Source organism: Silurus aristotelis (genome assembly GCF_946808225.1).
Source record: "Silurus aristotelis genome assembly, chromosome: 9".
NCBI lineage: Eukaryota > Metazoa > Chordata > Actinopteri > Siluriformes > Siluridae > Silurus > Silurus aristotelis.
In genome coordinates, this window is record NC_139582.1 from 20,938,333 (window position 1) to 21,047,517 (window position 109,185).

The following is a 109,185-nucleotide window of genomic DNA, read 5'->3' on the forward strand; positions in this document are numbered from 1 at the left end:
GTAAAAACTACTACTGAAAAAGTAGTCACTTATCTGGGTGACACTGAATGCCCATTCATTACAGTTCCATCATTGCTGAAGTGTAGTGTTCAGGTGCTTAAATGCAAACACCAACCTGTCGTCCTGAGCCAATGTAGTGTTAATGTTAATAAAACTATTTAAAGCTAAAACAGAAAAAGCTATTTAAGCATTACACTGCACTCACTTCCATAAAAAATGAAAAACAATCTATTAAAAAAGAAACAAAAGTATTTATTTCCCTTTGAACACCTCCAAACCGAATGCCATATCTTGCACCTCAAAGTTCCCAAGTCTCATAGGTGACATTTGGCGCCACCCAATGTTGAGAATGAGGTTGTGATTCTCTCGTGGTTTCTTCTTAATGAAATCTCAGGAAATTTTTATTTGCTACTGTTGCCACTGGTTTGCTTATTAGGGATAAACTTATAGGCACTAAAATTATATTTACTAAAAGTATACATTTAACTTGCATTACCTATTTATCTTTGTAAAGCTGTTTTGGGACAATTGTTAAAAGAGCTATAGAAATAAAACTGGATAGATTTGAATTAATTATTAAAAAATAATAATAATAATAAAAACACGTAAACACACACACGCACGCGCTCACACACACACACACACACACACACGCACACACGCAGGCACGCGATCGTTTACACGTTCAAGCGTTTCGGTGTGTGTGTGTGTGTGTGTGCTGTAGCCCAGATCTCAATGTGAATAAAAAGTGTACACGTACTGTACCTAGTCCTAATCCCAGTCCCTCTACTCTGTACACATGGGAGATCATTTCACTGCGGGGATTTAAAGCGTGGATGCGGCTGCAGCATCATGTGAGTTTTCTGCGCTTGTTGGTCAGAGATTTGGCCATAATGCTGTACTGCGGTGTTGGAAAAAGCGCCTGTACAGGAGTAGAAAGTGGCAGTAAATGTTGATCTGTCATGCTAGTGCTGGAAAAGAAAATCCGCAGTGTGCCCTCAAATTCTACAGAGGTGTGTGTGTGTGTGTGTGTGTGTCGTAATTAGTACATGATGGAGGTATTATAATAGTCAAGCCTGAACCTTGCGGAGAAGCAATTAGTCAGTGAGCGAAGAAAGGAGGGGGGAATGCCGCAGAGAGAGAAAGAGGGAGAGAGAGATAAATAGATAGAGAGAGAGAGAGAGAGAGAGAGAGAGAGAGAGAGAGAGAGGCGGGGTGGGCTTCTAGCTTCTGGCATTGGTGATGCGGGAGAATTTTTCTATAATGCTTTCTTTTCCATTTTAAACTGCATAGCTCAAAATAGATTGATGGTTTATAGACCTTTATAACTCACAGACGAATGGGAATAGGAAGGTAATGGGAAGTGGTCCAGCCGGATGTTGGGGATGATGCGCATCCCCTGACAGGATGCATTCCTATGTTGTTACATTGTAACTACGCTGATCTTGGAGCAACGTTTTCTTCAGGAACCCAAACTATTAGCAGTTCTTCTGAAACAGTGGGAAATCCATTTGCGTGTGAGCCGCTGCTGCTGTGTGCATACTGTAACTCGTGCTGGTCCCTCAGGTGAAGATGAGACGGAGATATATCTGTGGCTACACGACCTGAACGAAAAGGGTTGGCGCTTCACTGTTGTCGCAGGACATGGAATTCAACGCTGGACCCAGGTCTGCCAGGTATCAACTTCTCCTGCTTGCACTGTGTTCATTAGTGTGTAGTAATTATATTAAATGATGCACCATGGACCAGAGTTCAGGTATGGCTGTGTGCGCATCTCTGCATCAGGATGTCGCGTCCTGTAGGAGGCGCTGTCATAAGACCCACACTAAAATAGGCTTCACACTAGAGCCTGCACACCCGTGGGTCCCAACGCAAATGATTGATGGGTGTAGAGATTTGATGGGTGAATGCGAGTAAAATACTCGTGTGTGTGGGTTGCAGGAGAATACAATCATTCGTGTGACTCCCGCAAAATAGTCTTAAAATATAACAAAAAGAATAGATTGCTAAAAACAAATAAACTGTTAGGTATCTACTCCACATAAGCAACAATGGCAACTTAAATAAAAGAAAACGTTTTGCAGGCACAAGGTCGTAAGTGATCACGCGCGTAGTTCATGTGCGGTAGACTATTCGAGCACGCCGAGGCACAATGTGGACATAATGAAGCGCAAGACAGAGGAGAAACACTGAATGCTACAGCAATTACCTTCGTTATTAAAGAAAGGAACACTTTCTTACAAGATATCGTTTCAGTTGATGTTCTATGTTCTAAAAAGTTCCTTGTTCATGTCCATGTTCATCATTTACTCACGTGAGTGATCTTCAGTACCACTCACATTACATCACTTTATTACCATAAACTGTTTACATGCTGTTTTTGCACATCTTTTCTGCTATTGCTCTCAACATTTTGTTTACATTTTTGTTACTGTTCACTTCATGTCTCTTACACACTACAGTGTGTAATATACAACAGGTTTACAGGCGGAGCTATTTTGTGTTTTGTGTATTTGTCTTACACTGTCTTGTATTGCCTTGCACTGTCTTGTGTTGTCTTTGCACTGTTTGCACCAGGTTGCACACGATGCATTTTTATGTGGCGAGGACACTTACTAGTCCTTAGCCCTGTGTTTTCTGTTTCTCTGATTGTTGTTGTATGTAGCATCAGGGTTCTGGAGGAACGTTGTTTCATTTCACTGTGTACTGCGTCAGCTATATATGGTTAAAATGACAATAAAAGCTTCTTGACTTGACTTGATTTGACTTGACTTGACTTGACAAAGTCGAACTAAAAAAAAAACCAGAACATGTTTGTTAATTTTCCGTTTTTTTTCATTCATATTTAAAAGGAAAGCAAGTGAAACAGCAACAACAAAAAAACAAAGTAGCGTCTTTATACCTCAAAGAACGGTACAGGCAAAACCAATCACTCTAATGATTTATGATAGATTTAAGAAACCTCAAATTATGCATAAAACCAAGCCAACTCTGACTGGCATTACTGAAAATTCTGTTTTCAGTACTAGAAGTGTCTTCTTCTTCTTCTTTCTGCTTCTCCTATTAGGGGTTGCCACAGCGGATCATCCGTTTCTAATCCCCCTTGTCCTCTAAATCGGCCTCTTTTTCTGTTTTTTCTTTTATTTAAACCTAAGGTATTTTTCATGACTCAAAAGGACTGATATTATCTGCTGAGCAATGATAATTTCATCAAAGAGGGAAGCACATGAGGCGATGCTTCACTCGGTCAGGTCTCGGCTCAGCAGACATTATATAGCATATGGCATAGCTGCCAGATTTGTGTGATCGCATTTTCCTTTTTCAGCAGTTTCCTTGGATAATTTTTTTCTTTGCTTTTTAAAGGCCAGTCATTTGCCCCTTATGAAACACAACGGCATCGCTTTCACAAGCACTGGAAACACCATCTAACAAAGATGTTTATGAAATGGAAGCTACTCACTGCATTAGTTAAGAGTTCACTGGATTGTTGGCAGCTAAAATATTAATCACTGCATAATTACATCCAATCATAGGTATATGCTTATTTAAATCCAAACAGTGAGACACAACTCTCCTAAGATCTTACCACCAAATCTCAGTGGGCTTATGTTCTGGACTTTCTCAGGTTGTGTGGCTGCAAGACAAGCTCAAATTGCAATTTGGTCCTTGTTGTATATAATCTGTTTGAAAGAACACAATTTGCTTTCCAAGCTGCCATAATGATAAGTCATAAAGCCCTTTTAGGATTGGTCCTGCCTATTCTCTCGGTTTTTAAATAAAATGTATGACCTGCCTAACTATATATATATATATATACTGTAATATATATATATATATATATATATATATATATATATATACTCTATAGTTATACATAATACTTTAATATACTTTTTTATTTATTTAGTTTAGGTTTTCTTTTAATATTCTATTTCTATTTTCATATATAGATGTTGGACAGTCATAAAAAAATTAATCTCTGTTTGTTTAGTGCTATGACTTTGTTCTGAGTGTAAATGCTTCCACATATGCATAGGGCAGTGCAATCATTAGACCGCCCTAAAGCCACATACAGTTGTGAAAATGAAAGTACACCCTCTTTGAATTCCTTGGTTTTATTCGGAGGTCGACCAATTCATTGTTTTTGCTGATTAATTGGCACTGATAGTTGGAACTGTCAGCTATCAGCAAAAGTCCATACCAATAGTTTTTCCAGCTTACAATCTGCTATCATTGGGAGACCGGCCTCTAGAGGTGAATCACTGATGCCACGTGCTGTTTGTTTTTTAATTAAGATATTCATATTTATTGCTTTTTGCACATTTTCATGATTCAGTAATGTTTCTTTTTAGTTTTTAATTTTTGAATCCATGATCAGTTGACCTCTAGTTTAAAGATGAGAGATAATAAAAATCATCTGGTCCACATCGGATCTTAGATTTAGGAAAATACAACTTCAAATTAACAACACAACATATTACACCATATTAGTTATTTTTTAAAAGTAAGTCAAAATGCAGAAACCATGTGTGAACTACAGCTTGTGATGCAATAGCTTGGAGAACCACCTTTAGCAGGTGTTAGAGTAATCGTGTTCTGTATGACTTTATTACTCTTATAGTGAAGTTCATTGAGTTTATTGAGGTTTGCAGGAATTTGTTTATGTACAGATTTCTTAAAGTCCTGCCACACTGTTTCAGTAAGGTTAAGTTCGGGTTAAGGTCTGGACTTTGAAGTGGGCCATTGCAACACCTTGATTATGTTATTTTTCTGCGTTCTGTTGTAGAATTGTCCTGTTGCATTACTCAGTTTTGGCAAAGTTTCAGCTGTTGGACAGCTGGCCAGAGGTGGCAAAAGTACACACATCCTTTACTTAAGTAGAAGTACAGATACTCATGTTTTAAAATACTCGGGTAAAAGTTGAAGTACTGATTATAGCTTTTTACTTAAGTGAAAGTAAAGAAGTCTTGGCTCTGACATGTACTTAAGTAAAAAGTAGTTATTACTTCTACCTGTTTTAGCTGTTAACTGGACCTCACATCATATTAATATTAGACAGACAGACAGACAGACAGACAGACAGACAGACAGACAGACAGACAGACAGACAGACAGACAGACAGATAGATAGATAGATAGATAGATAGATAGATAGATAGATAGATAGATAGATAGAACATTGTCATTGCATAGTGCAGGTACACAGCAACGAAATGCAGTTTGGCATCTACCAGAAGTGCAAAAAGTAGCAATCGTGCAAATAGTGCTGATAAATATGTATCATATGTACAGCATGTGATATGTATGTAAGCATATGTACAGTGATTACATATAAAGGCTATAACAGTGCAGAGACGTGTGGACATCATTAAGAGCTTTTGCTATGTTTCCACACGGACAGTTAATGAGGTGATACCGGATATATATATATATATATATATATATAATCATAGACATTTTACAGATTTGAACGATGTTTTGTTTTTATCTGTACGATCAATAACGAAAGTCATTTAAGTTTGTGTCGCCATTATGAGGGAAAAACCCACAAAACGCCACCTAGAGGGTAAATTGTGTAAAACATGGCGAATTTTGTGTTTACTGATTAAAATTATTTTTCAGTGGAATTTATTTATTTATTTTATATCTAAGTAAAGAAAGGACGTCGTGAATAAGTGTATGTTTTGCTGGAGGTTTTAATTTTGCCTCTTTTATATTTAGTTATTTATTTATGTATGTATATTTTTTTAATAAAAATGGTAAAAACAAAAATGCTAAATTGAAAATAATCGGTTGTTCGGCTGAAATCGGCGCGCAGTGAAAATAAAAAATTATATTTCACCAAATCAATGGATTCAAACTAAAGTAACGAGCCGGTTTTGAAAATGTAAGAAGTAAAAAGTACAGATATTTGTGTAAAAATGTAATGAGTAAAAGTAAAAAGTTGTCGGAAAAATAAATAGTGGAGTAAAGTACTCATACCAGAAAATTCTACTTAAGTACAGTAACGAAGTATTTGTACTCCGTTACTTCCCACCTGTGCAGCTGGCCTCATATTTGTTTCATACTTTGATAGACAGAGAAGCTCATAGCCAAATCAATGACTGCAAGTTGCCCAGGTTCTCTGGCTGCAAGTCCAAATTATTACCACTTCCCCTCAAACACTGTGTTCGATAGTTGGTATTAGGATCTGGAACAAACTTGTAACAAATTCACTCCATGTTGGCTTATCACCATGAGTTAAGATAACAGGAGTATTTTAAATACTTTTCTGCCAGTTTATTTTATTATCAATTAATAAATCTTGCTTTGGGTCATATATTATTGTACAATGAAATTCAGATGTAAATGGTTGCACCCCAGGGATCAGAGCCTCAATAATTTTTACCCACTTAGCAACACTTCTACACACATCCCCTTTTATTGCCTCTCGCCAGTACATGTTAGCATTTGATTCCGTTTCTACTATTTTCCTTTTGATTCACTTGACACTTTTATTAAATCAATCATGACGGCACCAACGAAGGTTTTCCTATCACATCACACATCTCTTTTAAATAAGTTCATATAGGTTTGCTCTTGATATTAAATCAGATAATGTTGCTCTTTTTCCTTTATTATATGCCCTTTTCACTTTACTTCTGTGCCTTGCATGCTTTTGTTCTTTCCATTTGTTCTTCCACTCTCCCTGTTCCTTATGTTTACTACTGAACCTTTGGTAAAACATATGGAAAAGGGTCTTCTTTCTTAGGCATCTGAACATTGAAAGTACCGAATGCTATTTCTTTATCGTTTGAATTGCTTTTTTTTATCTTTAACTTTTCATGTTTCCATTTTCCCTCACAACACCACATCAAATCTTCCTTCTTCTTGACATTCTGTGCTCATGTCTTTTATCCCCATTTCTTTGTGAGTTTGCTGAAAGTATGCCTAGACATCAATTTCTACTGTGAGGTTACCATGGTTATTTTTGGCATCTGTTTATAAACTGTTTATAAAATGTGTGTTTGCACTACAACCTACAACCATTACCATTTTGTAATGTATTACATGCACTGTGCATGTAATACATTAAAACAATGGATCAACTATTTTGATTTAAAATCTGATTGAGTTTTTCTTTTGCATACTCAGCACAGATGCTCTCAGTTTCACATTTGTTTTCTTCTCTACACTCGTCATGAAGTGACCTGCCAAATTTAGCCCTTTTCCCAATTTACTTCTTTGACATGGTAAACAGGATTTATGCCTACCAGTTCATACCTCTGCCAATACGCTTTCTTAGCACAACACAATGGTATCCATAGGATTTAGTATGCTTGTCTGCTTTATTTTTTTTCTGAAATTCTTCAAGGCCACCTTAATAGTAAAAACAGATATTTTGCATTCTTTTTGGTGACCAAAATACTTTCCTATGGTGTAATTTTTGGAAAAGATTTAAGTGTTTTCGAAACTATGGGCAAACCCCCCAGCAAACTATAAGCTAGTTACTACGAACCGGTACCAAAAAGTTTTAAGACTAATGGTGCTAACTGGTGCTATTCTGACCACGTGCTTTACCACATCTGCAAATTCATCATGGACCGTAGGTTAGAAGAAAGAGCATAAAACTGGGCAAATCTGCCACAGAGCTGTTTGACATGACATACGTTTGCGATACGGGCGATACTGCAATGAGACTTTTGAGGTGTTTTAAGTGCCCTGTTTGCTTCAAGAGGAGAACAGCAGTGGAAGATGTTGGGAGGTCAGGAGCATCTTCAAGAGCTCAACAAACGAAAATGTCTAAACAATTTGGCAACTTGTGCATGATGACCGTCCGAGAACGATCCACATGATCTTACTTCCGCACACACCCTTCTCACCAGATTTGGCTCCTGCGGACTTTGCCCTCTTCCCAAAGATGAAGATCCAGCTCAAAGGTTGCAGTTTTGACACCACTGTGGAAATCCAGAAGGTTCTTGACATGCTTTAAAAAGGAGATGTCCAGGACATATTTCAGAAGTGGGAGTAATGCTGGGAGCATTTCTTTTTTGAAAACAGAGCTAGTCTTATAACCTTATATAAGCAACATCTGCGTAATTTTTGTTGTAGCAATATCTTTAGTGAAAAATCTCTTAAATGTTCAAGGTTTGTCTGATGAACTCAACTTTAACATACTCCTACCACATACTACACTGCACAAACTACCAACTCTCTTTGGAGTCTATAGTAGATAATAGATCACACAAATAATAGATTTTTTTTCTCGAAATATATATTCTTATGATCAATGCCGAGATAGGAAAGAGAATACTGCAAAGTTGCACCATGACAGATTATACATAATATAAGGCAAAACTCCTGAAACTCTCTTTACGTGTACAAAAAACCCCCTAAAAATTGCTTTAATTTAAAATAGCACACAAACAGATTGATTGAAAATACTGACCTATGCAAATTGAGAATACAGATTTAGGCATATTGTTCATCCATTTGTGAGGTGCTTAATGAAGTTCTACTTTATTATAGCTCCTGTGCTGAACAATGCAGCATTTCAGATGCAGTTTTGCTTACTAATTCAGAACTCACACATGTAGTACAGTGCAGGCTTGCAGTCTTAACAGAACTGCAGCATAAGCACATATGGTAATGCGCATGCGCATTTATTGTATTGCCATCCACCTCTTTGAGCATCTGCTGTTTTTTCTGCCCTCAGAAAGCTCAGAAAGACAGTCTCTCTGCCATTTTCTGGACATGAAGGACTGTTTCTTACATGCAGTAATATTTGTGTTTTGTTTGTCCCTCTATGTATATCTCATCTCTCGCTCTCACTCTCTCTCTCTGTTTTTCTCCCCCTTCAATTCTGTGTGTTTGTGTGTGTGTGTGTTTGTTTGTATATAATTCAATTAGACACCACAGAATGCGTTCCCGTAGCTCGGACAGATCCAACACTGTGAAGCGTGCATCAGTTGCAAGAGACAGCATAATTGAGGACATCCTTGTTCCAACCAAAAGCACGGTGAGACCTATGAAAACATTTCCTGCTACTTTTATTCTCTTTAGTTTGTTGCCCAACCCTGAGAGTCCACATTGAATAGTTAAAATATAATGTGTGCATCTTGACTATAAAATGTTCATTTTGTATGCTTTTTGTCATGATTTACATTTAAGCAAGTTTATTTACTTAATTTGTATTGCACTTTTCACAATTGATTTTGTCTCAAGGCAGCTTTACAGAGATAAAGAGTTTATAAACTTGTATAAACTACTGACAAAAGGCTTAACTACTGACAAAATACTGGCTTTATATGGCTATAATCATGCCCTTGGAAGACATTTTCACTTTTTAATGTTTAAGCCTATACACAAACGCCTGGCCAAAAGCCCACTAAAACATACCCCCCTGCCAACTGAAAGAAGAAATTGGCCAGAGTCAACTTTGCCCCCTGTTTTGTGACCACCTCAAAGTTTAAAATCTGATGTGCCAGATATAACAGAGTAATCTGCGAGTTAGTATTTCTCATGCAATAGAGCCATTGGCGCAGGAAGTAGTCTAAATAGAGAGTAAAGGGCTGTCCCAGCTGATAGTCTTGGAAGGTGAGGACCCATAATCCGAATTCCAGGCACTCCTTTTTATAGTGTTGTACAGTCTGGATTGCATTGAGAGCTTATAGCTGAGGGCACTCCTCCCCCTTCACCAACCAGGGACAACACATTCCCCAGCTCCCAGTTCTGAGGCATTCATCTGTAAAACAAAAAGGAGATAGAAGGCAGGTAAATGTTCAGTGGTTCTCCACAGATTGCAGCTTTTACATGTAGCTTTACTCCACTACGTTTCTACTGCATTGAGCATCTGAACCACCACCTATACATTCCTCACGGTACATTGGTCCTGGAAATGGCTGGGCTTCCCGAAGTGCCAGCAGGCCAACCCATGCTTCTCTCCAACACATTATGATATCAGAATTACCTACCTGTGGGGACAAAAACAGACAGATGTGTCCATAAGGAGGTAGAGGGAGAGATGTGTAAGTGTGGGGCACCGGCCTTGGGGGATCCTCATTTCTGAGAAATGTGTATGTGGGAGAGCAGGGTAAGGAAGAGGCAGAATGAGAGGGAGAGAGAGAACATGAGAAAAGTTGCCTGTTCCTGGGTACACCGCCAAATGGTCTTCAGACAGCTGGACTGCCTAATCCAACAATGAAAGATGCTGGCACTGGACCCACTTTACCATGCTTATTAGGAGTCAGGTGAAATACTGCTCCAGAGTCAACAGGTTGATTTTTATTTTTTTTTTGGTGTCACCCTCCTTCTCCAGCAGCCACTACCATCCAGCTGCATGAACGCAAATGGCCAGCTAACCTCATGGAGTGTTAGGAAGTGGAAGCGCTGTCTGTGCTGCTCAGGGGTACTGCTGACCCGCTGGATAATTGACCATTTCAGGGGTAATACTGTAGGCAGGTGCCCCAGGAGCTGCTGGGCTTTACCAGGGAGAAGTGGCAGCAAGTGGAGTGCCTGTTCTGATGCTGGTCGGCCTTGCATGGTGGCCACTTGCTCATACAACTCAAGGAAAGCCCAGGCATCATCTTAGAGCCCCATTTTGTTGAGCAGGATGTAGGTGGCAGCTGTTGTGGCTGCAGTTGGAGCACTCTGTTTCTTGAGCATACTACAAAATGCCTTCTAGTCCTCCCCTTTGAAGCATTGCCTGAAGGTGTTGATACTGCTCTGTGTGCACTTGGAGAAGGGCTTGGTGTTGTGTCTGCTGGAGCTCTGCAAGGGCTTTAACCAGCTCACTTAGTGGTGAAGACTCCATGGTGGCATAAATGAACAACTCTTCCTTATTTCTCAGGTTTTGCACCAGTGTGGAGAGCTCACTGGCTTGGGTGGAGGGAAGAGGTTATGAATTCTCCAAAAACAAACTGGCTTTATTCAGACAAAATCATGCTTGTATGAATCATTTTCAATTTTTAAGTGTTTAAGACTTTACACACTTACACAGTTAGTATAAATTACATTTAAATCTTAAAGCATATAAATAATGCAATAGAACTGTTTAATAACAGCACAGAAATGTATGATGTAGCAGTTGTACAAATTTGGTTCTGAGGTGGAAATGAAGCAAAAATAATGGCAAATAATGAGCCTGCTAAATGTAAACTGAGGTGGTTAGTATCTTAAAATAATGAAATGCTTCCCATTAAATGCATTTGTAGGACTTAGCCTTAAATTTGTAGACCCTATAATTACTTTATAATCACTATAACCTCCTTATACTGTAGTTCAGTGGGTCAGGGATTAAAAAAAACCATTAAACCAAAACTCTGATGGGGGCCACAGTACAACACCACTTCAGCGATGAGCCACCAAAGGTAATTTTAGGTTTCTTTATAAAAAAATAAAAAAATCAAATTTTTTATACAACTATGGCCATAGCTGAAACACATTACCATTATTTTACTGCCCAGTGTGTAAGTCGGTGCTTTTTACAAGATCTCTCACTGTACATATCTTTATGTGTGTGTGTGTGTGTGTGTGTGTGTGTGTGTGTGTGTGTGTGTGTGTGTGTGACATATTTCCAGCACCTCTCAGTCACTCGGGAACAGAACGAACATTTCAGGCATTATAGCTGGACTCCAGACACAGTAAACCATGCACAGAACACCCTGTCCAGTCCCATCCACTCAGGGTAAGTGAAACAGTATCATTATAAAGTATTCTCATTGTGATTGTATAAGTCTAAAGTATTTAGTTTATTATGAAAAATATATATAATAAAATATATAATAATAATTAAGTTGCCTTAAGGTGCCTCCCAATTCTTTTGCTTATTGCTGAAACACACCTCTCAATACTGACAATGCATCACAGCAAAAACCAAGCCAAGAGGTCAGAGGAACTGCATGCACAGCTTAAAGGCAAGATTGTCATAAGGCACAAATCTGGAGCAGACTATAAAAAAATTGCTTTTGCTCCGGAGATTCCCAAGAGCACAATGGCCTACATAATTCTCAAATCGTTTGGCACAACCAGGACTATTCCAAGAGCTGGTCACCTGGCCAAACTGAGCAATCAGGGGAGAAGGCCTTAGTAAGAGAACCCGAATGTCACCTTATCTGAGATCTGGAGATCCTGTTTGGAGATCGGACAAAGTTTCAAAAGGACAATCATCACTGCAGCCTTCCACTGATCTGGGCTTTATGGCAAGGTAACTACTGTAGATGGAAGCCTGCTTGGAGTTTGCCAATAACCACCTGAAGCACACTTAGACAGTAAGAAACGAGAAACTCTGGTCTGATGAATACTCAGTTATATCTAAATGATATGTATGGAGGAAATCATTCACTGCTCATCACCTGTACAATACTTTCCCAACAGTGGAGCATGATGGTGGCCACATCATGCTGTGAGGGTGTTTTTCGGCAGCATAGACTGAGCAACTGGTCAGGGTTCAGAAATATCCTCAATAAAAACCTGTTTCACAGTGCCCACAACCTCAGACTGGGCCAAAAGTTCACTTTCCTGCAGGAAAACTCTGTGAACGTTATAGAGTAGCCCAGTCAGAGCCCTGACTTGAACCCTAGTAAACATTTCTGGAAATAGCTGCAAGTAGCTGTTCCCCAACAATCCCCATTCAACCCGACCAATCTTGAGATTTGCAATGAAGAATGGCAGAAAATCTCCCAAGCAAAATGAATGACGGGTAAAATCTGATAGAAACTCCAATATAAAATTATACTTGGCACTGCTCCTTGAGCAAAGCACACTAGTAAAAATTGCATGACATTAAGAGAATAAACTATTGGGAATAAATAAATAAAAATAAAATAAAAATAAATAAATATATGTGCGTGTGTGTCAGTGTATATATATATATATATATATATATATATATATATATATATATATATATATATATATATATATATATATATATATTTAATAATAATCTTTAATAATTTAACAATAAAAAAAAAAAAAAAAAAAAAAAAATATATATATATATATATATATATATATATATATATATATATATATATATATATATATATATATATCTTCAGCATTTTTCTACCAATATAATTCGTGTCCCTTCTCTGCACATGTCCAAACCATCTCAATCTCGCCTCCCTCACCTTGTCACCAAAACATCCTACATGTGCTGTCCCTCTAATAAACTCATTTCTAATCTTGTCCATCCTCGTCACTCCCAACGAAAACCTTAACATCTTCAGCTCTGCTACCTCCAGCTCCATCTTCTGTCTTTTACTCAATGCCACTGTCTCTAATCCATACAACATCGCAGGTCTCACCACAGTCCTATAAACTTTCCCTTTCATTCTTGCAGATACCCTACTATCACAAATCACTCCTGTCACTCTTCTCCACCCACTCCACCCTGCCTGCACTCTTTTCTTTACCTCTCTAACACACTCTCCATTACTTTGCACTGTTGACCCCAGGTACCTGAACTCCTCCACCTTCTCCACCTCTTCTCCCTGCAACCGCATCACTCCACTGCCCTCCCTCTCATTCACACACATGTACTCTGTCTTACTCCTACTGACTTTCATTCCCCTTCTCTCAAGCGCATATCTCCACCTCTCCAGGCTCTTCTCAACCTGCTCTCTACTCTCACCACAAATCACAATATCATTTGCAAACATCATAGTCCAGGGAGACTCCTGTCTGCCCTCGTCCGTCAACCTGTCCATCACCACTGCAAACAGGAAAGGGCTCAGGGCCGATCCTTGATGCAGTCCAACCTTCACCCTGAACCAGTCTGTCGTACCTACTGCACACTTCACTGCCGTCACACTGTCCTCATACATGTCCTGCACCACCCTCACATACTTCTCTGACACACCTGACTTCCTCATACAATACCACAACTCCTCTCTCGGCACCCTGTCGTACGCTTTCTCTAAATCCACAAATACACAATGCAGCTCCTTCTGTCCTTCTCTATACTTCTCCATCAACATCCTCAAAGCAAATAAGGCATCTGTGGTGCTCTTCCTCGGCATGAAACCATACTGTTGCTCACAGATGGTCACCTCTTCTCTTAGCCTGGCTTCCACTACTCTTTCCCATAACTTCATGGTGTGACTGATCAGCTTAATTCCCCTGTAGTTACTGCAGGTCTGCACATCTCCCTTATGTTTAAAGATCGGTACCAGCACACTCCTTCTCCATTCCTCAGGCATCCTCTCCCCTTCCAGAATCCTGTTAAACAATCTGGTTAAAAACTCCACTGCCATCTCTCCTAAACATCTCCACGCTTCTACTGGTATGTCATCTGGTCCAACCGACTTTCCATTCTTCATCCTCTTAATCGCTGCTCTCACTTCCTCCTTACTAATCCTATCTACATCCTGCTTCACCAACATCCTCCAACCTTCTCTCTCTCTGATTTTCCTTATTCATCAGCTGCTCAAAATACTCCCTCCATCTTCTCAACACACTCTCCTCATTAGTCAACACATTTCCCTCTCCATCCTTTATTGCTCTAACTTGCAGTACATCCTTCCCAGCTCGGTCCCTCTGCCTGGCCAATCGGTACAAATCCTTTTCTCCTTCCTTAGTGTCCAACCTCTTATACAGCTCCTCATATGCCTTTTCCTTGGCTTTCGCCACATCTCTTTTTACCTGCTGCCGCATCTCCTTGTACTCCTGCCTACTTTTCTCATCACTCTGTTGATCCCACTTCTGTTTTGCCAACCTCTTTCCCCTAATGCTCTCCTGCACTTCCTCATTCCACCACCACGTCTCCTTGTCTTGCTTTCTATTTCCAGATGTCACACCAAGTACTTTTCTAGCTGCCTCCCTCATCGCTCCTGCAGTAGTTGCCCAATCATCCTGCACCTCTTCACCACCACCAAGCCCCTGTCTGACCTCTTCCCTGAACCTCACACTACACTCTTCCTCCTTCAGTTTCCACCATCTTATTCTTCTTTCAATCCTTACTTTCCTCCTCTTCTTCTTCGCCTCCAAAACCATCCTACAGACCACCATCCGATGCTGTCTAGCTACACTGTCCCCCGCCAACACCTTACAGTCTCCAATCTCCTTCAGGTTGCATCTCCTACACAGAACATAATCCACCTGTGTGCACCTTCCTCCACTCTTATACGTCACCCTATGATCCTCCTTCTTCTTAAAATACGTGTTCACCACTGCCATTTCCATCCTTTTAGCAAAATCTACCACCATCTGCCCTTCCACATTCCTCTCCTTGAAACCATACCTACCCATCACCTCCTCATCACCTCTGTTCCCTTCACCTACATGCCCATTAAAGTCTGCCCCAATCACCAATCGTTCTTTCCTAGGTACACCATCTACCACTTCATCTAATTCACTCCAGAATCTTTCCTTCTCCTCCATCTCACAGCCAACTTGTGGAGCATAGGCACTGATGACATTTATCATCATCCCTTCAACCTCCACCTTCACGATCATCACCCTATCAGAAACTCTCTTCACCTCCACTACACTCTTACTGTACTCTTCCTTCAGAATCACCCCTACACCATTTCTCTTTCCATCCACACCATGATAAAACAGTTTAAACCCACCTCCAATGTTCCTGGCCTTACTCCCTTTCCACTTGGTCTCCTGAACACACAGCATATCTACCTTTCTCCTCTCCATCATATCAGCTACCTCTCTCCCTTTACCCGTCATAGTACCAACATTTAAAGTACCAACCCGAACCTCTACTCTCCTACACTGCTCCTTTTCCCGCCGTCTCTGTAGACGTCTTCCTCCTCTCCTTCTCCTCCTTCGGCCAACAGTAGCCCAATTTCCACCGGTACCCTGTCGGCTAACGATACCTGTGGCGGTCGTTGTTAACCCGGGCCTCGACCGATCCGGTATGAAATTCTCATTTGTGATCCGCATATTTGATTTGGCACATGTTTTACGCTGGATGCCCTTCCTAACGCAACCCTCCCCATTTACCTGGGCTTGGGACCGGCACTAAGAGTACACTGGCTTGTGCCCCCCTAATGGCTGGGCTATATATATATATATATATATATATATATATATATATATATATATATATATATATATTTTTTTTTTTTTTATTGTTAAATTATTAAAGATTATTATTAAATATATATGCATAGAGGAACCAGACTCACAAGGTAACCCAGCCTCTTCTCGGTGACACCAACTGTTGAACACCTCACAATGACGGAACTATAATTCTTTTCCACTGGACAGAAAAAGAAAAAAAAAAGAAAAAAAGCTCTTACACAGAGATGTGTTTGGGGTCATTGTCCTGTTGGAAAACAAGTGATGGCCCTTTCAGTGCAAACCAGATGGGATGACATGTCACTGCAAAATGCTTTGGTAGCCATGCTGGTTAAGTGTGCCCTTAATTTTTAAGTCACCAACAGTGCCACCAGCAAAGCACCTTAACAACATTTCCTCGTCCATGCTTCACAGTGGCAACCACACATTCAAAAATCATCCATTCACCTTTTAACAAAGGCATGAGAGTCAGAACCAAAATGTTTTAATTTGGACTCATCAGACCATAAATATAAGTAGAACCTACATAAAAACCTAAAATCTTAAAGAACTTATGCTTGCCTGGAAACCTAAGATGATCTGTTACATCTGGTGCTCTGGCTCCCAGTATACATCTAACCTGTGCTGCTGGTGCCTCGAAGGGCCTAGCTAATTTCATGTGCCTTAGAATAGAGTTCTATAACCAGAGCTCTTTCAGGTTTCTCAGTCCATGTTTCCCTGAAGAGAGCAAACCTGTTAGACATGCTAAGCAAATAGTGCTCCCATGGGAGAGCCTAAGTGTTAGCTTTGGTAATGCGAGTATGCCATGAGTCATTACCCACTCTGAATGGTGGGATTCCTAACTCTGCCTAATAAATCTTTACTGCTCTCACTAACCCTCTTTAGAATCTGGACATGCTCCTCTAATACTAGGATCTTCTCTGTCAGAGAGCAAACTACCTTACCTTTCTCACTAACAGAACTATTACTAGCAACAAAGAAAGATAGACTAAACATTCCATACTCCACACACTGAAAAAGCTGGATGTTTGTAATATAGATATTAGGTTTGTTTAGCTTGTTTGTTCACAGTTCTACCAGGAATGGTCTTTACTTTCTGTTTTTAAACAGGAAAAAAAAGTGGTCTTCCAAAAGTGAAATGTTAAAATGCTGGCAAAAAAAAAGCAAACGATTTGTCACATCCAATGGCTAACATCAAACAGCTATTGGCCAATGGCTTACATCAATACTTTGGTAAAATAAATTACAAATCAGATGCATAACAAAACTGAAGAAACTGTTGAAGAAAACTATATCTGTTGATTGTGTTGTTTCAGTTGATTGTGCACAAGCGTGTAATCAGAAATTAGGTGAAAGTGAATTCAATACCGATTGTTGAGAAGTGGCCTTGGTGGCCATATTTGAGACCATAATGCGTTCTGGAAGTCTTGACCTGATATCACCAAACGTTCTTTGTTTGCATTTGTACCTTTTTTTCCCAGCCATATTTGCTTTTTTTTTTTTTTTTTTTTTTTTTTTTTTAGTTTCTTATGTAAAAATTTTCCTCAATTTATTTATTTGTTTGTTTCTTTTTTTTTCTTTCTTGCTTGCTTTCCATCTTTCATTTTTTTTCTTTATTTATTCTTTTTTATTTTTATCATTAGTTAACACACACAGCAGTGTTATACTCTCTCTCTCTCTCTCTCTCTCTCTCTCTCTCTCTCTCTCTCTCTCTCTCTCTCTCTCTCTCTCTCTCTCTCTCTTCTCTCTCTCTTTCTCTCCTTACTCACCTTGCTTGACAGGTTCCTGGTGAGCTTTATGGTGGATGCCAGAGGTGGATCTATGAGAGGAAGTCGTCATAATGGCATGCGCATTATCATCCCACCCAGGAGGTGTCCAGCACCAACACGAGTCACATGCCGTTTGTCAAAGCGCCAATGCCTGCCATATCCATCCCCCATGTTGGAGGGTGAGGGGCTTGTTAGCAGGCTAGTAGAAGTGGGACCAGTTGGAGCCCATTTTTTGGGGTAAGACTGACCCTAAAAATCTTGATTCAAATAAGGTATTATAAAGGCCAATGGTCTTGTTTAGCTATATTATAAAATCAAATCTCTAAAATAATGCTTTCCTAGTCATTTTCATTTATTAGGTTTCCTTAACACTCCAAATTTATAATTATTTCTAAAACAGAACACAACATTTTGGTTAAAGTTTATCAACTTGTTAATAGCCTTCTCAACTTTCCATGGTTCCATGGTTTCCAGCATATAGATTTGCTGAAACAGACAACTGTGTCATCAGCATAATAGTGGAAGTTACTACATTTAAGAACCATTTTTACTTAGAGCATTTATAATAGAACAGTTTAACATAGCCTTGTGGAACAGTTCCAGAAATGCAAGGAGCTACATCCATGAACAGAGGCTAATAGCAGGCCATTTTTTACTTTTTTATTCAATGCTGCTTCTGTTATACAATGAGGTACAAAGCCAAAATGAGAAATTTGTTAAATGTTATTTCTGTACAGGTGAGCATACTGTATTTGTTTGAAAAATCCTTTTCTAGGCTTTTTATTGATAAAAGGAAAGCTTAATTTTAGCCTATAGTACAGATGACAAAACTGATAAAAAAATGATTGACATTGTTTAAACAAAATAAGTATTATATTGCAGTACAAAACTAACAATTATGTTTATAAATATATATATTTTTAATGGTTTTCAGGTCAGTCATTGTGGAGATCCCACATTTTGGCTCAATGCGTGAAAAGGAACGTGAGTTAATTGTACTACGCAGTGATAATGGTGAAACATGGAAAGAGCATCACTATGACTGCCGTCCAGAAGATATCTTTGCTCTGCTGAATGGCATGGATGAAGGTAAATTAAATTAAGAAGAATTGTGAAAATTGATATTACATAACGCTTGACCTTGCTATGTGTTTTGTACAAAGTGTATGACAGTAGCAGTCTCCAGTGCTACAGTCATGCTAATGTATATATATATATTTAATAATGGTACATGTACTCGTCCCAAAATTTTACAGTACAGGGCTTTCGGTGCAATAATTATGCAATCCTTTTTACGTGCGGAACACAGTTAAAATCCGAGATCCATCAGGAACATATTAAGTGGTGGACCGCAAGTTTGTTTAGTCTCCGCCTCGCACTTTGTGTACTTTTATTATTATTATTATTCATTTAAAGACATACAAAATAATCTCAGGGGTATAAAAAATAAACTAGAGTTAAGCAGTGCAGTGTCACTGTGGCTACTTACTCAATTCCAGAAATAAGTTTTTATTTGTGCATGCATGAAAAAGCTAAAGACTCCATAGCGCTAGCTTTAGCCGCTAACCAGAAAGTGGCTAGCAATTAATGCTAGCGGTATGGATTATTTAGTGTTTTATGCTCAGCTTCAAGAATTGCTCTTAAAAGAAGAAAATATCGAGTGGAGCGGACGAATAAATGATGGAATAAATGAATGGAAGGAATAAAGACATTTGTTAACTTATGCTAAAAAAAATTTCATCTAATCAATATGATAGAAAGTTAATAAATAAATAAATTATTTAATTAAATTTGTATTTTTGTAAAATATTATAAAATATATTAATTTAACGAAGAAGGCATTTTATTAAAAATTGTTTTATAAATGTAAACTTTTCAAATGTTGATCAAAAATATTAATAATAACAATAAACTGCATTAATAAAAAAATGACAACATATTATATGTCTTGCATTTCTTTCCCCTAACCGTACCGAAATTGAACCGAACCTGAAATGTTATAAATTAGTGTGGTGTACTTAAGATTGTAGGAGTTACATTGGTCTTCTTCTATTTTAAAACCAACGGGTAATAGGTGCAGGGAGAGGTTAAACACATGGTATTATCAGTGGCATGTCATGCATTTGTTACCTGGGCCTTCAGTGGGGACTTACCCGACTTTATCCACCTCTTAATACCACCACTATCATGTCGCAATTATAGAAACCATCTATACTATACAAAAAGCAATATAACAACACGTGGTATTACAGAGAGAGAGGCATTTTGCATATGGAGGGTGAATACCATTTTACTAAAGAAAGCGCCAAACCCCAAATGTGCACCTACATCTTCTGGAGCAGTTCAAAACCAATATCTTTACATTTTTGTCATGTTACTTTGTCTAATAACATGACAAAAATGTAAATAAAATACAACCTGCTCACAGAGATGCATACTCATAATTTGTGCTGCTCCTAAGAGGCTGTAAGCCAGTGGTACCACTCGTATTCACTAGTCTGGAAGTGGTAAACAAACCCCAACAAACCCTTTTCCAGGCTGAGACAAGCACACGATGTCTAGCTTTTCTGGAAAAAACTAAATCCGAGAAAGGAAGACAAAGAGACATGGTGGTGGAAGTGCAGGAAAGCATAAAGAGAAAGACGTTGGCAAAACAGGATTGGTAATAGCAGAGAGATCAGAAAAGTAGGCAGGAGTTCAAGAACATGCCACCGCAGGTGAAGAGGGATGTAGCAAGAGCCAAAAAAAAGGCATATGAGGAGCTGTATGAGAAGTTGGACACTAAGGAAAGTGTAAAAAGATATGTACCGAGTGGCCAGACAGAGGAATCGAGCTGGGAAGGATGTGCCGATAGTAAGTTCAATAAAGTATGACGATGGAAATGTGTTGACAAGTGAGGAGAGTGTGTTGAGAAGGTGAAGAGAGTTTTTTGAGAAGCTGATGAATGAAGAAAATGAGAGAGAGAAGAATGGATGATGTGGAGATGCTAAAGCAGGAAGTGCACATGATTAGTATAGGGGAAGTGAGAGCAGCTATTAAGAGGAAGAAGAGTGGAAATGTCCAGATTTTGTTTTACCAAAATTTTGGAAGGTGAGAGGATTCTTGATGAATAGACAACCGATTTTTAAAGATCATTCACACCATAAAGTTATGGGATGGAGTAGTGGAAGACAGGCTAAGAGAAGAGGTAACCATTTGTGAGTAACAGTATTGTTTCATGCTAAGAAAGAGCACTACAGATGCAATATTTGCTTGGAGAATGCTGATAAAGTATAGAGAATATTAGAAGGAGTTGCACTGTGTGTTTGTGGATCTAGAGAAAGCATTTGACAGGGTGCCCGGAAAGGAGATGTGGTATTGTATGAGAAAGTCAAGTATGACAGAAGTATGTAAAGGTGGTGCAGGACATGTATGAGGACAGTGTGACAGCAATGAAATGTGCAGTAGGAATGATAGACTGGTTAAAGGTGGAGGTGGGATTGAATCGAAGATCTAAGCCCTTTCCTGTTTGCAGTGGTGATGGACAGGTTGACGGACAAGATCAGACAAAAGTCTCCATGGACTATGATGTTCGTGGAGGATATTGTGATTAGTGGTGAAAGTAGGGAGCAGGTTGATACAAGCCTGGTGAGATGGAGCTACATGCTGGAGAGAAGGGGGAATAAAACTAAACAAACAATGAATGTATGAGAGGTAAGGGAGTGAAGGTGTCGAAGATGGAGGAGTTAAAATATATCAGTAGAAGAATGCTGATGATGCAGGAGTGAAAGGGAAAGGCAGGAGTAAAAGAGAAAGACAAAGGAGGAGGTTTATAGATGTGGTGAGGGAATACATGCAGGTGGATGAGTTGAAAGAGGCAGATGCAGAAGACAGAGTAATATGGAGACAGATGTTCACTGTAGGTACCCCTATCAGGAGCAGTCAAAAGAAGAATATAAAAGGTTTAAATTTGTTGTTAATTTTTATTAATGTTTGTCATTTTCCAGAGCTGGATAGCCCTGCTGAGCTGGAAAAGAAGAATATTTGCCGCATTATTACTAAGGACTTCCCACAATACTTTGCAGTTGTGTCTCGAATTAAACAAGAGAGAGAATACATTGGTCCTGAAGGTGGAGTGTTAATCAGTGAATCTGTTCCAATGGTGAGGGCAGCCTTTCCTCCTGGGGCACTCACCAAGAAGATACGTGTCGGCTTACAGGTACAAATTCTACATTGTGCATATGCATACACTTTGTTGTTTGAGATTTTTAATGAATTCTTGATAATCATGGACTCAAAAAAAGTCACAGAAATGTGCACAAAGTTTAAATTCATGTATTAAGTTGATGTGTTCACTTTCATTCCTAATTATTGCTTTAGACAGGGGCAAAAGGTAAAGGATAAAGCTGGAGGTTACATAAAATTATTTTTGTTCTTCAGATGGAGATCATATTATGAAACATACTTTATTATAATGTTTACCCAGTATGAGTGTGAATCAATAGACAATAATTGCAAAATAATAAATATTGGTAGTAAAATGTACAGTACAAATCAACACAGTCCAAAGAACAAGCAAATACACACACACACACACACACACACACACACACACACACACACACACACACACACACACACACACACACACACCCCACTTTTATCCTCTCCTTTGCTCACTACAACAGAGAACACTTATTGTGTTTTACTGTTTTACCCCCCAACCCCCGCCCAACCATCTCTAGGTTACGTATGCAATCCTGGTTCCTAAGGGAATGAGATGCTGCGTCGACAACGCTTTGGGAATGCTTCTGCGTTTTCACGTTCTGAATCTTGTGTAATCTGTCCAACGAAAAGACGTGACGTCATTGGCGGAGTGACGTCACAACCAAAAAGCTTTAAAAGCACATGCCATGGAGACGGCGCTAGCTTAGAAAGTGAAGGAAGCGCTGCAGGCATGCAGGGAGTGTGGCCTTGAGAAATTTTTTTTCCAATTTTGTGATTATAAGTTATGGGGAGAACTCGATTTGGTGTTAGGGTCTCTATCACTGATTAACCATCTATACTTTGCACCAGCCCACTGTAATATTATTGGCTAAAACCAGCACTGGTCCCACAGTCATTGTAGAAGCCCAGTATTCTTGCTGCTTAGAATCAATGGGTTGGTCCAGTTCTGTGTGGACTTTTGAAGCTTAGCTTACAAAATTTATACTACTGACTGCAGTGCCATTTACAGCACTAGAAGGTGGTCCTTAGAACCATGTGGTGGGTGAGACTCACAGTAAACACAAAAAAGTGTGACATTGGGAGGGTGGAAATACTGCCCACCACGAGTCAGGCAGTGGGGGCATCTGGCAGCATGTGCATGACAGAGTGCCAGTTTGCAAATAAAGAGCAAAGCATGAGGAAGCAAGCAGTAAGGATAACACACCTTGCGTGATTTAACTAATAAATGTTCTCTGCTGCAGTGAGTGAGGGAGAAGATTAAAAGGAAGAGAGAAGAGAGCTGAGAGAGAAAGAGAATGTGTTTGAATGTGTTACTTAAATACTCATAAAAACATGATACAGGTTTGTGTGGTCATGTGTCATGATATTGCTTGTGGGTATCACTGTGATAGCTGTGCTACTATGACAGTACTGACATAAAGAGAAACTGTGACAAGAAAATTAACTGTACTGTTCTGAAATATTTATTTTGTTAACAAATTTTCAAATAGCATTAATATCTTATTTGACTAAACATAGCATAATGTTTAAAGGAAATCTTATCTTTATTTCGTACAGATTTAAATGTTAAACCATGTCATAATATCTGTAAACATTGTTGCACCGAATAAAACACACAAATCGATATTTAAATTTGATATGGTTAACAATTATTAATCGTTCTTTTTTTTTTTTTTTACAGGCTCAGCCAGTGGCAGAGGAAATTGTGCATAGTGTGATAGATAACCAAGCCTCATTCAGTCCCATTGTAATCGTAGAACCCAGGAGGAGGAAGTTTCATAAGCCTATTACCATAACAATTCCTGTCCCACCCAGAGCTAGGGAGGTTACAGCTAAAAGACGCAAAGGAGATCCTGTTCCCTGCTTGAGACTGCTCTGCAGCATTACAGGTACCTAGATGAAAGACACAGTTGATATAGAGTGCCAAATAAACAATATATTTTAATTACTTTTTTTTTATTATTTAGAATTTATTCTTAATGTGGCATTAAAGAAATAGGCTTGACTATTAACTGACAGTGTTTGAGATTATTCTGAGATTACAAATACCATTGCATTTCATAAGCATTCAAACAAGAAATTTTTTCCCCTACATTATGCAGTGTTATAGTCAAGAACTGAAATGGACATAATTTTGATGTCTTTAATCTGTCAGGACTGGAGATTTAACCAAGAAACAAGAAATAAAAAAGGAAAAAAGTTCAAAAAGTCTTTTTGGCAGAAAACCCAAGCTACAGAAAAGTCCTAAAGAATAGAAAAAACAAAAACTTGCATGGGTAAAAGGCCAACAGTTTGAAGAGACACAAGAGTGAAAAAAAGGAGAGCATACAGTGACTGGCTATAAACTCAAAGCAAGGAACTGAGGCCAGAGGGTACCTTAAATATACTGGGGTAAATGAAAACTAGTGTAGATGATTGGTAATTATTGAGGGACAAGATAACACACAGCCATCATCTGGTGGGGAAATGAAAGAAAGACAAGTACAGAAAAAGAAAGACAGATAGACTTGTCTCCAGGTTATGTATGTAACCATGGTTTGCTTTGGGAATGAGGCGTTGCATTAACAACGCTTTGGGAACGCTTTCACGTCCTTTCACGGCTTTCATGTCTATGCTCTGAATCACATGTGCAGTCCAATAGAAAGCGCGGCATTACCGGCGGGGTGACACCACCACCAGGAAGCTACAAAAAGCACATGGAGTGAAACCGGCGCTAGCTTCTGAAAAATAAAGGAAGCGCTTCAGGGATGCAGACAGTGTCGCATGGAGACGCAGCATCTGGTTCCTTCTGAAAACCATAGCTACATACGTAACCTGGAGAGGTTCCCCTTCAGGAACTCGAGCTGAGTCATTGCCAGACTGACCAGGAACTCAGGAACCTAGCATGTGGCCCTGAAACAGGAAACCGGGATCTCTCTAAACATGTAAGGCAAGCAGGGCTCGCTGCGTGACCTCGATCGTATGGAGTGGATTGCTCCTCTGAGAGTACCCTAGGGCCCTGAGCCACCACTGGGCCTCATGTGCAGAAGGCCAAGTGGAAGCGCAATGGATGGTGCCGACATCAGACCCAGCAGTTGAAACTGCTTCATTGGGCTTCCCTCACTTTCTTGATGGCTGCGAGGATGAATTTGAATCCCATAGTACGCCCAAATAGGTGGTTCCCTGTGATGGAGAAGGCTCACTCTTCTTGGTGTTCAGCATCAACCCCAGCTCCTTCATGTTGGCAAGAATGACATCTTGATGCCAGACCACCAGTTGCTCTGATTGAGCCAATATAACGTCAATATAAATTAGAATGCGGATGCCCTGCCAGGTTGCTATATAGTCTCTAAGAGAATCAGTCTCTCGAGACTGACCTCTGATGTGCTGGAGCCGGAGCTTAAACCCTGGTGCAGCTCTAGGGGCCTCCTGAGCAGCCCCACAAGAACTAGACACAAGAGCGGCCATGGACTGGCCAATGGCCCTAGCGGTCTCTTTAGTTGCCCTGAGAGCTAAGTCTGTCTGGAGCCCTTGGATCTGATCAACCATAAGTTCAGCCTGATAGGCCTGCAGCACAGATGGTGTGTGCAGACAGCCTGTGGCTTGACCTGCTAAAGCATTTGCCTCCATTGCTATGCTGATGATACACAGCTGTATATTTCAGCAAAGCCAGATGAGAGAGATCAGCTTAAAAATGTTGATGAGTGTATAAAGGACATTAGACAGTGGATAGGCAGAGGATGCTTCCTCCCTGCTTTACTCGGATAAGACGGAAATACTTTTACTAGGACCACATGCAGCTAGAAGTAAACTTTCCAATTACGTAGCATCTCTGGATGGTGTTTCTGTCTCATTGTGTACAGCAGTCAAAAACCTTGGTGTGATTATTAACTGTTTCTTTCCTTTAAGGCCCATATAAATAATATTACCAGGATCGCCTTCTTTCACCAGCCTACACCAGCCTACACTGGCTCCCAATTAAATCTCGCATTGATTATAAAATACTACTACTGATGTATAAAGCGCCACAGTATGTGAGCGAACATCTGTACCAATATGATCCTCCATGCCCACTAAGATGAAAAGATGCAGGCTATTTGTTGGTCCCTCAAATAATGAAGACTACAGTAGGGGGCAGATCTTTCTCTTATAAAGCCCCACAGTTTTGGGACAGCCTTCCAATCAGTGTTCGGGACTCAGACACAGTCTCAGTGTTCAAGTCAAGGCTGAAAACATTTATTTAGTCAAGTATTTTATTAGTAGATTTTTCTTAGGTAAAGGAGCAGATCTGGAGGGATCATAGAGTGTTTGGTAAACTGAAATATTTGTATGCTGTCGTCCCCTCACTCTCACACGTTCACTCAGGTTTTTGACAGTGGTGTGATGGGTCGTCTCTTATCCCAGAGATCCCTTATGTCTGTGTTACCTTGTAGTTCTCCCTTTTAGTTATGCTGCCATAACAAGCTTGCTGGAGTTTCAACTACACTGTGTCCTTAACTATCATACAACAATAAGGACATATAAAAATCCATATCCTTCTCTTCCTGTCACTCTCTCTCTCTCTCTCTCTCTCTCTCTCTCTCTCTCTCTCTCTCTCTCGTTCGAGTTAAACATTAAACAAAGCACGGGTGAGCGTCTGCTGATTGGCCAGCCAATCTATCTCAAGCATGGCTACGGCATGGGTTACTACCTCTAATAGCTTCTCGAAAGGACTGGCTGACGAGTTGTCTCTGTGGACTCACAGAGCTCCATTTCCCCCCTCCTCAGAGGAGAGAGGTGTAGCTGAGTGCAAAAGAAAGAAACCGCCGAAAGTGTTGCGACAAAATGCTGGACCAATTAGCAAGCTCCAGGTCCTCGAACGCAGCTTTGCCTCAGTGCATCAACATGTGAGCGCAATCTGTGCAGTCGCTTCTCTCGGGAACCAACCCAGCATGCTCTGCTCCGGGACAAGTGACACGGAATTGTGCGTACCAGGGAGGAATGCATGAACAAAAAGAATGCTTTGTTTCTTAATCACTTCATTCATCATTTTTTTTGGTATTTACCATAAGGATTGTAAATCAACACATACACAGAGCACTTCCTAAACAAACAGTAGCAATCGCTGGTTTTACTCCATGTGCCTTTTTTAGCTTCCTTGTCATGACATCACCCTGCCGGTGATGCCGCACTTTCCATTGGACTGATTGCACACGTGATTCAGAGTGTGGACAACACGGAAGCTTTCCCAAAGTGTTGTTGACGCAGCTCGAGTTCCTGAAGGGGAACCTGTCAAAATCGACACAATCTATTATATGCCTGAGTACTGTATTGTTCCCCACCATGATAAATTGTAAAATTTCAAATAATTCTAAAATATGTTTTGGATATTCTGGCTTATTTGTGTAAAAAAAAAAATAACAAGGCTTTCTATGTGAGAATTTGTGCTTTATATATTTTTTATGTATGCATTTGGTTCTAAAACATAATTTGTGTGCACATGTAGGTGGCACTTCTCCAGCTCAGTGGGAGGATATCACTGGCTCTACTCCACTCTCCTTTGTCACTGACTGCGTCTCATTCACCACAAATGTTTCAGCCAGGTAATACACCGATAAACTTAATTTACAATATTATTGGTGCTCCTTGAAAAAGGAAATTTTAAAAAGTATTTTTTTTTCAAATTTTTTGTCTAATTTTATTGGAGACTCTAAAGTTTTGTATAAATTTGTATATTTACACAAAAATTTTATCTGGAATAATTCCAGATTCAGACAACTACGCAGGAATTTTGCCCATGCGCTAAAATCTGTCTATGTAAGACATTGTGTCTTTTAATAATTTATTGTCCTTTTTCAAATACACATTTAAAAATTGTAAAGGTGTCGGTATGGCAACAGCATTAATACACCAAAACACTACATGCCTTTAAAGCCCCAAGGTCTTTCTGTTAAGAAATATACTTTTATATGTTCCATAACCTTGGGACTGCCAGTTTTTTGTAGTTCTACCATCTGCTGTAGCCTTCACTATTTGAGGTACAAACTTTGAGGTACAAACCTTTTGCACTTTGTGATTGAATAGGCTATCAGTGGACTGAGTAGTGGATACTGTGACGTAAGACCAGTGTGTTAAAAGCCAATACTTTTATTTCATAATCAATGTAAAAAACTTTGGGAGCCAATGAAGTATGAATAAGATTCCAGTAAGGACTCTCATGCGTCATTTTGGAACAACTGAAACCATCATTAACCTGGAGCAATTATGATCCTTTTGGAACATTCAGACAAAGGCATTACAACAATCCAACCTACAGGTAACAAAAACATGAACTAGTCTGTTTGTAGCTGCATTGAAATTAATTAGTATATTTTAGCATTATTTCTGCACAAAAAATGCAATATTAGTTATTTTTATCTACATGAGGTTCAAATGAAAGAGTGAGGTCCATAAAAACACCAAGGTCTGTTATAGCAGCACTTGATTAAACAGAAAGGCCACCCATAAAACTATTAGACATCTTGCTAATTGTTGCCTTTAAATCCTACATCCCCTCTTTTGATCAGCGCAAGAAAATTGAAAATTAAGGCAACAACCCACAAGATGTCTAGTAATAATAATAATAATAATAATAATAATAATAATAATAATAATAATAATAATAATAATAATAATAATTAAAAAAAAAATAATAAAAAATTATAATAATAATAATTGTTTTGTAGGGGTATCTAAGTTTGCAATTGTTCTAGGTTTTACCTACAAGTGGAAAAGAAAGGCAGGTGACAGAGCAAAAATAGTGACAGCAATTACTGACAGAAGAAAGGAAGAACCCAGATTTAAAAACAAATTATACTCAATACTGTTCAACATATGATTAGTTTACATGGTTGGTTTGTTGTATGTTAATCTTGTTTCGGGGTTTTGCTCCTCAAGAGGACAGCTGTGTGTTTTCCATGATAGTTGGAACCCAGGCACCTTTTAATTTAAATTGAAGTAGCGTGTTTGCAGATCAGCTTCTGGTACCCTGTGTAGAGCTTCATTTAATGAGGCAGGAACTATTCCATTACTATTCACAAGTAATGAGAGCCACAAAAACAAACAAACCAAATTTTTTTTTAAATGCTTATGTTCCAACAAGTTACTTACTCGCTGACAAGTAAGTGAGAGATAAGTGAGTGCTAGCTGCTAACTGCTAATCCTTCTGGCCACTGCTATTAGCATTAACCCAAATGTAAACACTTTAACAGTTTTACAGTTAATGTAAACCAGAGGTGAAAATAAACAAATTACATTTACATGCGTTACTGTATTTAAGTAATTTTTGGTGTACTTTTTAAAGTAGTTTTTGAATTCTGTAACATAAATTTTCTTTACTTTATTATAATATTTTCCTATAAGTATAGTACTCTATTATATTTGAAATCACATCTGTAACTGAATTAAAAAAAAATGAAAAAAAGAAGAAGAAATTCTTGCCCCAGAAACTATTGTGCTACAATCACAAGAAAAATAGAGATAAGTCAGATAGCAGTGGTGCAGACCCAGCTAAAAGCGAAACCCCAATTACTTTCTGCTGAAATTAAACTCAAAGGAAATTAAGTGAACCCTTGCATAAATTGAAATTCAGCTTCAAATGAACAAAAGGCAGTAGAATTATTTTGCAGTGTAAGCTGTGTTTGTCCAGAGACCAAAACAACTCCAAATCAAACCATCAGCATGTAAAGTTCAGTTTTGCATTAACCTTGCATTAGGCTTGCATTAACCCAAAAGAGAATGCGCCAATGATATTGCTAATGTTGGTTCATACCAGCAACCGGCTTTTAAATATTTATAAATTATGCACTAATAATAACACTAATAATTTCCCATTAAAATATGCACCTGCTTGAATAAAAATATGAGATATGGATCCATATAGGCACATCAGGGTATTACTATGTGATGAATTTATTTGCCAAAAGCATGGTGGTTGCAGATCGAAAAATAATTTTGAAATTCTTGTCAGAATTTCTTGACCTGTGTCCAAAAATCTTTAAAATATATTGCACAAAACTGAAAGATGAATTCAATGTGACCAGAATCACCCACAAAATCATGCATTCTCTGCATATTAAAGATTTTATGCCTATTTTTTCCCTTTTTTCACCACTTATCTCCAAGTTTATTTTAGGAACTCGAGTCACTGGTGGGGTGAAGTCATAACCAGTTAACTATAAAAAAGCCCATGCAGTGGAGACTATGCTAGCTTCTGCTTGTTCAGGAATCTGTGTGTGTGTGTGTGTGTGTGTGTGTGTGTGTGTGTGTGTGTGTGTGTGTGTGTCTGTGTCTGTGTCTGTGTCAATAGAAAGTGGTAAAATAAAAAAAAGATATAAAATAAAAAAAAGATTAAGAAATATATATATAAAAAAGAAAGTAATCATGGGTACCAGCTGTGTGTTTCTCCTTGCCCCCGCTTTATTAAATGGGGGAAATAAACAGAGCTTGTGTGTAGCTAGCCTGGGAGCGGAGCATGCTCAGTCAGTTCTCAAGGTAGCTGACTGCTCTCATTGTGGCTGCATGTCCATGTGGGCCCTGTGCTCCTGCATAGTGCTTTTCTATATGGGCTCTCTCACTCCTCACGGTTCTGGCCATGGGATTGCAGATGGATCTGGCAGAGGGCTTGGAGACAGGCTTGTCCCTTTCTTTGGCTTCACCAACCAGATCCAGCACCTTCTCCCAGGGTTTAGAAGCATACCATTCAGCAGTTTCTTCCCCCTGTGGAGGGAACAACCAGTGAACCTGCTGACACTACCTTTCAGCCAGTCACAAAGTTATCCTCCTGGATGCCCAGTTATACCAACTGAACGTGAATACGGTCGTCAACAGGTTTCAAAAGACAAAAAAAGCAGTCAGCTGCATTTAAACGCTACCTCCCTTGCTGTTCCCATGAGGCTGATCAGTGGGTGCAGCCCCAGCCCAGCACAAGCAGGCGCTGTAAACCCCAAAACCTGGTCAACACTCTAGGCTGAAGTCCAAGGAGCTGACGTATTTAAGAACCTGACATGACAGGGGCTTACACAAAGGCACCGCTCCGGGCGCTCTAGGTCAGTCTTGGTTCCCTTAAGAGACTATCTGGCAGCCTGGTAATGCCAGGTGTTTCTGTGGGTCCTGCGCACTGTAGTGAGGGACTACTCGATTCAGTTTTGTTCACACCGGTTCAATGAGATGTGTCCCTGTGGCTCTGGTCATGGAACAAGAAGTACACACTCTCTTAAGGAAGGAGGCCATTAAGGTGGTATCTCTGCTAGACAGAGAGTCCGGGTTCTACAGCCGGTACTTCATAGTTCTCAAAAAGGATGGGGGTTGCATCACATTCTGGACCTGCGTCAGCTGGTTCAAGATGCTCACCCTCAAGCAGGTCGTGTCTTAAATCAGATCCGAGGACTGGTTTGTCACGATAGATCTCAAGGACACTTACTTCCACATATGCATCCTTCCTTCACGGAGGTTCCTGAGGTTTGCTTTTTGGGGCCAAAGCTTACCAATATCGGGTCCTTCCATTCTTCCTTTCACCTTCACAAAGTGTATGAATGCGACTCTGTCCCTGCTGAAACTTAAGGGCATACGCATTCTGAACTATATCGACAATGCCCGAGGTCCCCTTGAAGTTTCTTAAAGTCAAGACTGTATTTCTTCTGGCTATTTCCTCCCTAAAGAAAGTCAGGGACCATCAGACCCTTTTCATGGCCCTATCTCACCTAGAGTTTACCCCAGGCATAGCCAGTGCCTTTCTCTAACCCAAACCAGGGTGTGTCCCTAAGGTGCCATTGGTGACCCCTGACCCATCATGCTGCATGCATTCTATTCTCCTCCCTTTCAGGCCCCTGACCAGGAAAACCTTTACCGGCTATGTCCAGTGCTATCTCATCCTCTTATGATTCCTCTGGTCTCCCTGCACCTTTAGGGGTCAGAGGTGACCTCTAAAGCCTGGTCCTCTGGAGCATTTCTCCAAGACATTTGCACCCTGCTGACCTTTGTCAGGTTCTATAGCCTTGACCGCAGGGTCACTCCTGGCTCTGCCGTCCTTCGGCCTAGCTGTGCCCATCCACACTAGGCTGGCCAGTCTGGCGGTATTGTATTCTCGTTCGCAAAGCGTTGTTGATGCAGCTCGAGTTCCTGAAAAGGAATGTCTCTAGGCTTCCTGGTTGTGGAGAACGACTAGGACACTTAGGGAACACTGAAAAAAACACTTTCGTTGGACAGATAGCACATGTTTGGACATGTAGAAGTGTTCCCAAAGCATTGCATGCAGCGTCTCGTTCCCTCAGAGAACCAGGATAACTTAACTCTTAAATTCTGTAAAGCTGCTTTAAGACAATGTCGAAAAGCACTATAAAAATAAACTTGACTTGACTTGACATAAGTAACCTAGTAATGTTCTGTGTCTACATTTCCAAATGTTGTAGTTAGAGTTTTATGTAAATCAGAGGGTGGACATAAGCATCATCATTGGTCCACTAGTTCTAGATTAACAGCTGCTTTTTTAACTTGTACAGGTATAAAGATGACTAACCAGCATCAGCTCGTAAATGTTGCACATATATTGTTAGTGTTTGGCAGATGCTGTGAATATACATATACCATGTTATGAAATTAAAATAAAAAAATACACTTAAGCCAAAATCCACCAAACTGGCTTAATTCACAAAACAGACATATCATGTCCAATATTATTGTGTTTATTGTATATTATTACATTCCATAAACTATTATTGTGCAGCATTTGCTATCCTTATGTTCTGACTGTACATTTACCTTAACTGCATTTGGCAGATGGCTATATTTTTAAGTAAAATAAATTGTACTCTTAGAATAAATATATATCTTGTATCTCACCTCTAGATCTTGTGGACCAATGATTATGCTTAAGCCCGACCCTTGATTTACATATAACTTTAACTGCTAAATTTTTAAGCATAAGCACAGAACTACTGCAAAAATTTTTGGAGAAATCAAGATTTTGTTTGTGATCTTAATAATTGTGATTTTATTTTTTTCAGATTTGTGTCTTTATAGTTTTTATTAATGCTTATTATTTGTCAATCTGCAAATGCATGAATTTTTTTTTCTATTTCACTTAAATTTGTACATTACATTTGTAAAGACATTACCCCAATGGTACATTAACACCTCTTTGGCACAATTTTCTGAACAGTGGATAACACCTTTGGTACAAAACATTGAAAATTCAATATTTTACATGGATTTCCTGGCTTTCTATTTTTAATACATTATTAGATAAACACAAACATACCAAAAAATACACAAGGAGAATAGTATGATCATGATCAAGATATGTTATCAAAAGCTGCCCTAAGATCAAACATTACAAGCAAATAGACACAAATCCATATAAAGGCCAGTAGAAGATAAATTACCACCTTAACCAGCACTGTCTTTATGCTATGATGAGGCCTAAATCCTGACCATACAGTTCATTACCTCTGTAAATGTGAACCTTAGTACTGTGCTGCAACATTTTCTTTTGGGCAATAGCACGTTACTGTAACGTAAGTGTAGGTGTAAGTGTAGCCTACAGCCTAACCTGTTTACAGCAGGGACGCATTGTAGGATTGGTGGATGACTGATTACCACTGTAAACACGAAGAAGATGCACTGTGGGCGTGTTCCCGTTTATTAAAGTCTGTGTGGCGAGTCAAGGCGAAAGCAAGAAGAGTTTCTTAAAGTGGAAATATGCTCATTATTTCACTTTAGTTGAGCATAAAAACAAAAACTTTTTAGTCAAATGTAAGCTGTGTCTTTCTGGTTCGAAGGTCGTATCTACTGCGATAGTAGCAACTCCAGTCTGTCGAAGCACCTCCAGAAACTCCATGCCTCGACGAAGCTAGAAGCTAACCTGTTGTTATGTTGTACATTGTTGATGTGAAAGGAACATTTGTAAGGGCACAACACAACAGCTTTTATGATGCAGAAGCCACTTTAGTTTTTGATTCTGAATATATTATTCAGCTTGTTTTTCATCCTTGTGATATATTCATTTTGTGCAGGTCTGACTTAAATAAAATAGTGTTTAAAATTACTTTGTGTTTAAGTCAGTTTTGTGTTTGTATAGACCATAACGCATAAAAGGGCATTCATGGGTACAAAAAAGTCACTAAAAGGTTACTTTTAACAGTAACGCATTACTTTTTGGTGTAAGTAATCAACAAAGTAATTGAGTTTTTGAATGAAGTAACTAGTAACTGTAACTAGTTACTATTTCTTAGTAACTAGCACAACACTGGCCATTGATTAGACAAAAAGAAAGAAGGAAAAACAGTTAACACTTTATTTGAGGGTAACTACATTGTGCCTTAATAAATACATTTTCTTTGTTTTGCATTGCTTATTGTTGGTGGTTGATTTATTTCTAATGTGTAATTTTAGTTTTTAATGTAATAATAAAGAATTATTCATGGGCATCATAATTTTTTCTTTATTGATTTTGTCATGTGATTGTGTGGGAACATTTTGCACATCTTCATTTGAATACATTGTCTATATTTTGTCTTAAATAATTTCATTGTGTTACAATTTTTAAGTTCTCCATTTGTTTGTGTATTTAATTCCTGGTGTTAAGTTTTAAGGTTCATTTTGTTTGGTTCAACTTTACACTTTCTGTGTTTTCCATTATATTATTTCCAGGTTTAGACCCAGTACTCATTTTCATGCTTTTAAATATTGATAATCATAGTTTGTTTCTGCCAGCCTGTTTTTCCACTCTCACCGTGACCATGATAATTTTTGAATTAACCACAATATAGTACATGATACATTTATGCCTAAAAGCCCTGCTTCTCAACATGCGTTACAGAAGACTTCACCTCCAATGCAGCGGCTTGGTGTATAAAGTACAAGACATATCTGCAGAATGCTGGCTGATTTTTTTTCTGTCTCTCATGTTGTTTATACTTGATCGTTTTTGTTGGGAGGATTCCCTGCCAAAAGGTTTATTTATGCAACACACCCTATAATTTTATTTATGCTATCCTTACAAGCAAAGCTTGAGAATGGTCTGAGAGCTGTCATATCGCGAGGATTAGAGAACACAGTGGAGTTTTCAGTTCTCTTGAAAACAAATGTACTCAGTCCCTTTCGGGATTGTGGAAGGTGGGCTGTCAAGCAACCTGATCGTCGCCCTGCCCGGCTGTCTTGTGTCTGCCTCCAGGCTTAAGAGAAGGTGTTGCTCATTCAGTAGGCTTCACAGAAGGCGTTGCTTCATCTCTGAGCATTGCAGAGGGGATCAGTTCATCACCCTTCTCCGCTGAGGCTTATTCTGTCTGGCTGTCCAGTGCCCTTCTTCCAGATTTACAAAGAGGTTTGCAGTGTGAACAGTTCCTGCTTCTGTGTTTCATGTTTGTTTCCGTTATGTGATTGCATTAGCAAATATTTTGTTTATATTATGTGTGGGTTATTTTAATTCATTATTTCCATCCACTGATTTACCATCTCGTTGTGTCATGTTTGGTCCCACTGGTTTTTTCTTTTTTTTTTCTTTTCATTTTAGCTCTTGATTAATTTGTGCATCTTAGCCATGTTGTTTCATTGTGTCAGTACATTGGCTGATCTTATGTTTAGACTACTTAAGTTCTAAGCCTTCTTTTCTAGTTTTTGTAGATTATTCCAGCTTGTTTCTGCCTGACTTTGTTATGCGCCCCACTATGGATTGTGTCTAGGAATATACCTGTTTTGGAACTACCCCAATAAAGAACACACAGAGTTTACATACATGTGTTCTGCTTCTCACCATGCCTTACAAGTAAACTATATTTTGGGGGGTTTTTTACCTTCTGCAATCCACCTCTAAACCTTTGTTTGTTTGTTTTTACTAACAGCACCTTCAGTAACTACTTATTTAGTTGATATGATTTGAGGCTCCTAAATAAGAACAATTATAAAGGTATATACAGTGCTTAATATCAGTTTTCTAAATGCAAATCTGGTTACTACTTGATGAAAAAACAAATACATGGCCTACTTAAATAAGTAACACTTAGTGAATGTGTCAAAGCTGCTGTACGTCGATGTGTAGTTAATAAAAAAGAAAAAAACATTTTGGCCAAATCTTACCACATTATTTCATGTTTTGTTTAAGAATGTATACTGCCAAATGTAGGTACCATTCAAATAAAGTGTTACTAAAGTTTGCCATCTGCTATTGAAACTTCTTTATTAATTGTAAATTGAGCAGGTCAGAATGTTTGAAAAAAATGGGCCTCCATATAAAGAAAAGTCGAGATTACTGATGCTAAAAGAAAGATGCTTGATTACTGATGTTTGGGAACATTGGTCCAGGGGGTATTCATTGATAGCATTATCAACACTTTTTTTTTTTTGCTCAGAAGAAGGAATGCAAGGTTGTCTCTAGAGAGACTTTGTTATTGATGGATCTTTACTTGTGGTGGTGCCAAAAAAACCTCTACATTTTCCCTATATTAGTGAGCAAATTTTTTAACATATAAATGTTTGCAGTTTTTTTTCTGAAGTGCACAAATGTGGGCGATGTGAGTACAGTATGTTTTCTGTGTCAAAGTTTGTGCTAAATCCTTATTTGCATTTTAACAAAATCTGCAACTGCAGCACCAATTTAAAATGAACATTTATGTGATTTAGCAGATTTTTTTTCTATTTGATCTAGATTGACTTATCAAAGTATGTTAAATTCTCTATAAAAAAAAATGCATTCCACAGTTTCTTTGTCCTTATTGGGCATTGGGGTGCTCATGAGTTAACCTGGCTTGGTCCTTAATCCTTTTCAGTAAGAATTACAGGTTTGAAATTTTCTAAACATCCTATAATTTTAACTTTTTCTTCTTTTCTTTCTTTTCTTTATATATTTTTTTGTTTTTACCAATTTCCCCCTCCCTCCTATTTTTCTTTGCAGATTCTGGATTGTAGACTGTCAGCAAGTGAGTGAGACAGTTGCACTGGCAACCCCGGTTTACAAAGAATTGATTTGTGTGCCATACCTTGCCAAATTTGTGGTGTTTGCGAAGCCCATTGACAAAGCAGAGGCACAACTGCGTTGCTTCTGTATTACTGACGATAAGGTGGACAAAACACTCGAGCAGCAGGAAAACTTTGAAGAAGTGGCTAGAAGCAAAGATATTGAGGTGTGGACCATAATGCATACTTTCAAGTTGTACACAGGCTATGGAAAAAATTATACATTTAAACGTCTCTTTATATATAGATATATACATGCTTACCAAGAAACATTTGTCACCACTTCACATACAGCATATTTAGCAAATTACATTGCATGTAATGTAAAATTTTTTTAAAACAAAATATTCCAAACTTTGATTACAAAAGTGGTTCTGTTACACTGGCTTCAGGTTTCAGAAGGAAAACCCATCTATGTGCATTGCTATGGCAATCTGTCTCCTGTCAGCAAGACCAGCCAGCAGCTTGTTTTTACCTTCTATGCCTTCAAAGAGAACCGTCTACCTTTTAGTGTTAAGGTGTGTATTTGTGTATAATGTATATAATAACATTCCCTTTCAGGAACTCGAGCTGCGTTAGACAGGCTCTGAATAATATGTCTAATCAGTCAAAAAAAGGCATACCAAGCTGACCTGCTGGGGGAGCTGCATCTGGGAGACCCCTTGGATGGAGATACCCTACATATGGCGGATCTGGCCCTATGGGGCGCAAAAGAGACCGTTAAGGCCATTGGCTAGTCTATGGCCACCTTAATAGCTACTGAGAGACATCTGTGGCTTACCCTGTCTGAAATACCTTACAGGGACAAGGTCGTGCTGCTGGACACCCCACTCTCTTTTTCGGGTCTGTTTGGCGAAGCCGTTGATTCAGTAGTCAACAGGTTCCAGACATCCAAGAGACAATCGGTTCCAGCGGTATCTCCCACACCGCTCTCATGGGGCTGCTTGGCGGGCGCAGCCCCAACCCCAGCCCAGCACTTCATAGTGATGCGCTCTCCCCCTGTGCGGTATCCCGTGTGGCACCCTGACTCAAAGCCCCGTGAGGTGACAGGTCTGAGGACAGAAAGGCCCTGACTCGACCTGTGGTGGGATGACTGGAGGGGGTGTAGCACTGCTTCTCTTTGTACCCATTTTCCTCTGACCCCTTCAGGGACCTGGATAGTTAACCCTGCCATGAAATGTTTCAGGGCACGGCCAGCTCCAGCTTCCTTCCTCCTTGAGTTTCGCCCAGCATCGTTGCTGACCAGAAGGTCTTGTCTCTAGAGCCACGTCAGCGCACTGCCCCGGCTCTTAACACACCGGAGGTCAGTCTCGAAAGACTTAAACCCTTAAGGAAGCACCTAGCAACCTAGATGGCTAGGCCAGAAATGTCCCAGACATTCAGTTTGGGTCTCGCCCGCCCTGGTTTAACGGGCTCTCTCCCACTCTGGTGAGGGAGCAGGCTCTGGTCTTGGAACATGAGTATAGTATACACTCTCCTGAGGAAGGAGGCCATCAAGGTGGTCCCTCTGTCAGACAGAGCGTCCGGGTTCTACAGCCGGTACTTCATAGTTCCCAAAAAGGATGGTGTGTTGCATTCTATCCTAGATCTATGTCAGCTCTTTGATGAGGCTCCAGTTCAAAATTCTGACCCTCAAGCAGGTTGTGTCTCAGATTAGATCCGAGAACTGGTTTGTCACGGTAGATCTCAAGGATGTGTACTTCCATGTACCCATCCTACCTTCTCACAGGTAATTCCTGAGGTTCGTTTTTGGGGTCAAAGCGTACCAATATCGGGTCATTCCGCTTGGCTTTGCTTTGTCACCCCGCACCTTCACGAAGTGTGTTGATGAGGTTCTAGAGTCCATTCTTCAATCTAGAGCGCCCTCCCTGAGAAGGTTGTATGCTGTGAGATGGCACCTGTTCACTGTGTGGTGCTCTCTGTACCGATTAGATTCAGTCCATTGCCCAGTTGGTTCAGTGCTGGAGTTTCTGCAGAAGCAGTTTGCAAAAGGGTTGGCTCTGTCCACCGTAAAAGTCTAAGCGTTTGCCATTTCGGTGTATCACACACCTGTGTCCGGGCATTCACTGGGCAGAGACCCACTCCTGATGCGTTTTCTTCACGGCACCCGGCTGAGGCATCTGCTGCGTCCAAGAGTGCCTAGGTGGGACTTGGCCATAGTTTTGGAGGCTCTGTCTGAGCCATCCTTCGAGCCTTTGGCCGAGATTTCATGGAGGCATTTGTCCGTTATCTGCTCTCTGAGGAGAGTAGGTGATTTATAGGCCCTTTCTGTGGCCCCCTCTTTCCTGGAGTTCACTCCAGGCATGTCCAGTGCCATCTTGCACTATAGAGTGGGTTATGTCCCCCAAGGATGCTCTCGGTCATCGCACGACCTGTCAGGCTCCAGGCATTCAATCCTCCTCCATTCCAGACTCCAGACCAGGAGAGATTGAACCAGCTGTGCCCTTTCTGAGCACTGAACTGCTATGTCCTCTGGACAAGTCCCTGGAGGAAGTCGGAACAATTGTTCATCTGCTATGGCCCTCCAAGGAGAGGCCTTTCTGCTCATAAGCAGGCATTTAGCAAATGGATTATTGATGCTATAGCATCCTCTTACAGGTCCTCTGGTCTTCCTGACCCGGAGTGTGGCAGCCTCCAAGGCTTGGTCCTCTGGAGTGTCCCTCCAAGACCTCTGCGACGCTGCGGGCTGGTCCACCCTGCTCTCCTTTGCCAGGTTTTACAACCTTGACCACTGTGCCACTCCTGGCACCTCTGTCCTTCAACCTAGCTGTGCTAGGTTCATACTAGTCAGGGACTGGTCGGTGTGGTGGTATTGGATTCTCGTTCCCAAAGCGTTCCGACGCAGCTCGAGTTCCTGAAAGGGAACGTCTCTTGGTTATGTATTTAACCCTAGTTCCCTGAGGGAATGAGATGCTGTGTCTCTATGCCACACCTCTGGCTTCCATTTAACGCTTTCTTCTCAGTTACAGAAGCTGAAGCCGGCTTCTCTCCATGTGCGTTTTGTACTTCCTGGTCGTGACGTCACCCTGCCGGTGACAGCCTGCCTTCAATTTTGACTGATTAGAGTAATTATTTAGAGCATGGACAAAGCAATCTCGTTCCCTCAGGGAACTAGGGTTACATATGTAACCTAGAGACGTTGTGACGTCGGATTCTGACTAATGTTTGCAAAAGGAATAGAATTTATTTGTATACTATTATGTCTACAGGTTATTTTGAACTGATGTTATGATAGTATTATCTGCAACTGCATCATCACCAAGTCTGTACTCTTTGTACACTTATGGTCACTGTTTTTGTATCTTTGTATACTTCCTGGTGTTTGCTTAGGTGTGGGACATGGATCAGGAGCCATATGGAAGACTCTCATTTATGAAGGAGCTGAAGACTACTAAAAGCCTTCCACAGAGTGTTATCTGCAACCTTAAATTCATACTGCCAGCACACAAGAAGGTGCAATATAATACACCCAAGGAGATATAATTTGCATGCTAACATCAAGCTGTTGATAAGATCACTTCCTGTTATTATGAGCCTTCCCAAGTTAATATTTTTGTTCATGCAGCTAAATATTTTTTAATATAAAAATGTTTTATAATGTAAAGAATGATTTAATAAACAATTTAAGTAATTGAACTGCCAGAATATTTCATAAATCAGTATATTGGCTTATATAAATATGCAAACATAATATTTTAACAGCTGACCAATTATTTATACAGTGAAGAATATTTTGTATTTTATTATTTCCAGAGAGGGGAAGAAAAGAAGTAAAAATACTTTGTTACTGTACTTAAGTAGATTTTTCTGGTATCACTACTTTACTTCACTATTTATTTTTTAAATAACTTTTTACTTTCTCACTTATTAAATTTTTTACACAAATATCTGTACTTTTTACTTCTTAGATTTTCAAACCAGGCTCGTTACATGATCAATATTTTTTCTTCTCATTGTGAACTGTTCAGCCCATCAACCTATTTCTTGTCATTGTGTGGCTTTTTCAATTTACCACTAGTGTATAATTTCCTGGGTATCACACACCACAGATGTAGGCTAGTCTGTGAAGCTAACAACAAGCATGGCAGAAGGCAACAAGAAGTATGGCTTACGTGGATGAGAGAGAGGAAGTCAGCAATGTAAACATAACTGAGAACAGAAACATTCCTGATCACCTGATCATCACCATCTTTGCAATTATATTTACATTTATGGCATTTAGCAGACGCCCTTGTCCAAGGCGACATATAAAAGTACTTTGAGTCTCTATAAATGAATAAATATACACTGGTATGATAGATTACAAACTTAAGATAAATCAGCCTACAACTCTGTTGTTTGAACATCTAGGGGAAGTTTATTCATAACATAACACCTCGATGCCAGAACAGAGCAGAGCCTTGAGGTATACTTGTCTCTTACCCTGAGAGAAGGTGGGTCCAATCAAGCAGTGCTGGAGGATTTTTTTTTAAGTTACATATGTAACCCTGGTTCCCTGAGGGAATAAGACGCTGCATCAACAATGCTTTTCGGGACTTTCCATGTTGTCCACGCCCTGAATCACGTGTGCAATCTGTCCAATGAAAAGACGTGAAGTCACAGACGGGGTGAAGTCTTGACCAGAAAGCTATAAAACTTGCATGTGGTGGAGCCGACACTAGCTTCTGAAAAGGGAAGGAAGTGCCACAGGGATGCTGGGAGTGTGGCTTGGAGGCACAGACATTCAATACATTGGAAAAGAGAGTCCAATCACACCAAACTGACCAGTCCCTGCCTAGTGTGGATGGCCACAGCTAAACTGCAAGACAGAGGAGCCAGGAGTGGCTTTAAGGTCACGGTTATAAAACCTGATTAAGGTCAGTGAGGTGGACCAGCCCGCAGCGTTGCAAATGTCTTGGAGTGGGACTCCGGAGGACCAGGCCGTAGAGGCAGCCACAATTTTGGTACAGTGAGCCTTGACAACGAAAGGAGCAGGGAGACCAGAGGACTCAAAGGAGGATAAAATGGCATCTACTATCCACCTGCTGATGGTCTGCTTGTTGGCAGGGAGCCCTTTCATATAGGGACTGTAGCAGACAAACAGCTGTCCACAGGACAGAACTGTGGAGGAAGTCGGAACTTCCTCCACAGTTCTGTCCTGTGGACGTATGTGTCCAGGGCTCGCAGCGGACACAGTTGGTTCAATCATGTGCAATCTGTCTAATGAAGAGGCGTGAAGTCAACGGCGGGGTGAAGTCATGACCAGAAAGCTATAAAACTTGCATGTGGTGGAGCTGACACTAGCTTCTGAAAAGGGAAGGAAGTGCCACAGGGATGCTGGGAGTGTGGCTTGGAGGCACAGATGTTCAACACTTTGGAAAAGAAAGTCCAATCTCACCAAACTGACCAGTCCCTGCCTAGTGTGGATGGCCTCAGCTAGACTGCAAGACAGAGGAGCCAGGAGTGGCTTTAAGGTCACGGTTATAAAACCTGATTAAGGTCAGTAAGGTGGACCAGCGCGCAGCATTGCAAATGTCTTGGAGTGGGACTCCGGAGGACCAGGCCGTAGAGGCAGCCACACTCTGGGTAGAGTGAGCCTTAACACCGAAAGGAGCAGGGAGACCAGAGGACTCAAAGGAGAATAAAATGGCATCCACTATCCACCTGATGACGGTCTGCTTGTTGGCAGGTGTAGCAGACAAACAGTATGTGTCCAGTTTTCGCAGCGGACACAGTTGGTTCAGCTTCTCCTGGTCAGGGGCCTGGAAAGGAGGAGGATAGAATGCCTGCAGCACAACAGGTAGTAGACAAACCGAGGGCACCTTAGGTACATATCCCAGTCTGGGGTAAAGAAAGGCACTGGCCATGCCTGGGGTGAACTCCAGGAGGGACGGGGCCATGGAGAGAGCCTGTAGGTCCCCGACACTATTCAAGGAGGAGATAGCCTAAAGAAAGGGAGTCTTGGCTGACAGAAACCTAAGTGCGACCTCGGCAAATGGCTCGATAGGGGGGCTTAGACAAAGCCTCCAGCACAACTGGCAAGTCCCACACAGGCACTCTGGGTTGTTTCCCTGTCCTCGGCCTCCAGACGCCATGCAAAAACCGTGTCACTTAATGGTGCTTACTCAGCCACTGCTCAGCAAGCAGAGCACAAGAAGCCACGATAGCAAACACATAACCTTTCAGGGTAGTAGGAGATAACCCTGAGGCAAACTGCTCCTGCAGGAACTCCAGCACTGAACCAACCGGGCAATTAACAGAAGAGCCATAAAGGTTCCTCTAAAAGTATAATGGCGTCCAGCTTAAGAGGGGCTGGGTGAGTAAGGGAAAACCAGAGGGGACTATGCAATGTCTCTTGAGTTGCAAACAGATCAACTTGTGCTCTGTAAAACTTCCCCCATATTTGCTACACCACTTTAGAGTGAAGCCTCCATTGCCTGGGCCTCTGCCCTTACCTCGCGAGGGTTTTCGTTTTTTGATTTATGTACCCCGGGATGTAAGCTCCCCTCAAGGAGAGCAGCCTTTTCTGGGTCCACAGAAGGATCTGCTGTGCCAGCCTGTATAGGGTGCGAGATCGCAGACCCCTCTGTTGGTTGATATAGGAGACCAATGATGTATTTGTCCATACGGACCAGCACATGGCGGTTCCTCAGGTCAGGGAAAGTGGTTAAGAGCCAGAAGCACGGCCAGCAAGTCTCATGGCCACTCCCCACCCCGTGAGGAAGCATTACATGATGCGTTACATGATGACATGGAGCTCTCAGCACAGGGCCTTAAGACAGGAATGCAGGTTCTCTCCACACATCTAAGGCTCGAAGGGTGTTTCATGTGCAGGAGGCCAAGTGGAATCACATTGGATGTTGCTGCTATCAACCCCAGCAGTCTCTGGAACTGCTTCACAGTAAGTGACTGGCCTTGTCCCACCTCTTTTGATGCTTTGCCCCAAAAAGCAAACCTCAGGAACTTCCTGTGAGGTGGGAGAATGGATATGTGGAAGTAAGCATCCCTTAGATCTAACGTGACAAAATAGTCCTCGGACCTGATTTGAGACATGCCCTGCTTGAAGGTAAGCATCCTGAACCTGAGCCTCATTAGCAAACAGTTCATGGAGCGCAGATATAGAATATTATGCAACCCCTCATCCTTCTTGGGAACCATAAAGTACCGGCTGTAAAACCCAGACTCTCTGTCTAAAGGAGGGACCACTTCGATTGCCTCCTTCCTTAAGAGAGTAAGTACCTCTTGTTCCAAGACCAGACCCTGCTGGGGTCCCACAAGAGTTGGACACACCCCGTTGAACTGAATCAACTAGCCATTTTCTACAGTGCAAAGGACCCACTGAGACACGTATGGAAGGCATTTCCAGGCTGCCAGGTAGTCTTTTAAGGGAACCAGTCTCTCGAGCAATGCCCTGCAGCCATCGGGGCTTCCTAACAGGCAGTGGGCCTCCCCAGCTGCTATGGGACCAAAGGTGGAGGGATGCACCCGCTTGAGGTTGCTGTGCCCTAATCACACGTCATGGCAGCGTTAACAGACTGAGCTCCTGATGACGCTGAGGAGGGACAGGCACCATATAGTGAGGTGTACGCCACCCCTCCCTCCAGCTAAGACCCCCCCAACTGTCAGGGTGTTTGAGCGTCGCCCGAAAAGCCAGGGGAGTCTCTGGGCTTTACGGTGCTGACGCCGAGCAGCCCCCTGGGAGCGACAAGCAGGTAGCACTGGAATGCCACCGACTGCTTTTAAGCTTTCTGAAACTTGTCGACGACCGCACCCACAACGTCGCTGAACAAGAAGGGACCCTGTCTGGAATGTCAGACATGGTAAGCCACAAGATGTCTTTCTGTGGTTACTAAGGCTGACATCGACCAACCTACGGCCTTAGCCATTTCCTTGGTGGCCCTCAGAGCTAGGTTGTCCTAAGAGCAGCTATGTTGCTGCACAACATAGCTCCTGAATATAGTCAGCCCCAGAGCTTACACCCTCATCCAACTCCTGCAGCAGGTCTGGTAAGCCTGCAACACAGCCTTTGTGTGGAGGCAACCAGCGACCTGACCCACTGCTGCTTAAGCCTTGCCAAAAAAGGCTGAAGTCGATCTCAAGGGCTTGGTGGGCAGAACCGGGGCTTTGACCAACGATGCTGAACCCGGGCAGAGATAGCCAGCTAGCATCTCTTCAACCAAGTGCATCACCCCATAAACGCTCTTTAAACCCCACTACTTTAACGTTGAGAGAGATATTAAGAGTGGTGAAGAGGTGGGCCGAGTATGGGCTGTTCCAGGATCTGGACACCTCAGTTTGCAGATCAGGAAAAAAGGGCATACCCTGGTGTGGAGGTAGAGCGGAAGGGTGCAGAAAGCATTAATCCAGCCTACTAGGTGTGTGCAGCTTCTGCTTCTCATCTGGCTAAGCCAAATCTTGGAAGCATGGACACAGGACGAGTGACCACCTCCAGAAGCTCCTCATACAGCACTAGCTGGGAGGAGTCAGTGAGCTCGCTAGTCTCCATGCCCTCCCCCTCCTCAGAGGAAGCGAGGTGGAGCACAGCCCTGCCTTTACTGCGGAAGAAACCGTCAAACGGCATGCTTCCAAACCCAAAGAGAGAGAGCGCTGGATCTGGCAGGTGAGGAGGAAGAAAGGGACAAGCCCGTCTCCAAGCCTATGCCAGATTCTCCTGTGAGCCCCACGACATCTGACAATGCTTTGCCTCAGCAACAGCGGGGCCAGAGCCATGAGGGAGATCACCCTCCTAAAAGAGCGCTCACCCTCCCTCAAGAGCCGACTGAGCATGCCCCTCTCCTAAACAAGCTACACACAAGCAGTGTGTATCTTTAAGAGCAGACAAAATATTATTTATATAAACTAATACACAAATGTAATCTAATCTAACACACAAACACATAAGAATTTTTTTCAGCTTCAGTGACAGAAGTCCGAAGTTTCCGTATTTTGATCTTTTGTACTTACTGTAGATAGTATTGACTTTGTGTGGGGATTTCTGTTGTTGCATTATCCTGGCGAAAGAGTTCCCCATCAATGTTAATTCATCAATGGGCTGTTGAGCATTTGTTGAGTTGGAGTCTTCTCTTGGCTACAAGTGAATCTACTTGTGGTGCTGAGGGGCACCACAAGAACCTCTGCAGTTGTTGTTTGATGGCACAGACTCACAGTTTCCTATGTGTTAGTGCCAGGGGTGGGAAGTAACGAAAGTACAAATACTTTGTTACTGTTGAATAGATTTTTTTTAGTATTAGTACTTTACTTCACTATTTATTTTTTGGACAACTTTTTACTTTTACTGATTAAATCTTTTTACACAAATATTTGTACTTTCTACTTCTTACATTTTCAAACCAGTTTTATTACTTTAGTTGTAATTTATTTGGTCAAATGTCACTATTTTATTTTCTCATTGCACGCCGTTTTCAGCCCATCAATCTATTTTCTGTTTTTGCGCGTTTTTTCAAACTACCACTAGTATATCATTTCCTGGCTATCACGCACCACATATGTAGGCTAGCTTACGAAGCTAACAACAAGCACGGCAGATGGCAACAAGTAGAATGGCTAACGTGGATGAGACAGCGATGTAAACATGACTGAGAACAAAGACATTCGTGATCACATGATCATCATCATCTTTTCTCTGCTTGTGTTCTATATGGTGGATGTTCAGCCGGGATACATTCATTAGGTAACAAAATTTGAAATTCGTTTTTGTATTAATATATTAATATGATGTGAGGTCCAGTTACCAGCGTTACACTTAAACAGGTAGTAGTAATGGCTACTTGTTACTTAAGTAACATACTTCTTTACTTTTACTTGAGTGCAAAATTGAAGTCAGTACTTACATTTTTACCTATATCTTTTAAAATATGAGTATCTGTACTTTTACTTGAGTGAAGGATGTGTGTACTTTCTAACAAATGTATAATATGGCACATAAGTCATCATAAGTTCTGGAATATCCAGGTGTTTTTTAAACAGATAATATCCCTAAAAATCTACTATTGGTTAAACCCTAGGATTCACATGTTAAGAAAGTATTTGTTGTTTAGACAGGGAAAAAAACCCAAATGAGATGAAAAGGGTGAAAGATGAGTCAATTTAAAGAATAAGATTTATTTGAATCTATACACAATCAAAAATAGCCAAAACAATTATGAATGTTTTGAAAAGAGAAAAAAATATACACTTTTTTGTACACTTTAATCTGTACATTGAACAAGCTGGCCAAGGCACACAACACCAGCTAATGACAGAAACATTGTAAAAGATGTAAAGTAAAAACCTGAAACATTTCCTCCACAAGACTTCAAGAGCAAAAATCTACTTCCATGCTTCACTAAAAATGTCGCTCTTTCGTTGCTGAGGATGTTGCTTAGTTACTCTAGTATTTATTCCTAGTTATTTTTTACAACAGTATTAAACTAAAAAAAAATAAAATAATAATAATTATTTATGTTATCCTCTGTAAGAGTGAAGTGACACATTATGTAGATCTAGCAGCACTTTCTCTCTTTGCCGCTTGACATACCACCAACTTAATTTTATAACATTTATAATCTATTATTATTTATAATAAGTTTTGAGTGGTCTGTTTTAAACAGTGTGAGAGATTTTTTCTCAAACTTTTTTAAGTGGAGGTACATTATATAGAGTATAGAAGAACATTGACCCTAACCATTCAGTCCTCAGATCAAGCTCTGTGGGTTAGATGGTGATCCAATCATAGTTGATAACGTCACTAGGATACGTATGTAACCCTACTTTCCTAAGAGAATGAGAGCTGCATCGAAAGCACTTTGTGAATGCCTCGCGTTGTTCATGCTCTGAATCACGTGTAAAATCTGGCCAATAGGCAGTTGTGATGTCATTGGCGGGCGACGTCAAGCAAATCAGGAAGCTACAAAATTGGAGCACAATGGGAGCGACATCAGCTTCTGAAAAAGTAGAAGTTAAGCGCTGCAAGGGATGCAGGGAGTATGGCTGGTTGACGCAGCTCTCATTCCCTCAGGGAACTAGGGTTACATACGTAACCTAATTACGTTCCCTTTCAGGAAATTGAGCTGCAACGAAAATGCTTTGGGAACGAGTGTACAATCACGCCATACTGTCCAGTCCATGCCTAGTGTCTAGTCTGAGCACAACCTGCATGCAGGACATGTTGAGGTCATAGAAACCTGACAAAGGTCAGTGGGGTGGACCAGCCTGCAGCGTTACAAATATCCTGGAGCGACACTGAAGACTCATAACAGAAACAAATGGCATTCACAATCCATCTACTGAGCATCTGCTTATTAGCTGTAAAATCTTTTCTTTGAGGGCCATAGCAGACGAACAGCTGCTCCGACGTCCTCCATGGACTCCTCCTGTGGAGGTATGTGTCCAGTGCTCGCACTGTCGACACAGTCAATTTTGCTTTTCCTGGTTGGGGGCTAGAAAAGGAGGGGGGCAGAATGCCTGCAAAACGACAGGTTGTGAGGGAGCCGCAGGCACCTTAGGCACATACCGCAGTTTGGGGTAAAGTATAGCACTGGCCATGCCAGGGGCAAATTTCAGAAGAGACTGGGCCACAGAAAGAGCCTGTATGTCCCCGACCCTCTTAAGGGAGGAGATTGCCAGGTAACTCGGGGGCCGCGTAGGAATCATGTCATGAGGGGGTGCTTCCCCAGCGACTGCCCTGCTGGCGGGGTACAATAAACCATTGCAATAAGCTGCTCCTAATGAGAGGAGTTTACCCTGGGACCATAGGAGGATCTGCTATGCCAGCCTGTACAGGGGTCAAGACCGGAGATGCCCCTGGTGGTTGATGTATGAGGACCAGCATGTGCTAACCTTTTAGGTCTCGGTGGAAGTGTTCCAGTGCCAAGAACACGGCCATAATCTCCAGGCAGTTTATTTGCCATGAAAGATGTGACTTGTCCCACTCATGACCGCTCCCCACCATGTGAAAGCAAACCTAAGGAACCTTTCTGAGAAGAAAGGATGGCTATGTGGAAATAGGCGTTATTTAGATCTATCCTGACAAACCAGTCCTTGGACTTGATATGAGACACGATCTCCTTGAGAGTAAGTATCTTGAACCTGAGCCTCTTGGGTGAGCGGTTTAAAGAGTGCAGATCTCGATGGTCCCTTTTCTTAAGAGGATGTGCACCAGAACCTGCTTGTGTCCCACCACAGTAGGACCCTCGCTCCCATCGTGCTCCCATTTTGTAGCTTCCGGTTTGCGCGATGTAGCAAAAAACTTATTTTTGTGGCTACATGTTTTGCCATTATTAAAAATTCTAATGCATTGAATGTATTTTGTTGCCACCTACAAGAGATTCTTATTCTAATTAACTGACACATCCTCCTCTGCCAGTTAATTGAGGCTGATGTATATAACTGCATCCAAAATAATTAATTTCATTTATTCATAGTGTATTTTATAGTTTAGTTTATTGTTTCATTAACAACCAACCATTTAGATGAGATTTATGAGTTCTAATGTCTAAGTCAAAGTTGCTAGTTGGAAGCAATACAGAGAGAAACTTGATTTCATGTTGAGCATGTAAAGATTTCCAGGCAGTTTTGAGAAATATGCATATGGTGAGTTTAACCCTTTAATATGTTCTGTCAGCTTTACACCCTGTAGCAATAGAAATCACAAATTTTAACCTTACCTACAAAAAAAACAAACAAAAAAAAAAAACCAGACAGTTTTGTAAATCATTCAGGGTGTCATCAGTGTGCAGGCTTTTATTCCAATCATTGGATTGGACACCCCTGGTGCATATAGTCAATCAGCTTTATTGAAGATAAAACAATGCACATTACCTCAATTAGTCAACTGACATTTTTTTTAGTAAATTTAACAATTGTATAAAAAATTTTATTAACCAATGGTTTTAGAAATGTTACTTAGTAGTAAGAGAAAATTATGAGAAAGAAATATATGTGGGTTCAGGCGAGAAGCAACATTGCAACAAGGCCTGGACTTGATCATTCAAATGCATTTATGATCAAATGTAATTTATTTGCACAAAGTATGTAAATGTAATATTAAAGGTGGTGACATTTTTATTTGTTGTATGTACCAAGGAAACTTTTTAGAATGTAGCATAGCAGTGTTTTTTGCAGTTAGCATTGAAATATATGCATTAGGTAATAATCGATATTTGTTTTAAATTAATTAATATTTAAGAATATAAATGAAATACATTTTGATAATTTATTAAGCAAAATAAGCTTTTTATACAATTTTAAGACAAAACCCTGACCAAAACAATCTTTTGGCACTCATTACAGATTACCCCATTTTAAGATAAAACTTTATAGGATCTCTTAAGTCATTCTTGAGGTGTCTGCCAGGATGGATATGGATATCTCAGCATCATGACTGAAGTATGAATTATACTTTAATTTACTTGTTTAACATGAAATCAGGATTATCTTTGTATCGATTACCTTAAAGGTAAATAATTAAGAAATAATTTTTTTTTAATTATGAATTTAAGTTTCAGAGCATTTTAGAGTAAATAGCAAACAAACAAACAAACAAAAAAACCTTTAGATAATTTAGACCCTAGTCTGAATATCACCTGAGTCAAATTTATACACTGTCACAGTGGTGGTACTAAATGCTTTAAATGGCAGCTTTGTATGAATCATGCAAAAGTAATCTAAAATAAAAATGACATGTAACATTTACTTTACAAGCAGTGCACTTAATTTTGTGGGTACTAAAATATTTAAAGCAAAACTCAAAATGAGCAGAATAGTATGGCTAATGTTAAAGAGCCTAAAGTCTTCTTACAGAATTGATTGGAACACTTGTAGAACATTAATTAATAACTTAATATCAATGTAAGCATTGGCTATCCTTCTAGTTGAATTGATGCAAACAATGTGTAGATCAAGCTTGAACTGTTTATGATATATAACAACAAAACTAAAATGTTTATTTGCATTAAACACATGCTTTTAATTGTAAATTGTATTTTATTATAATGATCATTTTCAAAAAGAAGGAGTAGGTAAATTGTTTCAAAAGGCAGAATTGTACATACACATTTCTAGAACATGGTATTGTGTTACTGCATTGAGTGATCGATACAGAAAATCATTGTTTCTTCTAATCTTGTAGCAGTTGCAGTTCTTTCTTTGTGCTTTTTTTGTTAAATCCTCTCTTCTCTTGCCTTTGAATATATTCTTTCCCCTGTTGTTTATTTTTTCACTATTCTACTATTATCACTCTGATTTAATGCTTCCCTTTTTTTCTGTGCATCATGGGAAAATAGAAGATGGTGACGGAACCTGATAATGTGGTAAATATGAACTTTCCTTGAGCACCTTTTTTGCCTTGCTTTTCTGTGGTCATTTGCTGGTAGTTTTCTTTGGAACTTTTTTACTTGTCACTTGTTTTTATAGATCATAGACATGCCATCAACACTAATTCCATAAATAAGTGATTTTAATCAATTATTATGCTTGAACGTAATATGTTAGTATTTAATGTACAGTGAGGAAAATAAGTATTTGAACACCCTGCTATTTTGCAAGTTCTCCCACTTAGAAATCATGGAGGGTCTGAAATTGTCATCGTCGGTGCATGTCCACTGTGAGAGACAAAATCTAAAAAAAAAATCCAGAAATCACAATGTATTATTTTTTAACTATTTATTTGTATGATACAGCTGCAAATAAGTATTTGAACACCTGAGAAAGTCAATGTTAATATTTGGTACAGTAGCCTTTGTTTGCAATTACAGAGGTCAAACGTTTCCTGTAGTTTTTCACCTGGTTTGCACACACTGCAGGAGGGATTTTGGCCCACTCCTCCACACAGATCTTCTCTAGATCAGTCAGGTTTCTGGCCTGTCGCTGAGAAACACAGAGTTTGAGCTCCCTCCAAAGATTCTCTATTGGGTATAGGTCTGGAGACTGGCTAGGTCACGCCAGAATCTTGATATGCTTTTTACAGAGCCACTCCTTGGTTATCCTGGCTGTGTGCTTCGGGTCATTGTCATGTTGGAAGACCCAGCCTCGACCCATCTTCAATGCTCTAACTGATGGAAGGTTGTTCCCCAAAATTTCGCAATACATGGCCCCGGTCATCCTCTCCTTAATACAGTGCAGTCGCCCTGTCCCATGTGCAGAAAAACAACCCCAAAGCATGATGCTACCACCCCCATGCTTCACAGTAGGAATGGTGTTCTTGGGATGGTACTCATCATTCTTCTTCCTCCAAACACGTTTAGTGGAATTATGACTCAAAAGTTCTATTTTGGTCTCATCTGACCACATGACTTTCTCCCATGACTCCTCTGGATCATCCAAATGGTCATTGGCAAACTTAAGACGTGCCTGGACATGTGCTGGTTTAAGCAGGGGAACCTTCCGTGCCATGCATGATTTCAAACCATGACGTCTTAGTGTATTACCAACAGTAACCTTGGAAACGGTGGTCCCAGCTCTTTTCAGGTCATTGACCAGCTCCTTCTGTGTAGTTCTGGGCTGATTTTTCACCTTCCTTAGGATCATTGAGACCCCACGAGGTGAGATCTTGCATGGTGCCCCAGTCCGAGGGAGATTGACAGTCATGTTTAACTTCTTCCATTTTCTAATGATTGCTCCAACAGTGGACCTTTTTTCACCAAGCTGCTTGGCAATTTCCCCGTAGCCCTTTCCAGCCTTGTGGAGGTGTAAAATTTTGTCTCTAGTGTCTTTGGACAGCTCTTTGGTCTTGGTCATGTTAGTAGTTGGATTCTTACTGATTGTATGTCATGGACAGGTGTCTTTATGCAGATAACGAGCTCAAACAGGTGCATCTAATTTAGGATAATAAATGTAGTTTAGGTGGACATTTTAAAGGCAGACTAACAGGTCTTTGAGGGTCAGAATTCTAGCTGTTAGACAGGTGTTCAAATACTTATTTGCAGCTGTATCATACAAATAAATAGTTTAAAAATCATATATTGTGATTTCTGGATTTTTTTTTTAGATTATGTCTCTCACAGTAGACATGCACCTACGATGACAATTTCAGACCCCTCCATGATTTCTAAGTGGGAGAACTTGCAAAATAGCAGGGTGTTCAAATACTTATTTTCCTCACTGTATGTTACATTTGTAAAGTTGATTAGTTATTTTCAGAGTTTTGTTTATTTACTTATTTATTTTTTATTTATTCCTTTTGGTCCAATCAGTTTTATTTGTTTAAGTCAATTTTATATATATATATACTGTATATATAACATGCATATTAGTAGATAATTAGAAATATTAGGGTAAAAATCATTAAAGTTTCATTAACTTTCATTATAATTATATATTTTTTTGCATTCTTTTTACAGAATGACAGAGAACGTCATATCACTGCTTCATTAGCATTACGACAGCGTTTCAGCTGTTTATCTGATCCCACATCCAGTGAGTCTAAATTTTCTGTGGATAACTTTGAAAGATGATGTCTTTGCTATTTTGCCATTTAGTTAAAAATGATTTGATGACATGTAATATATATTTAGTTAAATAGTTTCAGTATACACTTACTAAGCAGTTTATTAGGAACACTATTCGTATTCTTCAGGGCTTCACTTTGCTTTCAGAACAGCCTTAATAATTATTGGGAGGGATTCCAAAATATGCTAAAAATATTCTGTAGAGAGCTAGTCTTTGTTGACAGGATTCTTCAGGTTTACTTTAATTTGTAAGCCCCCTGTGAATCTATGACATCCAAAGGTTATACATTTGGATTCACATCTGGTGACTGAGAAGGCAGTTAGGAAAGTATAGCTCATTGCCATGTTTATACAACCAGAATGAGAAAATATTTCCTTTAAGATATGGTGTATTATCTGCTGGAAGTAGACATCTTCTTCTTCTTTCGGCTGCTCCCATTAGGGGTCGCCACAGCGGATCATCCGTCTCCATGCTGGAAGTAGACATACAATTATTATTATTATTATTTTTTAGATGCATAAATAAGTTGTGTCCATTGTATTAACAGGCCTAGTTAAATATTCCCTATACCATTATATATCAGACCAGGATACATAGGTTTCAGTTATTCCTATAAAGTGTTGGCAGTTCTGTGACCACTGCAACAAATTTCTGTTTGGAGTTCCCTTTTAGGAACTCAAACTATGCTTTTGTTCACGCTCCGAATCAACTGTAAAATCTGGCCAACAGGCAGTCGTGATGTCATTGGCGGGCGATGTCACACAAACCAGGAAGCTACAAAATAGAAGCGATTGTGGGGCTCGCAGCCCGACCTAGCAAAAGGCATGGAGAAGGATGAGTCCTCTTCAGCCTCTCCTGCTGGGCCGAGCTTCCATTCCCCGGGAAAACACTTGCTTTGGGGGTCCTTTCTTCTGGCGCGTGTGACGTAAAGCTCTGGACCTCTTACTCCGTGGAGGGAAAGTTTTGGGATGCTAGCGTGCCCACAGACCTCTCACAGCCTGTGCTGTTCAAGGAGCTCCTGGAGGTAGTGACGCGGGCCATCGCTAAGCTAGAGAAAGATTGGCCCGATGAGAAGGGGGAAGCAACACGTTCCCAACAAAATGGATGAAGGTTTACGTGTCCGCTATCGCGGCTTATTGTACCCCGCCAGTGTGGCAGTCGCCAGGGAAGCACCCCCTCGTGACAGGAGTCCTACACAGCACCCGGAGGCTGAGGCCCGGGACACAACCCAGAGTGCCTGTGTGGGACTTGGCCCTGGTGCTGGCGGCTCTATCTGAGCCCCCCTTTGAGCCCTTAGCCGAGTTGGCCCTTAGGTATTTGTCGGTTAAGACCACTTTTCTACTAGCAGTCTCCTCCCTTAAAAGGGTCGGTGACCAACAGGCTCTTTTTGTGGCCCCGTCTCTCCTAAAGTTTGCCCCTGGCATGGCCAGTGCTATTCTTTACCCCAAAACAGGGTATGTGCCTAAGGTCGTTTTGCAGGCATTCTGCCCTCCTCCTTACCTAGCTCCTAAACAGGAAAAGCAATATTGCCTGTGTCCAATGTGAGCACTGGACACATACCTCCACAGGATGAGTCCGTGGAGGAAGTCGGAGCAGCTGTTCCTCTGCTATGGCCCTCACAGGAAAGGTTTCCCAGCTAATAAGCAGACGCACAGTAGATGGATTGTGAATGCCTGTGTTATGAGTCCTTTGGTCTTTCCACTCCTTTCGGAGTTAAGGCTCATTCCACCTGGGGTATGGCGGCCTCTACGGCTGGAGTGTCGCTCCAAGACATTTGTAATGCTGCGGGCAGGTCCACCTCGCTGACCTTTGTCAGGTTTTATGACCTCAACATCAGAGCCACAAGTAACTCACTAGGTTATGTATGTAACCCTATTTCCCTGAGGGAACGAGAGCTGCGTCAATGGGCCATACTCCCTGCATCCCTACAGCGCTTACCTTTTGCTTTTTCAGAAGCTGATGTTGCTCCCATCGTGCTCCCATTTTGTAGCTTCCTGGTTTGTGCGACGTCGCCCGCCAATGACATTACGACTGCCTACTGGCCAGATTTTGCTATTGTAGCCCATTAGCCAAGATTAGATATCTTTTGCACTGTAGGATGCTTTTCAGCTTACCACAATTACAAAGCGTGATTATCTGAGTTTCTGTAGCCTTTCTGTCAGCTTACAACAGTCTGGCCATTCTCCATTGTTTTCTCAAGACATTTCTATCTTCATATCTGCTGCTCACTAGATACACATCATTTTTAGTAAACTGTAGATACTGCTGCTTGTCAAATTCTTAGATAAAAAGTGGTTTAATAAAGTTGGTGTGCATAAATTAAGAGGTGTTCATGTGTTCCTAATAAGGTGTAAAGTGAGTTATACAACAAAATATTTAGGTTTCTTTACATATGTTGTCATTTGGTTATGTTGGTTTGGATGAGTTTTTATTATTCCATATCATCTATTTTCTGTTCAAAGATTTATGTCTTGAATGTTTCTTAAGACAGCATTCTAATTTATTTTTGCATATCATTTTGAATATTTTTTATGTTTAAATGAATGGCGACATGCTTTTTCAAGCCAATCCAAAATTAAGAACATATGCAATCTTCAAATAACCTGTCTATAGAAATATTTACAGAACAAATTTTCACTGTTTGTTTTTAGTTGTTGCACCATTCTATGTCTAAAAAACTGTCTACAGAACTGCCATCACTGTTTGCATTTTTGGGTGTTGCCCCATTCTGTGTACTGTACATATATTTTTTTCCATTCTGATGTTTGATGTTATTGCAAGATCTTTTTGTGTTGCAGTGTGGATTGGATAATTGTATGAATGAGAAGATATATATGTGTTCCTATTTAGTAAATATATATTTTTCAGTCACTGGATCAAAAATTACATTATATTACATTTGTTACATTACCTTAACTGCATGCTTCAATTGTCCTGTCTTTAAAATATTTTGCTTCATTTGTGTTCATTCACTTTTTTTTGTTAAATTATTTGTTTATAATAAAAATTTATGTTTTGTCACATTCATCTACAAACAAATCACAATACTTCCATTATCAATAATGAAATTAACAGTACTGACATGATAACTAAACTTTTTTAAATTCTCTGTCTTCTTTGTTTTGTTTTCTGTTTTTATTTTAACTTTATTAATATACTCATGATAGAAAAGAACAAAAGAGGAAACACTGCTGTGAAAACCACATCACAGACTTTTGGCTACGCCTACAAACCTGCTTTATTAAAACACCAGTACCAGGGTTGGGTAACCAGTCCAGCTACTAGTAGTGCCAATGGCCAAGTGAAGTCAGGATTTGCCTCTCTCTCTAGCTCATCCTCCAACACTCCATCTGCCTCACCACTGAGATCTATGTTGTCAGAAAACTCTCAATCTCCCATCAGATCAGTCATTACAGGCTCGTTTACCCCTTCTGTCAATGCTGTCAGTGAAGTTGCATTACCACTACAATCCTACAAAGTTGTTTCCCCACAAAAGACAGTGGAGCAACCGACCGAGTTCCCAGTTCAGGCACCTCTGACCTTTTTGTCATCTTCAGTGAAAAATGTCCCAGAATCTCTCACTGTAAAATCCACACCATCCCTTTCAGGCAGAACAACTTCCCTTTCAGTTGGGGGCTCAATACAGGAGAAATCCTCCACTACACTGACTCCACCCGCCTCACCTAAGTCTTCTCTTTACATTCATACCTCAAATGTTTCCAATAAATCTGTTAATACTTCAAATGCTTCAGTGACTGCTTCCCCCAGTAAAACATTCCCAGGGCACACCACAATTAAAAATGTAACTGATACATCCAGCTCTCAAACCTCTCCAACTAAATATCACTCCCCCACAACCATTTTTGTCCTGTCTGGCAGCCTTCAAGAGAGGATACAGGCTACAACAATTGCTGCCACAACCAGTGTCAATGCTGCTTTTGATGAAGTAGAGAGGACACTAACTTCCTGCTCGGCAGACCATGAAAAACTCAAGGCTGTCTCGTCCTTTTCACCCTCCACATATCAGTCTAGCCGATCTTCGGGTTCCATGTATGACTCTCTTAGATTTCCCCCCAAATCCACAACTTCTGTCAACTATACTACAGTGGCAATGCCTGTTTATTCATCAAGAAATGTTATGCCAGAACAGCAATTTAAAAAGCTTCCTGACATATCCAAATCAACAGCAGCCTTCTTGTCCCCCAAAAAAGTTATGGACTCAAAGTTTAATGCCCAAACACAGTCTGCCTCTGCCAGAATTCTCTCTTCTGATAAAACTCTGTCAAACAGACAGGAGATACTGAAGGATGTGCATGAAATGAAGGAAGATTTAATTCGAATCTCTGCAATTTTGCAAAATGATCCATGTTCGATTTCCAAAGGTTTCCAGTCTAACTCACATAAGAAACATGTGATAGAAAATGAGGAACCATACAAGATTATGGAAAAGGTCAAACAAGACTTAGTTAAGGTTAGTAAGATACTAACCAATGACTTTCTGAAGGAGGGTAAAAAATACAAAAAATGTAGCAAGACTGAAGATTTTGAGGATGACATTGATAACCAACATAATGGATGGAGGTGTCCCCCTCGATATGAGACAGTTGCACCTCAGGTCAAAAACAAAGTTATGACTGACAGAGACTTTAACTTGGCAAAAGTGGTTGACTATTTAACCAATGACACAGGAACATATCCTTTATCCAAAACTGTTACTACAACACAGAGAAATGAAGAGACCAGGAGAGAGAAGAAGGAAAAAGTTAAACGTGTCTTAAAACCTGCTATGGCAGTTCAAGAACGCAAGCTCAAAATGTCCCCACTGACAATGTGCTCTTCAACATCAGAGAAAGAGCTATCTAAGTTAGCAGATTCATTGTTTACTACAGAAGTCATTCAAGACTCAAATGATGCCTGTGATAAAAAAAAAAGTCCCATATCAGACAGTGGATTTGAAACACGGAGTGAGAAAACACCCTCAGCCCTACAGAGTTCTGACAGCTTTGGCCCCACAGCTCCATTTCAGGAAATCTCACCTGTTATTGCTGAAACCTTTACTGAAACTGTACATGTCATACGGAGTTACAAACCACGAGAGACCACCAATGAGCCTGTAGTGGATGAGGTTAAAATAGCAAATTTTCCACCCAAATGCACTAACACAGGCTTCAGATTACCTAGTGGCTCCAAAAAAGATAAAGTAAAAATCTTTCAAACCAGATCCAGTCCTGAGGAACACATAATTTGTAATGCCATGCGACTTAAAGAGGAAACTCACATAAAAACCACCACCCGAATGTTGTATAAACCGGCAAGTAAGGAGACAACCTCAGAGAGGTTTGAAGAGACCATTACGAAATCCTATCAGTCTAGCCGAGATCCATCTAAAGGCCTATTTGAACATCACAGCAGCAATGAAAGATGGAAAGAAACACATAAACCTCTGAGCAAAGACTCGATGCCCAAAGTGGAACACATTATTAAGGTTCGCATTGAAAAAGGAAATACAACTGAACCTAGAGAGGTCATCATAATGGAAACCAAAAACCACCCTGAAAAAGAAATTTACATTTATCAAAGTAGCAACAGCAAAAACGAGTTTCAAAACAGAGAGGAAGTGGAGAAAGTGGTCAACCCTTTTTTACAGGAGGATGATGTCACCACCACTGTCCAATTAATCACAAAAGACTTCTACAAGACTCTAAAATTACAAAGACCACACTCAATGGAGTACCATGAAGAAGATTCATCAGTTATGAGAAAAGAGTCAAATAAAATTACAGATAAAAAGCGATTCTCTGAGAAATTTGATTCTCCTTATTCTGATTTAGATGAACCTTTGACTGAAAGATCTCATTATTATGACATTAAAACCCATGGTGACTCAGTGAGATATGTCATGCTTAACCCAGATAAATCAGATAGTGCCCTAGAAGACAATAAAACCTGTGATAATATATCACTACTTAAGTATGCCTCAGCTGACGACAGGCAGATAAGTACAGAGAAATATAGATTTGAGGACAAAATAGATAAAACTGTCAAGGAAGCTGAGGAAAAGCTTACGGAAGTCTCATTATTTTTCCGGGATAAATCTGAGAAACTAAAGGATGAGCTTCAGATCCCTGAGAAGACAATTAATAGGCTAAATATTAGAGAATCTCAGTCTATGCCCAGTTCTCCCTGCAGCAGCCCAGAGAAAACAGTATTAAAGAATGGTGGTGGAGAACATTGGAGCAGAGAGAGGCTTAGAGACAAATATGGTCCTTATGATAGGAAGTGTACCAGCCTTCCAAGTAGCCCAGAGGAGTGTGTTTTACTTCAGTACAGTGATGACAACAGAAAACAAGAGAACTACTCCTTAGCAAGTATTACAAGTAAATCCTCTAAATGTTTCCAGCCATCAACATCTAAGGTCAGCTCAGTTCGAATGAAATTTGAAGCTGAGGCGAAAAAGCAAGACAAAGTGCCTAAATGTGGTCAAACATCTAGTGTAGTAGTCAACAAGCTGCAGGAAACTAAATTACCCATCTGCCAGGTGTTTGATGGAGGAAATTTTCAAAATCCAAAATGTTCAAAGGAAATTCTTGAAAGTGAAGGGCAAAGATCTAATGTTCAAAAGGGTCACTCATTTAAGGTGTGTGACAACACCACATCCAATCACCAAAAAATATTATACAGTGAAGATAAGGTTGAGAAAACTTGGGAAAGTCATGGCAATGGACATGATTTATCCCAGATATCAAATATAGTTGAAACAAACAATTTGGCTGACAGTGAAGGAAGAGATAAGTTAACCAAAGAACAATCAACCAAAAAGATCATATATACAGAGCTCCAGATTCAGGAAGGCCCTTTGAGTACTGAAAAATATAGTGGTTCTCTAAATAGAAAATCAGAATTACATACTCCTATTAGGATTTCATCTAGTTTTGTAGACCATAATACAAGTACATTAAAGCTAGATTTATCTGTTAAACCTGATGGCACAGAGTCACAAATATCACCATCAGCTAGAAGCAAGTATTGTAGTAATGATGCAAAAAATTCATTTAGTGAATTGTCACTTGGAAGAATTAACTTAGTTTGCAATGGTGTTGGCAGTAAACAAACTGGAAATACAGAGAGAATTACTTCAAGTGTGACAGCAGAAATTAAACCTTTACCAGTATATGTCAGCATTCCAGTGGGCAAGCAGTATGAGAAAGAGACAGCCAATGAACAACCTAGCACATGCAAAAACGTTGTTAGCCATTCAAGCAAAACAATGCATGAGGCAAGTCAAGTCTTTTATACGGTCAGACAGCAACCTTTAGCCCAGGGGAGCACAAAGGATGACACACTAGAGCACATCATCTTTATTGACAGTTCTGGAAAAAATCCAGAGGCTAACTTTGGCTTAAAGTCCAACTCTGCAATTGATTCTGTGGCAGAGGTGCCTTGCCAAATTAAAGAGGATAAAGAGGACCAACCTGTGACTTTCACTTTCAGGGAAGTATCAGCAGAGAAAGCCAAAGCTACTACCCCATCAGAATTCTCCAAAGGAAACTATGAGTCACCTGGAAAAAGAGCTAAAGGCAAACAGTTAGTGCACTTTGAGTTTCCACCACTTCCACCCCAAGACGCACAACAATCTGAGCAGATGGAATTTAAAAAGGGCTCACCACCTTCTAAACCAGACACAGAGATGATAGAGGTGAATCTTCAAGAGGAGCATGACAGGCATCTATTTTCAGAGCCTGTAATTCAAATCCATCCACCATCTCCTCTTCCACCTGGGGCAGACAACACTGATTCTAGTGATGATGAATCTGTCATTGATCCTATTCCTCTCAAGAAGAGCAGCTTAAAAATGCATCCGAATAATAAAAAGATTGTCAAGCTTAGTGACCCAGAGAAAGATGATTGCCCTCACAAAGAGTCACAAAGTATAAATATTAAGGGAGATGATGAGGATGAGCAAAATGCAAATGACCATTCAGTTTCTGACTGCTCTATAGCAACAACAGCTGAGTTTTCCCATGACACTGATGCCACAGAGATAGACTCTCTGGATGGATATGACCTGCAGGATGAGGATGATGGGTTGGTTGATACATTAAGCCTTTTAAATGAGGTAAAGGCACTCAATCACTCTCCCACTAACCAAAACAAAACAGAGGGTAGAAAAGAGAGTACCCCAAATGAGGAAAGTGAAAAGACAACACCTAAAATACATTTTTGCAAAGAATCTGAAAATGTTAAAGATCCAGACAAGATCTATTCTTTGGAGGGAAGACACCCCGATAGACAAGAGTTTGCAGATAGCTATTTCAGCTACAAACTTGAGGAAGAACTGCCTTCTACATTTAAAACTGTTGCCACAAAAGGCTTGGACTTTGATCCATGGTCAAACAAAGGAGGAGAAGAAGAGGTGTTTGAGTTTAAAAGCAAAGAAGAAGATCCAAAACCTTTTGGTTTAGTGGTGGAGGACAAATCCCAAGCTACTACACCAGACACAACTCCAGCTCGAACACCAACCGATGACAGCACCCCAACTAGTGAACCTAACCCCTTTCCCTTCCATGAGGGCAAGATGTTTGAGATGACCCGAAGTGGTGCTATTGACATGAGCAAGCGGGACTTTGTTGAAGAGAGGCTCCAATTTTTTCAGATTGGTGAGCATACTGAAAATAGGAAGTCATGGGACAAGGGAATAGTGGGAAAGTCTAGGGGAAGATCTGTAGTGGGGAGGATAGATGCTACCACAAACATTACACCATCCAGAAACCATTTTAGTCAGAGCAACAGTGCCTGCCAGGATGCATCATCATGCACTGATATTGTAGATGAAACCACCTCTTGCACTATTACCACCTCCAAGGTCAATTCTAAATTTCACATCCCAATAAAGATGGGAATTGCAGCATCCATAAGCATTAAGAAAGATTCTGCTGAATGGACTAATTTTAGACGAGATTCCACAGCAAGTCAAGTGCTGGTGAATGATGATCTGGAGACCCACGTAGACTACAGTCAGTTTGGTAGCACATGCTCTGATTCTCCATCTGACAGGAACGATTCAGAGAACTCCAATAACAACAATAACTTAGAAGCTTCCAGTGTCCAGGCCAATTACAACCATGGTGGTAGCATAGTGTTTAATCTCCAGCCATCCCCAGAACCCATCCTGCAACAAGCCAATAAGATAGAAGCTCATTTCTGTACGACATCCTTGGAGTTAGTAGAGGACAAATCCAATATTGGGACTCTTCACTTTAAAAAAGATTTACAGCTAAAATGTCAGCCTAAGTCTAGGCTTCCTGTTAAGACTGCAGGATTTATTTTTCAAAAACCTAATTCAGTGAAACAAAGCTCACAGCATGTTGTTAAACCTGAGACCAGAAAAATTGATGATGTTAGTATGGAGCCCAAATCTAGAATTCCTGTCAAACGTATCAAAAGTAATGTTGCAGTCAGCTCTGTTGTAGGGCATAATTTACTAAGGCAGGAAAGGAAGTTTAAAAGGAAAACGAGAAAAGTAGTTTCATACCAGGTGCCAAAGAGAGATGGGTCATCAGCGACTAAAAACATTTGTACAGATGAGGCAGACAAAATCAAGCTAAGTGGGCAATCCATTAAGTTCTTACAGAGCTTTAGTATGGAAACAGCAAATGTGATGGACCATCTTTCAGACAAGGAGAAACAGACGCAGGCAGAGCAGTCGGAGGAGGACAACAACACATCACGATGTACCTCCATATCGGACCACTCCCAGTCCCAGCCCTCCCTCTCTGATGGGTCCTTCCAGGGGGTCACACCCATAAGGTCAAAGGTCACAAGGTCTTCGGGCAGTGAGAGGAGATCTAGAAGGACAGGAGGAGGGAAGGAGGGCAATAGGGGCACTGGGGTTTGCGGGTTGCCCCCCATCGCGGAGATCAAGCCTAGTTTGTAAAACTTTATTAAAAACTTTACTTGAACTTTAGTTGCATGACCCATTGTGATTGATCAAATTGCCTGCGTGAATAGTAGCTACCATTCTTTTCATTTTCTTATTCCTGTAATGTTTGCGTGTACTGTACTTGACAGATGTCTCTTTTTCAAAATTAACATTGGTATAGCATGTTTAAATGGGGGGGTCCACTTGGCAGCCTGTCTGTACAAAGATTTCTATGAGAAATTAGAGTATTTTAGTAGAATGCTAGATCTTCTGCATGCTTACTTTCTCATATCGAGTCACCATCTTAATGTGTGAAAGATTACATACCTGTGTTTCAGCTTATATTATGCATATATAGTCAAACATTCTTAACAATATATATATATATATATATATATATATATATATATATATATATATATATATATATATATATATATATATACACACACACAGAAGTAGCCTGGCATATTTAGACAGATGGGTTAGCTATATTTTGTGTGTTTTTTTTGTTGGGCAACCCCCAGTGGGTTTACTTTTTGAGCCTCAATATGATGTTCCTGCACCACCTACACTAATTTGAAATAGATTTCTCAACATACTTTACAACATTACAACATCTAACATGTGATTGTCCTAATATATACACCAGAAACTTGCACCCCTTTTCTGACAGCAATAAAGCACAAAATGTTTCTTTTTGTAATTATGCACAATATATTTTAGTGGTTGGTGCTTACAAGACCACAGAAGCTTTAAAAATATAATGATTAAATGTTTCCTAATTTTCTTATGTACTGCATAATGTACTCAATGCTGGCTAACCTGTTGCAGGAACAGCAATAACCTTAATTATATGCAAACATAAGAAATACTATGTTGACAAATAAATCTAGTTCTATAGCTTGAATTCTATTTTAATGTATCTCAGAATTACGCATTTGGCCACAAAAGGCTGCCACTAAATGTATTTCTATAGGTTTCAATTATTTAGCTAATCAGTTCTGAATAATTCTTGATTTTATGAGCAAATTTATGTTTCTCTTTCCTAGGTCCACAAAGCCCATGTGAGAGAACAGACCTTCGAATGGCTATTGTGGCTGATCATCTGGGACTTAGCTGGACTGGTGAGGCTTAATGGAATGTTTATCTTTACCATGTATTTTGCATAAATTTCTGAATACATGTAACTTTGCAGCTATTTTTAGAAATGTGTAAGCAATGATAGTGATCTAAAATTTAACAGTATGTTCTTATGCTTTTGTTGTGTATGTCTCGTAGGTGTTGCTGAATTCAATGACCAGATAGACATTGAATTACAATGGACAGAGCTATATAAACAGGATAGAGGGCATGTCCATTTTTTCCCCAAGTCTGTAATGTATTTATAATTTACAGGGGATTAGAACATTTAGATTCTAAAAGTTTTGAAAATTACGTGGTATAACTGAAACCAGCACACATTCTACATAGAAATGCATCTGATGAGAAATTGAAGAGGGCTATTTTCTTTGCAGATTTATGCATCAGGAAATTTCTTAATGAAAAAGAAAAAAAAATGTAAGGGCGCTCTATACAATCCCAATTCCAAAAATGTTGGGACACTGAGTATAATGTAGCAAAAACACAATTAAATAGTTTGCAAAATTCACAAACCCATATTTTATTCATAATAGAACATAGAATCATATTAAATGTTTAAACTTAAAATAATTGTAGGGAAAATCTAAAGTAATATTGTATTTCATGGCTGCAACACATCTCAAAAAGGTTGGGACGTGGCAACAAATGTCTGGCTAAACTAAGTGTCTTTATAATTAAACAGTTGCAGAAACATTGCAACTAATTAGGTTAATTGACAACAGGCCAGTAAGATGATTCAGTATAAATAGTGTATCTTAGAGAGGCAGAGTCAAAAATATTGCATTTTTACATGATTAAGTAATGGAAATCACTGCATAGGCTTATTAACATCTGCAGAAATTATTGTCTGCAAACACAGTTTGCCATGTCACCTACAAATGCAGGTTAAATCTCTGTCATGCAAAGAAGAAGGCAAAAGTAAACATAATCCAGAAACAACCATATCCTCTCTAGACCAAAGCTTATTTAAAATGTGCTGAGGCAAGTTGGAAAACTGTTCTGTTCTATCTTTTTGGAAACCATAGACACCACATTCAATGGATTAAAGAGGAGAGGGACCATCTGGCTTGTTATCAGTGCTCAGTTAAAAAAAAAAGCCACATCTCTGATCTGGTATATTTTTGCCTGTGGAATGAGCAGCTTGCATATTTAAATAGGCTCCATCAATAGTAAATGGTATTTACAGGTTTTAAAGAAAAAAAACGTCCTTTACAGAAGGAGCCCTGCATATTTAAGCAGGACAATGCCAACTGCATACTGCATCCATTACAATAGCATAGTAGAAGAGACTCAGTGCTAAACTGGCCTGCCTGCAGTGTAGACCTTTTACCATTTGAAAACTCTTGGTGCATCAACGAAAAATACAACAAAGGGCACCCAGAAATGTTGAGCATCTTTGTGTTGACAACATTCCTTTGCCAAATCTTCAGCAACTGCGCTCCTCAGTTCCCAGATGTATACGGACAGAAAATGTAATGTTAGACAGTGGTAAACATGGTCCTGTCCCAAATTTTTTTTTGACCTGTTGCAGCCATCAAATGCAACAATACAATTTTTCCTTAAAATGTTATAAATTCTCAGTCTAAACATGTGATGTTTTTGTTTGTTTTATTGTGAATAGAATATGGATTTATGAGATCTGCAAATCATTGCATTATGTTTTTATTGAAATTTTACACAGTGTCCACTCTTTTGTGGAATTGGGGTTGTACATCTCCTAAATTTGTTTGATTAGGAAGACGTATTTTGCAACTTTGGTGTGGTATGTATTAATATGATTTGTTCTGATCTGATCTGATATAGAGCTTGCACGAGAAATGAACTTCTCAGTGGATGAGATCAATCACATTCGCACAGAGAACCCAAACTCCCTCACTGCCCAGAGTTTCATGCTAATGAAGAAATGGGTGAGCAGGGATGGAAAAAATGCAACCAGTAAGTCTTTCTTTATTCTTCTCTGTTTTAGGAATACACTTTTTCCACCCAAATCTTTAGCAAGTGGTTGTGTTTCCCATACTACAGTGTCAGTCAAAAGTTTTTTTTCATTCTTATTATCTTAAATATTGTACATTTACTACTAAAGACATCCAAACTATGAAAGAACATGCATGAAAAGAAGATATGTATTAAATAACACAGAATATGCTGATATATTTTCAGTTCTTTATAGTAGCGATTTTTTTGCCTTAATGACAGCTTGACACACTCTAGGCATTATCACAGTCAGCCTCAAGAGGCAGTACTCTGGAATGGTTTTCCAATAATCTTTTCAACAATCTTGTTTTCAGAGGTGTTGTGTGACTATTTGGTGCTTTTTCTTTCTTTAACTCATCTCAAAACCATCTCAGGAGGATTTAGATTGGGTGATTGAAGAGGTCAGGTCATCTGATGCAACTCTAATACTCATTTAACTCTTACTTAACTTAGAGGTGTGTTTGAGTTCAGTGTCTTGTTGGGAAACAAATGATGGCCCCGCTAAGTGCAAACCAGACAGGATGTTGCTTCAAAATGTTGTAGACATACTGTCAAGTGTGCCCTCAGTTTTAACTGAATTACCATCTAAATTGTAACTTATCCTAGTTCTTGGTTATTAAAGTTTGCCAAGCTGTAATCAAAGCTAAGTGTAGCTACTTTGGACAGTCTAAAATATAAAACAAATACTGGGTTGTTGAACACTTTTTTGTTTACTACATACTGTAATTCTATACATGTTCTTCATAGGTTTTAGGCAAATGCTGCCAATGTAATCTGCATTAAATATGTGCAGTACATCAGAATATTTGTGTGCATTTTTCCCCAGCGGATGCTCTGACTACAGTGTTGACCAAAGTGAACCGGATGGATATTGTGACTCTTCTGGAAGGGCCCATATTTGACTATGGTAACATTTCAGGCACCAGAAGTTTTGCAGATGATAGCGCTGTGGAGAAAGCAGATGGTAAAGTTTAGATTCCACCCCACACCATTCTTCCATTCTTCATTTATAATTTAATTTTATTTATATATATATATATATATATATATATATATATATATATATATATATATATATATATATATATATATATATAAAATCTATTTTTAGGGGTGAAACGGTGCAGAAATTTTTTGGTACAGGGCCCTCGGTTCAGTACACATGAAATCCTTTTTTACAAGCGGAACATACTTAAAACATGAGTTCCCTCAGGAACGTATTAAGTGGTGGACTGCAAGTTTGTTTAGTCTCTGCCTCGCACTTTGAGTGCATTTTATTATTATTCTTGAACTTGACAATATACACCACAATGCGCACACACACACACACACACACACACACACACACACACACACACACACATATCTGTATTCCCAAATGGGGTCTAACAAATGAAAACGATTTAATACAGATTTAATACTTTCATGTATTTAATTTTATTTAATCAGTTTTATTTATGCCAATTTAATTGATTACTTAATTTAATCAATATAATAAGTGTATTGCATTAATTTTATTAAATTTCTTTATAAAGTATTATATTAATCAAAATATTAAAATAATAACCAAGCACGTATTTTATTTAAAATTTTAAAATCACATGTGGATGATCACAAATGTTAATAATAATAAACTTCGTTAATAAAAAACTATATGTTTTGCATTTCCTCCCCCTAACCATACTGTAATTGAACTTAACCGTTACCAAGGTACGTACCGAACTAAACCCATATATATATATATATATATATATATATATATATATATATATATATATATATATATATATATATATATATATATACACACACACATAGTACCAGCCAAAGTTTTGGAAACACCTTCTTATTCAATGTTTTTTCTTTTTTATTGTTTTCAACTTTGTTTATCATTTTTAATTATGTTGAAACAAATTTGGAATTATATAGTTAGCAATGTGTCTGTTTAATACCCTGAATATATTTTTTAGAATTAAAATATTCAAAGTGTCCTATAATGACAGCTTTTTGAAACTCTCTCAGCCAGCCTCCTGAAGTAGTCTCCCAAAATGCTTTTGCAACAATCTTTTTAGAGTTCCCAGAGGTATTGAGTATTGCGTATTTGTTTGTTGCATCTAAATTGGATTCAATTCAGGTGATTGCGGAGGTCAAGTAATCTGATACAGCACAGCATATTTTCTTTTTATAAAATCGAACAACTTCTCAGTTGTTAAAAAAATTGTTTACTACATAATTTCATTCATCACATAGTTTGGATTTCTTCACTACTTATGTACAGTGTTGAAAGTAATAAAAATAAAAATAAACCACACTGAAGGAGAAGGTACTGGTACTATTTAATTCAGATTTGATTGGTACTGATGTATGTATGTGTGTATATATATATATATATATATATATATATATATATATATATATATATATATATATATATATATATATATATATATATATATATATATATATATATATATATATATATATATATATATATATATATATATATATATATATATATATATATATATATATATATAATGCTTCCCACAAAGCTCATAGTATTATATAGGAGATAATATAATGATTTCTTCTTTTAAACATCAGCTTCAGAGCGTGTAACTCCTGTAAAAAAAGAAAAAAAGGGGAATTATTTTGTGTTCAAGAAACTTTTATGGAAATATTCTCAGAAACAATATTTTTTTAATTATAAAATTAGTTTTTATAATGTTACACCCATCCCACTGCCACTTTATTTATGGGTATGGATCTAAATTTACATATGATGGTCTGGAGGATGAGACATTTTTTGCATGATGCTTCCATTTGGTCAATGCACATCATTTGCTGTGTGGTGCTATTCTTGTGAATATTGTATATATGACTTTTAAAAGGAGACACTGTACTGGCAATAAAATACTGTTACATATTCATATGTGGAATAAAAGAGATACAGTAAACGTGTAGTTGTTTTTAAATGTGTAGTGTTTTTGTGGATACAAGCAACAAGTTTTTATACAGGTTTCTGTAGCATAGATTTCTACATTCCTAATTCCTGTAGCTATGTTTGGTTATTTTAGTATTGCCATTGTGGATCTACGGCAGCACATTGCATTCACAAAGAGAAAAGAAATCACAGAAAGGATCTTAATAGCTTAATATCTCATAATAATAACTTACTATCTCATAATTATGAGATCCTGATATCAAAATTATGACTTACTAACCCATAATTATGAATTAGTATCTCATAATTATGACTTAATATCTCATAATTATGAGATCCTGATACTGCATTCTTTGCTCGGAAGCACCTCATTGCGCAACAATGATGTACCAGCTATCATATGGTTTAGCTTGATGACTGTATATTAGTTTAATTAGCTACTGGACATTTCCTCGCTGACCTGCCCCTCCTGCTAATTAATTTAGTTACGGTAAGTCTTGCTTCAGTTAATAGATACGGGGCATTAACTATTATTATTATTATTATATTTTGACATAATTATGAGATAGTAAGTCATAATAATGAGATCAGGATCTCATAATTATGAGATATTAAGTCATAATTATGAGTTAGTAAGTCATAATTATGAGATCAGGATCTCATAATTATCAGAATCAGAAATAGCTTTATTACCAAGTATGCTTACACACACAAGGAATTTGACTTGGCATCAGAAGCTTCCAGTGCAGAAGAAGTACAGACATAGTGTAACAGAATAGTAAACCAGACAGTTAAATAATGCAATATATACAGAGTAAAAAAGTTGTTAAACAAATGTACAGATGTTCATAAGATATTAAGTCATAATTAGTAAGTAAGCCATAATGAAATCCTTTCTGTGATTTTTTTTTTTTTCTCTTTGTGAATGCAATGCGCTTCCGAATAGAACCCAGCATGTCATGAGTCAAAAAATATTTGTTATCTGGCTTTTAAAAAGTATGAAAAGCAAATCTCTTTACCTGTGCTGAAATTCCATCTAAAAAATATTGCATTCCATGCACTGAACACCCCATTTTGCCTCTCTTTAAATCATCCATTCATCCTGATTCCAGTTGAAAAGCGTTGCGAGTATGTAGAACCTTTTTTTTTAGATTTAAGCATTGGAGCCTCAAACACATGCCTAAATCTATTCAATGCAAATAAACACAAAATTGACAGTTGCAATTGACAGTATCTATGTCTTACAATAACTTGATGTTTTAATGATTGATGTTTTAATGGCATACTAGTCCTTTGTATGCCCTGATTCTATAGTATTATGTAAATAGGCTACTAGCCTAGTTTTAATTCTAATCAGACCAGCTGACTTTACACTACAGTAGTAGTAGTAGAGACCATAGCTCAGCGGCTACTTGTAATGTAACATGTCTGGTTTGCAATACTTACTATCTATAAGTATTACCTCCCTGTGCACAACTTGGAGTGGAAATGTTAGTAGTAAACAATATTTAAACAAAAGCCTTAACCTGTGCATGGAAAATTAAAAGGGTTTTCTGTACACTTTATTATAGGACCACTTTTGCTTCCCATATTTTTCTTATGTACAAAGTGATATGTGGAACTGAATCAGGCATTTAAATCTATTTTTCAAAACATGCACCTGTATAGCTACACCTTGTTTCCTTATAATTATATATTGATCTTTACTTCTCATGCAATTTTTTTTTTTTGGATCACATGTAGTATCAGAATTGTGCTTTAAATACATTTACATTTAAGTTGTGCTTTAATATATTTAGCCCACTTATTTATTTTGTAGATCATCCCCAAACTGAATTAATCAGTTCAGTTTCAGTGAATATCATATTATTTTCAATTTTATGAAACTTTTTACAGAGTGAAGCTAATGCTATTATTAAATAAAGTGTCTCTTTTTAAACTTTTCCATAAATCTTCTTGACTTTTTAAACAGAAATTACCTCTTGTTCTCTCTCAGTCTTTTTACTATCATTAACTTTGTTTTGTTTGTTTTTTTTAATCAATGGTTTTATTTATTCACAAATCACAACAAAAATAACTATTTCTAAAGATTTTGTTATCTAATATTTAGTTTCCTTATTTATGAAAGATTTTCTTTGAAATCTCTGATCACTCTCAACACTTCTACTGGTTGCCAAGGTATCACAACAGAATGCAATGCATATTCTAGGATTATCTGCAGCTGTACTTTAAGGCAAAGTACTTTCAGATGTGTTAGAAATCACTGTTACAATGAACCCTCTTGGTGTATTTTTCTCTTGTTTGCTGTCTCTCCTCTTTTTCTGTTTTGCATTATTCTGCTGATTTATGTATGAGGCTGGGCAAATGGTGGCATTTTGTCCAGCAAAAGTAGGGGCTTGTTGTTGAGAGTTGTGGGGTCCAGGCATCCCTTCAAGCAATCAGAATCTTTCGCTGGCGCCCTTTGTGGACTCTGGGGCGGATTCGGAATTCAAGGTTCAGGACCTTGCCCGCCAGCTAGGGCTGGAAACTAAGCCTCTACTGAAACCCTCTATTTACATTTGTCCTGGATGCCCTGCCACCGGGTGTCTAAGCTGTCCTGGAACCTGCCTTAGATTCTCTTGCTGTGTGCGCGATTCGCCTCTTTGATTGCTTGGGAAAGGTTGCCCCTTTGCTGTTCTTAAGGCCTTTTCCCCTGCTTTGAAGGCAGAGTGTCTAGCATTTAGTAGTGCACTTACCTTTGCGATCCATGGCTTCTGGTTGGAGCATGTGGTGATGGTATTAGAGATGGTCACATCATCAATGCACTTGCTGATGTAGTTGGTCACTGACGATGTTGGCCCAGTATGTTTGTGAAACAACAACATTCATCATGTTTTCCCCTCTGGTTGCAAAGTCCACATTCAGATTACATTTAGGGAGCACAGATTTGAATGATTGAAATCTCCGGCGACAATAAACAGTCCATCAGTGTGTGTTCTGCATTTCGCTAATAGTTCTGTAGAGTACACAAAGTCCCTCCTTAGCATTAGCGCTAGGTGGAATGTACACTCCTACCACAATAAAAGTGGTGAATTCCCAGGGTAAATAAAATATAAACTCCACCAACAGTGAGCAATAAATTGAAACAAGTTCTTACACTATTCCGTGTTGATGTAAACACACAGTCCATTGCCACTAGTCTTACCAAACAGAGAGCACTTGTGTCCAAAGTGTCAATATTTTGTGTGAGCACCATTTGTTATCTAGCACCATTGTTATCCTCCCGGGCATAGAATTCACTAGAGGTGCACAGGCTGTTGCTGGGATCCTCTTCCACTCCTCCATAATGACATTATTGAGCTGCTGCATGTTAGACTCATGGTGCTTTTCCACCTTCTGCTGGATGATGCCCCACAGGTGCTTAATAGGATTCAGGTTTGAAGACATACTAGGCCACTCCACCATCTTCACCCTTAGCTTCCTCAGCAAGACAGTTGTCATCCTGGCGTTGTGTTTGTGGTTGTTATTATGTTGGAAAACTGCCGTTCTGCCCAGTTTTTTAAAGGAAGAGCATTAGGTTCTGCTTTAGAATATCACAGTAATTGTTGAAATCTATGTTTCCCTCAATGAACCTCAGTTCCCCAGTACCAGCAGCACTCATGCAGCCCCAGACTATGATGCTACCTTCACCATGCTTGACAGAAATTCATGCTCTTGGACAGGTTGTCTTCAGTAAACTGTTTGTGTGCTTTCTTGTAAGCCAGCTTCAGAAGCGGCTTCCTTCTGGGATGATGCAATGCATCTGTTTTTTGAAGCCAGCTTCTGCACCTGACGCACAGCACAAGGACTCAACTTCTTTGATCGACCCTTGTGAGGCCTGCTCCAAGTGGAACCAATCTTAAACAAAACCTCTGTATGACCCTGGCCACTGTACTGTAACTCAGGGTGTTATCGATATTTTTATATCCTAGGCCATCAATTCTAATTCTCAAATCCTCAGACTTCTTTACTATGACGTGCCATCTTGAACATCCAGTGGTCAGTATAGGAGAATTGTACTAAAAGCACCAAATTTTAACTGCTCTAATAGAAGATAAACATATTTTTATGGTCCTGTCAAGCAGACAAAAATATCACAACAGTGAATAGGATATGTGGCTTTGCATGGTTACATTACATACAGCCAGAGGTTACACACTTTCTTTACTTAAGTAGAAGTACAGCTCCTCATGTTTTAAAATACTCTGGTAAAAGTTGAAGCACTGATTATACTTTTTTTTACTCAAGTGAAAGTAAAGAAGTTTTGGCTCAGACATGTACTTAAGTAAAAAGTAGTTATTACTGCTACATGTTTTAGCTGTTAACTGGACCTCACATCATAGATAGATAGATAGATAGATAGATAGATAGATAGATAGATAGATAGATAGATAGATAGATAGATAGATAGATAGATAGATAGATAGATAGATAGATAGATAGATGGATAGATGGATGGATGGATGTGATAGCCTAGTGAGTTAATGTTAGGGTCCCTACGAGGATGAGTTTGAGAGTTTGATTCCTGGTCAAGCTGGTTGCTGTGTTGGTAAATAAAACTTCTGGACCTTGTCCACTCTGAGAACATTTCAATTCTGTCCTTTCTGTGTTGGATTAATTTCTTGATTTCCTGGTCTTTAATAAAAGATAACCCCACCAAAAAAAAAAAAAAATGCACTTCTGTGGTAGCTCAGTGGGTTAAGGCTTGTGCCTGAACATGGTCCTTAATATAGTCCATGCTGGTGATAAGGTTTCAAAGCCAGTCCTACATGCCTTCTTTCTTACTGCGCTGGCATGAAACAAAGTAAGAACCCTCCAAAAAGCACACATGCTTTTCAGCAGTGGTCGCTCAGTGGTTTAAGGCTTGTGCCTCATATAAACATGCATCCCAGTCTGATCTCTTCCATGGTTCATCGGATTAAGGCTGGTGCCTCCCTGATGGTAAGGATCAGAGTTTGAATCCTGCTAGTTGCGATGTCGGTTATGCTCCTGCTTCCTAAATCTTTCTTTAGCGCGTGTTGATGGTTTAAAGGTAGATAGACCTGCTCTAAACAAACTTCCTGGCCTGTCTTCTCTGATGGTCCAGTGGGTTAAATCAGGTGTCGTGCTTTTGGTGGGGTTCAGGGTTCGAATCCTGCTTTCTGCCTGCCGTTCACGATCAGGATTCACTTCCTACATTTTTCTTTAGCGATATATTTTTGTTTTTAATGGGTTGAAAAGAAAGATAGACCTGCTCTAAACAAGCGTCCTAGCCTGTCCTCACCAATTATTCAATGGGTTAACGTTGGAGTCTTGCTGGTGGTGGGGATCTTGGTTCGAATCCTGCTATTTACAATGTGGGTTCAACTTGTGCTACTTACATCTGTATTTGCTTTCTTTAGCATTAAATTCTTGTGTTGATGGCTTGAAAAGAAAAATAGACCTGCTCTAATCAAGCTTCCTATCCTGTTTTTTCCTGATGGCTTAGTGGGTTAAGGCTGGTACTTTGCTAGTGTTGGTGGTCAGGGTTCAAACCTGCCTTTTTGTCTGCTAGTCATGAGGTAGGTTAAATTCCTGATTCCTTCATATTCTTGTTTTGATGGGTTAAAAAGAAAGACCTGCTCTAAACAAGCTTCCCAGCTTGTCCTTCCTGATGTTTCAGTGGGTTAATGATGGTGCCTCGCTAATGGCGTGAATTAGGATTCAAATCCTGCATTGTCCCTGCTAGTCATGATAGGGGTTTGCTTCCTAAGTCTGTCTTTAGCATTATATTCTTTTGTTGATGGTTTAAAGGTAGATAGACCTGCTCTAATAATTGGCATAGCCTGTCCTTCCTGATGGTTCAGTGGGTTAAGACTGGTATTTTGCTGTTGGTGGGGTTCAGAGTTCGAATCCTGCTTTCTGTGTTTTTTTCTGATCTGAATTTCTTGCTTTGAAGCATAAAACGAAGGATAAACCCCCCCCAAAAAAGAAGGTGCTTTGTGGGGCTTGATGGCTTTGTGGTAAAAGCCTTGCCTCTGAGCTCAGAGGTTGCTGGTTCAAATCTGTCTTGTCCCCCCACTGGGTAACTTGTGTAGAAATTAGTGTGTGGTGAGCAATGGAGTGGGTGACTGTGAGAAAAAAAGGCTGTGAAGACCTGCTGGGTTACAGCCTCAGAAAAAAGTGAGGGTGATAGTTTTGCATTTAGGGGAGGTGAGACCAGGAAGAAAAATTTATATTTGCCTGGAGCCTAAGTTGATACTTTTTTTGGACATTTTTGCTTCATAATCCCCTGTTTTCAGCTTCTCAGATACCAGGGGGGCAGATGCGTGGATATTGCCCCCCTTTAAACAATTTAGATGCCTGGATATTGCCCCGCTGGTACATGATACGCCCTCTGAAACCGTCCACATCCAACCTTCCATCCTACCATTTCTGACACCTTCCTCTGGTCAACAGAACCTTCCACATTCTTAATTTTGAGCCCTGGCCGGGGTTTGAAACAGCAACCTCTCAACCCAGAGGCAAAGCTCTTCCAATTGAGCCACAGGATCTCCTGCAAGAACCTGATTTTTAGGACCTTTTTTGAATCTTTTATAAAACTTTTTAAACAATTTAAAGGATAGCTAAGGGATAGGACTTGAACCGGGTGAGTCAGATAGCAGAGGCCGCATTACTAACCACTACGCTACCAGAGGGGTGGCAAACAAGGCTTTGCTTATTGGACTCTTGGTTTTTCTATAGTTAAGAGACCACTGTTTTCTCTTAGATCATGATGGTAGAGGGTCAGAACTTCTCCTTCCTGTTCATTCTCTCAGTTACTCGAAGTCTATGAGAAGTGACTCAAGAACCACATCTCCAACACCTGCACCACTGATATACCATGATTTACCAGCAACCAATTTTAATGACCTTTTATTGTTCTGTTTTTAAAAACTTCTTATAATGTTCAATATGAAACTAGAGGTAAGAATCGAACCAGGAAAGTCTTTCATCATAGATCGCTAATGGCATTACTTTCAAAACTCAAAACTTTGTTAGACATGTAAATAAGCAGGAAAGACAGAGACAGAGACAAAGAGACACAGACACAGCTTTAGAAAGAGTGAGAAACAAATAGAGAGACAGCAAGAGAGAGACATATACAGTGAGACAGAGACATTTACTAAAAGAGACACAGAGACAAATATATGGAGAAAATAGAGAGACAAAGATAGCGAGATATAGCCACTTCCTGTTGGAAGCGTTTATTCAGAGCGACTCTTAATGATCTCATTTACTAAATGAGCAGTAGTGAGTTAAGTGCTTGCTTAGGTGCCCAAAACTGGCAGCTTGGAGGTGTTAAACATGTATCATATTTACAGCATGTGATATGTATGTAAGCATATGTACAGTGAGCAAATATAAAGGCTATATCAGTGCAGAGATGTGTGGACATCATTTAGAGCCTTTGCTCTGTTTCCACACGGACAGTTAATGAGGTGATACCGGAGAAACTGCACCTCTTCAAGTCAAGTCAGGAAGCTCATATATAGAAAATTATAGACATTTTACAGATTTGAATGATGTATTGTTTTTATCTGTACGATCAATAAAGACAGTAATTTAAGTTTGTGTCACCATTATGAGGGAAAACGCCACCCAGAGGGTTAATTGTGTAAAACATGGCGGATTTGGTGTTTCATTTGAGACTTGGCGCAGAAATAAAACAAAAGTTTACTGATTTAAAAATATTTTTATCTGGAGTTTATTTATTTATTTTATATCTAAGAAAGGACGTCGTGGATAAACGTATTTTTTGCCGAAGGTTTTAATTGCTCCTCTTTTATTTATGTATTTATTTATGTATTTACATTTTCTATAAAAATGGTGAAACCGAAATGCGCGCTGAATTGATAGCGCGTTAATAAAATTTAGTGCCGTTTACAATAATTTTAATTTTGAAATTAAATATACATATATACAGTGAGGAAAATAAGTATTTGAACACCCTGCTATTTTGCAATTTCTCCCACTTAGAAATCATGGAGGGGTCTGAAATTGTCATCGTAGGTGCGTGTCCACTGTGAGAGACATAATCAAACAAAACAAAAAAAAATCCAGAAATCACAATGTATGATTTTTTAACTATTTATTTGTATGATACAGCTGCAAATAAGTATTTGAACACCTGTCTATCAGCTAGAATTCTGACCCTCAAAGACCTGTTAGTCTGCCTTTAAAATGTCCTCCACTACATTTATTATCCCAAATTAGATGCACCTGTTTGAGGTCGTTAGCTGCATAAAGACACCTGTCTGCCCCATACAATCAGTAAGAATCCAACTACTAACATGACCAAGACCAAAGAGCTGTCCAAAGACACTAGAGACAAAATTGTACACCTCCACAAGGCTGGAAAGGGCTACGGGGAATTTGCCAAGCAGCTTGGTGAAAAAAGGTCCACTGTTGGAGCAATCATTAGAAAATGGAAGAAGCTAAACATGACTATCAATCTCCCTCGGATTGGGGCTCCATGCAAGATCTCACCTCATGGGGTCTTAATGATCCTAAGGAAGGTGAGAAATCAGCCCAGAACTACACAGGAGGAGCTGGTCAATGACCTGAAAAGAGCTGAGACCACCGTTTCCAAGGTTACTGTTGGTAATACACTAAGACGTCAAGGTTTGAAATCATGCATGGCACGGAAGGTTCCCCTGCTTAAACCAGCACATGTCCAGGCAAGTATTAAGTTTGCCAATGACCATTTGGATGATCCAGAGGAGTCATGGGAGAAAGTCATGTGGTCAGATGAGACCAAAATAGATCTTTTGGGTCATAATTCCACTAAACGTGTTTGGAGGAGGAAGAATGATGAGTACCATCCCAAAAACACCATCCCTACTGTAATGCATGGGGGTGGTAGCATCATGCTTTGGGGGTGTTTTTCTGCACATGGGACAGGGCGACTGCACTACTGTATTAAGGAGAGGATGACCGGGGCCATGTATTGCGAGATTTTGGGGAACAACCTCCTTCCCTCAGTTAAAGCATTGAATATGGGTCGAGGCTGGGTCTTCCAACATGACAATGACCCGAAGCACACAGCCAGGATAACCAAGGAGTGGCTCTGTAAGAAGCATATCAAGGTTCTGGCGTGGCCTAGCCAGTTTTCAGACCTAAAGCCAATAGAGAATCTTTGGAGGGAGCTCAAACTCCGTGTTTCTCAGGGACAGGCCAGAAACCTGACTGATCTAGAGAAGATCTGTGTGGAGGAGTGGGCCAAAATCCCTCCTGCAGTGGTGCAAACCTGGTGAAAATCCACAGGAAACGTTTGACCTCTGTAATTGCAAACAAAGGCTACTGTACCAAATATTAACATTGACTTTCTCAGGTGTTCAAATACTTATTTGCAGCTGTATCATACAAATAAATAGTTAAAAAATCATACATTGTGATTCCTGGATTTTTTTTTAGATTATGTCTCTCACAGTGGACATGCACCTACGATGACAATTTCAGACCCCTCCATGATTTCCAAGTGGGAGAACTTGCAAAATAGCAGGGTGTTCAAATACTTATTTTCCTCACTATATATATATATATATATATATATATATATATATATATATATATATATATATATATATATATATATATATATATATATATATATATATTAATACAAAACGAATTAAAAATGTTGTTACCTAATGAATGTATCCAGGCTGAAGATCCACATATAGAAGACAAGCAGAGAAAAGATGATGATGATCAGGAATGTTTCTGTTCTCAGTGATGTTACATCACTGACTCCCTCTGTCTCATCCACATTAACCCCAAACTTCTTACTGCCTTCTGCCCGCTGATTCTTAGCTTCGTAAACTAGTCTACATCTGTGGTGAGTGAGAGTCAGGACTTTATACACCAGCGGATTGAAAAAGACATGCAATGACAGGAAATCGGTTGTTCGGCTGAAATCGGCGCACAGTGAAAATGAAAAAAAAATATTTCACCAAATCAATGGATTAAAACTAAAGTAACGAGCCGTTTTTGAAAATGTAAGAAGTAAAAAGTACAGATATTTGTGTAAAAATGTAATGAGTAAAAATACAAAAGTTGTCTGAAAAATAAATAGTGGAGTAAAGTACTGATACCAAAAAAATCTACTTATGTACAGTAACGAATTATTTGTACTCCGTTACTTCCCACCTCTGCATACAGCTGTTGTTTCTTAGGGTGTACTCACTTTAGTTGCCAGCTATTTTGACAATAATGGCTGCATGTTGAGTTATTTTTAGAGGACAGTTAATCTTTATTACTATCCCAGCTCTATATTGACTACTCTAAAATATATCCGAGTGTAATTTTGTATAGTATTGTCCCTTAAGATTATATACTAAAATGGTTGCTAAAATGTGAGTCAATTTTGTGAAATACTGTATGTGTCCTCTTTCATTTTTATTTAAAAAATAATAATTCTGGCTCCACCAAAAACTTTACCTACTCTGCCACAAGGATGTGTAAACACTCAGTATGAGTGCAACTGAACATGTACTCAACACTTACTCTGGACTAGGACCACCCTGTATGAAAAAAAAAAGTTTTATCTAATTGTTTTTGCTGACTAAAAATGATCTGCCACATCTGTGCTCATGCATGTGATGTGCTTGTTGATACAACTTTTTTAGCCCAATATTAATAATTACAGAATTCCAAAAGTTATAATTGTACCACTAATATATAAACATTATAGTGACTAATGTTTGTAGACATCTAATCATAAAACCTTAAACACCGTTGGAATGAATTGAAATGCTGACTGCAATCCTGGCCTCCTCACCCTAAATCAGTACTAGCATTTGCTAGCTCCCTTGTACTAAATGAGCACAATTATCAAGAAACACACACCAGAATATAGTAGAACACCTTCCCAGAAGAATGGATGTTAATAAGGTTAAGGTCAGAGCTCTATAAGCCACTCAAGTTCTTTTACTCCAACCAATGCAAATCATATCTTTATGGAGCTTGCTTTGTGCACAGGAGCACTGTCATGCATGAACAGGTTTAAGAAAAAAAATATTACAATCTATTTTATACAAAATTTAATTCTGTACAATTGTGTGCCTCAAACTTTGTCAGGTGTCCCAAAACGTTTGTCTGTGTAGGCTATATATAGAGTGTGTGTTTATGTGTATATATATATATATATATATATATATATATATATATATATATATATATATATATATATATATATATATATATTTATTATTTTATTTTTTTTCACATCACATTCAAATCACATTTAATTTTATATTTCAACGTTTTTTTATATATATATATATATATATATATATATATATATATATATATATATATATATATATATATATATATATATATATAAAACGTTCAAATATAAAATTAAATGTGAAGTTTTTATGAGCCATATTCTCTATTTATTTATTAGTTAGATTACTTGTTTTATTTGACATATTTACCCCAAAATGGCTTCTGATTATTAAACATTTTTAGCAGGGATGTAAACACTTTAAATCTGTTGCATGAAAGTATGCATTTTAAAGAATTATATGTAGTTCACTTTGGGCCCATGTAAATTATTTAACTATGTGATGTAAGACAACAGAAACCAAGTAGGTGGCATTGTGGTTTTTTCATTAAAAAATAGAGGATCTTGGAACATTTTCTGACTGGTGTCCTCACCGAATCTTTATATTCAGAAATCATATATGATTAGGTAAATAATGTGATCACAGGGCAATGCAATGCCCTGAAATTTAATTCTAAGTAAACACACATGACATCATGTGAATACTGTGATCACAGGTAAAATTACATCTTATAAATGAAACCAGTGAGAACATATATTCTGCACTGGCCTACGAAGAAATATGTGTCTCTTTTGCCATGCATTTTTGCCATCCATCACTTCTCACAAACCATTCATCAAAGTAATCAGGACAAAAATAGAATACAACCTAAAAAATACAAAATTCAGGAAGCTGTGCTTTCATTGTTTTCATAATCTCAATCATTATCAACATGTTCTGAAAATGGCCTTACACTCTAAGAATATGTTGAAGGCCATTATTTTTCTCTTTTTTGGACAGAGGTCATGAGGAAGTTTTCTTCTGTAGTAAAAGAAGAAGAGATAAAGGAAGAGAAAGTGAAGGAACCAACATTCTTCAGTGGAGAGTGTGATGATAGGGTGAAGGTTTAAAGGGACATTGTAAGAGATGCAGAGTTAGAAGTGTTATCCCTCTCTACAGGCTTGCTTGCTGAGAACTCCAACATCAATGCTGATCCAGCCAATGCAGGGCGGGGCCTGGACCAGCAAGAAAACTGGTATAAAAACAGCAAAAAGTCATTCATGACATTAAATATAAGTAAAACATCAAGACTGAGCAGTTATATAGAGAAACAGTGATCACATAAAAATTAAAAACTACATTTGATAAGATCTTTAATCATTAATTTGGGATCTTAGACTTATATACAAATATACATATTTGTTATATATCTCATAAAATTATTCAATTAAATTTTTTTTATGTAAAGTAGTTTATTTTTGCCGCATATTTTTTAGTCAGAAGAACTCCAACAACTCTAAAAAATCATCACCCAGGCGGAATTCTGAGCAGAATGGCAAACATTTTAATGCCCCATGCCAGAACGCAGCAACATGGGAATCTTTCAATGAGGTCGAAAGAGAGGCATTAGTAGAGAAGGAGACCCTTGAACACAAAGTAAGTGTAAGTCTGTTACTTAATTTTTATGGGTTTATAAATGCATATCCAAGCTTGTTATGACATGGGTGTAGAGTACAGGGTATTAATGCAACAATTTTGTACATGTGTGGGTTATGATGCTTGCTCCAGGGCCAAAATGGGGAAATTCGGCAGTGTGAAGCTTGAACACCAACCTGTGCATGTGTACATATTTTACAGTTGTGTTTTTTTTTTTTGTGTGTGTATGAGAATTTGGACACTAAGGAAGGAGAAGGGGATTTGTACCGATTGGCTGGTACATGGGGTCCACAGTACAAAGTAATGGAGAGTGTGTTAGAGCAGTGAAGAAAAGAGTGCAGGCAGGGCAGAGTGGGTGGAGAAGAGTGGCAGAAGTGATTTTTGATAGAAAGGTTTTTGCAAGAGTAGGAGGGAAATTTTATAGGACTGTCATGAGACCTGCTATGTTGTATTGTAATGGTAATAATTATTATTTCTTTGAGCAATATCAACTTTGAATTTGTAGTAAAGTTTAAAGTGTCTTCTTTTCAAATATATTTAAACTGTGTATGTCGCCTACTTTATTTAGAAACTGTTCACATTAAAATCTAGGTAGGGAATTTTCAGCTGTGAGTCCCAAAAGCGGTGACAAAGGCTAACAGGTTAAGAAAAACAAAGCTTTGTTTTTAATGTTTTGATAGATCATGCCTGGCCTGGCTTAGTACTACCAAGCTCACTGCACATTTTTCATCCTCTCAATATTAAGATGGAAAAAAAAATATTCCCTGGTTTTAAATAATCCGAAAACAACTACCCCATTAGTGAAACATTAACTACATTCTACATTACTGCACTCCATCCTCTGTAGACTGAACAAAAACAAAAAAGTTTTGTTTACTAGGCGATAATTAAATAATCATGCCAATATAATCTGCAGCATGTTTCCAAACAACCTTGCATATTTACTGGTTATTTCCCAAGTGTTAATTTCTCAAATAATTATTTTTTAAATAGTCTTTTGTGTGTGTGTGTGTGTGTGTGTGTGTGTGTGTGTGTGTGTGTGTGTGTGTGTGTGTGTGTGTGTGTGTTTATCAGGAAGAAGTGCCTAAGATGAAAAGGAAAGAGAAATGGAGTCCAGATATATAGTCCAGATATAGGTGATGTTTGAGCTGTTCTGTATTTAAATAAATATTTTAATAAATGTGTTTGTGTGGTGCATTTAGCATGCTACAGTAAATAGCCCTGTTTCTATTATACATTTTTTATCTTGATACCACTTGACTTAACTTTCTTGCAATATGTTTTGGGGGTTCACAGCATAGCAAGTTAAATTATTTGGGGCAAAGTCTACTGTAATGTGCATTGAGAAAATACATTTTTAAATTTGGGCTTTGTCTTGGGAAACTCTTCTTTTGGGAAAATCTTGGGAGTTTTGCATCTTCTAAATATTTGTGAAAAATGTCTGGTACTAAGAATATTCAAGGTCTTCTTAATAATCTGCATTGGCATTTATTTCTTTTACTTTTTCATCTTTTACAAAATTTATATTTGACAATTATTTTTGTTTGAAAAACAGCAAAGGTGAGCTATTCACACCTGAGCTGAAATTTTCATCAGGAGTTGATTACATGTAAGTATAATCTGCAAAATTTTGGCATTGTTAACCTTGAGTTTATACACTGTTAATAGTTCAAAATCTTTGACCATTTTTCACATTATATTACTCCAATTCAAAAACATTCGGTACGCTGACTAAAATGTTTTGTAAATGTCATAAAGCTACATTTATTTGTAATAGAAAATTAAAAATATATAAAATGTTCAAACTAGGATGTCATAGGATGTGCTATTTTAAGAAAAAAGTAAGATAATTTTAAATTTAATGGTTGCAATGGGTCTCAGAAAAGTTGGCACGGTGACAACAAAATGATGGAAAAGTAAGTAAGTACTTTTTCCATTTTCTTGAAGAGGAAACACTTCTCAACAGATTTTTTAACGTTTTCTAGGACTCCTAGTTCTTTCTTGTCCTTGACCCATCCTAATATTTTAGATTTCTTTATAACACCTTAAATACCACATCAGTTTGTTTGCTAATTTACTATTGCAAGTGGCCTTAATGATGAAAATTTGATTTTACGTTTGTCATATTATTAGGTCTTTTTCATTTTTAGGGCAAGGGGCTAGCTTCCCACATGCAACTTTCAGGGGCAGGTCCGTAGTAGAGAGCCAGACCCTCTGGTTGAGGTGGTAAGCAGGTGCTGGTCTGTGCCTGCGGTTGGCCCAGTGGGCATATAAGTCGGTAGACCTGAGGAGAGTAGCCTAGGTCTTCTTCCATGGATGGCGGCAGCAGTTGACTATCACTCATCTAAGACTTCTGCTGATGGTACCAAGGCCTCAAATTCTTGGGAGGAAAAAAAATGGGTGGGTGGTAACCATGAGCGGCCTAGAAGGGGCAGAGGCTGGTGGCTGAGAACGGCAGAGTATAATAGGCATATTCAGCCTATATCAATTGTGAAGCCCTCGAGGCATTTTCATCATGCAAAGGATGCGAAGGGCTGGCTCCAAGTCTTGGTTTAGTCTTTCCGCCTGCCCGTTGGTCTGCGGGTGAGACCCGGAAGATAAGCTGTTTGGGATACAGAGGAGGCGGCAGAATTTTCTCCAAAAATTGCCAGTAAATTGTTTCTGGGGCTCTTGGGCTGGGCACAAATAGGACAGGAGGCCACAAACTGCTGAAAATCTTACTTGATGGGCCACTAAAATCATTGCTGCAAAAAAAAATTGAGAGCTGTGGCATCACTTAAGGACCTGGGAACATAGATGGTCGGGAACATAAAGTCTCCCCTCCGGACAGCCATCCGTGGTGGGCTGTCCCGAAGTAGCTCTGTGTACCTTGCGTTCAATGTCCAAGCAAAGGGCTCGGACAGAAACGGACAGAGCAAGGATGTAACTTGGGTCTTCAAGCAAAAAACCTCAAAAAATAGCCCCCACCTGGTCTGCCGGGGATTGAGATGCTTGGCTGCTCGTAAATACTCCAGGTTGCGGTGGTTTGTCCACACAAAGAATGGTTGGTCAGAGCCCTCCAACCAATGCCGTCAAGGGACAGCTTGACTGGCAGCAGCTCGCAGTCTCTGATGGAGAAGTTCTGTTCCGTTAGATATTAGTCGGTGTGAGAAGAAGGCAAATGGATGGAGGAGGCTGTAAGTGGCTCATCTCTGAGACAGGATGGCCCCCACGCCCTTGTCGGAGGCATTAACCTCCACAATAAATTGCCAGGAAGGGACGGGCAGAGTAAGGATAGGTGCAAAGGTGAACCAGGTATTAAATTACAGAAAGGCCTGTTCCACCTTACTATTCCAAGAGAATGGCTGACGAAATGCCAGATGAATTGTGGATCTGGCCTTCTGGTTGCTGCCTCTAGGACCGATGCCCCTCTGCAGAGGTCTGAGACGGAGCGATGCCTTCTGCGGAAACCACATCGTCAGCAAAACCCGGGGATAGAACAACGTAGTCAGCATGGCTCTGGAGCAAGGTGGGGCACTCGGCAGGGCTCTGGAGCGGAGCGGCACCCTCAGCGAGGTTTAGGAGTAAAAAGAGGAGCTCAGTGGGGCTCGGGAACGGAGAGGGGACCTTGGTGGGGCTCGGGAGTGGAGAAGAGACCTCGGCAGGGTATGCTAGATGCAGGGCATGCCCCAGCAACATGCAAGTCAACTCCTGGCTCCCTTGAGTACCTCTGCTGTGGTTACCTTTGTTGTGAATAAACAGTGCCAAGAGTTAAGCCTTGTAAATTGTTTGTATGCATTTCAAGGTTTAAGATTTATACATATCAAGGTTTAAGATTTAAAGTTGAAGGTTTTAATTTGCCAATGCCACCATATGTGCACACATACAGTGGAATCGAAATACAGCTTCTCTTCTCTTTTATCAAGTGTTACATTGTCATTGTGATCATGGGCGTAAATCCTGGGGGGGACGGAGGGGATATGTCCCCCCATCCGAGGATACAAAATATGTATGTATACCTAAATAACTGTGTAAGAAGAAAAAAAACAAACGCAAAAAATGCATTTAGAAACAGTTGAGTTTCCCCCCTCCCCTTCCTCACAGTGGTTTGACCCACTGCCTGCTTTCCCAATTTATCTCACTTACTCTACACACACGAGTCAGGTGTGTGGCTGCGGCTCAATTATTGTTGAACTCCATTAACTAGGGTATTTTATTCACTTTAAATAAAGCGATTTTCTTTAATGTAGTAGATGCAGACTCATTCATAAATTGGTTGCGGCAAAAATGCTGATTACCGATGTAATTTTCCATGAATCTGCTATATTAGCGAGTAAAATATGACTTATCTAGTTAATGTTAGCTTGTAGCATAGTGCACTGTAACTAACATGCCAAAGCCATTTCCCATGCAGTGTTTTATATGGGATGACTTGGCATAATGTTAACTTAACATTAACGGCCACAATTAGCATATTGTTTAGCTGTGCATTTACTAAATGAGCACTGTTCTACGTCCGAACTTACCCCACTGTATTTTTTTGTATAATCAATTTCTATTCTGTTCTTAAGTGTCTTAATTCATTTTAAATACAATTTTAAACCTTTTTTAATTCCTTGTTTTTATTGTTGTGATTATTTTTTTTATGATAGTTTTACTATCTTTATGTAAAGTACTTTGAATTACCATTCTGTATGAAATGTGCTACAGTATAAATAAACTTGCCTTGCAGTGTCATAGACTAGATAAAATGACAGAGAAAAGGAAAATGGACATAAGATCCTTTTTTAGTGCACCTAAACCATATCTTTATAAGTTCAATTTGACTGTATTATTTGTGTCCCCTTCAAAATTGCTAATGGGAAATTTAAATTTTTATTGTCCCCCTACTGTTAAATTAAATTTACGCCCATTAATGCAATATAGAACATTTGTATAGAAATATTAGCAGTAAGTGCAATTTAAAACAGATTTTGTACAAGGTCACAGCAGTGTACTCGTAATAAATAGACATATAAACCGAGTGAATATATCTCATAAACATCTGAATGACTATATGTCTGAGTTTTTTAAATAGGTGTTTGTAAACAGGTTCATGTGTGTAGAATCCTGCAGAGAGTATAATGCGTCTTATGTGCAATGAAGGAGTGTGGGGTGAGCTGTAGATTTTCAAAATTCAGGAGTAGGTGGGAGAGAGAGGAGGTAATGGACAGAGTTCAACATCCTGACGGCATAAGGTACCTTCTCCCTGAAGGCAGGAGGCTAAAGTGGAGGTTTGATGGGTCTGACCTATCATCAGCGATGTTGATGGTTCTGCTAGTGAGGCGGGTCAGAAAGATGTCCATAAGGAAGGGCAGAGAGACACCAATGATCTTGCTGGCTGCATTCATTATGCATTGCAGAGTCTTTCGACAGAAGGCAGTGCAGCCTCCATACTACACAGTGATGCAGATGGTGAGAATGCTCTCAATGGTGCCCTGGTAAAAGGTGTTACTGAGCTTTCTTGGCCAGCGATGTGGTGTTTGTCTTCCAGGAGAGTTCCTCAGAGATATGTACTCACAGGAACTTGTTGCTGCTCACCCTCTTCACTGCTGCACCATTGATGGTGCTGTGGAGGTCCTCTTCTGAAGTCGATGACAATTTCTTTGGTCTTCCCCACGTTGAGGAAAAGATTGTTATTACACCACTGAACCAGTCAGCTCAAGTCGATCCTGTAGTTTGCATCATTGTTGTTGGTGTTAAGGCCCACTACGGTCATGTCATCTGCAAACTTGAGGATGTGGTTAGTGCTGTAAATAGGTACACAATCAAGGGTCAACAGGGTCAAGAGCAGCGGACTGAGCACGCACCCTTGTGGCGCCACTGTGCTTAGAGTGATGGTCTTAGATGTTTTTTTGCTGACCTGTACATTTTGTGGTCTCTCTGATAAGAAGTCCAGCACCCAGTTACAGAGAGAATAGATTGAGTCCCAGGTGTTTAAGTTAGTATATTAGCTGCTAGGGGATGATTGTGTTAAACGCGGAACTAAAATCCAAGAACAGCATTCACACATGGAAGTCTATGTGCTTGCTGATACCCTGGAAAAGCTCACTGAGTGCCTCGATTCAGTCGATGTTGTTAGCAGCAAAGGTGGGAAGTAACGAAGTACATATACTTTGTTAACGTACCTAAGTAGATTTCTATAGTATCAGTACTTTACTTCATTATTTTTTTTTCCGTTTTACTTTTTTGTAAAAGTACTATTTTTTTTAGTAAAATCTGTACTTTCTACATTTAACATTAAACATTTGCTGAGATAAACTAATAAATAATATATAATAATATTTTAATATTTTTAAACCTTAGTTTATTTTATTATAATTTTTTTTAAATAAAGTTATTTTCCCTTAGTACAACATGCAGAAGGATGTCAATCTAACATCAGTGGGCAGATATTATTTCACCATTTACTCCATGCATTAACGTTGGGATTGGATTAATGGAGCAAGGCTATCAATTTTTAGAGATCTGCAAAGGCTGCAAAGGCCCCCACTGTTTATATTTAAAATATGTTTTATATATATATTTATATTTATATATTTGTGTATTTATTGGTTTATTATTTATTTTTGTCATGCTTCCTGCAGGTATTTTTCTGCCTGTTCCCAGAGGGTGGGGCAGGACCAGTCAAGATTGATTCAGAAGAAAAGAAGCTTTTGGAAAACAACATATACACCTTTTACATGCACAGTTCTATGACAGCTCACCAGACCAATAAAACTCTTGCATGAACATGACACCATATGCTGCCTTTCTGTTGTCTCACCAAATAATAGAAAGTCTTTTAGGATTTTATTTCATATTTTGGATTATGAATTCTATTTCCTATTCATTTTTGGCTCTAAAAGGCCCAAACACAGGAACAACGTAGTCCTGTAAATTCTTCTGTGCTGTTTGTAGCAAAGAGGCTGAACACACAAGCACAAATTACAGTCACTACAAAAGAGCAAATATCTGGTTTTCCAGGCCTTATAGGAGGCCATATTTTACTTTCTTTCTTTTTTTTTATTCCTGCCTGTATTTTCCATTACATGCAATCAAGGAAATATGTAGAGCAAAACCAGAAAGAAAACATTCTTCACATAAATAGACATTATGTAACATTATGTAACATTATAATAAAATCCTTGGATAAAGATTCAGCAAAAGATTTTTGAGTAATATAATAATATCTGGTTTGTACATTGAAACTCATTCATTTAATTTTTTAATATGCAACTAATTTTGTTTACTATTTCTTCTTTTCGTTTTTTTCAAGGTTGGAGGAAAATGCTTTATCTAAACTAAGCAATCTATTTCGCCTGTGTACCTACCATCTAAAAGTACAGTAAAAAAAAAAAAAACTGGCTTGTGCTATTTAGTTTACTGTATAAGAGTGTATTATTATATATGCTATCCGTTTACTCCATGTTTTCATTATTATTATTAATGGGTTTATTGGATGGGTTTTCCATAACACTGGTGTACAAAATCTATTTTTCACATAAAATTATATAATTTTTTTAATGATAAACACAAATATTTTGTTTGAGGTTTTGGGGACTGTCTTTCTTTATAAATATGAGATGATATTGAACCTCCAGTGAATTATTAATGCATGTATTGCAAAAATAATGGACAGATATTAATTACTTTTAACATAAAATAATCACTGTTAGTCTAGAGACTGTACTATGTACTTTGTTAATTTTTGTTTCAGTGGATAAACTTCTCTTTGGTAAAGCAAGTTTAAAATATAGTAGTTGTTCCTTTAATAGTGTATAAACTACTCATGCTGATGGACTAAAAGAAGTCATAGTATCCAAATGTCTGCTTGCCACTTAACTGTAGGCAGGTTTTGGGCAAGTTTATGACGTTTATTCTGTTTAATAAAAAGTTTCCAATTGATTAACCTTTTTACTGCAAAATGCTTTTAAAAATGTGTGAAGCTATTAAACTACTTTAGTACTTGAGTTATAAAAGTGCTGTCTGTTAGAAACTAGCAGCTTTAATGCTTCTAATGTCTCAAAAGTATTACATTGATAAATAAATAAAGACTTTTTGCAAACTTATTATTTTGTATGTTGTCAATATTTTATATTTTGGTTCTTTATTTATTCAAATAAACTATATATTAAATAATTATTTTATATTTTGGGTCGGCAGCCATCTTGGTGCTCACCGTTCCAGGTTGCCACCATTTTCCCATGCCACCATGTATTTCAGGACGCCAGATGTTCTCCTACCCGTTGCTGACCCAGCCTGTTGTCGCTACCGGATTCTGCCTGCCTTTTTTCTCTGCTTACCGGTATTTGAATTAGTGAACTGTTTTTTTTCTGACTCTGTTTCTTGCTGCCTGCATTCCACTATTTGCCAGCACTCAGATTGTTTAACTGCTTTTGGACTGTTACTCTTTGCCTATATTGCTCTGTTTGCTGAACTTTGGATATTTGACTGTTTTTGAATCAAACTGCTCTAATCCTCCATTGTTCTTTCGGCAGTGTTTTGATTACTAGACTGTTTTTGGACTGTGGTTACTTTTTTCTTGTGTGCTTTTGTGAATATTACCCTCTACTATTAAAGAACGTCTCTAGGTTACGTATGTAACCCTAGTTCAGTGAGCGAAGGAGACGCTGCGTCGCTTTGGGAATACTCTGAATAATGTGTGTAATCAGTCAAAATTGGAGGCAGGCTGTCACCGGCGGGGTAATGTCAGAACCAGGAAGTATAAAACGCACATGGAGTGAAGCCGGCTTCAGCTTCTGTAACCGAGAAGGAAGCGCTCAAGGGACACCGGAGGTGTGGCATAGAGATGCAGCATTTCGTTTCCTCAGGGAACTAGGGTTACATATGTGACCTAGAGACAATCCCTTTCAGGAACTCGAGCTGCGTCGGAACGCTATAGGGAACGAGAGTCCAATACCACCACAATCACCAGTCCCTGACTAGTGTGAAAGAGCACAGCTAGGTAGAAGGTCCGAGGTGGCAGGAGTGGCACAGAGGTCAAGGTTGTAAAATCGCAGAGGTCTTAAAGTGACACTCCAGAGGACCAAGCCTGAAAGGCTGCCACACTCCGGGTCGAGTGCGCTCTGACCCCCAATGGAGGGGGGAGACCAGAAGACCAGTAATAGGACGCAATAGCGTCAATAATCCATCTGCTGAGGATCTGCTTATGAGCAGAAGGGGTCTCTCTTTGGAGGGCCGTAACAGATGAACAATTGTCCCGACTTCCTCCAAGGACTGGTCCTGAGAAAATAACAGTCCAGTGCTCGGACTGGGCACAGCCGGTTCATTAAATTCAAACCTTGGGGATGTAGGCCACTCTAGGGTGCAGGAAGGCACTTGCCATGCCTGGAGTTAACTCCAGAAAGGAGTGGGCCACAGAGACGGCCTGTAGATCACCTACTCTCCTCAGAGAGCAGATAGACAGCAAGAATGAAGTCTTAATAGACAAGTGGCTCCATGAAATTTTGGCCAACAGCTCGAAGGGGGGCTTTGACAGAGCCTCCAGCACTACAGCCAGGTCCCACCCAGGCACTCTTGGTCGCACCGGAGGCCTCAGCCTCTGGGTGCCGCGGAGTAAACACGTCAGGAGCGGGTCTTTGCCAAGTGGATGCCCCAACACGGGGGCGTGATACGCCAAATTGCTGCTCAAGGAGGGCCACCAAGTCCGCGAACCATGGACAGCCTGGCTCCATGGGACTACCAGGAGGAGATGGACTCCGTCCTGGCTAACTCTCTCCAGAACTCCCGGAAGCAGCGCGACTGGGGAATATAGGAAGAACCATAGGGGACAGTGTGATGTCTCTAAAGACACAAACAGGTCCAAACCTCTCCCAGATCTGCTCCACAACATGAGACCCCTGCCTTCACAGGGTGTCCGCTGCTTCGTTCAACCGGCCTGGCATGTAAGCTGCTCTCAGGGAGGCTTCCCCTGGGACCACAGGAGCATCTGGCATGCCAGTCTATGCCTGCGAGTGCAGACCCCCCTGGTGGCTGATATACAAGACCACAGAGGTGTTGTCCGAGCGGATCAACACATAATGGCCTCTGAGGTCTGGGAGGAAAGCTTCAGAGCCAAAAGTACAGCCAGCATCTCTAGGCAATAGATGTCTCAGGGTAGATGGGGACTCGATGGCCTCCTTCCTCAGGAGAGTGTCTACTTCTCGTTCCATTACACACATTATTTGAATTATTTTAGCACTGCTCCAGTCCCCACACCATGCCATGAACCACACCTCCTGGTCCACCCCCTGGCAGGATGTCACCAGATCTCTGTTTCAGGCTACCAAGGGCAGGTGATCAGTAGCTGACTATGGCATTTCTGCACAGCTGCTGTGGATAGTGGATGTAATTCCATGCCATTTTAAGAGACTTTATATTAGGGGCTTTCAGCCGAGGTCAATAACAAGCTTGTCTTAGCTGTCCTGTCCCAGAGGGGAGCGAATGACCAACATCTACACCTGTGTGTTTTTTTCGCCCACTGGTTTAGTTTCAGTGAGTAGAAGTATGCCATTGGAGACTAAGGGTTGCTGGCAGTAAAGCTGGCTTTAGAAGAATGACGTCACTGTCTGAAGGGCACCAAGCACCCTTTCATCGCCTGGGTTGTAATTTGGATTAATTAGTATGAACCCCAGCTGTGGATCTCTGTGTCCTTCGGAGCTCAGGGAATGGCACATTCATCTGGGTTCTACTTTCTCTTTTCATTCTAGGTATAGGTACAGGTTTCCACATTGGCACTATAAAAGGTAAGTCAGTCTCTTCAGACTCTATTCTAATAGACTCTGACTCTGTTTTCAGAACCTAAATTGCAGCCTCATCAACCTCAAAACCTAGACCTATACATCCAGAGATGACACCTACCTCAACACTAAGGTGGGTTTTTCCCAAAGTGGTGCTCTCTGAATCCTTAGTGCTGGCACCAAACCATTATTTACACAAGGCCTGAGATTAACTCTATGCACCCTTTCAATTTGTCCCCTTCTATCGGCTCTACTGCATACGTTGATCCCTGGAATTCCACCACTTTATAAATAGTGGACGTTCATGCAATTTGGATTTTGTTCCTCCCTGGAGGTCGATAACAGAGATACATATACTGTCCAACCTCCACTGATGAACAATACACCTTCTCTTCCTGTTGTGCTACTCTGTCAAATGCTTTTTTTTTGCATATTTATTTGCCCATAGATGTGTATCCCGGAGTCTTTCTTTGTGTGCATTCAATCTTATCCCTGGTCAACATCTGGTTCTTGACCCAGCAAGGCATCAATTGGAGGATGGGGTTAAATACCAAAAAGCAAATGGTATGGTAATCCTGTGGAGGAGTGTGGCATCACATTGTAAGCATAGACCAGGTCTGCGAAGTGCTCTGGCCACATATGTTTTTTCTCTGGTGGGAGCATTTGTATTAGGTCATGTAGGGTCTTATTGAACCTCTAGCACTGGGGATTTCCTTGAGGATGATGCAGTGTTTGTGTTCTCTTTACTCTGTATAGCTTGCCAAAAGCTCAGCAATGACAGCACTTTCGAAATTTCTACCCTGGTCTGAATGCAGGTGTTGAAGTACCAAAAACAAAATCCATTTCTTTAGCAGTATCTTCGCTGTCGTCTCCACCTTTTGGTCATGGGTTGCAAATGCCTGACTAAATTTGCCTCCTTTAACTGACAAAGTTTGGCTTTAAAGTATCCTGTCAGGGCAGGAGTGTTCTTACAATCACTGTCATCTTCATTTATCCCAGATGCTTGTAGCTGACACATCTTGCAGCATTCAATCCATGCCGGCACCAGATTTGGCCCTAGAATTGTCCCTGTTCTGAGCTAATTACAAAGGGTGACACGGCCATCATCATATATACTCCTCACCTTCAGGCTCCACCTCATCTAATCCTGGCCTTCTAAAAAGTGCATCCACCACTGTATTACAACGCCCGGGAGCTGTGCTGCCCACCTTTGTGTAATTGCCCCTAACTTTGCAGTTGTAAGGTGGCAGAGAGGATTATTGTCAGTAAAGCTGGTAAAGTTTGACCACAACAAGTAACTTTGAAACTTTTCTGTTACAGCCAATTTCATAGCCAAAAGCTCTAACTTTATACTGCTATAATTATGATCATTTCGTTCTGCCCCACACAACGTTCTGCTTGCATAGGCGATCTCAACCTTTTTTCTTTCCCGATATCGGTATAAGATGGCACCTAAACCAATTTTAGTAGCATCTGTTTCCAAAACAATCAAAAGGGCAACATTTGGGTACTTGTGTTGGAGCACTAGTCAGCTTTTCTTTAAGTTATTTAAAGACAGACTGGCACAGAGGAGACCAAGAGGACTTAAACAACAGTTCTACCCTGATAGAACTGTTCTCGCTGAGACAGGCATAACTACGTCATGCAGCAGACCAGCGATTTGAGAGGAACCCTTAATAAACCTTCAATAATAGCTGCAGAACCCCAAGAATGACCTAAACTCCTTTAGGCTGCTGGGTATTAGCCACTGTTTGACCGCACTTACTTTGTCAGGGTCAACTGAAACTCAATTTTCAAAGAACCTGACCTCTGATTTAAAAAAATTACACTTTTCTACCATAATTTTTAGGCTTGTATCCCTCAGCCTTTTAAGCCTTTTAAGTTTCCAGTCTCACCCAAATATCTGGGAAGTTAGCGGAGGAAGGGCAATATGGAACACCAGGTCACCAGGTTGCAAGTGCGTTACAAAGACCAAACAGCATATGATTATATATATATATATATATATATATATATATATATATATATATACACCTGAGAAAGTCAATGGTAATATTTGGTACAGTAGCCTTTGTTTGCAATTACAGAGGTCAAACGTTTCCTGTAGTTTTTCACCAGGTTTGCACACACTGCAGGAGGGATTTTGGCCCACTCCTCCACACAGATCTTCTCTAGATCAGTCAGGTTTCTGGCCTGTCGCTGAGAAACACAGAGTTTGAGCTCCCTCCAAAGATTCTCTATTGGGTTTAGGTCTGGAGACTGGCTAGGCCACACCAGAACCTTGATATGCTTCTTACAGAGCCACTCCTTGGTTATCCTGGCTGTGTGCTTCGGGTCATTGTCATGTTGGAAAACCCAGCCTCGACCCATCTTCAATGCTCTAACTGAGGGAAGGAGGTTGTTCCCCAAAATCTGGCAATACATGGCCCCGGTCATCCTCTCCTTAATAGAGTGCAGTGGCCCTGTCTCATGTGCAGAAAAACACCCCCAAAGCATGATGCTACCACCCCCATGCTTCACAGTAGGGATGGTGTTCTTGGGATGGTACTCATCATTCTTCTTCCTCCAAACACGTTTAGTGGAATTATGACCCAAAAGTTCTATTTTGGTCTCATCTGACCACATGACTTTCTCCCATGACTCCTCTGGATCATCCAAATGGTCATTGGCAAACTTAAGACGTGCCTGGACATGTGCTGGTTTAAGCAGGGGAACCTTCCATGCCATGCATGATTTCAAACCATGACGTCTATGTGTGTGACATGTATTACCAACAGTAACCTTGAAAACGGTGGTCCCAGCTCTTTTCAGGTCATTGACCAGCTCCTCCCGTGTAGTTCTGGCTGATTTCTCACCTTCCTTAGGATCATTGAGACCCCACGAGGTGAGATCTTGCATGGAGCCCCAGTCCGAGGGAGATTGACAGTCATGTTTAGCTTCTTCCATTTTCTAATGATTGCTCCAACAGTGGACCTTTTTTCACCAAGCTGCTTGGCAATTTCCCCGTAGCCCTTTCCAGCCTTGTGGAGGTGTACAATTTTGTCTCTATTGTCTTTGGACAGCTCTTTGGTCTTGGCCATGTTAGTAGTTTGATTCTTACTGATTGTATGGGGTGGAAAGGTGTCTTTATGCAGCTAACGACATCAACCTCAAACAGGTGGATATTTAGGATAATAAATGTAGTGAAGGTGGACATTTTAAAGGCAGACTAACAGGTCTTTGAGGGTCAGAATTCTATCTGATAGACAGGTGTTCAAATACTTATTTGCAGCTGTATCATACAAATAAATAGTTAAAAAATCATTTATTGTGATTTCTGGGTTTTCTTTTTTAGATTATGTCTCTCACAGTGGACATGCACCTACGATGACAATTTCAGACCCCTTCATGATTTCTAAGTGGGAGAACTTGCAAAATAGCAGGGTGTTCAAATACTTATTTTCCTATATATATATATATATAGCCCAAACAATGTGGTAAATGCAGTTTGTGTCAGTCAGACACTTGCATGGTCGATTGTTGAAAAAAATCTCAGCCCCCCCCAACACATCCAGGCTCTCGTCTATGTGCAGCAATTGGAAAGTGTCACATTGGGTCTTACTATTTAATTTTCTATAGTCTACGCATAGTCTTAGACACCCATTAGCTTTGAGCACTTGCACAATAGGGGAGGCGTAGGAATTGGAGCTCTCGTGTATGACCCCTTTTCTTAGCAACTTGGAAATGTGCTCCTTGAAACTCACTGGTTCCATGCTTGAAGAAAGAGAGATAGGCAAAAGTTCACCAAGCAGAGCTTTCTTTATTTTAGATTAGTTTTATCAGCTGCAGAGGTTTCTTTTTCCGTCCAGCTTTGCCCTCCACTCGCACACCACTAGCACACTCCCCTTAAATATAAAAAGAGCTCTTGAGGCTGTTTTTTCTAGCCTCCCACACCAGCTGTTGTTACCTCTCTTCGCAATGGCATGGAACGTCTCTAGGTTACGTATGTAACCCTAGTTCCATTAGGGAACGAGACCCTGCATCGTCCAAACTAAAACCCCAAGGCTAGCAAAGCGAACTTCTGGTACCACTCCCGGTACCAGAAATAGGTGCTGCCAGTTAAAGGTCTTCTTTGGGACAATAAGGACAAAAACACAGGCAAAACACCTAAACTTAAGGTCTTTTATTCTCAACTGCGACCAAAAGGACACAACATAAAAAATAGCTTTGGCTTTTTGTGGTTAAAGATTACTTTTTTTTTTTTTAAGTAAAACAGAACTGTTTAGAAAAAAAAAAGGAAAAAAAAGGAACTTATTTCTATTTCTCACACAAAACAGAAAAGAAATAAAGCAATCAAGGTGTCATTTAAGGACAGCAAAAACCAAAAAATGTAGTGGGTGGTAGTGGCTTTTATACCCCTGAAAATAAAACATTCACAATTGCATCTCTGTAGAAACATCTTGGGTAGAAACTACGAGCCGGAAGCGGAAGTAGCTCTATCATGTTCATTGGGAGTGCTCAGTACATAGACAGAGAAACGAGAGCTTTTACGAACCGTGATGCAGGTTGGGTCCGTAATGCCATATAATCCGATATCAAAAGGGAAATCCACAGCAAAGGTATAATCCACAGTACGAAAGTAATCCACAGGAGGAAAGTAATCCACGGAACCGGAAGCAGAAGCAGGCACCAGCGGGGAATGCTGGCAGTCGGGAACCAGGTCGATCACCTAAGCTTACGAGTAGGTCCAACACTAGTGATGTCGGAACGGAGGCTTATATGGAAAAATCTGTCTCTCGTTAATGCCGGAAGCGGCAGAACGGGGCAGCGTGACAGCTACCAAGGTGGATCCCTGACAATCTATCAGGCCACATTCACCCCTCAAGTTATCACTAAATTCTTACAGTATTAGTTGCACAATACTTTCATAAAATGAACAAAAAACACATCACGATTACATGGAACAGGTTTTCAGCGTGTATATTATAAACATAAACATCATATAGTATAAGGAATATGTTAATTATACCTTTATATTTAGGGTCCTCTTTTCCACCCCCAGTTACATATATGTTTGAAAAATAAGGTTTACAAACTTTTCCATTTGAAAACAAAACAAACAAAGCATTTAAAACAGCAGAAGCCTCTGCCTAATATTTATTTTTCCAGCAAAACATAAAAGAAATAAAAATAAAAAGGTTTAATCCAATGAGCAAAATAATATGACAAAATGGTGATGTAAAAGCTTTTATTTTTTGAAAGTGCTCATACATATTGACTACAGATTTTTTTTATTATGCTGCATGACTGCAGTTTTAGCTACTACAGTGAATTTCAGTGTCCATTTTATGTATTTGTTGCATGTTACTTCTGTAAGTTCCTCAAATCAGAAATTATTAATAGCAGCAATAAATCAGATTTTGTAGTATGTTTTCCAACAGTACTTTTAAAATTTAGTCTTTTAGAGCATGCCACACCATCTCAAGGGAATTCATGTCAGGGGACTCTGACAGCAGTGTGCTTTGGGTCATTGTCCTGGAATAAACAGTGATGAACTCAAAACATTTCTATAATGTATGGGGTGGTGGTTTCTCTTATATAGTGTTTTCGAAGAAAAACCTGTTGTTGTCCCTTCAAAGATGGTAAATGTTCCGGGTTCAAGTCTGGAAATGGTTCCCAGAAATGAACTTTTACAGGATGTTTCGGCTTGGGTCTTTCTTTTTTATGATATGACATTGTGTCAAAGTGATCCAAAACCACTATTGTTTCATCAGTAAATATGATGCCAAATCACTGATTTTTCACTGATTTATATTTGAGCTTGTTGGAGATGTGTCTCTTTATTTATGTCTCGGATCATGGGACAATGTAAAGTTTTCCTATATATCCAACCAAGTTCTGAATTGATCTCTCACTGATGTCCACTCCATTGTCACTGGTGGAAAACCAAAATCGGCATTATCTTGGCTGATGTGGAATGGCCTCCAGCAGACTCATGGTTTAGAGATAGCTGTTGACAATCATTTTGAATTTTCTGAAGAGTTTGCATCAATAAAGGAACACTGACCGGACTGTCTGTGGATATGGACTGATCCACTGTTGGCAGATTAGGGGGAGTGCCTTCTCATTCAAACACTTCAAACTAACCAAACCTTGCCTCAGAATTTAGAAGCCTTTGTGTAAATGTCGATAACTGATCATTTGCTCAATGCTGACTACAGGGGGGCCGTGTAGCAGACCAGCGGTTTATCAGCTTCCTGTGTTTGACTTGTTTACCACGAGTTGTTCCCGAATCCTTACCATCAAATACCCAGACTGCAATATGCTGAGTTTTCTAGCTCTGTTACTCCTATTTATACGCTGTGCATCTGCATCCCATCTTTACTTTTCTTTTGAACAAAAAATAAACTGTGGTATCAGGAAGTACCAGGTTTAGCAACAATGGCAGTGTGGGCACAGTTGTCCGGAGCCTCCTGCCCATAAGAAGTTGAGCCGGACTGTATCCATTTTCCTGTCAAGAAAAAGGGCGCCCACTCTTTCGTTAGTTGGAAGCCGACCATTTACACTCTGTGTAAATCTGTGTAAATCTGTATTAGTGAGCACTTCTCCTTTGCCGAGATAATCCATCCACCTCACAGGTGTGGCATATCAAAATGCTGATTAGACAGCATGATTATTGCACAGGTGTGCCTTAGGCTGGCCACAATAAAAGTCCACTCTAAAATGTGCAGTTTTATTACACAGCACAATGCCACAGACGTCGCAAGTTTTCACAGAGAGTGCAACATTTCTGAAAGCCCATCTAAATGTATGAAGGACAAAAAGAACTATTCAGCCATCCTAAAGCACATCAGGATTGTTGCTGTTGTGCACAAAATTTTATGTTTATATTTACACTCTTGTTCACAGTTCTCTTTTTGCACATTGTACTGTATAACACAGAGTAGTTTACTGGCAGCACTATTTTGTGTTTAGTTTATCTTTCCTACGCTGTCTTTTGTCTGCACTGCTAGCATTAGGTTGCACACAATGCATTTTATATGGCTAGGACTTATTTTATCCCTTAGCTCTGTGTTCTGTATGTTGTGTGGTGTGATGTAGCTCTATGTTTTATGTAGCACCAGGGTCTGGAGAAATGCTGTCTCAATTCACTGTGTACTGCATCAGCTACATATGATTTTAATAAAAAATAAATGCTTCTTGACTTGAGGAATTCTTGAGGAAAGGGAATAAATATTTACAGATTGTTTACACAATTACTCAGAGATACAGATTGTGATTGTATTTTGTCGGATCGCTATCGTGATCGTAAGATTGAACAATCGTAAGACGAACCATCATAACTCGGGGACCATCTGTAACAATTTTATAGATATGTAGATGATGATGTAGAATATGCTATGAAGTTACAATTCTATACAGTTATAATTATCAAAAGATGATACAGAATGTGCAGTGTAGAGCAGATCTGCATGGAGATTACTGACAGTTTATTAAGGTAAAAGTTGGCCCTGATCCTGCTGGTTCTAGCGTGAATGTTTCTATATCTCTTTCCTTAAGAAAAGAGGTTAAACAGTTTGTTTCCAGGATGTGCGGAGTCCCTAATAATGCTGTGTGATCTGTGCAGACATCTGCCGTGGTAATGTTAGTTAACAGCAACCTTGCATTACCACGGCAGATGTCTGCACAGATGGGTGCCAGGTGGCAATTAATGAAATTTTTCACTTCGTCAATAATAGTAACCATTATTGTAGGGTTTCATTTTAACAAGGCTGCAATACATGAATAATAATAATAATAAAAATAATATTAATAATAATATATTAACATCTTTAATAAAAACAATGTTAACAAATTGTTTGCTCGTTGAATGAAAACAAATTAAAATGAAATAACGCAGACTACTTATGTGAAGGCAATATCGTTTTTTTATGCTGCAAAATAATTCAAGGCATTGGGCCACACAATAATGTGGATAAAAAACAAAAATAAGGACATCCCTTCCAGAAGAAGAGAATGCGTGTGGAAAAACTTGAGATTTAGTCCTAACCTGCCCAAACACGTTGAAAGTTCAGATTAGCATGTAAAGCTAAACAGCTAAACTACCTCGGTTTTAGGATTAGAGTTGTTTCGGCTCAGTGCGACCACAGTCCTGTCACTGTTTTCTCCCGAAACCCTCCTGCAGTGTCCCAGTCATTCACATCGCGCGACTCGCTCTCCGACTCTATCCGACCCTGAACATTCGCCGGACAGCCAGTACATATGACATACTGTGACGTGTCTATAAAACCGAGCGCGATTTCAACCATCGCGCGCTCGCGCCTTTACTCTGCACAGATGTGCACTACGCATGCGCAGAGTAAAAGCGCGAGCGCGCGATGGTTGAAATCGCGCTCGTTTTTTAAAGGCACGTCACAGTCATATGTACCGGCTGTCAGGCGAATGTACAGGGGCGGATGGAGCCGGAGAGGAGAGCGAACAGCTTTTCATCAGTTTGGAGAGAAGGAGGACCATGAGAAAACATCAAAATAATTCTAAACTGAAGACTTTGTTTAACCGGGTGCAGAATGCAACAGAACAAATGCATGAATTTAAGAGAGTGAAAGACAATATGGTGATCGACGTGGAAGAGCTGAAGGTAAGGAGGACCGTATACGTCCAGGAGATCACCAGGCTCCAGCATTCCCTAAAACAGTATGAAGACCTGGAGAAGACTGTGGGGCAGGAGAAAGAAAGCTGGACAAGAGAACGAGAGCGACTATTGGAACGTGTTGCTCAGCTGGAGGCTATTAAACTTAAATTGGTATAATTTGGAAGCGGGGGAAAAGTGACGTTTAAGATGGACATGGAGGAGAGGAATGCCCTTAATCTCCATTTATGGCGCCCTTGAAGGTTTTTGAGGGAACTGGGGAAGGCAGAACACCAGAGTTGTGCACCTGCAAAAGAAAATTTAACCTCAGCATGTAAGCACTGATACCAGGAACAAGAAAATATGAAGCTAAATATTTTCAAAGAAAACAGCATCCAGTGAACAAAAAATATATTTTTGGAGAGGTTTCCCATCAGTCTACGATGTCTTTTCTGATCAGAGAAGAATCACAATGCACACAGAATGGTGCATATGTTCTTTAATTTTATTAAATTTTATTATTATTTTAACAGAACAGTACTGTATTTTTTGGACTATAAGCCGTTACTTTTTTCCCACGTTTTGAACCCCGCGGCTTAAACAACGAAGCGGCTTATTTATGGATTTTTCCTGGGTTTTTCCCGGTTTCACAAACTTCAAGCCAAAAAACTGAACCCCATAACATTAGACCAATGAAATTTCGGAACGGAAACGAAAAAACGCACCTCACCTGTGTTCTGAGCTGCACGGCATCGGGAGAAAAAACGTTTTTTTTTTAAACGCACGACGATGCCAAAAGATAAACTCCCATGAGAAATTGTTGTGAAAGGAAGAAGGAAGACAGTGAACAATGACTTTCTTGGTAGGCTACTGTTTAGATACAAGCCATTGTAACGCGTTGCGTCTGGGTCATTGGATAGCACGCTAACTCCAGTTACAACAGAAATCATATAAGCACAGACAGGTTTCCAAAACTTGTGCTTTTTTATTTTTCTTGGCAACAGCGTTACAGTTAGTCAAAGAAACTTAGAAATGAGCATCAGAAAATAATAAGGACATATTCCTCGTCATGCACACATGCAGTAATACCGGAAAAATGCAGTGCCAGGCTATTCCCAAAATACCGATATGCTCCTAAAGGAAGCGTTACAGTGTGTGTAACGTGTCTTTTGTTAAATCCTGTGGAAAGTTCATTAGTTTCAGTGTAGACAAATTACGGTATATACACTGTACACACTGGACAAAACCTGAGCTAAAACTGTTCCTAATTGGTTACAAAGACATATTAACCAGAGATGTGTGAGCCCAGACAAAGACATTCTGTATACCTTACATACTTATCCTATATACACTGAACAGACAACATTGGAATGTGTGTTTTAAGAACTAGTGTGAGGCCCATCTTAATTCTAACAATCATGCAACATTATTTGTTCCATATTTGATACATTTAGGGCAAAATGTACCAGAATAAACAAAATAGCAACTGAAGTCAAGAGTGGCTTTATTGTTATTACAACCATATACAGTCGACACAGTACACAGTAAAATAAAACAATATTCCTAAAAAAAAAACAAGAAATAATTACACAAAACAACACAAAACTAATAACATTCCACAGAATGATACATGTGGAATAAAGTGCAAATATCTTTAGCAGCAGTTTCAAAACAAAATGTTCAAAGTTGCCAAGATGGTGTCCAGTGTGTGTGTGTGTGTGTGTGTGTGTGTGTGTGTGTGTGTGTGTATCAGGCCAGTCTCTGTGTACTAAGAAATGTTGGGGGTAGAAATTGTTACCCAGTCTGGTCGTGAGCACCCGAATGCTTTGCTACCATTTGCCAGATGGTATTAAAGTGTGTATGAAGGGTGTGTTTGATCATTCACAATTCTGGTGGATTTGTGAGACCAGGTGATGTTCTCAACAGTTACACACCAAGATTGTTGAGTTAGCACCAGTCCATTATCAACTGCAGTTCCTGTCTGAAAATTGCCTCATCGTTCTTACTGATGAGACCCACCACAGTCATGTCACTGGCAAGCTTGATGATTGAAGCTGTGCATTGCAGCACAGTCATGATTTACAGTGTGAACAGCTGGTTAATGAAATACAGATCTGCTGTTCCTGATCCAAACTGACTGAGGTCTTCCATTAGGAAGTCTATAGCATACAAACTTTTACCACATAGTTTTAGAAATAAATTTCTACAAAATTAATCCATAAAATTTATGTAAAAAGTGATAAATTATTTTAGTTGTTGTGGCAACAGACGAAGCAGATTTGTTTGAAGTATTTGATGACGGCTGGGGTAACGGGCTGTCTGATTTGTTGTCACCATGATTCTAAAGTCTTTAGAGTTTCTTTGGGGTTGCTGGGTGCCAGATCATAAGTGGCATAGACCATGCACCTCTTAAGGTAAATCTGCAAACAAAATCCATCAAATTAGGACTTGCTAAAGACGTCTGAAATGGTGTTTGCTCAGATCTTGTTTGCAACACCCAAGTGTCCAGGATCAATGGTATTGTAGATGTTATCTGGGGGCTCCTGGCAAAAAAAACATCTTTTCTTTAATAACCAGTTCATAATTTATAACAGTTATAATAATAATTTTTCCCACTAGATTACACTGACACTTGGCAATCTAAAGTAGAAGTAAAAATACATGAAAGGTTTAGTTTAAAAAAGATGTTCGATGACTCTTCTGGCCTACAAGTAATAAACAATGAAACTGAGAGGAACACTAAAAATCAGCTTCTTACCTCATCCCAGTGCAAATACTTGCTGAGCAAGTCTAATATGTTTCCGCTTGCTTTCAGTTTGCTGACTATGTGAATGGTTTGGAATAAAGAGCTGTCATGGGACAAAACACTTGGCATGCTGTCACCATTACCATTTTGGGGGCATCAGGAAAGAATGCAAAGTAAACAAAACATTACAACAAACTGAAAATACACTGTATAGAAAAAATACATCACCAACAACAATACACAACTGTCTTCTCTGTATCATTGTCCAGACCATTTTTAGTAGATAAGTAATGAAATGTCAATCTAATCTCACCTCCTCTAAGGAGTCTGTAGGAGAGGGCATGTGCTTTGTGAGAGCCTCCTCTCTGTTAACACAAGCTTACATAAACCCTACAGAGAAACAGCAGGAGATCATGTGCCATAAACTCTCTCTCTGCCTTGAACTTGTCCAAATCACTGAGAGAAATGTCTTTTTGCTAAGGACTAAATGAGACAGAAGAAAATGTTCATCCAACATCCAACTAAATCAAACCTGTATTCAAATCATGTATTTAAAACAAATATTAGGTAGTAAACATTTTACATGACAAATCATAAGAACATTAGGATCAATACATTATGTATTGACTTTGAATTTTTTTTTTTACTTAAATCCACAGATAAAGTCTTTTGAATTGCATGCACAATAAATAAAACATAAGATAGGAACTGACCTCATTTACACAAAACTCAGAAATGACTGCTTTCTCTTCATCTCTCAGAACAGGAAGTTCTCTTTGCCGTCGGGTTTTTGTCTTGGTGAAAGCTCGGCCAGAGACGGTAATGGTTTTATGTACTGAGATACTTGATATTTGTGCCTCCATTCAGAGCTCTCCTGCTTGGAGAGCAGGACTGATGGAACACGAATGGCATGCCTGGGAGGAGCTGAACTTCTTAACAGAAAAGGGAACTGGACAGAATGCTGATGTTTGTCAGATGAGACAAAAGCTTTGCTTCATTTTGAAGGCCTGATATAAATATATACAATAAATTAAACAACAAATATGTGACTCTTACACATTTAGGTCCATTTGAATGCTGGAAGAACTTTGCATTGTCGCCTCTTTTTTCATTACATACAAAATGTTCTAATACTTTTGGAGGGGAATGTACATACTAGCTTTAGCACATGCTAAGATTCAATTGTATCTTCTCTAGAAAATAGTTTACATGTCACATTTAAATAACTTTGTCAGCCTTCTGTTAGTTCAAAGTCTGGGTGGAGAAACACCTTTTCATGTAATAACAATAAACAATAAATGACAGAGTCAATGCAAATACCATATACATCAAAGTATACAGAAACTCAGAGAGATTACAGTATTAGCTTTATTCTCCTGTTAAGATTATCTCCTGTTAGATATTTTCATTTAGTCACAGTTCTCACTAAAAGTTCAATTTCTTCTGCATTTGAAATGAAAAAAAAAAAAGAAAGTACCTCCATTAAACAGATGTTTTTCTCGAAGCTTCTGACTTTGTACTTGGATTTCCAGATTTTAGCAGTGTTTCTGTCTGTAAAATCATTATAAAATGTGCTCAGATATTTGTGCATTATTAACCTTTTAACCTTTTTCATTATTGGGTGTTTGTCATGCATGAAATATATTTTTGTGGTACACATGAAGTCAGTATATATAAGGAAGTGCTTAATGTGTGATTATAAACAGCAGTAATGAAGCAGTAATGAGAATAACATATCTTATTCTTGAAGGGTGATTTGTCAGGACGGGACAGAGGGTCATGTAGTAGCCATACAAGAATTGCATGCTGCTTTTTAGAAAATAATGAGGAATGTTGGTGTTACACATTTGGCTGAAGAGAGTTAATCAAAACTGTGTGTGGACTGTGTTATTGGGAACTTTTATAGAACTGCCGGCCTTTATTTTTGCTGAATAAAGTCTTATTCTTTGGCACCACCATCCTGAAACCTGAACTTAGTATATTTTTATACTTGTTATTTTAACTTTGTTATTGGATTTGTTGCTATTGATAATAATTGGCCATGACAAGATCACACTAATCCCATCACATGTTTATGTGACAAAACTGTATCATGCCGTAATAATGTGCTTGAAGTGTTATAGAAGGCATAAATATAAAAAATATGGACACCTTTAAGTGCCAGAATCTGTTTTTCGAATCGCATGACACAGACAATTACACAGTATAGAAAATGCAGTAGTGCTTAGATAATGCAGTAGCATTAGAAGCATTACTCCTTTTATTAATCAGTCACTGAAAAAAGTAGAAAAAAGTCTGGCTGTAAACTCAAATCCAAGGATCTTATGTTTATACACATGCCAGAGTTTGTGAACCTACAGTTTAGAGACTGATTTGAGGTTAGATCAAGTTTATCTTGTTTCCAAGTAGGTTCTCACCCAGATGTGGGAATTAACGAAGTACAAATAATTTGTAACTGTACTCAAGGTTATTATTAAGAAAAAAATCTTGCTTTATAACAGATCATTACATGTAACTAGACAACAAAACAGGATTAATAATATTTGTACAGAATTAAGCAAAAAAAAAAAAAAAATTCCTAATAGTGCGCATTGTAAAAATAGTTAACAATATTGCTGTGTATGTTTCCATTTACTTTATAGTGATTAATATTTTATGTAATAATCTAACCTATTATTAACGCATTGTTTTATATGCTTATTGAATATAATATTTTATGTTTACAAAACCACACACATTCTATATGCACAAACCATAAAAGGAATTAGGATATAGCATAAGGGGAAAATTAATATAATAATAATAAAATAATAAATATGTTCAAACGTAGACCTTTAGGTACTAAAGCACCCCAGTGCGATAAAGATTTACATTCTGAAGTCCAACAAACACGACATGCGAGTGAATTCCTTCTAGCATTTTCTTGAACTTGGTTAGCAGGAGAAACTCTGGTTTTGTTAAAATAACAGGTTAACAGATGCTAACTGAATAAATAACTAATAAATAAATGCTCCATACAGCCAATTAACATGCAAGCTGTGGAAGCACTTCATATTAACAGAATGTCTAATCACTGAAAGCATTTTGAATGGGATTCATTAACATGTTTTGTGTACACACAGGACTCGTGTCCAGCTGGTCAGGTGACCAGAGTGATGCGTACAGAATCGATCCTATGACGTCATCATAAAATATCTAGGTATCACCTTGACAACCACCAAACAAACAAACAGCAGCAAGGAGCAGCAGCAGCAATTAGCAGCGACGGGTACAGAATCGATCCTATGACGTCATCATAAATATCTAGGTATCACCTTGACAACCACCAAACAAACAAACAGCAGCAAGGAGCAGCAGCAGCAGCAATTAGCAGCGACTAACAAAATTTATAAACTTCTCTTTTATTAAACATTTCTTTATACAGGTGCCTGGTAAGTAGTCTAAATAGTAGTAGTGGAATATAGTAGACTATCTATCTATAGTATAAGACTCGAAAAATAAAAAGTAATTATTTAGCGACATTAGCATGGGTAACTAGCCGGCTAGATAATTTTAGCTTTGATAGTTTTCATCCTTTGTCTAAATATTTCACTCTTAGCGAGCTAATGGTTATATGTATCTTAATAAATAAAATTAGACTTTTATTTGTCTTTTGGGTAACTTTTAGTTGAATATTTGATATTTCTAACAAACTAGCTAACACAGAAGCAGCACTAGCAAACCCAGCTAGCATGAGGCTAAAAATTGTGTCCTACACCATTAGTCTAAATGTCCATTTCCGCTCACATTTCTGGACATATTATCAGTCTTTCATACTTAATTTATTCAGTCAAATTTATCCATTCTCTCCTGCAAGCCCATTATCTTTATGCTAATATCAGGAAGGATTAGACAAAAAAATTAGGAACAGATTACTTTTCTCCTCTTCACTCCTGTACCGATAATCACCTTTCCACCTGTTTGGGGCTATTATGGGTGATTTGTTTCACAATAATAATAACAACAATGATAAATGATAAACTCTGTTTCAAAGAGAATAAAACCCATAAAGTTTGGAAACTCACTGTTCCAGGGGTCGTACAGTCCGCTTTATTAACCTTTTTTTTTTTTTTTTTTACTATTGAACATTAGGTAGCTGGTAAGTAGTGTAATTAGTGATAGTAGAATATAGTAGACCCTTTAGGCCTTATGTTTATTATCCTTCCACATTTCAGAGTAGAAAAGTGATTGTATTGCACTTATACTGATATTTGTCTGTTTAAGACTGTAAGTTTAGTGTTTTTGATTTTCTTCACCACTGAGTGTTTGATTTTTATATTTTTAGGTAAAATGAATTACAGTCTTTCAGCACTGTATGTAGGTGATCTGCACCCAGAAGTGACAGAGTCCATGCTGGTGGAGGAGTTCAGCTCTGCAGGCCATGTTCACTCTGTCCGGGTCTGCAGGAAATGGAATAACGGCGTTTCACTTAAACATGCATTCGTCAACTTTTACAAACAAGCCGATGGTAATTCAAATCACACCCGAACCCAAACACTACTTCTGCATTTTATACCAGTTTATAGCCTACTTAATACTCCAGGAGTCATTTCTGTATTATTTACTGCTTTCTTACATGGATATGGTGAGAATTTGTGTCTTAAATACATTTTAAGTGAGTTTTTAGTTACCCATCTGTACCAAGGGAGCCAATAATTCTGAATATGTCTTTACACAGTCTTTTTTCCTTAAATGAATGACCTGGAATTAATTTTGTTCCCTCAGCTGAGCGAGCATTGGCAACTCTTAATTGTAAGCTCCTTATGGGGTGGCCCTTGAGAGTCATGTGGTCTCAGAGGGATTCCACCTTGAGGAAGAGCGCCGTCGGGAATTTGTTCATCAGAAACTTGGACATGACGACGATTGACAGCATGACCCTTTTTGACCTCTTTTCAGTTTTTGGGAATGTCCTGTCATGCAAGGTTTGTGCTTCGTACTGTTTGGATCTGAATAGCATCTGTATAGCATAATTAGCAGCTATTATA

General features: G+C 39.2%; 1 protein-coding gene and 2 long non-coding RNA genes across 18 annotated transcripts in view; 1 reads left to right on the forward strand and 2 right to left on the reverse strand.

The window, feature by feature from the left end:
• The first annotated feature begins 679 nt into the window (after positions 1 to 679).
• Positions 680 to 90,137, forward strand: LOC310731065 (ankyrin-3-like). 16 transcript variants are annotated; one of them, XM_083550396.1, is made up of 23 exons: positions 680 to 854; positions 1,567 to 1,676; positions 8,890 to 8,998; positions 11,559 to 11,665; positions 17,799 to 18,023; positions 18,721 to 18,875; positions 21,773 to 21,984; positions 23,674 to 23,881; positions 27,457 to 27,553; positions 36,877 to 37,105; positions 37,331 to 37,456; positions 40,269 to 40,391; positions 51,200 to 51,226; positions 53,255 to 53,330; positions 56,531 to 63,289; positions 64,335 to 64,409; positions 66,229 to 66,360; positions 67,226 to 67,363; positions 81,592 to 81,667; positions 81,909 to 82,074; positions 83,143 to 83,204; positions 83,624 to 83,677; positions 88,674 to 90,137. In XM_083550396.1, exons 2-21 carry the CDS (start codon positions 1,645 to 1,647, stop codon positions 83,191 to 83,193), a joined length of 9,123 nt encoding a protein of 3,040 aa, XP_083406522.1. In that variant the 5' UTR covers positions 680 to 854; positions 1,567 to 1,644; the 3' UTR covers positions 83,194 to 83,204; positions 83,624 to 83,677; positions 88,674 to 90,137. The 16 variants fall into 16 exon arrangements, with proteins under 16 accessions (XP_083406522.1, XP_083406515.1, XP_083406514.1 ...); XM_083550389.1 differs by lacking the exon at positions 680 to 854 and having other exon boundaries at positions 1,184 to 1,676; positions 56,531 to 62,020; positions 63,038 to 63,289; positions 81,909 to 82,068; XM_083550388.1 differs by lacking the exon at positions 680 to 854 and having other exon boundaries at positions 1,184 to 1,676.
• Positions 90,138 to 103,928: 13,791 nt separating this feature from the next.
• LOC310731011 lies at positions 103,929 to 105,119 on the reverse strand. Its single transcript, XR_014535047.1, has 4 exons — positions 104,875 to 105,119; positions 104,475 to 104,644; positions 104,174 to 104,291; positions 103,929 to 103,958 (listed from the first exon to the last, which is right to left on the reverse strand). It is a non-coding gene; the product is annotated as an uncharacterized lncRNA (long non-coding RNA).
• A 468-nt stretch (positions 105,120 to 105,587) lies between these two features.
• The window catches only part of LOC310731145, a 10,386-nt gene continuing 6,788 nt past the window's right edge, over positions 105,588 to 109,185 (reverse strand). The window contains exons 3-4 of the long non-coding RNA XR_014535073.1: positions 108,500 to 108,600; positions 105,588 to 105,712 (exon numbers count right to left, since the gene is read on the reverse strand). This is a non-coding gene — a long non-coding RNA (uncharacterized lncRNA). The remainder of the gene's footprint in view (positions 105,713 to 108,499; positions 108,601 to 109,185) is intronic.

Coding starts and splice junctions, on each gene's coding strand:
- LOC310731065 (XM_083550396.1), top strand. CDS start 1,645: ATGGAATTCAACGCTGGACCCAGGTCTGCCAG. Junction 11,666..17,798: donor TCCAGTCCCATCCACTCAGG/GTAAGTGAAACA, acceptor CTTGCTTGACAG/GTTCCTGGTGAGCTTTATGG. Junction 64,410..66,228: donor TCTGGGACTTAGCTGGACTG/GTGAGGCTTAAT, acceptor GATCTGATATAG/AGCTTGCACGAGAAATGAAC.